Source organism: Acinonyx jubatus, chromosome A3, assembly GCF_027475565.1.
Source record: "Acinonyx jubatus isolate Ajub_Pintada_27869175 chromosome A3, VMU_Ajub_asm_v1.0, whole genome shotgun sequence".
NCBI lineage: Eukaryota > Metazoa > Chordata > Mammalia > Carnivora > Felidae > Acinonyx > Acinonyx jubatus.
The window spans coordinates 49,922,698-50,066,876 of record NC_069388.1 but is presented as its reverse complement, the minus strand read 5'-3'; the positions used below and the strand labels follow the sequence as shown (position 1 = coordinate 50,066,876).

Sequence of the window (144,179 nt, the reverse complement as noted above, 5' to 3'; positions counted from 1 at the left end):
CCATGGCACAGGCACCCTGCACAACCCAGTCTCAGGTAGTGGGGTCAAGGCAGGGTCCAGGGGCTGCCCTCCACACATCCTTCCTCCTCTTCCTAAAGTCCAGCCAATCTCCACGTTCTGCTGGCACTTATGCCTTCTAACCCACAGCCGCCACTCCCACCAGGCATACACAGCATGGTGTGGGGTCAGGGCACTGTGCCTGGTCTCTAAGGATTTTTTGTATCACCCCTGCACAGCCTCTCTCCTGGTCTGTTACAATCACCCTACCAGGTCTCCTTATCCTCTGCTGTGTGTCTCTTTATCTCCATATCAAGTGTTTTCTGAGAATCCTTGACTGTAGGGCTGTGCTGAGGTGAGGCAGGAGTAGGTGTGCTGGGCCATGTGTGAGTATGCAGAGGTCGATTGAGAGATATTGAGGAGCCAGCCCTGCAGGGAGTGGTGAGCAAGGTGGACACCTAGGGATCCTTCAGGCTCACACTCTCTGACTCTCCAGCTCCCAAGGTGTGCCTCTCTCTGAGGACATGTACCCATGGATGCCCCTGAGACCCACCTATTGACAAGACCCCTGCCCGTCCCACCCTTGTCTCTTTTCCTCAGCAACCAGGGTGGCTGCTTCTTGAAAGCTAAATAGTCCTCTGGGCCTCACCTTGCATCCTCTAGGTCTACCACTTACTGCAGCCATTGCCATGGCAACCAGCTTTGGTGATGCCACCAGGCTGTGCCTCCCATTGGCTGCACCTCTGTGTCCAGAAGTTTTTCTGTCACCCCAGTAAGGGAGCCTAGAGGCCACTTAATGCACAGAAAACTAGAGGTGGAAGGGGACATTTGGACAGATGTCCCATGGAAACTCCCTTTCTGGGAGACGCTTCTGAGACATCCCTCCTCCCCTGGCCGGCTGTCCGTGTCTTCCACTCTTTTTCCCTTGAGTTACTGCCCAAAAGAAAGCAGTAACTTTCTTACACCATTGCCCCATCTCAGAATGAAGCCTTATTTTGTTTACATCTGCCCAACACACACACACACAGCCCTATCTCCTTTCACCACTCCTGTATTAGATGAAGATTAGCAGAAAGAGGATCATGTAATAGGAGGAGAGGCAGGGCAACCATGGAGGTTGTAGTCTGTGCCCCTCCCCTGCCCAGGGCGAGCCCAGAGCTGCAAAGGATGTGGTTGGAGGTATAGGGAAGGAGGCATCGTTAGCAGATCAAGCCTGCACTCACAGCCCATCCTGTGGTCACTTCCTCCCCACCCCGGGTGCCCAAGGATGCCTGGATGCTGGCAGCCCATCTGAGGCCCTGGCAGCCTCAGGGCTGGTGGGCCTGCCTATCCCAGGATATCTTTGTCCCCCCGTCAGAGTTCTCAGCTCTACCTGGAAAAAGAACAAGAAAAGGGCCTTCAAATAGACATGTCCCCATGTCCCTCAGGAAGGCAGCCAGTCCGGTTTCTGTCTCCTCCATCACATACTTTCAGGGCTCTGAGATTTGGTTTGAAACTTAAACTCTGCATCAAGCTCCCTGGGCTAGATTCTGAGCTTATGTAACTCCCTGGGAATTCCCATGTATTGGGCTGGCTCTTCCTAGAATCTTATTATGATTCATAACTTGGTTCCAGATGCAGAGCCTCAATGCAGCTCTGAGCTGGTAAGTACGGAGCATCTGCCTTGGACTCAGAGAGTCATGTTATAAAGCACCAACCAGAGTTATTAAGAAGAGGTAGCTCTGGGGGTGTCAGCTGCCCACAGCCGCCCATCCATCCCTGCCACCCCCAATTTCAGTGAATTAAGACTTGAAAACAGCTCTGACCTCCTTGGTAAAAGGCCAACACTCAGGGAACTATAATGATTACGTTCAGGACAAATGCCTATGTCTGGAGACCAGCCTGTATCCAGGCCAACCAGGTAGCTGAGGGGGAAGGTGCAGGTCACAGGACCTGTCCTTCAAGGTGGGCCTTTCCCCATGATGTACAGCTCCCTCTACCCACAGGACTTGGACATTGAACATACTTCATACTTCCCATCCAGGCCCAGAATCTGCACTCCCAGCCAGAGTGGACAAGCATGGGCATCCCACAGTGGACTTGTGCGTGGTCACAGCAGGACTGGCACTTTCTTCCCCACACTTTCCACTTCTGGTCACCATGGGACCAATTGGCATCCAGAAGTCCTCTTGCAGTTTTGCTACATTGTGTGAAGTTGCAATGCAGGCCATGGGCCTGTGGGAGGAGGAGGTCTACTCCCACCCTGAGCCCTAGGCAGCCTGAACCCGGCTGCTTGCAGAAATGCTGCTGTAACCTCCTCAGCTGACCTCCTCCTCTCCAGTCTTGTGACAAGGCACCACCTTTCCTCCCCAGTTCCCACTCCCCCTCCCTCTTACATACACCTTCTCCCAGAGAGACCCAGGATGTAGATCTGACCACTTCTGGGCAGTTCCCGCACCCAGTGTTCTGCCTGGTGGCAGAATGTGAGTCCAAGGATGACGTGCACCCTGTAAATCACCTGTAGCCTCCAAGACTGAATGCCTGTGCCCCTGGGCTAGGATCTGTGCTCAGCCTTGGCATTTGGCTCAGTGTGGTGGCTTGAGGCAGGAGATGTTCTCTAAGTTTAGGAAGCAGCCTTAATGGAAACTCGGCAGCATCTACCAGCCAGTGACTGTGAGCTTGGCACAAACTGTGACCGCATACTGTATGCCTCAGACCATTTAAATGTAGAATTAAAGATTTGGAGGCAGCGGCTGAGAGAAGGGGGCTGATGCAGTTAGCAGGCACAGGGACAATGCTGGGGCCTCCTCCGTGGGTGTGGAGTGGGGATTCACACTGCCCACTGCTAACTGCCTGCACTTGGTGAGCTGTCACGGCCTCGCCAGCAAGCCCAAGTGGAGATGACCACTCCCAGGATGACAGGAGCAACTAGCAGCATGGCACAGCCTTCCCATCCTCTCCCACAGTGCTGATCTCATGCCCACATCCTCACTGTGGGACTTGGGAAGGCTGGAGTCCCCCAAGAGGCCCACATACCCAGCACCTCCATGTGGCCATTGGCAGCAGAGACATCCCTACTCAGGGCAAGGTATACTTTGGTTAATCCACCTGTTCATGCTCCACACCCTCAGCTCCAAGATCTCTAGCTGAATGGAATAATTCTGATTTACAGACCTCCCCTAAGGCTCACAGACGTGGGAGCAATCATCTGAGCCAGGCTGCAGGTGGCCTCCCTGCTTCCCACTGGACACCTCCTCCTCCCCTGCAGAGGGTGACAAGCATCTTGGGATGCAGACTCTGGGCCACAGGCTGCTGATCCCACTTGGCCTCCCAGCATCCCTATCATGCAGGGGCTCCCAGCCTGCATGGTCTGGCCTTCAGAGCTCACTTCACAGGTGTTTCTTAGGTTAGAGTGAGGTTCAAGTGCTGAGTCCCTACTGACAATGGGATCTCAGGTCATAGGTTGTTCATCTAGAAAACATGGATACGGCAGATACAGCAGACCTATTCTTAGGTTTAAGGATGAAGTGGAACAATCTTTGCAAAGTGCCTCATGCAGGAGAGGCCTCCCAGGCCCTTCTGATTCTTCTCAGAACAAGGACCATGGAACCCCCAGTTGGGGCTGAACAGAAATTCAGGCCTAGAACAGAAACTCATCAGATGTGAAGAATTAGGCTCACAGGCTCTGGCCGCTGTGTGCACAGAGACCCTGGCCCCTCCTTAGGAGAGAAGATGCCTGATGTCTGCATCTGGGGGTGGCAGCCTGCAGCTTGTATCTACTGCTTGGTCGCCCCAGGGCCCGCCCCCAAGACAGCTCAGGGATAAGGCTTTCATTACCACATCAAGGCAGCAGAAATGAGGCGAAGCTGTCCTGCAAGTGAAAACCATGGCTGGCCCCTACAGGAGCCCCCAAGCTTCGAAAGAGGGCAGGGAGTATGAGGCACAGCTAACAGCAGCGCAAGAGCTGGCTCACAGCTCACCAGTAAATAATGCAAATTTCCTTGTCTCCTGCCTTCAGATGAAGATCTCCTCAACAATGGTTGCATTTTCCAAAACAGACAGTCCAATTATTTTCCCATAACTTTTTGCAGTGCAAAAAATAGTTCACCATTTCTCCTCTTCAGTCAAAATGGATGCTGGTTGCTATGGGTGGTGTGGGCAGCATGCCCACCCCCCACCTCCAAGTGTTTGGCCTCGACTTAATGAGTGGAAGCCTGGCCCCTGACATTCATGATTCAGTGAATAGTGGTGGCAGACACCACTGAGCTGACTTCCCCAGCAAGGACCTTCCAGGAATGCCAGCCCTACCCCTGGCCTCTCAGGCCCAGATCCAGCCAGAATCACTTTGCCTTGTTTTGGAAAGGGTGACTGACCCTCATATGCAAAGAGCTGCAGAGGCCCCAATGATCCCACCCTTCCTCTGGAAGCTGGTGCCCCTGCAGCCCACCTCCCCTGCCCAGGCTTACCCAGTCCACCCTGCCCCAGAAGTTATCTGTGTCCCCTTTTGTTTCTCTGCCTGCCACCCTCTTCAGCAGGGGAACACCCAGTGCCTGGAATGTAGTTCATGCTTAGTAAAAGCTTGATAGGCTCACTGATTATCAACAGGTTGATCTGAGGCCTTGTAGGGACCTCTGCTGGAATATTTTTCCTCACATCTTCAGTGTTACCTCAACAAGGAAGGCCAGACAGGTCAATGGAAACTGAAAACCCACAGGTTTGGTGCCCACAATGTGGAGGTTCTGGCCATTTGCTCTTTTGAAGTGCATTAGAGGGTTTGGAGGAGGCAGGCTTCGACAGGTCTGTGGCTCTACTCCTTCTCCAGCCCCACCTGTGGGCTGTAAGGGAGGTGTGATCCACAGTACCCTTGGGACCTGGGACCTGTCTGCTCACTCACTGATTTTGCACCGTGCCATACACTGGAATCACATGGAAGCTTCCCAAGGTCCCAACGCTGGTTTCTTGCCTGAGCTTCTAAAACAAGGGGTCTGAGGTGGAAGCATCCCAGATGACCTAATGTGCAACTCAGGTTGACACTCACTGCATACATACAGCAGCTCCAGGGACAGATTCACAAATGCTCCACACAAATTGTGCCATGTCTGGAGTGAACTCATGGGGCAGGTCTCAGATTCTTTGGGGCAGTTGCATGGTTGCAGCTCCACAATCTGTGAATGCTGGCTGAGCATTCCTTCTCCTAAGGGAATGCTTCCCTTCTCCTAAGGGAAGTTGAGGAAGACTGGATCAAAGGACACTGGCACTGGGTCTCATGCTATAACTTCAGAGAGGCAAATGCAGTTAAAAATGGAGTGGACTGATGCACTGAGGTCCTGCTGCCAAGGGGCTGCTCCACTGAGCTGTGCCTGGTCTATGACCATGTTCTCAACCCAACAGTTTGTGTCTCTCATTGGCCTCATCAGAGTCCCTAACAAATAACCCTCAGGATAGAAAAAAATGTGGCAGTGTGGAGGTTCCTCAAAAAATTAAAAATAGACCTACCCTATGACCCAGCAATAGCACTGCTAGGAATTTACCCAAGAAATACAGGAGTACTGATGCATAGGGGCACTTGTACCCCAATGTTTATAGCAGCACTCTCAACAATAGCCAAATTATGGAAAGAGTCCATCAACTGATGAATGGATAAAGAAATTATGGTTTATATACACAATGGAGTACTATGTGACAATGAGAAAGAATGAAATATGGCCCTTTGTAGCAACATGGATGGAACTGGAGAATGTTATGCTAAGTGAAATAAGCCATACAGAGAAAGATACCATATGTGTTCACTCTTATGTGGATCCTGAGAAACTTAACAGAAACCCATGGGGGAAGGTAAGGAAAAAAAAAAAAAAGAGGTTAGAGTGGGAGAAAGCCAAAGCATAAGAGACTCTTAAAAACTGAGGGTTGATGGGGGGTGGGAGGGAGGGGAGGGTGGGTGATGGGTATTGAGGAGGGCACCTTTTGGGATGAGCACTGGGTGTTGTATGGAAACCAATTTGACAATAAACTTCATATATTGAAAAAAAAAGAAAAAATATGGCAATTGTGTTATTTTTCTAGTTTCAATCTATCTAGTACATATCTGTTTCTAACCCTGATACAAGAACTGCATACAAAGCTATTTCTCCTGATAAATAATATAACCCTAGAGGGAGGCGAGCATTTACTATTCTCCCCTTTTTAGCATTACACATGATCTTAGCTGTCAATGACTGAGCACTGAGCATATTACCAGTGATTTCATTTAATTTTATTAGCTCCCTGCACACAAGCACTCTTGTACTGTTTTACTGATGGGAAAGTGGAGGAGCAGGGAGGCCAGGCACCTTCTCAGATGCCTCACAATCAATGGTCAGCTGAGCTGAGAGTCAGACCCTCTGTGTGGCCTCCGGAACCCATGCATTCAGACCCACAAACCTACAGAATGCATCTGTAGTTTGTCCACTCTGAGAGGAAAGGCATCTGCTTTAAGAGTCATCACTGTATGATTTCTGATGGGCATTCTCATGATTAACATTAGTAAGTGAAATTGTATGTCAAGCAAATACACTGAATTTAAATCTGCCTCTGAACTTTGCTTACATTTAAAAAATGCATTCTTAGGATGCCTGGGTGTCTCGGTTAAGCATCCAACTTCCTCTCAAGTCTCATGATCTCACGGTTCACAAGTTTGAGCCCAAACCCGGCTCTCTGCTGTCAGCACAGAGTCCGCTTCGGATCCTCTGTCTCCCTCTTTCTCTGCCCTTCTGTGCTCTCCCTCTCTCTATCTCTCAAAAATAAAAATAAAACATTAAAGGGGTGCCTGTGTGGCTCAGTCTGCTGAACGTCCGACTTTGGCTCAGGTCATGATCTCGCGGTTGGTGAGTATGAGTCCCGCGTCAGGCTCTGTGCTGACAGCTCAGAGCCTGGAGCCTACTTCGGATTCTTTGTCTCCCTCTCTCTCTCTGCCCCTCCCCTGCTCATGCTCTGTCTCTCCCTCTCTCTCAAAAATAAACATTAAAAAAGTAAAAAAGTAAAAATAAACATAAAAAATGAAAAAATAAAAATAAAACATTAAAAAAATTAAAAATGACTCTCACAGAGAGTGTTTTGTGTTCCAGTACATATATGTTACTCCACAATTCACCCAAACTTTTATTTGATCACTGACACATGCATTATTCCTACTGTTAAAAGAACAATCCAGGCACAAGGGAGGGCCCAGGACAGGAGACACCTCCCTAGTTCCTCCACAGCTCAGCACCAAATGAGGCCCTCCAGTGGTTGGGGAGATTGCACTGGTCTCCAAGATCACTTTTGATCCCAAAATGCTATATTTGCACCCCTTTCTAAAAAAGAACAGATATGCCTTTCTCCTCCAGCCATTCAAGATGCTGAAAGAAAAGAAGGCTAAGGGGAAGAAGGTGGCCATGGGCCCTGCTGTCATGAAGAAGCAGGAGGCCAAAAAGGTTGTTGGTTAACCCCCTGTCTGACAAAAGACCCAAGAATTTTGGCATCAATGGGGGACCTCCAGCCTAAAAGGGACCTGACCTGCCTTGTCACATGGCCCACTACATTCGGCTGTACGGCAAAAGGCTATTCTGTATAAATGTCTAAAAGTGCCTCTCACAATTAACCAGTTCATCCAGGCCCTGAACCTCCAAACAGTTACTCAACTGCTTCAGCTGGCCTATAGATACAGACCAGAGAAAAAGCAAGGGAAGAAGCAGAGATTGTTGGCCCAGGCTGAGAAGAAAGCTGATGGCAAAGAGGATGTCCCCACTAAGAAAACACCTGTCCTTCAAGCAAGGGTTAATACTGTCACCACTTTGATGGAAAATAGAAAGGCTCAGCTTCCTAGGTAGTGATTACACATGATGTGGATCCCACTGAGCTGGCTGTCTTCCTGCATGCCCTCTGTGGTAATATAGGGGTCCCTACTGCATTATCAAAGGGAAGGCCAGGCTGTGCATCTGGTCCACAGGAAGACCTACACCACTGTCACCTTCACACAGGCTAACTCAGAAGACAAGGGAGTTCTGGCTAAGCTGGTGGAAGCTTAGAACCAATTACAAGGACACACATGATGAGATCTGCCATTACTGGGGAGGCAACGTCCTGGGTCCAAATTGGTGGCTCACATCACCAAGTTAGAAAAGGCATGGGCTAAAGAACTGGCCACCAAACTGGGCTAAGTGGAAGCTGTTGAATTTTCTATACATAAAAGTAATATAAAGTTCTCCTACAGCTAGTGCCAAATATAAAACAACAGACATGTATTAAAAATGTATTTATCACATTTTCATGGATGTCACCCAGTGAGTTATTTCATTGACGGTTGTCCCAGAACCCTGATAGGCAGAAAGCAACCAGGTGTTCTGCACATTTTTGTTGAAGGTACAAGGGTGTTGCTCTCTTACTGCTGCTGTCTGCTTCAGTAGCCCAGGCCAGGGCACTAATTGTGCAACTTAATTCTAATAGATGGTCCAAGTCTGCAGGTGAGAGGAGGGGATGGGCCTGTCTCCAAGCCCAGCAAGACCAGGCGTGGGAAATTGGATGGTACGGAGTATTCAGGGAAGCTCCGTCCCTCTGTCCTTCATCTAGAGGCCCCTTTTGAAAACCAGTTTCCACTGACCTGAAGGGGAAAGGGAAGTAGTCTAGTGTAGGAGCTGAATTCCTCCACATGCCTGGGGTTTCAAAGTACTTTGAAATACTTGAGTGAGGACATGGGAAATTTGGATTCCAGGACCCCCTGGGCTTAGGAAGAGCCCTACATTTAGGTTCTCTGTGTTGGGTGGCTTGGAGTTGGGGCCTTGAGACTCAAGGTACCATTTCAGGCCAGCAGGTGGTGGCTGGTGGCTGTCCCATGGGGAGAGAGGGGATGGCTGGCAGCAGCCTGGGACAGAGCCAATCTGTGGCACAGGAGGGAGAAGAGAGCAGGATGGGACAGTTCCCCCTCGAAGGCATCGTTTGCTTCTCACAGAAGAGTCTCTAAATGTCTTCTTTCCCAAGACAAGTCAAACGTTGTCACATTATTATAATATTAGTTATAGTTAGTTATGAAATTAGACATCAGTTAGTCAAGGAACACATCTCTCTGCTTTCTGACTGCTCATAAGGACAAAATCTTTCTGAATGAGACGGGAGAAGCACATTTGAAAGCAAGTCAGAGACAATGCCTTCTGCAGCTGTGGGCGCATGAGAACCCACAGCCCATGGAGAAGCGGGGCTGGGAAGGGACTCCAGCCCTGCACTTGCGTCAGCCTCCTGGGTCAGCAGTCCTCATTGGGAACGTTTGTGGGACCTGTCTGCTGCTGCTGTCAGGCCATGGGGCAGGCCAGAGGTGGATGACTCACTTGCACCTGGCTAATGTGGCAGGTGTTCTCTCTGCCTCCAGTTCCAAGAAGAGAGGGTGTGTCAGAGCACCCATGGTCCTATCTCCCATTGTCTCACACTGATGAGGGAAGACATTCCTGCTCCAGCTTCCTGTGGGGTCTTTCCCCAGTTCAATCTGTCACCAGCAAGATCTGTCCTGGTGAGCCGCTGGGGGAGGCAGGCCCACGGACCCTGAAACCAGACCCATGCCTACATGGATGGACCTACAAGGACAGCTATGACAGGGCACCTGGCACCTGTCCTGGGGGCCTTTGCAGTCCTGGTGGGAAACTGTGGGAGGTGAAGGTCATGTGGCATGGTGTCCCTTCTTTCAGGGAGGATGGAGATGGCATAAGAAGGGCAACACGAGGGGTACCTGGGTTGAGCATCTGACTTTGGCTCAGGTCACGATCTCATGTTTTGTGGGTTCAAGCCCCATGGCAGGCTCTGTGCTGACAGCTCAGAGCCTGGAGCCTGCTTCGGATTCTGTCTCCCTTTCCACCCCTCCCCCACAAGTGCTCTGTCTCTCTCTCTTTCTCTCTCTCCCTCTGTCAAAAATAAATAAAGAAAAAAGAAGAGCAATATGAGTGACAAGCTGGCCATGTGGGGCTCAGAGAGTGGAGTGTGCTGCTCTGGACACACTGAGTGAAGAAGGCTGGCCAAGGAGAATGAGCCCATCAGGTGTCTTAGCAGCCCTGTGTGCAAATCTGGCCCCTATGCCTTTCACCAGGGCAGTTCCCTCAGTGCTGAGTCTGTCTCTTCTCATCTATAGAATGAAGACAGAAACAATGTGTGTGCTGTGCCCAGCACAGGGTGGATGGCACCAAATATCACCATCCATGGAGTTTCCCTGTGAACACTTATCAAGAGGTGCCAGTGCCACAGGCACAAGCCACTGAGGCTTTCCAGCTGAGGAGAGACATGATCAGGCCAGAATGGACAGGACTCCTTTGAATTTGTAACTGAGGAGGCTGCAAGGGTATCCAGAGATGAGGAAGAGGTTCCTGTCCCCCCAGCAGGATGTCCCCACCACCCCAGGGTTCCCAGCCTCATTTACCCACCCAGACGGTCCCCCTGTGCATCCATGCCTGGGTCCGTGGTCCCACAATGTTTCTGGGGGTAGAGACACATTTATTAATCTTTCTCAGCCCTGCCTCAGTGCCGTCACAGAGTAGGCTCAGTAACCCTGCACTGCTGTAGGAAGGCCAGCCCGGCAGGCAGATGAAAAGGTGCTACAATGGGCCCGCCCCTGGGGATGGGCAGCCTCACAGGGAGAAAACCCATTCAGGTGAAAACAAGGTTTTCTAGAGGAGAGGACACCCATGGGAATCAGGGAGGAGGTGTTCTCCAGACCTCAGAGGTGGCTTACAGTTCCAGTGTCCCAGTGCACATCCTTGTTTTAGGGACCCTGAGAGCCAGGCACCTATAAGACAGCCCTGAGCAGAACCAAGAAATCAGACGGGGACCCTTTGGAAGTGCCCAATGGGGCTCACATCTGGGGAAGGAGGCAAAGGCTGGCTTGCTGCATAACTGGGGGTGGAGCTCCTGCCACAGTTTCAGTCCTCTCAGCAAGGCTATGGGAAAAAAGGGGTAAGGGACAGGCTGGCTCAGCCATTGGGACCACCATGGGCTCAAAGCCTGGCTGGAACTCTGGTGTCATCCTGACTCTGGTATGGATTGTGACACAGGGCTGGGTAGGGCAGGCTAAAGAGGCTGGGAAGAGGTAGGGTCTGATCCTGCAGGTGGAGGAAATGAGCATAGCATGGGAGCCACTGCAAAGGGCAACTGGCAGCAGGGAAGGTGGAGACAGACAAAAGCCTCAAGCAAAGTGAAGTTAAGGAAGCTCATTAAGAATCACTTTGTTGGTGTTGTGGTGGTGGTGGTGGTGGTGGTTGGTGGTTTTGTGTGTGTTTAAAATTTTTTTTATGTTTATTTATTTTTGAGAGAGAGACAGAGTGTGAACAGGGGCGGGGCAGAGAGAGGGAGACTCAGAATCCAAAGCATGCTCCAGGCTCTGAGCTGTCAGCACAGAGCCAGACTCTGGGCTCAAGCCAAAGTCCAATGCTCAATCTAGTGAGCCACCCAGGCGCCCCTGTTTTTTTGTTTGTTTGTTTGTTTGTTTAAGGAGGAGAAGAGAGATAGCCAGTGAAGGAGTTATATCTCAAATACATAAAGAAATCTCAACACTCAAGAATGAGAAACAAAAAATTCAATTAGAAAATGGTCAAAAGGATAGGTATTAACTCTTCTTTAAATGTCTAATAGAATTCCCCAGGGAAGCCATCTGATCTAGGACTGTTATTTGTTAGGAAATTTTTGATAACTGATTCAATTTCTTCACTAGTTATGGGTCTGTTCAAATTTTCTATTTCTTCTCGCTTGAGTTTTGGTAGGGCATGGGTGTTTAAGAATTTGTTCATTTCTTCCAGGTTGTCCAGTTTGTTGGCATTTAGGAATTTGTTCACTTCTTCCACGTTGTCCAGTTTGTTGGCATATAATTTTTCATCGTATTCCCTGATAATTGCTTGTATTTCTAAGGGATTGGTTGTAATAAAGCCATTTTCATTCATTATTTTATCTATTTGGGTCCTCTCTCTTTTCTTTTTGAGAAGCCTGGCTAGAGGTTTATCAATTTTGTTTTTTCAAAAAACCAAATCTTAGTTTCATTGATCTGTTTTACTGTTCTTTTTTGTTTTTGTTTTTGTTTTTTGTTTTAGATACTGTATTGTTTATTTCTGCTCTGATCTTTATTTCTCTTCTGCTGGGTTTGGGGTTTCTTTGCTATTCTGCTTCTAGTTCCTTTAGGTGTGCTATTAGATTTTGTATTTGGGATTTTTCTTGTTTCTTGAGATAGGCCTGGATGGCAATGTATTTTCCTCTTAGGACTGTCTTTGCTGCATCCCAAAGGGTTTGTATTGTTGTGTTTTCATTTTCATTTGTTTCCATATATTTTTAAATTTCTTCTTTAATTGCCTGGTAGATGCTGGTGAGGATGTGGAAAAAAGGGAACCCTCTTGCACTGGTGGTGGGAATGCAAACTGGTGCAGCCACTCTGGAAAACAGTGTGAAGCTTCCTCAAAAAATTAAAAATAGAACTACCCTATGACCCAGCAATAGCACTACTAGGAATTTACCCAAGGGATACAGGAGTTCTGATGCATAGGGGCACATGTACCCCAATGTTTATAGCAATGATTTCAACAATAGCCACATTATGGAAAGAGCCTAAATGTCCATCAACTGATTAATGGATAAAGAACATGTGGCTTATATGTACAATGGAATACTACTTGGCAATGAGAAATAATGAAATCTTGCCATTTGCAGCAATGTGGATGGAACTGAAGGGTATTATGCTAAGTGAAATAAGTTAGAGAAAGATAGATACCATATGATTTCACTCATATGTGGATCTTGAGAAACGTAACAGAAGATCATGGGGGAGGTGAAGGGGGAAAAAGTTCCAAACAGAGAGGGAGGGAGGCAAACCATAAGAGACTCTTAAATACAGAGAAGAAACTGAGGGTTGATAGGGTGTGGGGGAGAGGGACACGTGGGTGATAGGCATTGAGGACAGCACTTGTTGGGATGAGCACTTGGTGTTGTATGGAAGCCAATTTGACAATAAATTATATTTAAAAAAAGAGACAATGGTCAAAAGGCATGAAGAGATATTTCACCAAGGAGGATATATGAATGGCACATAAGCACACGAAAAGATGTTCAGTATCATTAGCCATGGGGAAATGCAAATTAAAACCACAAGATACCACTACATAGCTAATAAATACCTGGCTAAAAGAAAAACTAGTAACAACAGCAAATGCTGGTGAGGATGTGGGGAAACTAAGACTGAGTCTTTCATACATTGCTGGTGGGAATGGAAAATGGTATGACCGCTCTAATAAACAGTTGGTAGTTTCTTAAAACATTAAACATGCAACTGCCATATGACCTACACGTTACACATTCCTGTGCGTTTATCCTGGGAAAATACAAACTTATGTTCACACACACAAAACCTGACACTAATGTTCATAGAAGCTTCATTCATAATAGCCCCAAACTGCAAAAGACCCAAATGTCCTTCAATGGGTAAGTGGTAACCAGACTGTGATATATCTATTCTATGGAATATCAGTCAACAGTAAAAAGCAAACTATGGATTGATATAGGCAACAACCTGAATGGATCTCAAGGCATTATGCTGATTGAAAAAAAAAGGCAAATTCAAAAGGTCATATAATGTATGATTCCATTTATATAACAGTTACAAAATCATAAAATTATAGAGATGCATAACAGATTGGTGGCTGCAAGGGGGTGGGGGAGCGGGAGAGAGAGTGGAGTGGCTATAAATGGTAGGGGTGATCCTCATGGGGATGGGTTGGTCTGGTCTGTATCTTGATGATGGTCATGAGTGTACACAGGAGATAAGGTTGCATAGAATTAACTGCACGTGTACACACACACACACACACCAGCGCCAATAAAAAGCATGAAATCTGAATAATAGGTTGTACCAATATCAAGTTCCTGACTGTGATATGGTACTACAGTGTTACAAGATGCCACGACCAGGGGAAGTTTGGTGAGGGGTATATGGAATCTGTCTATATTATTCCTCAAAATTGTATGTGAATCCACAGTTATCTCAAAATAAAAAGTGTTTTAAAAGCTGGGGAGGAGTTGGAACTGAGTTTAGAGTAAAAAGGTGAGGAAAGTGGGTGGAGGATAAGAGCCCTGCTGAAAAATTGTGATGTTAAAGATCACACATTATGGGGCACCTAGGTAGCTCAGTTGGTTAAGCATCGGACTCTTGATTTCTGCTCAGGTCATGATCTTACAGCTGTTTTGTGAGTTTGGGCCCCGTATCAGGCTCTGTGCTGACAGTGTGGAGCCTGCTTGGGATTCTGTCTCCCTCTGCCCTGCTTGCTCTCTATATCACTCTCAAAATTAAATAAATAAAATTCTTTTAAAAGGATGACACATTAAATGTAGGCTGGGGCTCTCAACACCCGCATCCCAACTTCACGCTGTCCTCTCCTTCAAGGAGAATGAACATCAGATGAGGAGAGGGGGACAATGGAGGAAGGTGCCACCCAAGGGGCTAGCTGTGCAGCACTGTGCTGGGCGTGATGATGGTTAGGTCCACCATGCTTGCCTGCTCACCAGCTGTCCTACAAGTCTGCTACACTGGCTCAGTCTCCCCAGTGTGGCTGAGAACATGCTCGGGAAAGTCCAGGATTTCCTAAGCCTCTTTGTCAGTGTGATCCAACCAGAGTATGGCTGCTGGGTGGTCAGGACGCTCCTCATGCTTAGAAGTGTCCGAGCAGAGCTAGATATGCTGCATGCTGGGATTAATGACAATGACAGTGCTGAGTCAGCCTTCAGGGCATGCATACTACCAGTTTAGCTCTCAAGTCTCCTCTATTCTACTGTTCCATGCGTTCCCACCCCTCTGAGTCCTGATGTTTTTGACAATCAAAAGAAATTGCAGACTGGGTCACCTGGAACAGCCCTTCTAACAGAAAGGAGGCTTGCATCCACAGTAACAGGTAGTTCCCTTTAGTGGACCTGGCTGCTAGCTTAGCTCCTTGGGGGCTCCTGCTGTTAGCACTTTTAATACTGATTAAATTGACTCATTACCTAAGAACTGTTATAATAGGTGTTAACTGAGGGTGACTTTTCTGCAGGGACAGGGCAGTGTTCATAGTTGTTGCTCTGCCTGTTGATGAACCAGGCTCCAGATCTACAGTCCCAGCACCGCTGACTCAGTTCTGCTCAGCTGGCCATCCATCACTCCAAGATGGCAGCAATCTACTCATAATGTTCAACGTTTTAACAGAAATTTTCTTCAAAATTTAATTTTAAAAAATAAACTGCTTGGGTGCCTGGGTGGCTTAGTCAGTTAAGTATCCAACTCTTGGTTTTGGCTCAGGTCATGATCTCATGGTTTGTGAGTTGAAGCCCCACATCAGGCTCCATGCCTACGGCATTGAGCCTGCTTAGGATTCTGTCTCCCTCTCTCTCTGCCTCTCCCCTGCTTCTTCTCTACCTCTCTCTCTCAAGAATAAATTTAAAAAAAAAAACTGCTAAATGAGACATGCTTAGTATAAATTGAGTCTTCTACCAGTTGAGATCAGTAAAAAGTTAGCAAAGTCAGTTTTCAGGGGGCATCTTTGTTTCTCCAAGTGTCTGTATCTGTGGTCCTTGGCACCAGCTGCATATGAGCATCCCTGGGAAAAAGTACCAGTGTTCAGCCCCACTCTACCAATTATGGTCCAGTGGGCCTGGAGTCAGTCCAGGTGCCAGCATCTTCTACAAGCTTCCAGGGATGTTAACATGCTGCCAAGATTAAAAACCCAGAAGACACTCTGCCTTCATTTCAGGGAACAACTTGGCCATCAGTGGTACCTGCACCTGAGTTGCTAACATACAACAGTCAGGCTCATGAGAATGATGGAGAGGAGTGTGTTCAAATAGATGTGTATTAGACAGAGCTGCAGCAATTCCACTTCCATTTATGAGTTATAGATTGCCCAAACTAGAATGAGTACTAAAAGGACCAAATACACATGGATATATAAATAAGCTGTCACTAAATTTCCTGTTGTAATGGATCTACACCCCTCAGACATTTGCTTGTTTAACGCCCTCGCCCTCCCACTGACAGGTTGCTTGGGTCATTTTCATGATTGCTGATTCCTTCTCCCTCAGTCTCTATTTTTTACAAAGTTTTATTGAGCACCTTTTCTGGACACAGCTCTGGGGACACACAATATGTAAAATGCTATCTGTCCCCTAAAGCATGTGGACTGGGTCCTCTCTCTGGCTCTGAGTGCTGACCCTCTTGTCATCTGGAGTGTCAGGCCATGCAGTTCCTGAACATCTCACTGGACCCTGTCTTGAAAGGGACAGGCCCTTGCTGTCTGAGACCACTGGGGGAGGCCTGTCTTTTGAGGGACTCCCATGTACCATGCAGGACTCTAGCTAGGGTCTCCGAGACACCTGAGACAGGTGGCTTGAGCCAACAAAGATGGCTCTGTGACAGGCAGGAGCTCCCCAAAAGGCTGGCCAGGGACTCAGAAATTTCACCTTTTAAGGAGTGGCTTTAGAGTGCAGCAAAATGTACAAAAAAATCTTGAGATGTTCATACTTTTTGGCCTGTGGGGAACTCTAACAAAAGAAATAATCAGAGATGTGCACAAAAAAAACTATGTCAAAGAATATTTGCTGAAGCATTATCCATAATAATGAAAACATGATAAAGAACTTAAATGCTCAACCACAGGAAATTGTTTGACTCATCTGTGGTATACAAGAGTATCAGGCAGCTGCCATACACTGTGTCTGTGGGGCCAGGTTCAAGATATAATAATAGATGAACAGGTAGGTAAACTCTGTGACAGGCTGATAGAAAAAACACACTTAGAATAAACTAAATGGAAGACAAACATCAAAATACCCTCAGCTTGGGGGTCACTTGTGGTTTTCATTTTCTTCTTATTTTTCCTTATTCTCCATATCTGATTTAGAAACCCTTAATAATTTTAAAAGTAAAACGCATCTTCACCTACTATAACAGTGATATGTGTGGCCACTAGCCATGCCTGCTCAGGCTAGCATGGCTAGCTAGCAAGGAAGTTTGCACGTGGATAATCTTCAGGCAACCACAGGCAAGTCAGAAATGTTATTTTATTTCGTGCTATAAGGAGTGTTGTCCATCCTCACAGTAGCGGCCAGTCACTCAGCCCCCAGGACCCACCCAGGAGGGTGCAGTCCCTCCCACCCAGCTTGGGGCTTGCCTAAGAAAACTACAACCAATGTCATGCAGGCAGAGATTGAAAAAATCTTGCTTCTTAAGGTTTACCTTCTCTTTCTGCTGGCACCTCTTCTGCCCCCTGGTGAAAACCCTGCTAGGGCCACACTGCCCAGCTGACAACTGGGGAATAGACCTGCACAGGGAACCCCAGGAGCCACCAGGATAATTACCCTGCTGAGCCCAGCCCAAACTGCAGCTTCGAGGGCAGATAAGCCGTGCATGTTTGTAGCCATTGCTAAACTAAAATAGTTGATACTACTACTACTTCTGTCTCCCACAACTAAAGTAGTCGATCAAATCCCGCCACTTTCTAGGATGGGTGTGAGGTTTCACAAGCTGAACCCATGCACAGTGTAGGGGTACAGAAGCCCAGGAGATGGGGCAGGTCACATGGAACAGCCCCGGCTCTTGTCTCACTGCAAAGGCAGGAGCCAGCCCACATCCCTGGAGAGTGGAGATCTATGTTGTTCCCCTCTCCTCCATGCAGGTCAGCAGCTGTGATGAAAACAGCAGCCCTTGGGAGGGCTGTGTGCCGCAGCTATTTACAGGCGCTGGCTCAGTAAAAACTGCTGCAATTAGAGTAGAAAAGCAAGGCCGTGAGGCACAAATAGAAAAATCTGAAATAGGACAAATCTCCAGCTGAATGGTAACCATGTCCCGGTCCCTGAGGCATTACCCACAATGGTGCCATCAGTACTTGCTGGGAACATGCTCAGGCAGCTCAGGGAGGCTGGGAGGCAGCTTCCCAAGGCTTCCAGGCCCCTGGGTCAGGATAGGTGCTGGGGAGGACAGGAGGCTACATGGAAGAGGCAGCTGTGGTTTCCACCATACAGGTCATTCTAAAGAGTGAATATGCTGACAATTGTAAGGTACCTGCCATGGAGTAAGCACTGAATAAGAGAAGTCAACAGAACAGCTTGCATCTACATGGCACATCTCCCGAGGAGACCACCTGTGCATGGCCTGGTTGGTGTGGTCTTGTCCTTGAAGTTGGGGCAGTGGGTGCCACTCTGTGGACCAGGTTCCCTGCTAAGACAGGCTCTGCACCCACTGGTCCCACAGGACCCATCAAGCTATACAAGGGCCACATTGTGGGGCTAGGGCGCCCTCGCTCCCATCCACATTCCCTCTGGGATGTGATCCTTGGCACTTTACCTCAGAGCTCTGCTGTGCTGCCTGCTTCCCTTGTCCCTACTTACCCCCAGCACCTCTCAGAAGGCCTTTTCTGACCAGGATGTATAGAGTGCCCACCTCCTGGTGCTGAGTGCAGCATCTCAGTAGCCCCAGGCCATGTCCCAGCCAGAGGGAGGGGGACCTCCAGGCCACACTGGATAGATCCACCTGTGGCATCCTCACACCTACATCAGGATTGTCTGCTCAGTCTCTCCCACCTTCCTATGCTGGCTCTACAGATCCCTGGTGTCCTCACAAATAGTCAATGGCAACTCCTGGCCATTTGGATCCTCCAGCCTGGACATTTCCCCCAGGGCTTTCCTGAGACCCACAAGTGGGATACCAAAATCTTTCTGTACCAGTTGGTCACCTCCATCTACATGTTGTCTTCAGTCATTTACTGAATTTGCAGCCCTTCTACTCCCAGTTCTGGGTCGTCTGGGGCCACCTTTGGCCAGTCCTGAGAAATGCCCTTTTAAGAAAAAGGCAGAGTGACATCACCAATGACCCCATTTTCTCCTGCCAGGATAGTCACACGCTATCAGTGGTCTTGGAGGGGAGGCAGCCTGTGCACATTTGAAGGCCCTCAATTCTAGGGGTTCTCTGGCAGGTATCTTCTCTGACCACCACCTAACTAAGCTCTCTGGGTAAGTAAGGGAGTGTCTTCAGCTCCCCTCAGCTGATTCTCTCCACTTATCCTCATGCCACCCATCTCGGCCCTACACAAACATGTGAAACTAACCGTCTTCAATGCTCAGTTGTCTTCTGGAAGCAGCGTATGTGAGTCAGGTCTTGCGAGAGCAACAGGTGTACACTGGTGGAATGGTTGCTGGACCAGTGACATGGGCCCCCCAACATGCCAGGTTCCCAAAGAGGCACAGTGTTCTTGGCATTCAGGGCACATCATCTCCTGTAGTCAGAAGGATAGAAAGTCCCTTGGTGGCTCCTAGGTGACCTGTCAGAGTAGCTCAGGACAGCCTGTTTAAGGGCCCATTTGTCATAAAATGCCAGGGAGAAAGGTCACATGACTGACCATTGCTCTTATTATAAAAATTGGGATCCATTTCTAAGAATGCTTTTCCTCCTCCACCATCTTGCCTGCTTGATGCATGTCTGAGTGCTCAGGACCACAGCTGCATGTCTGGGTTACTGCCTCCACTTTCCCTTCTCGACTCAGTTATCTGGGGTCTCACTGGTCTTACTATTTGTCATCTGAAGCAGATGCTGCCATTGCTAATTCTCCCAGTTCAATCAGATGCCTTGGTGTAATCTCTAAAACAACAATGTGGGGCACCTAAGTGTGCAGGGAGGAGGCCATGCCAGGCGCATGCTTCTCCCTGTGTCCACACCCTGGTCACAGGGCATAGGTGTTGGTTACAGGGCCATGAGTATCTAGCAGTGAGGACCTGCCACACACAGCCTCTGAACCCCCACTGCCAATTAAGATCGAGCTTTAGGCTCGAGTCAGGAAACTGGAGGAAGTGAGTACAAAATTAAGATTTATTATACATTTTTACAGATTAGATATCCCTTCTTTCACTTCTCATGAAGGCTTCATCTGCCATCTTCTGAGACCTCAAATTCAAAGCACAGGCTTCCTTCTGTTGAATTTAGACCTCAGAGCTCCCTCCTGCTGGCGTTGTGGACTGGGACAGGTCACCTTTCTGTATTATTTTTGTGTTATTTTTGCAGCTTTTTTGTAAGTCTAAAATGATCTCAAAATAAAAGATTTGTTTGTTTAAAGAAAATAAAAAGATGTGGCTAGCAGGTTGCTAATCTTAAGTTTGCTTTGTAATTAATTCCTTTTTAAGGACTTCAAGCTGTCGTCAGAGTCACCTGGGACTGAAGCCATGTTCCCAGCTCCATAGAGAGAACTGAGTGGACATAAATGACTGAGGCACCCTTGGAGAGGGCAGAAAGCCAGGGAAAATTGGGGGTGGAAGCTGAGAGCAGGAGAGAAGACTGGGAGGTGTCCCAAGTGGACTAGTGGATGGTCTGTTGGTCTGGGCTGATGGTCAATTTGATGAGAAGGGCTCAGAGAGTTTGGACTCCTCTGGGCTCTGAGCATCACCATCTTTAAGGATGACTCTAGCTAACTAAAGGATGCACATGGCATAAGGGTTCTAAGAAGGGCAGGAATTTCCAGAAACTGGAATGTAGGGAGGGGAAGATGAGTCAGTGAGAAAGGCTATGCTGAGAGAGACAAACTTGAGATGGAAGAAAAGGATTTGACAGTTGTGAGAAGTGATGGGTCTGGGTGAACAGGAATTCTCTCGGTTGCTGGAGATCCAGGCAGAGGCTGAGGTCATGGGAGCAGAACAAGAAAGTCCATCAGCACCGACAGGCTCTGAACGCTTTCTTCTGGAGAAATCCTAGAGGATGTACCAAGGTGGCAACCTGACCACAGAACAGGGAAGTTCATCAGCTGTAGAGTGCACAGCTGGGGAGGTTGAGGCTGGAGCTGGGTCTGCTGCAGCTAGGTACAGGTTGAGCCCAACAGGGCTTCTGTGAGGGCATATTTGTTGACAGCATGTCACCAGCAAAAATTTTAGCTGTTCAGTGGTGTGCAAAATAGATGTCCTGCACTCCCCCCAGTCTCACCCTGCTCCATCCAGCATGCATATGCCATCCCAAATGCTGTACTGTCTCCCTCTGGGAGGGAGCAAGCACTACTCTAGGAATTACCCATAAAAACACAGAGCAAGCACTACTCTAGGAATTACCCCAAAAAACATACATGCTGAGTGGGTGAAAGTTTGCCATTTTAGGCTATGTCAGTCCGCAGAACTGAAGCCAGATTTCCAAGAGCCTAGCAAGACTGACCAGTCACAGGGTTCAGCCTGGAAGAGACAGGGGAGGATATATGGTTTAGAAAAAGAGATTATGGATAACAAAATATGAGAATAGATCCAGGAGAGCTGGTGGTGAAGCTCCTGCAATGCACAGGGCAGAAGGAACAGGAAGTAAAAGCGGTGACTGGGAGGGTAGCAAGGAGGGGCCAGTGCCAAACATCCTTTAGATGAAGCAGAACCATCACTCCCAAGGTGTCCTAATCCCAGGAACCTGTGAATATGTTATATTCTATGACAGAGGATTTAAGATTGCTAACCAGCTGACCTTCAGAGGGGAAAATCCTCTTGGTTTATCTAGGCGGGCCCAGTGTAACCACAAGTACTCTTGAAGGTGGACAAGGGAGGCAGAAGAGTGAGTGTCAGAGAAATGCCATGGAAGAAGGACTCGACCTGCCATTGCTGGTTTTGAAGATGGAGGAAGGGGCCATGAGCCAGCAAATGCAAGGGGACTTCTACCAGCTGGAAGAGGCAAGGAAACAGATTGCCCCTAGAGCTTCTGGAAGGAACAGAGACCTGCTGACACCTTGATTTTAGTCCAGTGAGACCTATTTTGGACTTCTGACTGCAAGAACTGCAGAACAATCAATTCGTGTTACCACCACTAAATTTGTGATGATTTACTACTGCAGTCACAGGAAACAGAGGCAGTGGCCATCACTGTGTTCATTCACAGGTTCAGCCAGTGCCCCTGGAGTTAACTGCAGGCTGATGAGCGCCACTCCTCCAACTCATGCCACGTCCCGTTTGACCTCAGAGAATCTTGGAGTCCCTGAAGGGCCTGGAGGGCTGTGTGGCCTGGCCTGCCTCTTGGGATGGATGGAAGTGGGCTTGTTTGAACACGGTCAGGATGAGGGGTCAGCCAGGCAAAGGCAGATGGCCAGCCAAATCTGGTGCCAAGCATGCAGAGGCAGAGGGCTCCTACCTGGACTCCGGCAGCATCCCTGGAGGCATGGAGAAAGCTGCTGAGAAGTTTCCAGGGAGACGGGCAGGTGGGGCTGGGGAGACAGAAGGCAGAATGCAGAATGGAGCCACGGTCCCCACAGAGGAGGTGACCACTGTGTGTGGGTTGAGAAGAGACAGCCACAAGGAGTTTTGGTTTTGGACTGGGTGTAAGAGACCCTGGCCAGTGAGGAGTGGGACGTGGATACGGCATGTAGATGGCATGTGGGGAAATTCCGCAGTGGCCAGAGTTGAATATGGGCAATAGCTGCAGAGGGCCACAGGGACTGGGTTGTGTTTGCTTTGTTTTTGTGGGACAGGGTAAAACTGTGTGTGCTCAGAAACAGGGAGGTGTTGAAGGTGTCATGGAGGGCCGTTCACGGATGGGTAAGCAGCAGGAGGAGGGATGGACCCTGGATGTTTTACTTTGTCACCACACCCATCACACCCCTAGGGCTTTACCTCAGGAGCAGGATTGGACAGGTTCCTTTCAGGGACCCACCAGCCCCCAGGCTGTGGTCCCCACCCTCCAGTCCCCACTTCCCCCAACCTGGTGAAACTTCTTGCCCTTTGGGGCATGGAAACTTCTCTTAAATCATCACACATTCTTCCCCACTCTACTGTTTATGGAATAAATCTCATGTTCTCTCTCCTTCCAGTCCTCAGCCTTCTGGCAATAAAAATGACTCTTTTCTTCAAGAAAAAAAAAAAAGAAAAGAAAAGAAAAATAAACACCCCTTGCCTTGACATTCGAGACTGATGTTTCTGCTTTGGGTCTGAAAAGTGCAATGAACAGAGAGTTTCCAGAAAATAAATACAAATGGCCTTCACCATATGAAAAGATGCTCAGCCTCACTTATAATCAGAGAAATGAAAATTCAAAAACCACAGTGAGACAGCACTGCCCATCAGACTGGTGGACATCCACAGATGCCCCACACACTACACTAGCGATCTGCAGGGAGCTGGCACCCTCCTACCTGCTAGTGTGCAAGCAGACAGCAAGCACCAGGGCGGGGAATGAGCTACATGGACACTCTCATGCACCAAGAATGACATATGGAACAGGGCATTCATTGCAGCCTTGTGACATCAAACAACACAAAGCAGCCAAGGATGTACCAGCCAGGGACTAGGTGAACACACATGGCACAATCCTGCCAGGGAGCTCAAGTGGATGCAAATCAGACAAAGATGTGAGCAAACCTTAGCAAATGTATCCGCATGGTTTGTTAAATGAAGGAAGTGAGATGTAGAACAATAAACAACGTGTATCTTTTTGTAGAAATGTACATTTTAAAGTAGAAGTGTATATATAAAATGTATATATATGTACGTATATGTATATATACATATACATATATATTCTTTGTATTTGCTTGTTTTTGCATAAGAAATACTAATACTACTGATGATAAACACAAATCTAATAAAAATGGTGAAGGAATAGAAGGAAATGGGACTGAGACAGCAGAGGTGGGCACAAGATAGTTCTAGGTATACTTTTTTATATGTTGTTTATTTTTACCATATAAATATCTTAGGTCCTCAAAACAATTTTCAATTTAATTGGGAGTCTGAGCTGAACACTGACTGCCTGTTTCTCTGGCTAGTTGATGGGGTTCACTGTGCTCGTGTTCACCCCAGCCCAAGACATGTGGGAGGAATGACATGGCTTGTCAGAAAATGAAGAAAGATTTTGCAAGAAAGAATTTAGAGCCCTCCCCAACCAAGGCTAGTGCCTCCATGTCCTTTCCCATTCCACACCCCAGGCCCAGTTGAACCTCTTCCAATCCAGGGAACATGCAAATAGAGGGAGCAAGCAGGACACACAGGGATCTTTGAGGATTGGGCACAAGTACTTCTATCTTTGGTCTCGGAGTTTGTCCCTTGGATATCAATGCTGTCAGAAGGTTTTTCTCCCTCACCTCTCCTTTTTATGTTCAAAGCTCCAATCCTGACACTTGGTTTCTGATGTGAAAACATCCTACTCTCTAGACTGGTTCCGTGTTTGATGTCGGCCCTTTCAAATGTTCAAGACGTGCTTTGCAGAAATGCAGACTCTGCCAGCTTCCCTCTTGTCCATTTCTCTCTGTTCAGTTCTCAGCTGCTGTGGGACTGAGCACTTATAAAAGTAAGGAGGGGGCTCACCCTACACCGTTGCTGAGTTATTAAAGTCATGGCAAATCCAACACATTAACCTGAACTCAGACCTTTAATGTGACTCTTAAATATGCATCACAGCCCTAATAAATGTAAATCAGTCTGGTAATGACTTCTCAGCTGTTTATCTGGAGCATCACTGATTTATATTTTTTTCAATTAACTCATCAAAGGGCCTAGATTTTAATCAAAGACTTCAGAATCTTCTGTGGGGCCAAGTCATATCACTGTCAATGTGAAGGGAAGTCTCCAGTGGCATACCACAGGGCTCTACCCAGTAGAGCATTCCATAATTTAGATGAAGGCATCAAGAAATAAATATCACATCTATCAATTACCCAAAGTCCAGTGGGATAGGTAGATATAACAGATGGCAGAATCAAGGTCACAGTTACCTTAAGAGAAGAAATTAATGCATCAACCTGAATAATTATAAAACCTTGTGTATAGAAACCAGCAACTCATTGTACTTGATCAAAGATCATTTACAGAGTGACTGAAGTTTCTCCAAAAGGATAATATGACATAAGTAAATGCAAAACTGCCTGTATGGGTGGATGCAGAGGGCCATCCCACTGCACTCTGGAGTAGCCATCTGCCCCACTGAGAACCCACCAAGGTGGCTGGCATGCTGTAGGGGCATGTGGGGAACCACCAAAGATGTGCAGCTGTAGAGCCTGGAGAAGGGCTAGTGGTAACACAGCACTGCTCTGAAAGCTCAGGTGTTGTAATGGCCTCTGATCGTTGTGAGGTACTCCCAGGATGAACAGGCAGAATTTGCAAGGGAGGTAAGTTCCTCTTCATTCATAGACACATTTTCCAGGTATTGGGATGATCTATTAATACAAATCTTCAAATTTCATCAAGCAAGCAAATTATAAATGAACTACTCTATATTTTAAAAATCTTAGAAACTTTTGTTTAAATGAAATCTCACCTGGAAGCCTAACATTACAAGCCAGGTGAAAGTGGGTTTATTCTTCTTAAAACAGAGGTGGAGCCCATAACCCCATTTTATGGATGTCCCCCACAATCCAGAACACTTGTAAAGGTCTTCTGTAGAAAATCCCCAAATCCCGGTGATAAAGAGGCCACGAACCATGTGTGCTCTTGACTCCTTTTATTTCTCCCTGGCAAATATAACATTTCTGTAATCTAACATTTTGGTTACAACTGACAAGCTGTCAGTTGTGTTGGGGCGTGATGTTCTAACATACTGCTAGAGGAGCTTGTAAGGATGTTTAGACTTAAAAATATGATCTGGAATTGATATCACAAAGTTAAGTTAAACAGTTCAGCTATCAAATTTTATATTCAGTATACACTATATTCCCAGAGTCCCCCAGGATTTGGTTTGGCGCCAGATCTCTCAGGTTTGCTTATTCCTCATCTCTTCTTAGTATCAGGCATGAGACCATTGTCAAAGAACATCTCTGTATAGCCTTTTCCCAGCCACTAGTCAAGTTCAAATGCAAAATCCCAAATAAACCATCACCGGTCACTTCCTGAAATGCCCAGATATGTTGATACTGCCTGGTGTACAGGGTTTTGTGAGGGTAAGTTCACTCTTTCATCTCATTTAGAAAGCTTCTTCTCATCTCTTATCAAATACAAAAGTCTCATTGGTATGGCATAGACTTCTACCATTCTCCTTTTCTTCCACAGAAATATAAATTTTATCTGAGTACAAGATAGCCTCCCTAAATGCTTTCCCAGACTGCCCTGCAAAAAGGCCTGGCCATGAGCATGGTAGATATGGAAAGCTGTACACATGCCTTGTTTCTCTCCCTTTTTCGGGAACAGGAGCATGGATATGTAGAAAGACATCTGTGGCCATGAGGACAGTATCAAAATCCACAGGCAGCAGAAAAGCAAGAAGCAGAGATCTCTGACTCCATCAAGCTGCCATGGATGGCCTGCTCAAGGTATTGAGTGAGAGAGAAATAAATTTTATTTAAGCCCCTTTAACTTTGAGTTTCTTATTTTAATAGTCTAGACTTTTTTCCTCTTACAGCTATGTTTTAAAGTCTCTGCTAGTCTTCTTTCTAATCTGACATTCTATGAATTGTCATTTCTTCTTGGATCACAACTAAAGCTGGAGCAGATGTTACTGAGTGACTAAAGCTAGTTCTGACTTCTGCTTATGGACATGACAGAAAGACAGGAATTGGATTTACTTTCCAGCTTACATACCTATAAAATCAAACAGAATATAGAACTTTATAACACAAACATAGAACAGTGATTGTTGAGAGAAGGGAACAAGATGAAGTGCATTAGTTTGCTGAGGCTGCCATAGCAAAGTACCACAGGCTGGGGGGTGGGACTCACCCAACAGAAATTTATTTTCTCACAGTTCTGGAGCATAGAAGTCGGACATCAAAGTGTGAGCAGCATTAGTTTCTTTTGAGGCCTCTCTCTTTGGCTTGATAAGGCCGTTCTCTCCTTGGGTCCTCACATGGCCTCCCTCTGTGAGTCTGTATCTTAACCTCCTCTTCATATCAGGACACCAATGATACTGTATTACGGCCTACCCTCATGACTTCATTCAACCTTACTTACATCTTTAAAGGTCTTACACCTAATGCAGTCACATTCGGAGGTACTGGGGGTTTAGGACTTCAACATATGTATGGGAAGTGGGGAGACAACTCAGCCCATAACACAGAGTGTGCCTAATGAATGCCTAGGTCTATCCTAGAGAGTTTCTAGGCTTAGGTACAAGGAAAGGTAACACAAAGAGAGCCAGCTGAGTTGTAGAGACAGAGGCCAAAGTAAGCAGAATTTGTGGGAGAGAGTACCAAAAAGGAGGGGCTGTACAGAGTGAGCAAGCTCTTGAGGTTTACAAAGGAACCCCTCAAGTCTTTACTTGAGTACCAATCCACGTGAAGGAATTATGCAAGCTGGGGAATGAACCACCATGAGGGAGTAAGCAAAGCAATCCCCAGAACTGACTCGGGACCAGTGGCTTGTGCTCCCACCAGTAGTGAGCAGGAAGAAACCTCCTCATACAAGAAGCCATGAGATCACTCAGAAGTGTGTAGTCTCAGTAATGTGACCAAATTCATTCCAGAATAAAGCTGTTTGGATAACGTGCAAACACGAGCCTCATACAGATTAAACTGATTCCAAGGAATTTAACCACTTCTAGGACAAAGCCAAAACTATATGAAGGAATACAACAAACTCCAGCACTCCAGCACTAATGTAAATTTCACAATATCTGGCATCCAATAAAGAATCACCAATCATAAAAAGAAAAGTAGTAAAATATGATTCTCAATGTTTTTAAAAAAGTCATCAGTAGAAATAGACACAGAAAAGTCACAGCTTATAGATTTAGTAGACAAAAACATAAAAACTCCTATTATAACTATAGTCCATAAGTTTAAAAAGGTAAAGGAAAGCATGAAAATGATGGAAAGAGAAATGATAGATTTATAAAAGACATAAATTTAATATATAGAGATGAAAAATACAATATCTGGAATGAAAAATATACTTAATCTCCTAACAGATTAGATGATTCATGAGAAATATCAATGAACTTGAAGACCCAGCAGTTGAAATGATCGAAAATGAACATAGAGATAAGACAGAATACTAAGAGAACATCAGTGAACTGTGGGACAATATCAGTTGGCTTAACACACATGTAATTGAAACCCTAAAATATAAGGAAGGTGGGCAAAAAAGATTTTGAAGACCCTATGAACAAAAACTTTCCAATTTGACAAAAACTGTAAATGCACAGATAAAAGAGGCCCAGTGAGCCCTAAGTAGAAAGAATATGAAAACACACATGCCACCCTCACATACCACACATACATAAATCATAATCAAACTCCAGAAAACCAGTGACAGAGAGAAAAGCTAAAAGCAGTTAGAGGAAAAAAGCACATTACATAGAGACGAACTAAGTTAAGAATGAGGGAGACATCTCATCAAAAACAATACAAGCCATAATACGACAACTTTTAAATACTGAATGAAAAAAAATGTCAACCTAGAATTCCACGTTGGAGGAAGTATCTTTCAAAAACAAAAGCAAAAGAAAGACATTGAGACAAACAAATGCTTAAAAAATGTATTGCTGGCATTCTTGGATTACAAGAAATGTTGAAGTTTTTCTGGCAGAAGGAAAACAATACCTGAAGGAAATTCAGATCTAGACAATGGTAATTCAAATTTGGAAATGGTAAATATGTAACATAAAAAACTGTTTTTCTCTTGTTAAAAAACATTTTATAAGATAATCAATTGTTCAAAAAAACGTCAAATGTATTGTGGACTTTATAACATATATGGAAGTAAAATACATGAAAACAATAACACAATGGCTGAGAAGGGTAAAATGGAAGCACACTGTAATAAAATGCTTAGAAAATGTGTGAAGTGGTATATTGTGAAATGGAAGCGTACTACAACAAGGTGCTAACAAAATATGTGAATTGGTACAATATTTATGCTTCATATCATGATAATTTAATATTTAGTGATAATTAAAGATGTATATTGTAAACTCTAAAGAAATTACAAGATATTAAAACAAAGAAATATGCCTCTTAAGCCAAAAAAAAAAAAAAGAAAAGAAAATGGAACATAAAAAATACTAAATTAATCCAAAGGAGTCAGGAAGAAAAGGAGAAAAAAGAAACAATGAATGGATGAAACAAAAAGAAAATTGCAAGATTGTATATTTAAATTCAATTACATTATTGTAAATGGCCTAAAACACTCCAATATTAACATGCAGAGGTCATCAGATTGGATTGAAAAGTAAGATTCAATTATATGCCATCTAATAAAACACGATTTTAAAAACATAGATATAGCTACATTAAAAGTAAAAGGGAAAAGATATATTGTGAAAACATGAATGAAAAGAAAGCTGAAGTGGCTACATTAATGTAAAACAAAGCAGGTTCAGAATAAATAATTTTATCAGAGATGAATGGGGTCATTTCTTAATGATAAAGGGGCCAATTCATGAAAACATATTGATCTTAAGTGTGTATGCACCTAATGACTGAGTTCCAAAGTATATGAACCAAAAAACTGATGGAACAAAAAAGAGACCTACAGGTCCCCTAGTCAGTAAAAGGGCAAATCTACTGTAATTTCAAAATGTTCTTTCAGCAATTGATAGAACAAGTAAGCCAAACTCTAAAAAGATACAGAAGAATGTGGTTCATATATACAATGAAATACTACTTGTCAATGAGAAAGAATGAAATCTGGCCATTTGCAGCAACGTGGATGGAACTGGAAGGTATTATGCTGAGTGAGATAAGTCAGTCAGAGGACACGTACCATAATTTCACTCATATGTGGACCTTGAGGAACTTAACAGAAGACCATGGGGGGAGGGAAGGGGAAAAAAACAGTTACAAACAGAGAGGGAGGGAGGCAAACCACAAGAGACTCTTAAATACAGAGAACAAACTGGGGTGGATTGGGGGGGGAAGGGGAGAGGGAAAATGGGTGATGGGCATTTAGGAGGGCACTTGTTGGGATGAGCACTGGATGTTGTATGGAAGCCAATTTGACAATAAATTATATTTTTAAAAAAGATACAGAAGACTTGAACAACACTATCAGGTTGCTCTAACTGACATATGTATACTCCACCCAACAACAGCAGAATACATATTCTTTTCAAGTGCACACAGGACATTCACCAACATGGACCATATTTTTGACCTCAGTAAATGTAAGGGGGTTGAAATCATATAAAGTATTTTCTCTAACCACAATGGAATTAAACTATCAATCAATAATGGAAAGATACTTGGAAAATCCCCAAATATTCAAAAATTAAACAACACACTTCTAAAACACTCATGGCTCAAAAAAAGTTTTCAACAGATTTACAAAATATTTTGAACTTAAAAACATAAAAACATGTGAAAAATTGTGAGATGCAACTGAAGCATTGGTTAGAGGGAAATTTATAGCATTAAACACTTAGAAAAGAAGAAAGTTCTCAAATGAATGATTTAAGCGTCTGCCTTAAGAAACTAGAAAAACAGGAGCCAATATATCGAAAGTTATCAGGAAGAAGGGAATGAAAATAAAAGCAGAAATCAGTGAAATAAAATGTGGAAAAGCAACAAAGGATTTCAATAAAACCAAATGCTGTTCTTTGAAAAACAAGGCAGATTGAGGAGTGCAAAAAGAGAGAATTCACAAATTATCAATATCAGAAATGAAAGCAAGGACACAATCATAGATTTTATAGTCATTAAATGAATAATAAAGAGGTATTATGAGTAAAAACCGATGCCCCAAAATTTGATAATTTAGAAAAATTTACAAATTTCCTGAAAGACAAAACTACTGTGTCTTTCTACTCAAGAAGAAATTGATAAACTGAATAGTCCTATATCTATTTAAGTAATCGAATCTATAATTAAAAACCATATCACAAAAAAATCAGTTCAGAGGGATTCACTGAACTCTATCAAACATCTAAGAAAGAATAATACCAATTTTAAACAGACTTTTCCAGAAAATTGAAAAGCAGGGTTATTTCCTAACTCATTCTATGAGGCTAGCATAACAATGATACCAAAACCACACAAAGATATTGGGAGAAAAGAAAACTGTAGACAGGTATCCTTAATAAACACAGGTGCAATTTTTTTAAATTTAGCGAAACAAATCCAATCATATATAAAAAGGATAGTATGTCGTGATTAAATGGTGTTTATCCCAGTAAAACATGATTTATTCAACATTCAAAAAAATCAATGCTATTCACCATATTAACAAACTAAAAGTGTGAGTGACATTAGCATCACTAGCAGAACAAGACATTCCTCCTTTTTGTCCCTTTTTTAAACAGCTAATAGACATACATCCATGAATCGAAAAGCCTTTCAAGGAGTTATGAGAACTAGCACCATATGTCAGGGGATCCTGGGGGAGTTTTACCTACTTGTGCATGTGGTAATAATAGGTAGACAGGCCTTGGTGCAGGTTGTGGATCCAGAGGAGCCAGAGGAGAAAGTTTTGAATTATTATTCAATTTCTTAAATAAGTATAGGACTATGCAGTTTATTTTTTCTTCAGTGAGCTACCATTCTTGCTGTAGTTGGAAAAAAACCTAAAGAGTGCTGACCTGGGCAGATACCCACAGATGGAATAAAATTTGCAGAAGTCCTGACTTCCAGAGGGAGATTCCAACATGCTATATATATATATATATATATATATATATATATATATATATATTGCAGTGGAGATGGTAAGAGGAACCACCCTCCCTGCCCCACCACCAACTAAAGGCAACACTGCATAGTGCTGAGTGATTTGGCAGTGATGACCTCTCCTCAAGGGAAAAGGAGTAAGTGGGTGTCCAGTTACCCTGGTTCTGCAGGACACAGCTAGGGAAATCTGTTTCTCTGTAGCAGCACCCATAATACTAGATAGGGCCTCCATGACTGGGGGTAGGAAGGAGATTGGGAAAGATAAGAATGCCAAAGGGCATTACAGGGATGAGATTTCTGCTGCCTGCACTCAGGACTCTGGGAGTACCTCACTCAAGGATCTCCTCACTAGCTTTGTGGGCACTCCCCAAAGCCCAAAGTGCTAAACCCTCATCTTCCACCACTATGCAGCTAGATTCTTGTATGCCTTCCTGAGTACAGAAGCAAAAGCCAGTCCCATAAATCAACTGCATTAGAAAAGCAGACTAGGATCTGTGGGCAAAGGAGAAAACACAAACTTAAGCTATAGGGTTACCTTCTGGAAAACCTAGAATGTGGAAAAAACCACCAATATAATAGCACCAATGAACAGTACACCCCATCTGAAGGCAACTAGCAGGTATTTAAGGTGACTGCTACTTCAAATGCACAAGTAACAGTGCAAAACTACAAGGAACATGAAAAGTTAAGGAATCCTGTCATCATCAAAAGATGACAGGAATTTTCCAATAACCAAGCCCAGAAGCATGGAAGTTTGCTACCTAGCTGATAAAGAATTCAAAATAGATGTTTTGAAAAGACTCAGTGAGCTACAAGAAAATTCACAGAGACAGTTCATTGAGATTTGGAAGGAGAAACATATTTAAAATGAGATATTTATCAAAAAGATATAAATCATAACAAAAGAAAAAAACAGATATTCAGGAGCTAAAGAATTCAGTGAAAGAAACGAAAAATATGACAGTGAGCACCTGCAGCCAAGTGTAGCAAAAAAAGAAAGAATAAGTGAGACAGAGGACAGGAGCCTTGAAATAGCCCAGTCAGAACTTTTCCAAAGAAGACATCCAGATGGTCAACAGACACATGAAAAGATGCTCAACGTTACTCATCATCAGGGAAATACAAATAAAAGCCACACCGAGATACTACCTCACACTGGTCAGAGTGGCTAAAATGAACAAATCAGGAAACTACAGATGCTGGCGAGGATGTGGAATCTTCTTGCACTGTTGGTGGGAACGCAAACTGGTGCAGCCGCTCTGGAAAACAGTGTGAAAGTTCTCCAAAAAATAGAAAATAGAACTATCCTATGACCCAGAAATAGCACTACTAAGAATTTACCCAAGGGACACAGGAGTGCTAATACATAGGGGCACATGTACTCCAATGTTTATAGTAATGCTTTCAATGATAGCCAAATTATGGAAAGAGCCTAATGTCCATCAACTGATGAATGAATGAATGAAGATGTGGTTTATATATACTATAAAATACTACTTGGCAATGAGAAAGAATGAAATCTTGCCATTTGCAGCAAGGTGGATGGAACTAGAAGGTATTATGCTAAGTGAAATAAGTCAGATAAAGACAGACACCATATGATTTCACTCCTATGTGGATTTTGAGAAACTTAACAGAAGACCGTGGAGGAGGGGAAGGGGAAAAAAAAGTTACACAAACAGAGAGGGAGGGAGGCAAACCATAAGAGACTCTTAAATACAGAGAACAGTGCTCACTTTGGCAGCACATATACTAATATTAAATACAGAGAACAAACTGAGGGTTGATGGGATGTGAGAGAGAGGGGAAAGTGGGTGATAGGCATTGAGGAGGGCATTTGTTGGGATGAGCACTGGGTGCTGTATGGAAGCCAATTTGACAATAAATTATATTAAAAAATAAAAAGAAATAGCCCAGTCAGAGAAAAACAAAAGAAAAAGAATGAAAAGGAGTGAAGAAAGCCCATGTAATCTATGACATTCTACCACAGGAGCAAATATGAAGAATAATATGGGTTCCACCAAGTTTTCTTCTCTAATTATGGTGACTTCACCCTTCTTTGTGTTAAGATGAGAAAGTATCTAACTTTTCTTATTTCCTTCTCTGTCACTCCTCTTTTACCAGTGTTGTTATTATGAACTGGAATTTTACATTCAGAATGTGTGATTAATAATGTGTCTTTCATCATATATTTTTCTCATAATATTGTTTTAGATGTTTTCTATATTTTATAGACACTTTAATGACTGTTAACCTATTTGTAATAGGTTGTTGAGTTATTTTATTTCACAACTTGTGAGTTTCTTATGTTGACTAATTTTGTTTGTTTACTGAAGTATTTTAAATGTGTTTTTCGCTAGGAATGTGATAAACTTGTTGATATTTACAAATATCTTGTGCATGGCATTTTTAAGGGAGATTATAGTAATTTTATAAAAAGGAAGCTGGCAAGCTTTGTTTTGGCAAGATTTGTTCTTAAAACTGAAATGATGATCAAGGATCAGTTTCAATACCATTTATATGAAATGTCCAGAATTGGCAAATCTGTAACAGAGAATATTTTAGTGGTTCCCTGGGGCTGTGGGATGGAGGAGATTAGGTGAGGCTATGTGATATTGTATGCGGCTTCTTTGGGGATAATGAAAATATTATAAAATGCATTGTGGTAATGGATGCATGACTTTATCAATATACCAAAAGTCATTGAATTATATACTTTGGGTTGATTCTGTGGTTTGCAAATGATATCTCAATAAAGATGTACAAAATGAATAAGATTATTTTTTAAAAAAGAATCATATGGGTTCCAGAAGGAGAAGTGAGGGAGAAGGAGAGATAAAGTTTATTTAAATAAATAATAGCTGAGAACTTCCCAAACTGGCAGGAGACTTGGACATCAAATTTCAAAGAGCTAACAAATTGTCCTGTTATCTCAATGCAAAAAGACATTCTTCAAGACACTTTATAATGAAACTCTCATAAATAAAAGATTTTCAGAGTTCTGAAAAGCAGTCAGAAGGAAAAAAAAAAGAGATTGCAACCCTACAAAGGAACCCCCATTAGGCTATCAGAAAATTTCTCAACAGAAACCCTATAGGCCAGAAACAGTGGAATGATATATTCAAAGTTTTGAAAAATAATTGCCAGCCAAGAATACTCTATCCAGCAAGGTTATCCTTCAGATATGAAGAAAAGAAAAATACTCTCCCAGACAAACAAAAATTGAGGGAGTTTATCACCAGTAGACCTGCCTTGCAGGAAATGCTGGAAAGAAAACAATGATCAGTAACATGAAAGAATACAACACATGGGTAAAGGTAAATATATAGTCAGACCTACAAAACTCTAATTCTGTAATAGGAAGGTATGTTAACCACTTAATTATAGTATAATAGTCAAAAGAAAAAGGTATTAAAAATAATTACAACTACTGTAATTTGCTAACAAATATATAATATAAAAAGAGAAAAATAGTAACATCAAAAATAGGAAATGTGAAAGTTTTTTGTAGATGATTGAAGTTAAGTTCCTATCAATTTCAAATGTATTGTTTCATCTATTAGATTTACCACCACAAAGCAAAAACCTAGAGTAGCCGTACAAAAGATTTAAAAGGAGGAAACAGAGCATATCACCACAGAAAATTACCAATTTACAAATGTAGGCAGAAACAGAGAGAAAGAAACAACACAGAGCACAAAACAACCAGAAGACAATTAAGATGACATTAGGGGGTTGCCTGTGGGCTTCCGACTTTGGCTCAGGTCATGATCTCACAGCTCTTGAGGTCAAGCCCTGCGAAAGGCTCTGTGCTCACAGTTCAGAGCCTGGAGCCTGCTTCAGATTCTGTGTGTGTGTGTGTGTCTCTCTGCCCCACCCCACTTGTGTTCTGTCTCTCTCTGTCTCTCAAATATGAATAAATGTTAAAAAAAATGGCATTAGGCAGTCCCTTACATAGCAAGAATAACTCTACATGTAAATGGATGGAATTCACCAATCAAAAGGCACACGGTAGCTAAATGGATAAAAAATAAAAACAAGACCCAACTATATGTTGCCTACAAGAGACTAGTCTCTTGCCTACAAGAGACTAATTTCAGCTTTAAGTGCACTAGTGGGCTCAACGTGAAGGGATAGAAAAAGATATTCCATGCAAGTGGAAACGAAAAGAGAGCAGGGGTAGCCATACTTACATTAGACAAACTAGACTTCACAAAAATGGTAACAAGAGACAAAGTAGTCATTATGTAGAGATAAAGGGGTCAATTCATGAAGAAGACCATATCATAAATATCTTATGCATCCAACACTGGAATACCTAAATATATTAAGCAAATATTTATAGATCTGCCAGGAGAAATAGACAACAATATAGTAATAGTAGGGGACTCTAATACTCCACTTTCAGCAATGGATCCAGACAGATTGTGAATATTGAACCAGCCCTGCAGCCCAGGAATGAATACTACTTGATTCATTTGGGAATCAAAGTAATGTTGTCTTCATAGAATGAGTCTGGAAGTTTTCCTTCCCTTTCTACTTTTTTGTAACAGCTTGAGAAGGATAGGTATTAACTCTGCTTTAAATGTCTGGTACCATGTATCCCCTCTGACCACAATGGTAAGAAACTAGAAATCAAAAGTATGAAATCTGGAAGATCTACAAATACGTGGGAACTAAACAACACACTCCTGAAAAATCAATGGGTTGAAGAAGAAATCAAAAGGGAAATTTAAAAAATCTCAAAACAAATGAAAATGGAAACACAACATACCAAAACCTATGAAATGTCACAAAAGAAGCTCTGAGGGGGATATTCATAGGGATAAATGTATACAGTAAGGAAGTAGAAAGAATTCAAACAAACAAGCTAACTTTACCTCAAGGAACTAGAAAAAGAAGAACAAACAAAGCCCAAAGTTAGCATAAGAAAGAAAATAAAAAAGGTTAGAGTGGAAATGAATGAAATAGAGACTAGAAAAATATAGAAAAAAATCAGTGGAACTAATAGTAGGTTTTTTGATATGATAAACAAAATTGATAAACCTTTGCTAGACTAAGAAGAACAAGACTTAAATAAATAAAATTAGAAATATAAGAGACATTACATCTGATCATTCAGAAATACATAGGATCATAAAACATTACCATAAACAACAAACTGTTCAGCCGAGAAGAAACGGACAAATTCTTAAAAACACAGCTTGCCAATACTGTATCAGGAAGAAACAGAAAATCTGAATAGACCATTAATGAATAAGGAGATTGAATCAGTAATCAAAAACCTTCCAACACAGGAAATCCGAGGACCAGATGGCTTCACTGGTAAACTCTAACAAACATTTAAAAAAAGAATTAACACCAATCCTTCTCAAACTGTTCCCAAAATTGAAGAAGAGAGAAAACTTCCAAATTCATTTTACAAGGGCAGTATTACCCTGATACCAAAACCAGATAAGGACACTACAAGAGAAGAAAATTCTAGATCCGATGAATATAGATGTAAAATTTTTTTAACATTTATTTATTTTTGAGAGAGAGACAGAGCGCGAATGGGGGAGGGGTAGAGAGAGAGGGAGACACAGAATCTGAAGCAGTCTGGGGCTCCAAGCTGTCAGCACAGAGACAAACGCAGGGCTGGAACTCACAGACCACAAGATCATGACCTGAGCCAAAGTCGCCCACTTAACCGACTGAGCCACCCAGGCCCCTAGATGTAAAAATTCTTGACAAAATGTTAGCAAACTGAATCCAACAGCACATTAAAAGGATTACACGCCATGACCAAATGCAATTTATCTCTGGGATACAACATATGCAAATTAATAACTGTGGAATACCACATTAATGGAATGAAAGATAAAAATCCTGTGATCACCTAAATGGGATGCAGATAAAGGATTTAGCAAAATACAACATCCTTTCATGATTAAAAACTCTCAACAAATTGGACACAGAAACATACTTCAACATAACAAAGGCCATGTATGACAAACCCACGGTAACATTATATTCAACAGTGAAGTGTTGAAAACTTTTCCCTAAGATCAGGAGCAAGATAAGGGTGCCCACTCTCACCACTCCTATTCAGAGTAGTCTGGAGGTAGAGCTGGAAGTCCTCCAGAGCAATTAGACATGGCAGAGATAAAAGACAACTAAACTGGAAAGGAAGAAGTAAAATTGTCATTATTTGTAAATGATATAATCTCATATGTAGAAAATTCTAAATATGCAACCAAAAAAGGAAACTGTTAGAACTAATCAACAAATTCAGTAAAAGTGTAGGAATTAAAATCATTACACAAAATTAGTTGTGTTTCTATGCACTGAAAATGAAACTGAAAAAGATATAAAGAAAACTATCCCATTTGCACTAGTTTCAAAAAACCAAAATACTTAGGAATAAATTTAACCAAGAAAGTGAAAGAGAAAGAATTGGATGAAGGGGGTCAAAATGTACAAAGTTCTAGTTATGAGATAAACAATTACTGGGCGTGTAATGTATAGCATGATGAATACAGTTAACACTGATGTACGGTTTTTTGAAAGTTAAGAGTGAATCCTAAGGGTTCCCACCACAAGGGGGAGAGAGAAAAGCATTGTGTGTGTGCGTGCGTGCGTGTGTGTGTGTGTGTGTGTGTCTATGAGATGATAGATGTTAACTAAACTTATTGTGGTAATCACTCCACAATATATGAAGGTTAAATCATGATGATGCTCACCTTAAACTTACACAGTGCTGTATGTCAATTGTATCTCCGTAAAACTGGGGAAAAAGGGAAATATCTAAATAATGAAAACTACAAGACTTTGATGAAAGAAAGTGAAGATACAAATGAAATTTATCATGTGTTCATGGACTGCAATAATGAATATTGTTAAAATGTCCATACTATCTAAAGCCATCTATAGATTCAATAAAATCCCTACCAAAGTTCCAATGGCATTTTTCATGGAAACAGAAAAAAACAATTCTAAAATTTGTGTGGAACCGCAGAAGACTCTAAGTAGCCAAAGCAATCATGAGAAAGAATACAGCTGAGGCATCACGCTTCCTGACTTCAAACTATACTACAAAGCTGTAGTAATTAAAATAGTAAAGTACTGGTACAAAAATAGACACAAAGACCAATGAAACAGAATACAGCGCTCAGAAACAAATCCCTGAATTTACTAACATATGACAAGAAGCCAAGAACATTCAGTGGGGAAAGGATACCTTTTTTGATAAATGGTGTTGAAAAACTGGATAACCACATGCTGAGAAATGAAATTGGACACCTATCTTTCCCCACTCAAAAAATTAACTCAAAACTGATTAAAGATTTAAACATAACACCTGAAACAATAAAACTCCCAGAAGAAAACATAAGGAAGAAGCTCCTTGAAATTGGTTTTGGCTGTTATATTTTAAGATATATATTTTTACTACCAAAAGCAAGGTAGCAATAGCAAAAACCAACCAGTGGGGCCACATCAAACTTATATTTTAAGATATATATTTTTGCTACCAAAAGCAAGGTAGCAACAGCAAAAACCAACCAGTGGGGCCACATCAAACTTTAAAACTTACACACAGCAAAAGAAACGATCAACAAAACGAAAAGTCAGCCTCTGGAATAGGAGAAAATATTTGCAAACCATATATGGATAATATCCAAAGTATATAAGGAACTCCTACAACTCAATAACAAAAAATCAAAAAATACAATTAAAGATGGGCAATAGAAATAGATATTTTTCCAAAGAAGATCAAATGGCCAACCAACAGGTAAATGAAAAAAATGTCAATATCACTAATCAGCAAGGAAATGCAAATCAAAACCACAATGAGATATCCCCTCACACCTGTTAAATGGCTGCTTATCAAGAAAACAAGAGATCACAAGTATTGGTGAAGGTGTGGAAATAAGGGAATCCTTGTACAGAATCGGGAATGTAAATTGGTTTCAGCCATTACAGAAAACATTATAGAGCTTCCTCAAATAGTTAAAAAGAGATCTACCATATGATCCAGCAAAAATAGAACTGTCATATGATCCAGCAATTCTATTTCTGGGTATACATTCAAAGGAAATGAAAAGAGAATATTGAAGAGATATCTGCAATCCCATGTTCACTGCAGCATTATTCACAATAATCAAGATATGGAAATAGCTTAAGTGTCTGCCAGTGGATGAATAGATAAAGAAGATGTGGTGTATGCATATATATAATGGAATATTATTCAGCCATGAGAAAGAAGGAAATCCTGCCATTTGTGACAACATGAATGGACCTTGAGGGCATTATGCTAAGTGAGATAAGTCAGAAAGAGAAAGACAAATAGTGTATGATATCACTTATATGTGGAATCTGAAAAAAGCTGTGACCTTCTAAAAACAGGAAGTAGAATGGTGGTTACCAGGGGCTAGGGACTAGGGGAACTGGGGAGATGTTGGTTTAAGATGCAAACATGCAACTAATAGATGACTAAGTCCTGGAGATCTAATGCACAGCATAGAGATTATGGAGAACATTACTGTATTATAAACTTCAAAGTTGCTAGAAGACTAGTCTTAATTGTTCCCACAAAAAAGAAATGATAATTATGTGATGTGACAGAGGTGTTAGGTAACACTACAGTGAGATTTATGTCACAGTGTATAAACATATCAGATCAACACATTGTATACCTTAAACAACTTACACTATGTCAATTATATCTCAATAAAAATACATTTAAAAACTAGGTTAAAAGGGAAAAAATGATCATTTCAATAAATAAAGCATTGAACAAAATCCAGCATCCATTCCTGATCAAAACAAAACAAGGCTAAACCAGCATCCTTTAGGCTTCAGCATGGATGTTAATTCCTCTGGAAAAACTGTTTGAGGCCCCACCAAGTCCAAACTGGGCATGCCATTTACAATCTTCAGTAGCATCCTGAGCTTCCTCCATCAGAGTCCTCAAGCAACACAGCTCTGAGCTCTACCTTCTGGCTGAGTCATCATGCCTCAAACTTCAGCCTGCTATGTGGCTCAAAAGAGCCACATGGATATCTGGAAGCTGAATAAATGGATAAATTTATAGGTTAAGATTTACAAAACATTCCTTAAAGAAGAATAAAAAATAATTAGAAGACCTGTTTCTTACATGTGCTTATTTAAAATGTATGATCTACCAAATTCAAAAACAAAAAGAGATAGAATAAGATTTATAGTAAAAATACACACACATGTAAACATAGAAGTTAATTTTTTAAGCTGTTGGAAACCTTACAGTTAAAGCAGGGAGATAAGTGTACCAGGAATTAAGGACAAGCTCATTACTCCTATGAGGCACTACATTGAACTTTGAGCTCCCCAGTACCCAAAGCAAAAACAGGAAGATATCAGAGGTGACTGTAGAATTCTCACTGGTTCATAAAGGAAGGCAGTGCCTGATGAGCAGCAGAAACAAGCTGCTTATAGAGATAAAAAGTTACTCAGGGAAGAATTATATGATTGCCATGCCAACAATTGGGAACCTTTCAGATAGTAATACTACCTACAGATCTATGCTTGCTAAATTGATCTGTGCATTCAGCAAGCCCCCCACTGAGCATGACAAGAAGAGTTTGTGTTGCACAGCCATGGATACCCATAAGGAATGGGTAGAATGGGTAGAAGGCTGTGTGGAATGTTGATTTTAAAATGGGCTCTGGAGGCCGATGGGAGAGACATGATGTGTGGTCTGTTGACCACAGAAGATCCACTACCTAGACAAGGCAAGGCAGGGTTTGAGGAGCTGCCGCATTCCCCCAAGAGCAGCAGGTAGGATGGCCTCTGAACTGCATACAGTAGGGGCGCATCCCAGCTAGGTCAGGGAGCCACAGGTAGAGGAAGACCAAAGCACAAGAAACTTGTCTCATAGAGGAAGGATGTCAAGGATTAGGTCAGTTCTTCTGAAAGTAAATAGGTAAATAACAACAGTTAATAGATCTTGTGTACTTATTGTTTAAATAATATATACTGTGCCAACTCTCAATATACTCTCTCTCAACTTCAAATTCACCCTTCATCACCTACTCATGAAAATTAAGATGGGCCCTTTAAGTATTTTTTCTTTGCCAGCTGGCACAATATTAAGTTTTGTCAGTTGAGAGCACTGGGAAAAGGCGTTCTCCTTCCAAGTTCCAGCAGGCTCCTACAGCACTTAGGTGGCTGTGTAATGGAGACACCTCCCTGAGAACAGCCTTCCTGGCCCCTCTAAGGTGGATTTCCAGCAGGCTTCCCATGGTGGCACCACAGAAACCATGCTGTGAGCCCTGCAAGGACTGTGGGCCCAGGGCGCTCCTTCTCAGCCCCAGCAGTAGTGGCTGCTCCTTGTAGCTGCTATTGCTATAGACTCTGGCATTTTCTCTGCTTCTTACTATCCAAATTCTCTTTAATTCTATTACAGTTGGTAATTCTTCATATTAAAATTTCCCTATTCATTGTGTAGTTTCTCTCTCCTGACTACTTCTGGCTGATATAGCATCTGTTAGAAACATTTTCTCCAGCTATTAAAAAAAGTCTTGTATGGAGCTCACAAACACCATTTTTAATGCCCACAGATTGACATCATCCATCCAGCTGACAGCTGAGTGGACTGTGTGCCAGACTCTGAAAGACACAGACCCTGACCTGAAGGATTTTGTGATGTAATGAAAAGCTCAAGCACATAAACCAACAATAAACCATCTAGGCACTCTGATGTAGGAATATATTTTGTGGGAGCTCCAAGAAGGGAGTCCTGTCAACATCAGGACCCTGCTGGTCCAGCTATTCTGTCTCTCCCCCAACCCCAGCCAGCACACCTGCTCAATGCCCAGCACTGTACACTTTGACCCCTGCACTGAGGGTCAGCCACCCCCTCTCCACAGGATGAGGAGAGCTCAGGCCCAACTGGCTCCCAGAACCTCTGCAAATCTCTGTCTTTGGTTCAATCTCCCCGGACAGCCCAGGTCCCTAGGAGTAAGCTGAGGGTTGGACAAGGAACATTTGTGTGTGCATGCAGAGGGGATGAGGGGCAAGTTGGGGCTGTTGGGCAAAAGATCCACAGTCCTGTGCATATAGGACCCTTGGTCTGAATAGAAACGGGAAGGCACTGGTGTCCATTTGTGCTCCTGCCAAAGGCACCAAATCATCCTGATCCTCTCCCTAAATCCTTATACCCACAGCACTGACTGCTCTCACATCTCCCTGCCTTACATATGGTTGATATGTCCTGCTTCCGTCTCCCACCTGGGAAATTCTTCTCCCCTGCTCCACCTCCCTACCCCAGTAAGATTTGTCAAATAATAATAATAATAATAAAAAAACAAATACATGCTTAGTAAGGACTTTATTCCAAGGATTGTTGCAAGAACTGGAGATAGAGACTGTTGCAATAGGGAGAATGTTCTGTTCATGACATCTGTGTAGCTCAGGGTTAGGCAAAAAGAGCAACAACCCCAAGGACCAGGGAACCCATGTGGAAGCCTCTGGAGATAAGTTTGAGCAACTGGACAGATAGTGTTCCATCAGCCAGACAAGGGTACCCAGGAGGAGGAGTGGGAAGTGGACAAGAAGAGGAGGCCCATTTGGGACTGCTGAAAAGTTGGTACCTGTGGGCCACATAGGTAGTATTTCCAGCAGATGGTTAGAAATATGGGTCTGGTGCTTGGTTGAGAGATGAGGCCACAATACAGATATGGCACCACCGACATGTGGCTGAAGTGAGCATACACAGGGGGACTGAGGAGGGGAAGGGGAAGGAAAGCTGAGGACAGAACACTGGTGACATCATCTTTCAAGTGATTAAGGGAGCAGGTCCAGTGCAGGAGTGGAGGAGAAATAGGTGAGAACAGGGCTTAATCTTCCTGACTTTGTCTCAGCATCTTGAGAGAGATGATAGAAACAACTACCTTTTGGAGCATTCTAAGGATCGATGAAATAATTATGGCAACATAATGCACCTGGATAGTGTCTCACACTTCATTACATTAAGTAACACACAGGTCCAAGGCTCAAGAAAAGCAGGGATTTCTGCTCATTCATGACTGTTACTCCTAAAGGCACTATATAGACAGTAGAGCCTCAGGAAGATCTGAATGGATGGCTTCTTCCTTATCTGGATGTGGGCCTGGAGTAAACCATTTGGCAAACGGGTCACAGTCCTGTCATCCAAAAGGAGAGATGCTAATCTGTCCATCTTAAGTCATCAGAGAAAACTATCAAGATCAACAATTTATCTAAAGCTAGAGATTATTTTTATGGTTGGTCTGTCATTGCTTTTGCTTATGCACACCAGGCACTATTTATTTGTGTATTTATGTATTTATTTAAAGTTTATTTATTTTGAGGGGGAGGGGCAGAGAGAGAGAGAATCCTAAGCTGGCAGCACAGAGCTCAACAGTAGGCTTGATCCCATGAACTGAACCGTGAGATAATGACCGGAGTCGAGATCAAGAGTTGGATGCTTAACCAATTAAGCCACTTAGCTAACCTCCACAAGGCACTATTTAAGGTCATATGTGGCACTGAAGTATAAAGTAATCACACATCTTGCTTTTACCCAAATGATAGATTTCTAAAAGAGATGGGAAATTTTCCTTAAGTCAGTCATCTGTGAGAATATCCTATTATACTTAGGCACACTCTTTAAAACCTCCCAAGTATTTTCTGGACAGTCTCAAATGATTTGCTAGATCTTCACCTCTTTTAAGTTGTCATTACCTACTTTGACACTGGGTAACCCCTACCTTTATTCAGAAATTAGCACAAAACTATTGCTGCTCATTAAGAAGACAGCCATCCTAAAAGCATGACCAAGACACACCGCCACATGCAACTCACAGTGATTATTTAGCAGCACCTGCTGGTGGGAATCATAAACACCCTGGATTTGAAATGGAAATTTTTTTAGTTATGGCAAACTGTATATACTCTCACTAGGAAAAATCTAGCACTGAAGGAAGATTTTATTATTTTTTGTTATTGTTGAATGTGGAGGGGGAAAAAATGGCCCACGTTTAAATGGATGGTTCTAAGATGGAAGGATTTGAAAACTCGATACACCAATGTACACTGTGAAGTGTGTGCAAATGTGTGAACTGGGGTCCACAAAATGAATGGCAATACAGTGACCTATCCTTTTTGTTATTGTGCTATTCTTCGTATCTTTAAAAGAAATATTAGACACATTTTTCCTCTTGGAAAATACAGTTGAGTTTTATTTGCATCTGCTAGTCAAAAACAGAAAAAACATCTATCTTCTAAAGCAGAAATTTTGATGTGGAAATATTGAAAATATTGATCAAACCATGTACTGAGGCTGTCCAATGGGATGAAATGGGTGTGACATAATGTCTGCAACCCAGTGATATTCTCCACTCAATGTCACATTCACTTATTTTTTTTAAAGAACAGCTTTAAAAACATTTTTTAAAAAGCTCTTAGCAAATAGAAATTGATAAGTATTAGAGTGATACAGTGTCATAGGAACTATGAATTCACTAAATTCATGCAAACACAAGTTCTAACCACTACCATAAAACACCCTTTACTATGACCAAATTAGAGAAAAAGGAGATCCTGAGAGGAGCTTTCAAAAATTTCCCATGTACTGATATTCCTGAAATCCCATCAAACTTGTTCGAATCTTGAGGAGTTTTGTTCTTTATGCTTCTTTTTAAAGTTAATATTTTTGTCTATGTGGGGTAACACTGTTAAAACACTGAAATTAACAACTCTGCAATAAGAAACCAGGAATGAACAGAAATAAGTGAGGAATACAGTGTAAGCCCTGGAGAATATTACCTGGCTTTGGCAGGGGGAGATAATCTGCCCTCTTTCTTTAGGTGTCTAACCTAAGGGACATTATAAGTGGTTTTCAGTTTCCAGATGCCCAAAAGAAATTACCCTCAGCTCACTTCTTCCTGGAGACATTCTATTGACAAAGCTGTGCTGGTGTGTAAGACTGTCAGAGCCAAGTCTTGTAGGAAAGACTTAGAAATGCCTGTTGTTGTTGTTGTTGTTGTTGTTTTGTGTTTTATCCTGGAGCAGACGCGTGTTACAGCAGGAGACAAGGAGGGTCAGTAACACCTTCCCACCTGCTTCCTTAGTCAAATAGGCATACAGACATTAGAGCAGTCTGAAAATTACTAAAAGCAACTGAGAGCTCAGAGGGCACCAGAATAAGCAACTGTATATGAACCAGTGCACTGAAATGTCTAGGACCAAAAGTTTCTTGTTTTTGTGTTTTACCTGATTGAAGTCAGGTGAGTTGGTAGTAGATATAATTCTGAAAAGACCTGCACACATCAGCACTGCTTGGGGTGGGGTGCGGGGGCGGTGATTCTCCCTAATTCTGGGCTTCATTTAACAAGCTCATCTGGCTCTCACATTTAGTCTTTGTCAGCAATAAAGGTGACATTTTGGCCTCCAGCTGCCAGTTTTACTTTTCAATTTCTTTCAGAACTCAGGTGAGGAAAATGGGGGGCTATTTATCAGGCCTCAGAATGTGCTACTTTCCCTCCCTCCCTCCCTTCTTTCTAAACACTTGAAGTACTGCAGAAAGCGTACATATAAATGCACAGCCTGACAAATTTTCACAAAACAGTAGCACCCATGTAACAAACACCAAGATCAAGAAACTTACCAGGACCCTGGAATGTTCCCCCAGGCCCCCTCCCATCACCATCCTTACTTGGAATAACCGCTATTCAGACTTCTAGCTACACAGATTCAATATGGGTGGGTGTTGTGGCTTGGTGTCTTGTGGGTTTGTTTAGCTGTGCACTTGGCTTTACACTTCTAGACTTGGCAGAATTTAAGATTTAGGGAGCCTGCTTCTTTTAATTTATGGGTAACAGCTACTTGTAGCTAAGAGAAGCAGGAATTTCAGCAAGGGTCAGAAGTCTCACTTGGGTCTCACGGGGCTAAAATCAAAGAATTAAATCAAAATCAAAGCACAGCTGAGTTCCTTCTGAAGGCTCTAGGAGAGAATCCGTTTCCTTACTTTTCCCAGCTTCTGCAGGTGCCCTGTGCTCCTTGGCTGTGACCCCTTCTTCTGTCATCAGAGCCAAGAGTGGCACTTCTCTCTGACCTGTTTCAGTGGTCACATCTCTCTCTGACTACAGCCAGGAGAGGCCCTCAGCTCTAAAGAACTAAGTGATTAGACTAGGCCCACCTAGTCTGGAGAATCCAGGACCATCACCGCAGCTCAAGGTTGTACATCTATTGTCTCTTTTGCCAGCTCAGGCTACATATTCCCAGGTTTGGAACATTAGGGCACAGACATCATTGGTGGTGGGGGGGTGGTGGCGGGGAGAGGGAAACACTGTTCTATTTACCACAGGGAGAGAAGTGAAAGAATGCTTTCCTCTTTAAATGTCTGGTAGGATTCTAGGGTGAAGCTATCTTGGCCTAAACTTCATGAGGATTTTAATTATGGATTATCTCTTATTATGAAATTTCCTATTAATTTTTTATCAGTAAGCTATTTTTAAAATGAATTTATCATTTCTTCTGTATTTTCAAATTTATTGATGACACTTTAATGCCTAACAGGATCTGTAGTGACATCTTCTTCATTTCCATTGCTTTTGCCTTTAACTTTTTAAGAAAAAATATCAGGCTTATTGAGGTATATGGAATATTTCCACCACTCTAAGAGATTTCCTTGTGTGCATTTGAAGTCAATCTTCCTCCCTCAGCAGGCCCAGCAACTACAGCTGATTTCTGTCCCTATGGTTTTGCTTTGACAAAAATGTCACATAAATGTAGTCATATAGCCGTTTGTGTCTGGTCTGACTTAGCAAAGTACTTCTGGATTTATTCATATATCTACATGTATCAGTGTGCCCCTTTTCATTGTATGATGAACTACAACTTGTTTATACATTTATCAGTTGATGGACATTTGAGTTGTTACAAGTTTGGCAGATTATGGAAAAAACTGCTATAAACATTTAAATACAGGTCTTTGTATGGACAAATATTTTCATCTATCTTGAATACATTTTTTAGGACTGGAATTGCTGGGTTTTATGGCATGGCAGGTAGAACAATGTCCTCCTAGAGATCTGAATCCACAGAACCTTTGAATGTTAGGTTGCATGGCAGAGGGAAACTAAGGTTGCTAGCCAGCAGATGGGGAATTGCTGCTAGTGGGCCCCATGTAATCACCAAAGTCTCTTAAGGTGGAAGAGGGAGGAAGAGAAAAAGGTCAGACTGAGGCCATGTGAGGATTCAACTCACCACTGCTGACTCTGAAGATGGGGGAAGCAATCATGAGCCAAGGAATATGGGCAGCTTCTGGAAGCAGGACAAGGCAGAGGATTCTCCCCTAGGGCCTCCAGAAGGAACAGATCCCTGGCCACACCTTGATTTTAGCCCTGTGAACCCCATGTCAGCCTTCCAGCCTCCAAGAATGTAATACAGTGTTTTTTAAGTCAGTAAGTTTGTGGCAATTTGTTATAGCAGCTGTAGAAAACTAACACATATGGTGAGGGAACAGGAAGCTGGCCGACTTTCCAAAATGACTGAACCATTTTGCATTCCCACCAGCAATGCAGTGTTCTAGTCATTCCACAACTCCCCACCTTCATTTTCGTAATGTCAGGTTTGTTGTTTTCAACTCTAGCCATTCCAAGCCTCTTTCCTTTCTTCTTGGTCATTCTTCCCTTGGTTTTTTAATCTTAATATATCTTTTAAAAATATAGGAAATTTGGATTTTTTTTCTATTTCATTAATTCCTGTTTTCATCTTTATTATTTTGCTTTGGGTTTAATTTACTATTCTTTTCCTAACTTCTTGAGATGAATGTGTACACCATTGGTTTTCAGCCTTTTTTCCCTCCTAATACTAGCATTTAGGATTATAAGTTTTAGTCTTTTTTCTCTTCTAATGCTAGCACAGCATGGAGAATTATAAATTTTGAGCCTAAGCATAACTTTAGCTGTTTCTCACAAGTTTTGATATAGGTTTTCATTATCATTCAGCTCAAAATATTTTTCAAATTTCCTTTTTGATTTCTTCTCTGACCCATGGGTTACTTAGAAGTTTATTTGTTAGTTTCCAAATATATGGGAATTTTTGTTACTACTGATTTATATCTTAATTATATGATGATCAGTCTACATGTAACTCCTTCAGAAGGTACTCAGGCTCACTTTGTAGTCAAATGTCCTGGTCAGTTTTCATAAATGTTCCCAGTGGGCCTGAAAGCAGTGTGTGTTCTGTGATTTGGGGTATACTGCTCTATAATTAATGGCTCACCTGGCCAATGTGGTTGAATGTTTTCTTCAAGGCTCCCATATTTGTACTAATATTGGTCCGCTTGGTCTATCATATACAAAAGGTGTATGGAAATCTCCCAGAGTATGGATTTGCATACTTCTCCACATATTCTCATCAATTTTTGCTTTAAATATGCTCACAGAGGCTGTAATGTACATACAAATTTGTTGTTATATATTCTTGTATTTGAAGGTCTATCTCCAACAATACCTTTGCGTTAAAGTTTTTTTTTAATATATAGAAAATATAGCTACACATTAGCTTTTGGTTAGAGTCTGCATGATGTACCTTTTCCTATCTTCTGTCTATGAAGACAGAGAAAGTTTCAGGCCTCTCATAAAATGATTATAGCTGATTTTTAAAGACTTTGTCTAAAAAAATTATAGCATGTAATCAATGTGATAACATATTTACTTGGGTCTACATCTACCATATTATTAAATGTTTTCTGGTTGTCATACCTGTTTTATTTTCTTTGCTTTCTTTTGAATTATCATTTATTAGACTAGTGTTCCCTCTGTCAGTTTGAAAGTTACATACTTTACTGTGTTTACGTGCACTCTTACGAAGTCTCATGTTACTGGGCTGACTGGGACTCATTCTCCTCCCAGTTAATGGAAGAACCTTAGATGACTTGATTTATCCCACTCCCCCAATTTATATGCCACTCTAGTCTTGTGTTTTAGTTTTCTGTATATTTCCAACTCTTTAAGACATTATCATTGTTTTGCAGTCATTATTCATTTAGATTTATCCATTTGGTTACCACTTCCATTACCATATATACCTTTCTGCATCCGTATTTTTTAAATACTACTTATTTATTCTATTACACAAGAACTGCTCACCTGTTTTCAGTATGGAGGTTCCTCAAAAAATTAAAAATAGAATTACCCTAGGGCCCAGCAATTGTACTACTAGGTGTTTGCCCAAAGGATACAAAAATACTGATTCGAAGGGGCACATGCACCCCAATGTTTATAGCGGCATCATCAACAATAGCCAAATTATGGAAAGAGCCCAAATGTCCATCGACTGACGAATGGATAAAGAAGATATGGTATAGAATACTACTTGGTGATGAAAAGGAATGAAATCTTGCATTTGCAACAACATGGATGGAACTAGAGAGTATTATGCTATAAAAATAAGTCAGTCAGAGAAAGACATACATTTTTTCACTCATATGTGGAATCTGAGAAACTCAACAGATGAACACAGGGGAAGGGAAGGAAAAAATAAGAAAAACAGGGAGGCAAACCATAAGAGATTCTTAATACAGAGAACAAACTGAGGGTTGCTGAAGGGGAGTTGGGTGGGAGGGAGGATGTGTTAAATGGGCTCTGGGCATTCAGGAGGGCACTTTTGGGATGAACACTGGATGTCATATTTAAGAGTTCAGGTTCTACTCCGGAAACCAAGACTACACTGTAGTCTTGAATTAAAAAAAAAAACTTTAATTAAAAAAAAAAAAAAAAAAAAAAGAACTGCTCACCTGGACTGCAGTCTCTCTACTGAGTCACCCCACCCAAGCCAGTTCCAGCTCCTCCAATACATCTTTTCTGTTAACTCTGGAGGAATATCTGACCATGTGAGGTCAAATCTTTCCATGGCTCCTACTGCCTGTGGGATTGGGTTTATAAACTCTTTCTTGATCTGTCCCCTAATTCTAAAATTTCATCCTCACTCTTTTTCCACATCTCCCCTATACTCTCTACTCATAGTTAGCTATTTTCTAAAGTACACAGATATTATCAAAAACATGCTATTCCTTGTACCTGAATTATGGTTCTCCATTCACATATCTAAAAAACTGCTTCCAATCCTTCAAGACCCAGTCACTTCCCTGAGTGCTTTCTTGTGTTCTGTGGGTGAGATAAAAGCCCTTCTGAGACTACTCTATGCGTAAATTTGCTCTCTTGTCTTGTTACTGTTCTGGTTGCTCCATTAGAGCATGGCTAGCCTTAACCATGTGTATGCCTATTTCCTAGCCCAATAGGAAAATGGGGCCTAAATTGAGTTCTTCTTCAAAAAGGGGATAATAGTCCCTGTAATGTTTTTCTCCCTTTGTGTTTGTCTGAAGCTGAAATCATAGTCTATGTGAAAAAGCTTTAAAGATCAGACAAGTATGTAAAGATTAATGGTTGATAATGAGGTAATTGTTTCACATGCTTTATGGAAAACAAATTACCAAAACATGTCTAGCTTTATTTTGTTCCCAGGGAATTTATTAATTCAAGCTTCATTGGATCATAACTCACTTTGTAACCCTGCATCTGGATAGTGAAGAATAAATCAGGTTTGTAAGAAGAACATGAACATTATAGTGTATTTGTTCTCAAAACTTTTGAATCTCAAATAAATGAAATAAATTAAAGATCACATTGTCAGTTGAAGCACATGTGGTGAGTCTTGCTTACAGCAGAGTCAGTAGTAGTAATAAATGATTACCCTTCTGCTAAGTTCAGAGTCTTAGGCAGGTTTCCATAATCTTTTCAACTAGAAAATTGAATAATTTTTTTTAACATTGCCAACAACCAATCTGGCATTTAAACTTACTTTATTAAAGTTGAGGATAGCTGTTTAATACATAGTTTGATATAATAAAACTACAGATGACCAGCACTCACATTACATAATTGAGCTTCCAGGATGACACTCCCCTCAGCTAACGCTCAGTGCTGTGGCAGTGGATGGGCTCTGTACGACAGGCTACCTGCCCTCAGGGACTCACGGGCTCTCCTGCTCTCACCTTCCAGCTGGGCTCCGTACAACAGGCTACCTGCCCTCATGGACTCAGAGGCTCTCTTGCTCCCACCTTCCAGAACCTGGGCATTACTGATCCTGAGAAGAAAGTTCAGAGCTTTTTCTGTGATACTTATAACTTACTTTACTAATGTTTTAAAAGGCTAAGAGACATTTGTGAATTTCAAATGCAAAACTGGAATTTAAGGTGTTTGTTCTGATAAATTATGCTATGAAATGAAAGGTTTTATTTGCAACTTATACAATTTCATGAAAATATACACTGCTCAGAATCTGACATAGGCTAAGTAAAACATTTTGTTTTCTGAAAAATACTGGTAATATACATCTCTGTCTTAAAATAATTCAAACACATGATTAAATGAACTAATTTTGACAAAATGTTTCTTTAAGATGACAGTTTGCAAAAAGAAAAGTTAAAGTAATTTTAAACCAATTTTAGTAAATACGTAGATATATCTTATTTGTCAAGAGGATATTTTATTTAGGATATTCAAGTACAAAAGTGAAAAATTATATACCTATCTATGACTGTTAAGAAAAAGTTAGAAGGCATCCAATTGTTCTAAGAATACTATGAAGGCACTGAATTCAAATATCTCAATATATGAGTTATCTAAATTTTTATATCTTTAATATTCAGATGCTGACAGATATTTTCTTAAGAAATATTTTTAAGAAGACAATTCAACCTTATGATTTTTTTTCCCTGGAAGACAGTTTTAAACATATAAAATATCCTAATGAAATAGAGTGGCAACACCCCAGATTCAAAGGTACTCATCACTAGAAAAGGGATTTATACCTAGATGTTATTACTTTCAAACATATCTTGCTCCATTACAACAATACTTCAACCACAGTAAGGTATAGTGAAGCATAGAAGGCCATCATGTTACATAATTTCATACAAAAGCGTAGGATCATGTTATCAATTGGATAATGGTACAAAAATTAAAAACTTCTATAAAACTATTAAGAGATTAGAGCTTCAGGTATATAATGCATTTTAAAACATATTTCCCAAATTTTACCTTTGGTATGTACAAAAAAGGAGTTCCTCTTGGAATATAAATGCAATCAGATAGCCATACAATGAATGAGTTCTGTATTTTCAATGTCACTGACACTTTGCTCCATGGTACAATGCATGTAAGTGACAATAACCAGGCAGCAGGAAAAATGATCTACATTCATCACAAACCAGCAACTTGAAAACCTCTAACAACAGTGAATATATAAGTGATATCATTCACTGTGGTTTATATATTAACTTTATACTTAAAAGCATTTAAGTGCCATTTGTGGCCATTTGCCAGATATAGAATAAGTGATACAGAAAATAAAAACAGCAAGAAAATCAGAGCATACTTCTAACATTTTAATAACTTTTGCTTGTGATGACCTTCTATCATCTGGAACCTTTGTTTTACATAAAATTGGAGCTGGAAAGAGAAAAAAAACCTTTTGATTGGTACAATAAAAAACTATATAGGAAATAAAAATTATTAAAATCATTAGTTTTACAAAGCTTTTACAGAAAGAGCAAATATACATCTAATATACTATAGGATATCTAGCTATGGGACTTTGGAAAAGAAAAAATAAAAATACCTCATCAAACTCTATTTTCTTGAATATTAATTCTTCTGAGCTCTCAAAAAACTATGGGCTTTGCCCTTACTTTATAAACAAGAACACATACTAATGGTTGTTAAGTGGAGCAGGGTGACAATTTTTACAAAGCAAATGTAAGCTGTCTTTCATACATGGAATAAACTTGGGGAATCCAATTTTAGTAACACTGGATTAAGATGAAAGGATAAGAAGGTAAAAGGTCCCTTAACTGTACAATTAAAAGCATATCTTAAAGCAGTAATAAACTATATTTATAGCTTATCTTTTGAAATTCAATTATTGAATAAAAATAGCTATTAAAAATCATATACATTTTTTTGACAAGTAATTGCATGCCCACTATATAGCAGGCACTGTTATAGGCTCTGGACATCGATGCATCAATGAACAAAACAAAGATCCATGCCCTTGTAAAGTTTATATGGAAGGATCACACATGAGAATTCCTTCCTTCTTTCTTCTCCCCAAACTATAAAATCCACAGGTCGGCTAAATCCACCAAAACCCTGTGGATTTACTTCTCCATAGTTTAAAAATTGGAAAGTCCCCATGGTCCAATGTTAGGTTTCCCTAATTATTTGAAGTAAGTCACAATATTCTGAAAATTCTGGGTTTGAAATAAGATATGATGATAAAATTAAATCAGAAATGTTGCTCTGTGAGGAACATAAGGAGAGCTGGATGCTGCCAAAACAGAGGCAGCTGGAATAAACTAAGGCAAAGAGTCACAGAGAAGCACTCTCAACAGAACAGGTTAATGATGAATTTCAAGAACAGTCAACTAGCCAAAATGACAAGGGAATTTTAAGTAGGAGAAATAAAGGACATAAAATATAGAAAAGAAAAAAAAACTTATTTTCTAAAATGTTGGTAACTTTGATTTTAACACATACCCCAAACCTATAAGCCTTGAGATTATCATCCAAATGCTACTCATGGCCACCCCATTGTACAGGGGCCCTCTCTACCTTCCTCTGCATCTTTACGTCCACCATTGATTTCACAAGCTCTGACATCAAAGCACAGGAGTTCAAATCGATAGCCTGGATCCCTTATTAAAATAAAAATTCTCACAAAATCATTATCAGTAGAATTTGTAAAATAAAAAAAGAGAACCTAAGAATTTGGTCTTTTATCAAGTATTACTTTACTTCTATGATTCCCCAACAAAGTATATACATGAAATTCAAAATATATATAACCAACAGTAGGTAAGTCAGCAGTTATTAGAAATACAGGCTAGGTGACAAAATAAGAGCAGCCATTCTTCCCCCCAGGTAGCTGACCCTTTCTACATTATGATACTTTTTTTTCACTTATTCATTTGCTCACTTTGGCAAATATTTACTGAGCACCTAATATGTACCAGGTGCTGTTCTAGATGCTGCAGAAACAGCAGTGAAGAAAAGGGACAGGTCTCTGCTCTCAAGGAGCTGATATTTTAATCACAAGAGGTTGACAAGGAATAAGGAAACTGGTAAGTTCAATGAAGATCAAACAGGGCAATGAGAAAGAAAGTAATGGAGGAATTGGGCCACCAGAGTCAGGGAGTTGGGGATGGCTTACTTCTTACGGTCTTTGTCCTTCTTCAGGTTGCTGCCTGATGCCATGTAGGACTGGTTCTGGTATATCTCTGAAGTAGCTTTCTTTTTTGAGAAAGCGATTATTTCTTCTTCCAAGAGTCTTCTCTTTTCTTCAAGCTTCATTCTCTCTTCTTGGTGAACTCTTTTAAGGTGCTCAAATTTAGCCTGTAGCTGTGAAAGAAAGTGCAGTTCCCAGCAACAACACACTGTGGCAGCACATGCACAGGAATGTTCTCCGGCTTAGCAACAATTTCTAACACTAACCTACACAGCAATCTACAAGTTTTCCTGATGTCTCGAAAGTTCACGCTTTAAGGAAAAATGTACATATGGAACTGCCTTGGTAACTTTAATTATAAATGAGTTCCCATGCAAAAGATGCATGAACAAAAACACATAATAAAAAAAATACAGTCTCATGTAAAATCCTGTTTTTTTTATTCTAATTTTATTTTTTCATTTTTTTTAAACATAATTGATTGTCAAGTTAGCTAACATACAGTGTATACAGTGTGTTCTTGACTTCGGGAGTAGATTCCCATGTTTTTAAAACATTTGACCTTTTCTTAGAGTTTTCATTTTCTTGTTCTATATATTTCCCTGCAAAGCCTCTTCAAATAAAACTCTCTAAAATCCATGCTTAATAAAAGTGAGGGACACAAATTACAAAAGCAAGTTATTTTCCAAGTAAAGATACCAAATATAGTGAAACTGTTAAAAGTTCTATTGGTAATCCTGCTTGGAAAGTGTCAACTGTCAATTTAAATCAAGAACCTTAAAAATCTATTACATTTTCCCACAGTCATTCACCTTCTTGAAATCTAAGCTAAATCAAGAAATCCTAAATTGAGTAAGTTTTATTCATAAAAATAATCACTATAGTTGAGTTTACAGCATAATGGAAAACATAGCCCACATCTAATAAAGTCAAAAAGTAAATTTGTGCTAAATACACTCAATGCAACCATTAAAATGAGTTTGTAAAAGTTTATAACATTATAACATGATATTTCCTTGGTTTGTTTATCTAGAAAAAGAATCTAGGGACTTTAGTGGATCCTATATCAATGAGCCGCGTGTCTTGCCTGCCAAGAACACACGCACAGCATCCAAAATCTAGATAAAAAAGGTAACTTTTTGAATTCCCTGGTCTAGTTAGATAACGTTTAGTATTTTCAGTTCTGGGTAGCATTCATATAAAAAAGTAGGACTTGGTTTCTAGAAAAGATGGCATATAAGAAACTGAAGAGCTAAACTCCATCCTAATAAAAATTCACTGTTCCAAATATGGAAGAGGTTGTCTTGTGCGCCAGTAAATCCTGACAGGAGATGTATTTAAAAGGAGACAGAACAGGATTGAAACAGATTAAGTAAAATTCTTCTTCCCTAAAATGCTTTTATTACTGAGGATGGCATTTCAGAGAAGCATCAGTTCATTAGTATTTGCTTATTTCATAGTTCCTGCTTTTACAAAACTTTATGTGTGTGTGTGCATGTGTATTTAAAAAGTGGGGTTCATCTAGTTGTCATTCAAATCAATGGTATACACAGAGTCACAACTGAGTATGTGTGTATCTTCTATAAATGTGGGAGAGGAGCTGAGTAAAGCCTGGAAAGACAGGATACAGGAATGGATTTAGATTATGTGTATAGGAGTGGATTTAGAGGACATGTATAAAGACATCTCTGATTACTTAAATGTAGGCTGCATACTCTATATGCATAGTTAAATATCTTGAAAGGTTATAGACTACTTCATAGATCATTCATGAAGTTGACTAAAAATTGCAGAAATACTACAAAAAGAAAAATGTTTTAAAAAGGGAGGCAGAGATAGGTATGACTATTATTTACATAATGTGGAATTCACAACTTTTGACAGCAGCAGTCTATTCCATGTACATAAAGCACTCACTTATGGTTCCACTATGTAATTCAAACATATTTCAAATACTCAGAAGCAGTGTTTACAAAAGATATAGCATATTGGTGGTACTGTCTTAAGGGCATTGGTGAGAAGTTATCAACAGCACAGAAGGTCTCCTGTTTTTTTGACCCTGACTCTAAAGTATTAATGCTACTGGCTTTACAGTATTAAAACTAGCCATGAAGTACCTTGTAACATTAATAAGAGAGGCCCAGAATCTACTGCCTATAATGCTATATAGTTAAAAATTTAGGGAGCACCTGGGTGGCTCAGTCAGTTAAGCATCCAACTTCAGCTCAGGTCATAATCTCATGGCTCATGAGTTCAAACCCCGTGTTGGGTTCTGTGCTGACAGCTCAGAGCCTGGAGCCTGCTTCGAATTCTGTGTCTCCCTTTCTCTGTACCTCCCCCACTTACACTCTGTCTCTCTCTCAAAACTAAATCAACAGTATGGAGGTTCCTAAAAAAATTAAAAAATAGATATACCCTATGATCCAGCAATAGCACTGCTAGGAATTTACCCAAGGGATACAGGAGTGCTGATGCATAGAGGCACATATATCCCAATGTTTATAGCAGCACTTTCAACAACAGCCAAATTATGGAAAGAGCCTAAATGTCCATCAACTGATGAATGGATAAAGAAGACGTGGTTTATATATACAATGGAATTCTACTTGGCAATGAGAAAGAATGAACTCTTGCCATTTGCAGCAATGTAGATGGAACTTGAAGGTATTATGCTGAGTGAAATAAGTCAGAGAAGGACAGATATCCTATGTTTTCACTCATGTGGATCTTGAGAAACTTAACAGAAGTCCATCGGGGAGGGGAAGGGGAAAAAAAAAGTTACAGAGAGGGAGAGAGGCAAACCATAAGACACTTTTAAATACTGAGAACAAACTGAGGGTTGATGCGGGGGGAGGGGAAAGTGGGTGATGGGCATGGAGGAGGGCACCTGTTGGGATGAACACTGGGTGTTGCATGGAAACCAATTTGACAATAAATTGTATTAAAAAAATAATTAATAAATAAATTAATAAACATTAAAAAATTAAAAATAAAAGTCTATAAAGGATCTACTGACAAATGGTCTTTCTCTTTTTCTTTCAACCATGTGATTTGAAATTCAACCCTGAATTTTCAATTTCCTTTTAAATAACACACATTTAAACAAGATAATCTTGTATCAGATTTTAAAAATTAAAAACTCAACTATAGGGGCGCCTGGGTGGCTCAGTCGGCTAAGCATCCAACTCTTGATATCAGCTCAGGTCATGATCTCAGGGGTCATGAGATTGAGCACCACGTCAATGTGGAGCCTTCTTAAGATTCTCTCTCTCCCTCTACCACTCATGCTCACTCTCTCTGTCTCTGTCTCTGTCTCTCTGAAAAAAAAAAGAAGAAAAAAAAAGAAACAACTCAACTGTAAACCACTTCTACATCTTTTCTCCTCACTGGAAAAACTAAGAATCATGATATATGAGAATTAAACTCTTAAATAGTTTCACTCTACTTCTATCTTAAAGATGAATCTACTAATGAAAAAAAAGTCAGCATCCTCATTTCCTGCTCATTACAACTCTTTCCTCAATTTTTATACTTAAAAATAACTCAAAACTAGGGAACTATTATTGGACAAAAGAGACTAAACAAACAGAATACCCGAATGTGATATGAGACCTACAACTGAATTCCAGTTCAAAAATAAAAAACTAAAAAATTTGTAAATAAATAAAAGAAAAAAAAACAATAAAAGACCATCTTGGACAACTGGGGAAATGTGACTGTGGACAGGAGATCAGGTGAGATTATGGCATTCCCATTAATTTTCTTAGGTGTAATACTAGTACAATGGTTATGGAAGAAAATGTGCCTAACTTCAGAGATGCACACTGAAGTGCCTAGGGATAAACTGTCATAATATCTACAACCAGCTTTCAGATGACCAGGGAAAAATGGACACCCCTCTCTCCCAGATGCATACACACACACACACACACACACACATACACACACACACACACACATATATATATGTAAAATAAAGGTGGCAAAACACCCATTGCTAAATCTAGGTGTGGGGAGGGACATAGGTAGGTACCCTTACTTTCACTTTCCTGTTCGAACTTTTTCAAAATACAAAGTTCAAATTCAAATTATAAACAAGATATATCAGACCATTAATTTTATAAAACTACTTACAAGCATACTTGAAAAAATAAATTTGTAAAAATATAAATAATTCAGAAAATCTTGTATTATCAAGTTCACTTGTATTAACATTTTTGTCTTAGAAGTTCCTTTTTGAACTCATCCTTTTTGACTCTCCTCTTGAATGTGGCCATTTACTTAAAAGTAGCCATTGTAGTTAGGTCTATAGAAAATAGTTTAACTCAAATAAAACTAAAAGTGTTGCTTGAAGAACTAGAAGCAAACAAAACTATGGAAATAACTGCAATGTTTGTGTGTGCATGTGCACATGTGTGCCAAGGTTATCCAAAAGTGATTTGACCACCTGACTGGTCTGGAAAGCCTGAGTTCAAACTCAGAAGAGTTACTTAATTGTTTTCATAGTTACCTGTTTCGTGGCATCAACCCCAACAGCTCTCAAGAACTCTCAAGAAAGGTTTTATTAAGCCACGGCTAAAACATTTCTGGTTCAAAGTTAAGGTATTTATTCCATTAGACATTCTTTCCTGCTTTGCTGAAGATTAGTTGACCATAATTTTACTATTAGGTATTTACCCAAAGGATAAAAAAATACTGATTCAAGGGGTACATGTTCATAGCAGTGCTATCAACAACAGCCAAACTATGGAGAGAGCCCAAATGTCCATCGACTGATGAATGGATAAAGAAGCTGTGGTATGTGTATACACACACACACACATACACGCACACACACAGCCTCAAAAAGAATGAAATCTTGTCATCTGCAACAATGTGGATGGAACTAGAATGCATCTACTAAACAGCAAAATAAGTCAATGAGAGAAAGTCAAAAAGCATACCATATGATTTCACTCATAAGGAGAATTTAAGAAACAAAACAGATGAACATGGGAAGGAGGGGGAAGAAAAAGAGACGGAAACAAACCACAAGAAACTCCTAACGACAGAGAACAAACTAAGGGTTGATGGAAGTGGGTGGGAGATGGCTAGATGGGTGATGGGTATTAAGGAGGGGACTTGTTGTGATGAGCACTGGGTGTTGTATTTAAGTAATGAATCACTGAAATCTACTCCTAAACCAATAATTGCACTGTATATTAACTAAAGCATGCATAAATAAATAAATAAATAAATAAATAAATAAATAAATAACAAAGTTAAGATACTTAAAACACCTCTTAGTGACCTAGTCCCCTTGGAGAACCACTTCTAATGGAAGACGATTTGCTCAAAAAAGCCAAATTTTTATTTGATTTCAGATTTTTAAAAGTCTGTATCCAAAGACTATGTGTTAAAATAGCTACTTTTTAAAGAACAATAAGTACTCTCCAAAAGCATCTCAGCTAAATTCTTGAGATAAATCTCTCAAACAGGACACCTAAAAAACAAATGCAGATCACATCAAACCAGTGTACTTGCCTCTCTTTCAGCTTCTTTCAATATGGCTTCTTTCTCCTTTACTCGCTGCACAAACATCTGCTTCATTTCTTCTTCCTTCCTCTGACGTTCACCATAAAATTCATGTCTTTTGGCTTCATAGGTCTCTTGAAGACTACAAAGTTATTTGTGGTACTCTCATGTTAAAAAGCGATGTAGGAAACTTTCAAACAGTCAAACATCTTGGATTAATCCTCATAAGTATACCATACTTTCCAATACCCTCTTACACACAGCAACCCAAAACATGACATTCCCTATAGCAATGAGACATAAAAAGCCACCAGTGACACAGCTAACAGAGAGTACTGGACTTCTGAAATCTCTGCTTTTTATAAGCCCTTTACAAGAAGTATTCTAATTTTACCCCAACTGAATTCCTCTTTCAGTCTTTGTTAATTGGCATCACTGTGTCTGAAAACCTTGAAGTCTTGAAGTCATCCTTGACTCTACCCTTACCTTACCTGATCACCAAAGTCTGGGAGTTCAGTCTGTGCCCCTGACATCATTTCATTCCAATCTTCTGATTTTTACAGATATCCTAGCTCAATCTTGGTCATTTTCTGCTTTCACTATTGCAATATCATAACTGATTTCTGGGCTTTTAGTTCCTCTTTCACTTTCTTCTTTCTTTTCACTCCTAAGATTTTCCAAAAAGTCCCACAAATCTCATCTTTTTTTCCATTGCACTAGTTATGTTATCTACAGAATAAGGTCCCACCTCCTTTAAATAGCACTCAAGAAACTTCACAAGCTGGCCTAATTCTACCCTTCCAGATTCATCTCTTTTAAAACAAAAAAACTTTATTTATTTTGAGAGAGAGAGAGAAAGAGAGAGACAGAGACAGAAAAAGAGAGAGATGGGGGAAGGGAGAGAGAGAGAAAGGGAGAGAGAATCCCAAGCAGGTTCCCTGCTGTCAGCACAGAGCCAGACGAGGGGATTATGAGATCATGACCTGAGCTGAAATCGAGTTGGATGCTTAACCAATGGAACCACCCCAGATGCCTCTCCAGATTTGTCTCTTAACAAACAAATCTAATGCCCTAAGGTTCCAGTCATAACAGCCTACTCGTTGTTCCTAAAACACACCACAAATTTCATGCTTTAGCTTATGTGTCTCCTGTGCTTCCCATGTTATTGCCCACCTCTCAATCCTCATTCTACCCATCTAACCTTCTACTTCTCAAGGTCAAATTCAAATGCAACTTCCTCTCTAAAGCCTCCCCTAGTCTCCCCCATTGGAACTAACTGTGCCTTTGAAGCATTCTCATGGCACTTTGTACCTTTTCCTTGGCATTTATATCCTATCTGCCTCTCTCTTCTAATAGATCATTATCTTTGTAACGTGACTACAGCAAAGCTCTCTAGACATTTCAGTCTCTTAATAAATGTTCATTTGGTGACAGAAATTGGCAGAAAGTAGAGCCAGATTTAACCAACCAGAGAAAGGACTGTACTGGAACACTATGCCTAGCTGCTCTTTCTTACTTATAGCATTTCAGATGTACTTCTTATACATCAGAAATGCCAAGCCCTTCCATTTCAGCTCACTATGAGACTATCCTAAAGATTTAACAGGGAACACAAATGCACCTTCCAGCTGTGTTGCAGTGAGAAATTCCTACTGCTTACAAAAAAAAACTTTACATCTAAATAGATATAAAATGTGATAAATTAAGGCATTTTACAATCTTAAATGTTGTAACTAGAGAAACAAATCTTCCAAGTATAGAATTTTAAAAGTTCATGAAGAAATAGAGTAAGAAATGTTGCATAACAGCTATTATGGCTTATTGTGTGTGGTATGCAAAGCAGGTGTTCTGAGGAGGAAAAGATCCTAAACACTTTCTTTAAAAGCAAAATGTACAAACTGCCCTAGATAAGCACATAAATGTCCCAGATCTCAAGAACATTTTACTTTTTACCAGGCTTTTTGCTTTTCTGTGGTTGTTCTCGTCTTATTTTTGTTCTTTAAACATTTTTTTAATTTTTATTTATTTTTTTAAATTTACATCTAAGTTAGCATACAGTGCAACAATGATTTCAGGAGTAGGTTCCTTAATGCTCCTTACCCATTTAGCCCATCCCCTCCTCCCACAACCCCTCCAGCAACCCTCTGTTTGTTCTTCGTTTTTAAGAGCCTCTTATGTTTTTGTCCCCCTCCCTGTTTTTATATTATTTTTGCTTCCCTTCTCTTATGTTCATCTGTTTTGTATCTTAAAGTCCTCATATGAGTGAAGTTGTATGATATTTGTCTTTCTCTGACTAATTTCGCTTAGCATAATACCCTCTAGTTCTATCCACGTAGTTGCGAATGGCAAGATTTCATTCTTTACTCACTCATTACTCCTCATTACTTGCGGAATAATTAATGAATTATTCTTTATTATTTCATTACTCCGCATTACTTCTGGAGTAATACTCCACTGTACATATATACTCATTGTGGTTTTGATTTGTATTTCCCTGATGATGAGTGATGTTGAGCATTTTTTCATGTGTCGGCCATCTGGATGTCTTCTCTGGAGAAGTGTCTATTCACGTCTTTTGCCCATTTCTTCACGGGATTATTTGTTTTTGGGGTGTTCAGTTTGATAAGCTGTTTATAGATTTTGGATACTAACCCTTTATCTGATATGTCATTTGCAAATATCTTCCCCCATTCCATCAGTTGCCTTTTAGTTTTGCTGATTGTTTCCTTTGCTGTGCAGAAGCTTTTTATTTTGATGAGGTCCCAATAGTTCTTTTTTGCTTTTGTTTCCCTTGCCTCTGGAGTCATGTTGAGTAAGGAGTTGCTGTGGCCAACGTCAAAGAGGTTTTTGCCTGCTTTCTCCTCGAGGATTTTGATGGCTTCCTGTCTAACATTTAGCTCTTCATTCCATTTTGAGTTTATTTTTGTGGATGGTGTAAGAAAGTGGTCCAGGTTCATTTTTCTGCATGTTGCTGTCCAGTTTTCCGAGCACCACTTGCTGAAGAGACTGTCTTTATTCCATTGGATATTTTCCTGCTTTGTCAAAGACTAGTTGGCCATATGTTTGTGGGTCCATTTCTGGGTTCTCTATTCTGTTTCACTGATCTGAGTGTTCTTGTGCCAATACCATACTGTCTTGATGATTACAGCTTTGTAATACAACTTGAAGTCTGCGATTATGATGCCTCCTGCTTTAGTTTTCTTCTTCAAGATTACTTTGGCTATTTGGGGTCTTTTCTGGTTCCATTCAAATTTTTGGATTGTTTGTTCCAGCTCTGTGAAGACTGCTGGTGTTATTTTGATAGGTATTGCATTGAATATGTAGATTGCTTTGGGTAGTATTGACATTTTAACAGTATTTGTTCTTCCTATCCAGGAGCATGGAATATTTTTCCATTTTTTGGTATCTTCTTCAATTCCTTTCATAAGCTTTCCATAGTTTTCAGTGTATAGACTTTTCACCTCTTTGGTTAGATTTCTTCCTGGGTATTTTATGGTTTTTGGTGCAATTGGGACTGATCCCTTGATTTCTCTTTCTGTTGCTTCATTGTTGGTGTATAGGAATGCAACTGATTTCTGTGCATTGATTTTATATCCTGCCACTTTGCTGAATTCATGGATCACTTCTAGCAGTTTTTTGGTGGAATCTTTTGGGTTTTCTGTATACAGTATCATGTCATCTGCGAAGAGTGAAAGTTTGACCTCATCCTGGCCGATTTGGATGCTTTTATTTCTTTGTGTTGTCTGATGGCTGAGGCTAAGACTTCCAATTCTATGTTGAATCACCGTGACAAGAGTGGATATCCCTGTTGTGTTCCTGACCTTAGGGGAAAAGCTCTCCATTTTTCCCCATTGAGGATGATATTAGTGTTGGGTCTTTCACATATGTCTCTTATGATCTCAAGGTATAATCCTTCTATCCCTACTTTCTTCAGAGTTTTTATCAAGAAAAGATGTTGTATTTTGTCAAATGCTGTCTCTGCATCTATTGAGAGGATCATGTGGTTCTTGTTCTTTCTTTTATTGATGTGATAAATCACATTGTTTTGTGGATATTGAACCAGCCCTGCATCCCAGGTATAAATCCCACTTGGTTGTGGTGAATAATTTCTTTAATGTATTGGTGGATCCAGTTGGCTAATATCTTGTTGAGGATTTCTGCACCCATGTTCATGAGGGAAATTGGTCTATAGTTCTCCTTTTTAGTGGGGTCTCTGTCTGGTTCTGGAATCAAGGTAATGCTGGCTTCATAGAAAGAGTTTGGAAGTTTTCCTTTCATTTCTATTTTTTGGAATAGCTTCAAGAGAATAGGTGTTAACTCTTCCTTAAATGTTTGGTAGAATTCCCCTGGAAAGCCATCTGGCCCTAGACTCTTGTTTGGGGGGAATGTTTTTATTACTAATTCAATTTCTTTACTGGTTTGGATCTGTTCAAATTTTTTATTTTTTCCTGTTTCAATTTTGGTAGTTTATATGTTTCTAGGAATTTGTCCATTTCTCCAGATTGCCCATTTTGTAGGCATATAATTGCTCATAATATTCTCTTATTGTTTTTATTCCTGCTGTGTTGGTTGTGATCTCTCTTCTTTCATTCTTGATTTTATTTATTCGGGTCCTTTCCTTTTTCTTTTTGATCAAACTGGCTAGGGGCTTATCAATTTTGTTAATTCTTTCAAAGAACCAGCTTCTGGTTTCATCGATCTGTTCTGCTGATTTTTTGGCTTCAATAGCACTGATTTCTGCTTTAATCTTTATTATTTCCTGTCTTCTTCTGGTTTGGGGCTTTAGTTGCTGTTCTTTTTCCAGCTCTTTAAGGTTTAAGGTTAGGTTGTGTATCTGAGAGCTTTCTTCCTTCTTTAGGAAGGCCTGGATTGCTATATACTTCCCCCTTATGACCACCTTTGCTGCATCCCAGAGGTTTTGGGCTGTGGTGTTATCATTTTTATTGGCTTCCATGTACTTTTTAATTTCCTCTTTAACTTCTTGGTTAGCCCATTCATTCTTTAGTAGGATGTTCTTTAGTCTCCAAGTATTTGCTTTCTTTCCAAATTTTTTCTTGTGGTTGATTTTGAGTTCCATAGCATTGTGGTCTGAAAATATTCATGGTATGATCTTGATCTTTTTATACTTGTTGAGGGCTCATTTGTGTCCCAGTATGTGATCTATTCTGGAGAACGTTCCATGTGCACTGAAGAAGAATATACATTCTGCTGATTTAGGATGAAATGTTCTGAATATATCTGTTAGGTCCATCTGGTGTCATTCAAAGTCATTGCTTCCTTGTTGATTTTCTATTTAGATGATCTGTCCATTGCTGTAAGTGAAGTGTTGAAGTCCCCTACTATCATGGTATTATTATCAATGAGTTTCTTTATGTTTGTGATTAATTGATTTTTATATTTGGGTGCTCCCACATTTGCAGCATACATGTTTACAATTGTTAGGTCTTCTTGGTGGATAGACCCCTTAATTATGATATAATTCCCTTCTTCATCTCTTGTTACAGTCTTTATTTTGAAGTCTAGATTGTCTGATATAAGTATGGCTACTCCGGCTTTCTTTTGTTGACCATTAGCTAGATGGTACTCCATCCCCTTACTTTCAATCTGAAGGTGTCTTTAGGTCTAAAGTGGGTCTCTTGTAAACAGCATACAGATGGATCTTGTTTTCTTATCCAGTCTGTTACCCTATGTCTTTTGATTGGAACATTTAGTCTATTGACATTTAGAGTGAGTACTGAAAGATACGAGTTTATTGCTATTGTGTTTCTTGTAGAGCTGGAGTTTCTGGTGGTGTTCTCTGGTCCTTTCTAATCTTTGTTGCTTCTGGTATTTTTTTTGTCTTTTCTCCCCTCAGAGAGTCCCCCTTAAAATTTCTTTCAGGGCTGGTTTAGTGATCACAAATTCCTTTAATTGTTGTTTGGGAAACTTTTAATCTTTCCTTCTATTTTGAATGACAGCCTTGATGGATAAAGAATTTTTAGCTGCATATTTTTCCAATTCAGCACATTGAATATATTCTGCCACTCCTTTCTGGCCTGCCAAGTTTCTGTGGATAGGTCTGCTGCAAACCTGATCTGTCTTCCCTTGTAGGTTAAGGATTTTTTTCCCTTGATGCTTTCATGATCCTCTCCTTTCCTGAGTATTTTGTGAATTTGACTATGATATGCCTTGTTGATGGTCAGTTTTTGTTGAATCTGATGGGAGTCTTCTGTGCTTCCTGGGTTTTGATTTCTGTGTCTTTCCCCAGGTTAGCAAAGTTTTCCGCTATGATTTGCTCACATAACCCTTCTACCCCTTTTTCTCTCTCTTTATCTTCTGGGACCCCTATGATTCTGATCTTTTTCCTTTTTAATGAGTCACTGATTTCTCTAATTCTTAAATCGTGCTCATTGCCTTAGTCTCCCTCTTTTTTTCTGCTTCATCATTCTCCATAAGTTTGTCCTCTATATCATTGATTCGCTGTTCTGCCTCATCCATCCTTGCCACCGTGACATTCGATATTGCAGCTCAGTTATGACACTTTTTTAATTTCATCCTGACTAGTTTTTACTTCTTTTATCTCTTCAGGGAGGGATTCTAATCTATTTTTGACCCCAGCTAGTATTCTTACTATCGTGATTCTAAATTCTGGTTCAGACATCTTGCTTTTATCTGTGTTGATTAAGTCTCTGGCTGTTGTTTCTTTCTGCTCTTTCTTATGGGGTGAATTCCTGCTGAGTTCTGTGGCTCAGGTTGTGCAGATTGTTGTGTTAATCCTCCAATCAGTTTTCTAGGTGTGCAGGATGGTTTAGTGTTGATCTGGCTGTATTTCATGGATGTGAGATGCAAAAAGACTTCCATGCTGTTCCGTAATCTTGGCTCCTCCCTGTTTTGGTCTTATTTTAAAGAAGCCTCTAAATCTATCAGGCTACCTTCACTATTGTCAGAAACCTCACTACATTTCACCAGCCCCATACTGGATTTGATAGTCTTTGATGACAAACTTGATTTAAATAATATGTGGAATTTAAATGAATTTTAAACTGTTTTCAAAATTCTCATTATCTGTTTATACATAAGCACTTGAGTTGCTTAGGAGGAAAATAAATCTACCTGGTAAAGAGAAAAGACCTAACATTTGTTGAATAGCTGCTAACAGCAAGGTAATTTTCTGGTAATTCCCATATCTATCTAATTTCCATACCATCTGTGAAGATCAAGCACTAATACTCTGTTTTACAGATAAGAAAACTAAAGCTCAGAAAGGTAAAGTAATCTGCCCAAAGCAACATAGTTGGTAAGTAGACAGTTGGAAATTGAACCAGGTCAGATTTTTGGGTTTTTTTAAAGATAAAAATGTACTACTCCTGCATATTTTCCACCATGTCATATGGTTTTTCAACTTTGACAACCAAAAGCCAATTGTAAGTAAAGAAACCTGCACTATCTTTCAAAAAGTCATAAAGAAACTCTTAGAAAATCTGTAAGGGAATGATTTATTAGTTAGTGTTGTAAAACTAAGACAACCACTGTTTACTATCATGGATTTATTCATTAAATGAAAATGAAAAAATGGTTTTCTTGCTATTTTAATATAAAATTCTTGCTTTTTCTAATATAAAAGTAGCTTGCTGTGAATATTCAATGCAACATATTACTATACTTAAAGTATCACTGTTGAAAACCAAAGAAGAAAAAAATTCTCAGAAATTCATTTTCATCAAGAAAATCACTGCAGTCCCTTCACTTGGGATTTCTTTGTGTTTCATATACAGTTCTAATAAACCTGCTGAACTTTCTCCATTTCTGCTGTAGACTAAATGCAAAAGTTATTTATTTCTTGAGAATTCCAAAGACACAAATTTTATAACACAAAAAATCACGCCAAACACTTAAGCAACTCTAAAATACTACAAAAATCTTCTTTTCAAAACTATAGGTCTCTCAAATCTATAGGCCCCTTCTATTCTCTAATGTTAAAGATGATTAATTTGGGGAATAAGAGTGGTTATGTTAATCTAAAATAACTTGGGGATCTAAGGAGCTTTATAAGCATGTCTGATCTAGCTTAAATAACTAAAGATCAGTTAATTAAGACTAGAGGAGAGTATAATGCCATTTACTGGGACCTCATGATAAGCACCTGAACAGTGTTGGGAGATTAGGATGCTAACTATGACTCAGCATAACTGTTCACAATAAAATGTAAGTGGAAAACAAGCTGACGGTATGGCAGTGAAGAATAAAGGTCATCCTAACAGGTTCATAGAACTATTTTTTATTGATAGATATAATAGGGATGGATTTCATATGCCAACCAAATCACAGTGACTATTTTTACATACACCCCAAATTAAATGGAAAACATTGCCCAGAAAATAGAATATAACTTCTTGAAGCTGTAAAACCTTCCTAAGACATCAGGCTATACTGAATTATAGAAGCTTTATCAGATAATTCATTCACGAATGAGAAAACACCAAGAGAAGAAACATCTGCCATGCCTGATTCAAGAAATCCAGTAAGAAATTTCTTCTCTCTTAAGGATGGCAGAGAACCCATGCAGGCAGAGGTAGGTCTTCCTTACACTGAGATCTAGTTCCCCATCTTTTCTTGCTTGTTCCCTATCCAATCTAAAATCTGGCATAAATTGAAGAACCTCCTTTGCCAATTTTCCATTCTTCTTCTGTGAGCGGATGTTTCCCAGACTGAAGATATGCTCAAAAAAAAAAAAAAAAAAAAAAAAAAAAAGATGTTCTAAGCACTCTTTGATTCCGACTGCCCACCATCTATCTATACCTCCTTTTGGTATTGTTACCTGATTACCTTTTGGAGAGCTACCTCTCCCCACTGGGGATATCGTATGATGGGACAATTAATTAGATTCATGCCCACTCTGGCCAAGACGAAGCAAGACGTCCTAAGGTAGGCCTTTGGACACTCTCTCCTGGGCTATAAATTGTCAAGCAGAGAATTAAAAGTCTGGAAATGGTTTCAATTCATTCACTCCACTTCCAGTATAGAATGAAACTGGTTTCTACCTGTTCTAAGCCTTCCCTTTAAATCTGTAAGTCTTGGCCAATGTAGTCTTCCAACTATTGCCCTTTTTCTTTTAGACGGAGTGGTTTTCATTTTCAAAGAGCTGTAAAGGAAGCAATTGGATTGTATTACACTGCTATACTTCTACAGCAAGAACTTGATCCTCAGCTTCAACACAGCTGACCTCTTCCTTCCTGAAACCCTCTACATTTGGCTGCCAAGACATGACACTCACTGCTGGCTTTCCTGCCCAAACCTTCTCAATCTCTTCTATCTGCTTCTCTGGCTGAAAAATATTAGAGTGACTCAAGTCTGTTTCCAAGGTACCTTGCTTTCCAGATATACTTCTCTCTCCAGGAAATCTCATCCACACCCATACATTCCATTAAACATTTAAATGCTGATAACTCTTAAGTTTATTCCTTTGGCCCAGCCCTCTCCTCTGAGCTCCAGAGAAGTACCCAAAGTGCCTATCAACATTGTTATTTGGATGTTTGAGGGGAAACTCATGTCAGCAGGTCCCAAACCAAGCTTTTGATCTCCATCATGGCCATCACTGCTGCTCCACAAAAAAAGGCAGTTCTTCCAGAGATAACTATCTCAATGAAAGCAACAACCATCTGCCTAGCCAATGAAACCATACTAGGAAACCAGAAGTCTTTTTTTTAGCATCTTCTGACATCTCTTGCTTCTTTACCTCATTACACCCAAACAATCACTAAGTTCTTTCAATTTCATCTTCTAGATATCTTGCAAGCACATCTAGTTCTATTTTCATTGCTTTTACTCTCCCACTGGTCTCTCCAAAGTAGCTTTGCATACCCCTTTAATACCTTCTTTGCATTATAGCTAAAAGTGATATTTCAAATGCAAATATGATATAACTCCTTGAATGGTTTTGCCTTTCCCTTGGGACAAAGCCCAAATCCTTACCAGGTCCTCCCCAGTTTGACTCCTATATACCTCTTCTCTCAATCTTATACCCCCCAACTTGTCTGTTCTCCAGCTACAATGACCTTCCTACAGCCTTCAAAACGTTATTCTCTCTGCTTACACAGTCTTTTCATGTCTTTCTCTTATTTCCCCAAATTATTAGCTCAAAACAGTAACTGCCTCAAGAAAGTCTCTAATTTTCCACATTAAATCAGGATACCCCCCCCAATATAACATCTCTCCCTTAGTGTGTATTTCACAACTGTGATTGTGGAATTAGTTATTGATTTTGGCCTCCCCTACAAGAATGTAAACTCCATGACAGCCATGTCTACAGGATCTTATTCAGTATTATATCCCCAGCACTTAGCCCAGAGCCTTGCAAGGAGTAAACACCTTTACAATATTTATGATTTTACATAATGTTAATCACTGTTGATTCCCAAATTATTATCTCAGCATTAACTCCTCTCTAAGCACTAGATTCATTTATGCAAGAACCTACTGAAACTCTTCACTGTAATATTTAATAAGCAATTTAAATTTAACATGTCCCAAACCTCTCAATTATCAACCATAACTCCTAAAATTGACCCTTTCCCCAGCCTTGCTCATCTTAGTAAACATCATCACCATTCAGCCATTTCTCAGGTCAACCACAGTGACTAGAGTTATCCTTGATTCCTCTGTCCTCTACATCCCATATCTGAAACATCAATGAGTCCTATTAACTTTACCTTCAAATTAGATGTCGTAATGTGTTTCTGACCACCTCTATATTACCACCCTAATCCAAGCCTCTCTGGTCTCACCAGGACTACTACAGCAGTCATCCTGACTCTATTTTCCACACAGGGCCAGAGTACCCTCCTCCCACCTCTACCCCAGAAACTCTGTAAGGCAGGGTTCCTGTTTAATCCCACAGTGCATACATATCCATTGACTAGCACTGTGTGGGGCAGATGGGAGACAAAGAGTAAATATCTACTAAATGACTGAATGATAATTTTAACTTAAATGTAGATCCTTTGGCCCATCCCTGGAAATTCTGAACCTGTCTTTCTTAATCTTTCACAGATGTCTGATGACTGACCCACCAGACAACCTGAATCCCTCTTTTCAGAGTATTTCAATGCTGTCCCACTTGCTCTCACTCAGGATCCATGTCTTAGTAATGTACATTGAGACCTCTGAATTTTTTTCATGTTTATTTATGTACTTTGAGAGAGAGAGAGAGAGAGAGAGAGAGAATGTGTATGCAAGTGGGAGAGGGGCAAAGAAAGGGGGAGAGAAAGAATCCTAAGCAGGCTCCATGTTTAGCAAGGAGCCTGATGTGAGGCTTGATCTCACAACACTGAGATCATGATCTGAGCTGAAATCAAGAGTCAAATTTGATTGACTGAACCATCAACTTGGTGACTGAACCACCCAGGCGCCCCAATTGACCCTTAGACTTTAAAGAATAAGAAGTAAAGTCTCATCTGGCAAACAGTGGCAAAGCCAGATCTTCAATAGAGAAAATAATTTTATCAGAACTGACCCATAACCAGAAGCACAGCATGCCTGAAATTGGTGAGAGGGGTTAAGTACATATAATCCTTAATTTATCATGCTACTAAAGCTAAAACAGTAATTAAATCCATGGATGGAAAAAAAATTGAAAATTTAACCTCATCTATTAAATCTTCCCAAAGGTCATATGCAATAGCAGCATTCATTTAACATTCTCCTCCTCCTTCCTTTTGTGTTTACTCTAGTGCAAATAGGAACAGCCAGGGAAATGACAGAAATGCAAATAATGAAATGGAAAAGGAATCCTTAGTCCCATAACAGAGTTTTAAAGAGTGTTTGTCTTAAAGATCTCATGCTTTCCTCCATGCAAAAACTGTTCTGGAATGCTACATCAAATCAAATTTGATGTAGTAGGTTAAGGATTAGAGTTTCATGTTTACATATCTTAATAAGAAAAAAAAAAGTGAAGAATGTGGCAGCATATAAAATTACCCAACAAGTTTACTATAACATTGAATGCTATAATCACTGAGCAAGAAGGTCATCAGGCTCTAAAATTCTTATAACTATACTGAAATATTTTAAGAAACAAGTCTAATCTCTGACTTCCTGCAAACATGTTTATTTTTCCTTTACAAGATAGTTCCCTAAGTTTAAGTCATTCCAAACTTTCATCAGGAGGAAAACCAAGTGATTTTTTTGTTTGTTTTACTATGATGCACATTCTAACTTTCTTTTAGAAGAAAGGATAAATATACTTTCATCTTTTTCAGAAAAATACAAACATAGAACCAAATAATGAGAGTTCTTTCCTTTAGTTATTCATTTCAGCATGTACTGAGATAGTGGGCTTTTGCCCCATGTTCTTTCTTAAACACTTCAAGTCAGATGAGGTCTTAGAGACCCTTCAAAAGCAAGAAGGCCTCAACTAATCTGAGAAGCACAATATTAATCATTAGGAAATGATTCTACTTCATGGTTTGCCTGATTTCTGAAAACCACATTCTCCAACATCCTGGATATATAACATAGTATAGTTCTAACTTCCTCTTTGGTTGGCTTCTCAGAGAAATCCCCCCCCTTACCTGAGTGGCTTATTCTCTGGACCCACATCTGTAAAGCCCATTTCCTCCAGTTTGCAACGCCTGTAAAGTTCATAATGCCTAGTATGGGTCTGTTCTCGCAGATCCTCCATGTTTGTACAAATTAGCATTTCTCGGAGTTTTACAAAGTCACAGTGGTTTTCATTTTCCACTAGTCCGAAAAACAAGAAAACAGCAACACCAATTTTTAATTCCTGGCACACAGTTAGCATTTGTTGAATGAATGAATGTATAAAAACACATTTGAAATAACAGTAAAATGATCAGTTACCTACAACTATTTTATATAAATAACCAAGGAAGAAACTCTTGAATTATATACACTGAATTACAGGCATGTAAATTAACAGACTGGGAGATTGCTTTAAATTTAGTAGGCAATAGATAAACAGGAAACAAATACATTACGTTATGTTACCATATGCTCCAGTTATTTCACTAATATTTTGTTAGCAATTTACAAAACCATCCTCAGGACATTTCACAAAGTGCTTAAAAAGAGTCTGTAACATTATTTTACTAAAACTTCAAAGTACTCAAGATACCACCTATACATGCTATAATTATCAAATTCTTTTTATACAATGTCACATTTATGATGCTATGTTTGACATGATACAGAATTAATGAATAAATACACTGAGTCCTCCTTACATGGTCCTTCATCTGTTTACAGTGGCTCAAAGACTACAAATAAATGTGTTACTGAAATGAATAGTTTTAAGTACAATTACTATTTGTATATTTTTTTACACATTAAAAATGTTAAGTTTTGTCAATATTTTTATTAATTACAAATTTGTCAATTTAAAAAAGAAGCAGCACTGGGAAATCAGTACTAGTAGAGGTAATCCATTCCCCATTAATTAGCACCACAAGTAAATGAACCAGATAGTACTAATTACTTATTCATTATAATGCTAGATAAATCCTAAAGTTTCTTAATTGCCTGACTAGTTTGTTTTAGAAATAGTAATACTTTGATGAGTGAAAATATATAAATGTACAAGATGGTTTACTGTGCCTAGAATTACCTAGTAATTAGTTTATGTATCATGTTCAAACACTAGTGTTTACCCTCAAATTCTGTTCAAAGAACCTGACCAGTGCTTTCTACCATCTGAATGTCTTGGCACACCAGACATGAAATGTGTGTGGGATCATGCAGAAGATAGAGAAGCTCTGCCAGCCTCTACAGAGTTGGCTAAAATAAAACACATTCCACACTCCTGATAAACAAATCATAACCCAAAATAAATAATACCTCAGAATATACTGAATGCTACTTTCAGACTGTTAGGTGACATACATATTCCTAGTCATCATTCATCTCATTTACCTTGTACAACACCCCAAGGGTATTGGCGAGCTTTGACCATCTTATTTCCAACTTTTACCTCATCCATACTTCCTACAACAGCAAATGGCAAATGTCCCTGGAAAGGAACCATGATATCAATCATATCTCACATTACTGTGATAAATGCCTAACTAAAACAAGTTTTATAAAAATAACAGATTACAGAAAATTTACTAAATAATGAAGTTATTAAAATCAAATGACCTGCTATGCCTCCAATTTTAAAACTTGGCAGTGAATATGTGCCAATTGTTCTCTAAGAGTAAATTTTAGGCCCTATAAAGAAAATTATTTATTGAGCATCCCCCACATGCAAGGTATTATGTAATAGGAATACAAAAAAAATTCTAGTATTAGTATAATTTCCCTCAACATTATCTTGGTTCTAAAAAACAATGTTTAGGAAATTGCACAAGTACATATACTCACACACACAAAATACATAACTAAAACATATGTCTATATTTAGTGTGTGCACAGATATATGATAATATGAAGCAATATTTAAGTCCAAAACTAATGGTAAATGCAATAAATGCTACATAAACTTAGAAGAGTGAGGGATTATTGTAAGCAAGAAGATACAACCTAAACCAGAGATGGATCAAGGAGAGTAAGAACTAACTTTGGCAAGGGGAAGATTTTGAACAAAGACATAAATAGTTAGATTTAGGAAACAGTGAATAGACTGGTCTGTCTGAAACTGAGGAATACTATAGGAGAAAAGTCTAATATAAAATGTATTAAGTGTTTTGTTTAATATTTAATAACTGACAGTGTCTTAATTGGGCCTTTCTGGAAAATTATTCCAAGTGGGCACAAAAAATAAAATTGGATCGGAAGACAATATAACACATAGGTATTGAGATCACTTCATTTACATAGTCAGCTTTTTATATATTTAAAGTATCTGAATGAAAAAATCAGAAAAGGAAAAGGAGAAATAGCCTGCAGGGTTACTGAATGTCAATGTGTTAGGCAGTGAACAAGGACTGTCTCCTCACAACAACACATACAATAGGTATTAACCCAATTTTGTAGTAGGTAAGTTAATAGTCTCAGGGAGGTTAATAACTCCCAGAAGAACATATGGTTAAGTCTATATAACTCCAAAACCCATGACCCTTCAAAATATAACCAGATATTTAAGAAATTTAGTAGCTTGGAGAAAGTAACACAAAGAAATTAGCCATATTTGGTTATATTAAATTAAAAGTTATATGAATGTTTAATATGTACATGTAACACCATAAGGGAGAATGAGCTTAAATACCAGATTAGAAACATATCGTTAAAGGTTTTAAGATTCTAAAGCATTCCAAGGGAGAGTATAAAGACTTCACATGTTTTTAAAGACAGGATAGAAAGGCATCTTCCTAAGGCAATTAGGAAGTATAGTGCCACAAAAGGAGAACCCCAGCCTCACCAATGTATCATTCTATTTAGGTAAAAGTAGAAGAAAGAAAATATGCTCAAAAATATATTCTCTTTATATTTTTCCCAACTCTAGAAAATAAAACATTTTTCTATACTGAACATTTGAAAATTCACCTTGTGTGAAGTCTTTTGAGAAGACGCAAGTGGAAGTGTGTTAGTAGGAATGTCATTTATACATTACTCTTTTCACATGTAAAACAGAATTAACATTCAACTAGGAGCTTACATTCATTGAAGCATTGATTTTAGCAATAGTTTCATCATCTGCTGGGAATTGGTATATCTGGACACCATTGCTAACCAATTCACTCATGAGCTTGATCTTAAACTTCTGTAATTCAGCTTTAGAAATTGCATCTGCTTTGGCAATCACTGGTATAATGTTCACCTACCAACAATAAAGAAAAAACAAAATCTCACAATTGAGGATTTATTTTTTTAATTCTATGTTTTTTGCATTCAAAATCACTCAGTCTCGACAAACTTTTAACCTAAATCAGATGAACAAACTATAGTCCAGCTCATTGCCTGTTGATATAAATAAAGATTTACTGGAACACAGCCAGGCTCACTCATTTACATATTATCCATGACCACTTTCATGCTACAATAGCAGAAATGAGCAATTCACTCAGAGACCATATGGCCTGTAAAGCCTAAAATATTATTTACTACTTGGCCCTTCACAGAAAAAGTTTGCCAACTCCTAACCTAGAAAATCTCTGGCTGTCATTGTCACCATATTCCCCTATACAATCATCCCTACAGATGCTGGCCTTAATTAGTAACTCCTTTTAAAATGCAGAGTTCTTATAAGATTAATCTTACACCTGAATTTATGGTTATAAATTTTACGTTTTCTTTTCTTTTTCAACGTGTCTTATAATTCTATCACCTACAAAATGTAAGCAGGAAGCTGAGATCATCTGCTTAATTCACTAAGAATTTTTTATTTCTTAATAATCTAAGCACTAAATAATAAGAGTAATTGATCCCTTGGCAAAACTATGAAGCAGGTGAGTTTCTCCTTCTGCCCCTCATTTCAGCAGGTCCTCTCCCCAATCAATACATCCTATCTGAACCCTGTTGTTAGAGACTCCTACCTATGTTGAAGGAAGGAAATTTATGAATATTAACTGAAAGTGTTCATGACTCAAAGGAATAACACTCTTAGCATTAAAGCCCTATCACTGGCCAAAGAGGAAGAAATCTGGGGTTGTGAAGACTGACTAACTTTACAACATTAGTCCCACAAAAGACTAATGTCTCCACAAATCTAAGGGTTTGTAGGGTTTTTGTTTTTTGGTTATTTAGTTGGTTTTAGAGAAAAACTTCAGGCTAACTAATCATATGTATCAAGAGAGTGAGATATCAATGTAATTTTCAGAATGAAAAGTAAAAATCATAATTCGTACTCTATTCGTAAATTTCTTGCTCTTCTCCAATTTCACAGTGACTTACTATGTATGTTCAGATTTATTAGTCTTAATATGCTCCACAGAAGATAAAGATTTTTTCATCTACCCATGAAAACTTTCCAGCAATTATGGGCAAACAGCTTTCATGCTAAATTAATCAAAGTACATAAAAATTTGATCCAAGTTCTTGGTTTCAATATTGTATACTTAGATTGTCAATGAATTATGCCAAGTTAATAACTTATAATTGCTTCCACAGTAAATAGCAGAAGCATGCTCTAATGTAAGTGCCTAACGTTAAGCTTTTGATTGCCAAGATACTCATTTCAAAGACATCCATGTTGAATAAACATATTGCCAGGTGTATGACACAGCTACTAGCAAAACTGAATAAAGCACAAAGCCACCCCCACCCATGAAGCTCCCCTTTTAGAAAACCTGGGTGACTTACCCAGGTAACTGACCACTTGAGTGAGCCCACTTCTCCCTCCCCGTGCCCTAATTCCACTCTTATCCTTTAAATTTGCCAGGAGTGAACCCGCAAAACCCTAGACACCCGACCCTAAACCCTAATAAAAGCAGAGCCCAGGTTCACTGTCAACTTTATTGTGTGGCCCTCCTACATGTTGTGTACCCTCCAGGACCAGTGAGTAATAGATCTTGTTCTTCAAAGTTCCCTGATGGTATCTGGCTGAAGTGCATCCTGAAATCATAGTAAAAGAGCTATAAGGGCCGGCTCAGCCATGACACTGGTCCTGGGAAGGATATCTGTGGGGCATGCTATGAGTAATATAGTTGGGGGAGTACCTCAGACATTCCTAGCCATGAATATCACTCTAATTAGACTGGGAGGGTATATCACAGACTGAATGCTACACATCCATTTATTTGTATGTCGCTGGGAGGGAAAGAGATTTTACACTGTTTGCATAAGATAACTTTCCATGTCAAGCTTAGGAATAAAAGACAAAATATCAGTTTAATTAACCCTCACATCTGTCCCTTGAGGTAGGTATTTTTCTCCTTAAATTTTTATTTTAGAGGTGAGGAAACTGAGACTCAGGGGGCTAAAGAAACTTGCCAAAAACCACAAAGCTATTAAGGGACAGACCCAGTATTTAAAACCGGCCTCTACTGACACCAAATTCTATAATGTTTATACAGATTACATCATGTTGCTTCTGTCTAGCTAAGACAAACTGGCACATGCTTGATTTTATGAGTTTCCATATAATCAGACTCAACTATTAAAATACTGGGTAAATGGTTACAACATCTAATCAGATGAATAGACTATCATGTAAGCTTCATCAAATTTTTGCTAAATCCAGGGGACTGTGCAACTAGTCAAAAATCAATCAATCTATATACCATGACCTCACTGGCAGCTTTATGCTTTCCACACGGATTTCTACATAGAGAGTAGTACTGGACAGAATGCCCTTTTCCCTGAATCCTATTTCATAAAATCATTAGGCAGGATAATGAAAACTGCATTTCTCACACCATCAAAGGTTACAGGAAAACTCTGGAGTTTTTTTTAGAATAAGATAGTAGTCTTCAACCATCTTCTACGCAGATTAAAAAAAATGAATAAAAAAAAACCCCAAAGTGAGTTAATTTGTGGATATTATTTTTATAGCTCCCTGTATTTATATACCACTTCTTTGCTCAGATGTTCAAAACTAGCTTTTCTTGGTATGGTTCAAATTAAAACATAATTACTATAACACATGATGAAACATTAGATCTCAACCTTTGTCAATGAACTTCTTCTCAATAGCATCATTAAGTAAAATCAGTGTCAAATTCTGGCATGCAATTTAATCACTAAAAAAAGGACTAAAGTTTTATGTTAACATATTTTTCTTTGCAGTTCATCTTCCAAATTGAATTTCCCTGGAAAATAACCTAAGATTGAAATTTATCAAATGTTTTTAAAATGCACAGAATAAAAGTTAAGATATACATACATATCATAAAGATATTATAATAGTTCAAAATAAATATTAAAGCATAAGCTGATTCCTTTTCTAAGCCCACCTTGCTGTCAAGGGTCTTCATTGTTAAGAGATCCAGTGTCTTCAGAGAGTGACCTGTAGGTGAGATGAAGTAGAGGCACACATGGATGCGAGAATCGTGGTAATTAAAGAGAGAACGCTTGATCTTTAGCTCTTCTTGGAGATAGGCCTCAAACTGAGCATCTATGTAGTCAACTACTGGTTGGTAGCTGAAAAAATTAACATTTAAATATTTAATACAGCATATTCATGCTACCATAATAAGATATTTATGTAATTCTCAAGTGTAAGATGTGCATTTTCACCAATTAATAAACAGCTACTATCTATGCTAAACAGAGAACTTTAGTAATAAAACAAATTGTGCAGAACATGCATATAGAAAGGTAGTACTTTAAAACCATCAGTATACCCTGTGCTTTACAGAAATAGAATGAATATACAGACTCACTCTCACCTTCATTTGCACACTGCACGTCTGACAAGGATTCCCACACTTGCCAGACTGCTGAATGAGTACAGGCATCTAACTATAACCAAACTGGACATGACACATTATTTGACTGATAAAAGGTATGAGTACTAATACCTTAAAAGATATTTAAGTCAAATTCTATGATTTCTTCCTTCTTAAATAAGACCCATAAGGCATGAAGAATAGCAACATAATAAGGAGGAAATGCATATATAAAATGAACGTAACCAGTAATGCAGGCATAATTTTATTTTTAATTCTAAAAGCGCATCATACTCTATGCTGAGTCCTTGCCCAAATAAATTCTCCTCTAGCTATTTCATTCTATGCATCCTTCAAGATGCAAATCATATTACGTTGCATGTGCACCAGTATTCACATTAGTTTGTGACTGTTCCACTTCATTCTGATATGCTAAATCACTGTCTATTCAACTCAACTTTCTACTCTTAACCATTCTAGTTAAGTAAATCTGGGTTTCCAAGTGAAAATAACAGCAAATAGTTCCTCTGTCAAATTCTCTGGACACCTTATTAATTATCTTTGTAGCGCAAATGGAGTGGTACTTCATACAGCTGAGATACTCAACACATGTGCACAGAATTGAATTCTTCCATGAAGTTGCCTGACGTTTTTAGTCCTTTAGGATCATCACCTCTTTAAATCTCATAGAATACCTTGTTCTTCCCACACAGATGGTAAACAATGTGAGGACAGAGACAGTATCTTCTATGTTCTCCACAACACTTAGTACAATACTTTGAACATTATCAGAGAGACTATTAGAAACACCAGTATTAACTATCAGGAACACTACACTTGGAAAACTTGTCTAAATGTGACTCAACATGATTTCCTCCCGCAAATAATACTAAAAATTAATTTGTTAAATACATATTTAACATAAAAAAATCCAAAGCTTTTATTAATGACTTGAAGGAGATGAGTAATATGACCTATTTTATGCCCTAATAGCCATAAATGGTCCTCTACCTGACTGTGTTGCATTATGCTTGTCAAAATGTAAACCAAAACATTTTCTGCTAAATAGTCTACCATTAGGTGTTCTTCCATAGTAATTTGCTTTAGGTTTCCATTTCCAATACACTGCATACTCATTCTTCCAGTGAAACAAAAGACAATGGCTTAAAATACAAAAATAACCTCCTTAAAAACTTCCAAGTACTCATAAAATGGTAAGGAATTAACCAGGTCAAAATTGAAGAGAGTGGAACCTGAGAGAGGTGAGCAGAGGACTTAGAGGAGAGGTAGTAAATGGGCCAAGTCCAGACGATGCTTGTATATTATAAGTTTCACTGAAACACAGCCCTGTTCACTGGTATATGTAATGCCTATGGCTGCTTTTGTGTTACAGTGGCTGAGTTGAGTAGTTTGGACAGAGACCATATGTCCCACAAAGTCTGGAATATTGACTATCTGGCACTTTGCAGAAAAATTTTACTAACCCCTGCACTAAAAGCATCAGTGCTAGTTTTGTCCTGAGGTCACTTGTCAATCTAGTTCTTGAGCTTTAGTTCTGAAGGACTCACAGGACAAGAAAGAAGAAATCAAAGCCCAGGACCCACACAAAGTGGCAATCTATTAAGAGACTGCCTCCCCACATTGAGCTGAGATCCTGAGAGCCTACACCCTCAGGGTTAAGAATGAACTAGAAGTTAACCTACAATTTCTCCCCTCCCCCCAAGTTGTTGCAGGGAAGGTTGCCCTGGCAGTAAATGAAGTAGGGAAAATAAAAGGAAAGAAGAAAAAAAGTCTTTGAGAACTTGAGGCCACAGGGTCTGCCCTCACATATATCCACAGCCCAGGTTCACAGCCTCTTTGATGCTGAAAACCTCTAGCCATGAAACGGATTTAAGGATCCTCAGAGTATTAATGCCACAGGGGCATAACATAAGCAAATCTAAATCTGTTCAAAGGAAGGCATCTTCATCTTAGACCTCAAAGTATCTCTGCAAATAATTTTTCAAAGACCATGACACCTACAATAAAAAAATAACCAAGCATATGAGAAAAAAAACACAATGAATAAGACCCAAAGTAAAAAAACAAACATCAGTAAAATAATTTATAATCTTAAGTATGCAAAATGGTATTTAAGATTTCAAGGCTAATTTACCAATGAAAACTCAGTTACTAAAATTCACCTTGCTACAGATTAAACAAGAGAAAGTAAATTCTTTTCTACAGAATGAATAAATAAAATATCTGGTAATATTTATTCAGGAAGAAAAAAAGCCCTTACCAGTAATACAATGGAACTTCCTTACTACAACTAAAATGTTTAAAAAAGCAGGCAAGCATAATACGTGGTAAAAATCAAGCTTTCTCTTTGCATCAGGACAAGGCAAAGATACCCACTAATACTACTGGCTATCCAATATAATACTGTACACCCTACCCAGTGCAGTCAGGTTTTAAAAATGGAAGAAAGAAAAATAAAACTCTCTGCAGCCATGATGAAGTAACTGGGACTAGATTTACTCTCCCACCCTAAACAATTAGAAACTTGGATAAAACACACGAAAAAGGCTCTCAAGACATGGGACAACACATCGTATAAAACTGTGTTAATTGAGAAGGGAAATAAATGAGAAAAACTTTACAATTCCCTCAGCTTACTCCCTGGATATAAGTTTCCAGAGCACAGCACAAGAGAGCCAGAGCCTGGTGGACTCACCAAGTTGAGGAGACAGAAACAGGAGTTCAGGGAGGCCAAGGCAAATAAAATTTGTAGGCAAGAACACTAAATAGAAGACAGCTGCACCAACAAAAGTGCTAATGATCTGGACAGCAGTTCCCTCCAGTCTTTGGTGAAGCACTAATCTGCATATATGTCTGAGGAAAGAACCCAAGACTATAGATATATCCTATATTATAGTCCTGGTGGTGGTTATGAAACCATGTATGTGTAAAAATTAACTGAATTGTACACTTAAAAAAATCAGTGCATTTTATTTATGCTATATAAATTATACATCAATAAAATTTATTTTAAAAGGAACAAAAAAAACTGAAAAAAAAGATATATAAATGTCATTTGGAGATTACACATTACATACATAGAAAATCTACACAAATTTAGAGATGAATTGTTGGAATTAATCAGAGAATTTACAAATGTCCCTATATGCAAAATCAATTATATTTCTATACACCAAATAGAAAGTGAAGTATTTCTAAAAGATATCATCTATGAAAGCATCAAAATGCCAAATATCTAAGAATAAATTTGAATAAAGCTGTATAAGATGTCTACATAGAAAATTATAAAAAAATTATGAAGATTTAAAGCAACATGTCACAGGCCTTTGACTCTACCACTAATCTTCTTCCTCTAGAAAACCCACATAAATGTGCTGATAGGCTAACATAAGTCACATAAAGGGAGCCAATTATGCAAAATATTTCTCCTCTCAAGCAAACTTTAGGAAACTAAAAAATTACCTCTAATAATGAAAATATATGCATTTCAAAAAGGAAAGAGAACAAAAAGTTATTGCTTTACTCCAATCTATTTCCCTATTTCATACTTTAAATTTCATATAGATTCTATAATCATTCTTCATAGTATCATAGGAGAAATAATGCTATCCTATAAAATACAAGTAATAATTTATTTATATCAGACCTTTCCTGCAATGCTTAATAATGTACCTGGCTGATTTGGTTAGAATTTCACACACAAAAAATTCAAGCACCATGGATTGGGCCATTATATATCTGCCACTGTATGTCTTGTTATTTTACCCTCAACAAAATAATTTCCTGCCTGAAAATTAGTACAAATCACTTATTATATACCAAATTGGCATATGAATAATTAAAATAATTTTTGCTGAAATACACATTTCAATAATGTGATTCAAATTATTCTAAAAAAATTAAACTGGATAGAAAATGTCAATTTGTTAAGAACAAAATATAGCTGAATTATTAAAAAAATTAAAGTCTGGGAGGAAGGGTTTGAATTTCCATAGTAGAAAACCAAATCATGGCACAAGACAAATGTCTTTTTTTTTTTAATGTTTTTACTAATTTTTAAGAGAGAAAGATAGAGCGTGAGTGGGGGAATGGCACAGAGAGAGGGAGACACAGAATCTGAAGCAAGCTCCAGGCACTCAGCTGTCAGCACAGAGCCTGACACAGGGCTTTAACTTGCAAACTGTGAGATTATGACCTGAGCCGAAGTCAGATGCTTAACGCACGCACCTCAGACAATTGTCTTAAAATAAGAAAAAACTTATTTCATTACAAAAAGAAAACACATACCTTTCTTCTTTGTTTATTTGGTCACCAAATCCTACTGTATTCACAATGGTCAATTTCAATTGAACATTACTTTCATGGAGTTCATATGTCTGAGCTTTAAGTCTAACATGTGGGTAAAAATGTGAGGATTCATGGTCTTCAAAATTAGTATTAAACAGTGTGTCAATCAATGTTGATTTTCCAATTCCAGTTTCCCCTGAAAGAAACAAAGGTGTATCTTCACAGGTGCATTAAGACAAATGAGAAAAAAATAGAACTCCCAGAGTGGTTTCAAGGGATCCCAAATATTTCAAACATTTCAAAGGCTGAGTTGTCTGTGAAAGACATACATGTAAAGGCTGGTCCACTGAGTCATTAGCAGAACATAAAAGTAAGTATGTATGCTAAGTTACTCAGAACTCTGAAGAAAGCACTGAAATATTTAAAGAACAAAAAAAATTTAAAGCAGAAAAGCTAAGAAAAAACTAATAGAATTTAAATAACTGAAAAAATCTGCGATCATGATATCAAATTAATGACATGAGCATCATACTCTTTGCAAGAATGAAGAGAACACAAGGAATATAAAGGAATAATATAGAAGAAGAGTTTGGCCCTTACCCACACAGAGAATATTAAAACAGAAGCCTTGCTGAATGGATCTATTGACCAGCTGATCAGGCAAACTCTCAAAACCAACATGGCCAGACATAGTTAAAGAACGAATATTTTCTCTTTTTTGCTGAAAGAAAACAAAGACAATGGCAACAATTTAAAAAAAAACTTTTACTAAAATAGGATATAAACACATTTCAAATGATAAATATAATTTATCAAAGAAACTAAAGATTTTATGATCATTATACCTTCACCAAGATATAAATGTGTTAAGCAAATTTGTGAGAAATCTGTGTCCAGACCCTCAAAACACATCTGCATTTCTTATTTTCTTCATACAATGAGAGTCCAGCATTGTTTATCACAAATATTTGATTTCCAAAAAATAGGAAAATAATCATGTAAACTATGGCATATTCATTCATAAAATGGAATGTTTAAAGTGATTAAATACATTTATGATAAATATTTAGTAACTTAAATTTTAATTTAAATGTCACGTGAAAAAAGTACAATACAAAATTATACAGTTTTAGCTCCCAGCAATGAGACAGCAAACTTATGTCACACTAATGTTCCTACTAATTAACAATTATATGAGACTCTTGGGAACAGACCATGTAGGGTGAGATGTACATTTTCTAGGTCTTTCCGAGGGCACAACCTAGTCACTGCTACACAAAGAAGATAGACCTCAAGATGGAAGTAGTAGTCTTACTGGGTTGAGTAGTCAGTTGGAAACAAGAGCAGGTAGATCAGCTGAAAATTGAAGAAGAAAATTCCAGAAAGGAAGAAGATTTTGGACTAAAATCCAGAAATACACTCCTCTTAAAACTCTGGCTGACTGCTGAACTTGAGTATAAGGGGAGCACAAAGAGCCTAAAGTGGGGAGGGGGATGGAAATTGGAAGGAGCTATATAGAAATGCCATCCTGGGGAGCATAAATTTTAAGTCTATAAGTTAAAGGGGCTCAGTAAACACTTCAGGTTTTCTATTGAAAAACTATATGGACTACATTTTAGGAGTAAGGCTCACATCCCAGAAATCAGAAATGTTCCCTAATACACAGCTGAAATAGACCTGCCCTAAAAAAGCCTATAACCAAGGTTCAACATGAACAATGCAACAACCTAGCAATTTACTGCTTGCTAGAACAAAGGTCAACACTCTTCAGAAGAAGAAAACAAAATCCAACACCTCCACAATGTACTATCCACAGTATCTACCATATAATAAAAAATTACTAGAGGAAGAAATAGAAAAAGGTGATTCACAGTCAAGGGGGAAAAAGGCACAGAAAGAGATCCACAAATGAACCAGATGTTGAATCAGCTGATAAGAACTTTAAAATAACTATGATAAATATGCTGAAGAAGAAAACTATACTCTTTTTCTACAGGAAAAAGAGATGGATATAATGGCTGACATGACAGAATTACAAGAGAGATATAGAAGCTCTCAACAACAAAAGTCAGCAAATGGAATTCCTGGAAGGAAAATACAACGCCTGAATAAAAAACTTATTGAACCATATTAACAGCAGATCAAACAATGGAAGGAAAGATTTCTTCAATAGTTATCATCCAAGCTAAATACCTTTATTTCTCCAAGCTAAAAGTCTGTCATAGAAAAGATAAAACTGCAATAGAGCTCCAAAAACTGTGGAATGATATCAAATGGTCTAACATACCTGTAACTGGAGTATCATATAGAAAAGATGGGGAGAGACTGGAGGAGGATGGAAAGAAATATATAAGTAACAGTGACTGAAATTTTTCCAATATTCTAAACATGAACTCAGAGATCCAAGAATTTCAGCAAACCAGAAACAGGAAAAATCCAGAGGAACCCACAACTAGCCATATCAGAACAAAATGTTTCAACAAGAGGATAAAGAAAAATTTTATGAACAACCAGATGTGGGGAGACATATTACACACAAATAATACATAAAATGACTACAGTTTTCTCACAAAAAAACAATGCAAAGCATAAGACCACAGAAAATAATCAATAAAATGACAAAAGAAAAAAATGACATGTAAATGTGTGTGAAATAACTTTTTGTTTTAATTTCTTGAAAATATTATCATTTAAAGCAACAACAATATATTGCAGAATTTGGAATCATGGGAGAAATAGAATGTATGATAATGACAACACAACAGAGGGAATGGACAGTTATGGTTGTAAGGTTTCTGTATTATACATGAAGTATTATAATATTGTTGGAAGATGTGTGTAATAAATTAAAGCCTACATCAACTACTATTTAAAAAAAAAAAGACATAAGAGGTATAGGTAAGAAGTCAATAGTAAAGATGAAATGCAATAAAAAAAACTAATCCAAAAAAAAAGGCAGAAAAAGAAGAAAAATGAAAGAACAAATGGGACAAAGAGAAAACAAATAGCAGCAAATTGGCAGACTTAAACCTAGCTATATCTATAGTTAAATTAAATGTAAATGATCTAAACCAGCGGTATCTGATAGAATGAACTTCCTGTGATGGTGGAAGTGTTCTGGATCTAATCTATGCAACAGGTAGCCACCAGCCACATGCAGATATTGAACACTTCAAATGGGACTAGTGCAACTGAGGAACTGGTTTTTAAATTTTATTTAACTAATTTAAATTTAAATAGCCACATGTGGCTAGTGGCTACCATAATGGACAGTGAATATATAAAAATTTCAGTTAAAAGAAGGAAACTGTCAAATTGGATAAAAGAATGACTCAACTCCATGCTGTCAATATAGTAACTGACAAGATCATTCTAAAATTTATATGGAAATGCAGATGATTTAGAATAGCTAAAACAATTATGGAAAAGAACAAAGCTAAAGGATTTATACTATCTAATCAAAAAGTTACAATCACCAGGAAGTGTGGTATTGGGATAATCTTATTATTTATATTTTTCTACTTTATCAATATTAAAAACTTGTGATCATCAAGGAATATGTAAGTCACAGACTGGAAGAAAATATTATATATATGACATATACATATGACAAAGCACATACACTCAGAATACATATGATTCAATAATAACAATCTATTTTTTTAATGGGTAAAAGACATGAACAGAGATAACAAAATAGCCAATCAGTGAATGAAAGAGTGTGCAACATTATCAGGCAAATGTGAATTAAAACTACAGTAAGATACCACTGAATAACCACTAAAATGTCTAAAATTTAGCAGACATATAATGTCATGTATTAGAGATTCTGAAGAACAAATGGAACTCTGATAAATTTGCTGGTACAAAAGCAAAACAGTACAGCCACTTTGGATAACAACTGAGTACTTTCTTATAAAGTTAAATACACATTACTATACATAACCAAAAATCCCTAACTGAAGGTATCCAAGATAAATAAAAACATGCATCCACACACATGAATGTTCATGGAAGCTTTGGTCCAAATAGTCAAAAACTAGAAACAACCCAAATATCCAACAATTGTTGAATGGGTAAATAAAATGTAGTATATCCATACAACGGAATACTAAACTACTGATATGTGCCACAACATGGTTAAGTCTCAAAAACTAAGTGACTTTTTTTTACTGTGATTTGACTAAGAAAAAAAAGTATTATTTTTTCATATTTTCTCATATATATGAATATGGATGAAAATGTCCATGAGAGTGGTTATTACTGGGTAATGGATTTGCAGGTTGAGGGAGTGGTCTTGGAGGTGGAGGTGAGAAAGATTCACTTGTTACTGTATATGGTAGGTAGAATTCCAAGATGGACCCCAGGATTCATGGCCTCTGGTGTACTCACAACCTTCTATTTTTTCAACCCAACAGCAAACTATGTGCTGCCATGAAGGGATTTTGCAGATGTAATTAAGGTCCCAAATCATTAAGAAAGGGAGATTATCCTTGGTGGGTCTGAACTAATCAGGTGAGCCCTTAAAATGCACTGGGATCTTTCAGGTGAAAGGGATTTGAAACCTGATTTGACATTAGTTCTCCCCTGTTGTATGAATGACAGAGAAGCATATGGCAAGGACATAAGAATGTTCTCTAGGAGCTGACAGCAACCAGCCAGCAAGAAACTAAATTCTGCCAACAACCTGAAAGAGTCTGAAGGGGAGCTTCAAATAAGAACCCAGCCAGCCAACATCTTAAGTGAGACCCTGAGCAGAGAAGCAAGCTATGCCAACCTAGTTTTATAACCTAGAGAACTATGAGCTAATAAATAGGTATTGTTTTAAGAAGCTGAATTCACGGCAATTTGTTATGGGGCAATAGAAAACTAGTATACCATATTCTCATTTCTGCCCTTTAGATCCCTTTTAGTCACATAAGTATGTTATCTTTATCATTAAGAAAAAGAAAGTAAAGTGGCACCTGGGTGCCTCAGTCAGGTTAAGCGTCCGACTTCAGCTTAGGTCATGATCTTGCCATTCTTGAGTTCCAGCCCTGCATTGGGCTCTGTGCTAACAGCTCAGAGCTGGGAGCCTGCTTCGGATTCTGTGTCTCCCTCTCTCTGTGCCCCTCCCCTGCTCACACTCTGTCTCTCTCTCTCTTCCTCAAAAATAAATTTCACGTTAAAAGAAATAATAAAATAAAAAAATAAAAACAAAAAGCTTTAAACTTTAAAATATATATATAATTTTGATATGTCAATCATACTTCCTTAAAAAATATTTAAAATAAATAAATAAACATTAAAAAATTTAAAAAAAAAGAGAAAGTGAAGAAACACTGTGCTTCTCAGTAATGAAAGTATTCAAGATTAGATACTTGTTAGAGTTTTTACTTGATTAGCACATGCTTATCAGATAAAACTTGAACTAAATGGCCTGTAGAATCCCTTCGGGTTCTACAGCTGTAAGACTGTTAGGTCATGAAAATAACAGAAGCTTCTCAAAAATGTGCCAGTGGTCACCATAATTTAACGAAGAACAGGGACCAGAGAAAATGAGGACTAAGCAATCCACTTAGTGCATTCATCACTAAAGGATTACTAGTGACTATTGACAGCAGTTTCAGCAAAGCAATGTGTTAGAAGGCAGATAAAGAGTAATTCTAAAAGTTTGCAAGTTGATAAAATAAAGATGGAGCAGACCATTATTACCAATGAGAGAAAAAAGATAAAAAGGATGGTAGTTTGGTGGTCAAACTATAATTTATCAAAACCATGGGGAACTTAGCATTTGTGAAGGAAGAGGGAAAAGCAAGAAGAGGCTTAATGGGCACAGAACTAAAGGAAATCATTTAATCTTACTGAATTACCTGTGCTTGTTTTTGCCATTTTCTATTTAAAAACTCATCAACTCACCTCTTTCACCAAGTTAAATGTACTCCCTCTTTTTTAATATATATTTTAATATGAATTACTAAAACACATCCCTCATATTCAGGCACACTTAGAAGAATGTTGGAAGCATTAAGAGCTTGATCTCACACTCAGGAAGGCATCTGCAGGGCCACCTGGAGACTTCCTACACCCTGTCATTAAAGGAGTTCTCTATACCCACCAAGTTCTGTAAGCATGCCCAGCAAAAGCAGTGCTAGTCCTCCTACTGAATGCTCTGGAAGCAGTCAAGAGTTTTAATTTGTTTCAAGTCCCATACATCGGTAAGAGACACTGAAAACATTCAACAATTATTCAATCTATTACTGATTTTCAATTTCAATCAACATAAAAGTTAATTTACATTCAAGGTACAAACAAAATGTCAGGTCTCTGAGCAGTTATTTTGAAATCCTAGAGGTATGTGGAGTACAATATGGCTCTATTTGAAAGATATACTCACTTTCTGTTCATCATCAGATACTTGTGAGGATGGACAAGTTGTTTTTGTTGGCATGTGAGACTGAAAGAGCTAAAAAAAGAAAAATATATATACATTAAAAAAGAGATTACTCTAAAAAACCCTATATCTAAATAATATATCCATGTTAAAAAGGAATTTAAAAATTTTCATTATCATCAAGTTGTCACTTGTAATCTACACACTTGATTCATGCTTAAAACCATGGTTTCCTTGCTGGATAAATATATGCAATATATAATATATATTAAAACATTTACCCGCATATGCAAAAATATTATAAAAGAGTAAACTCCCATTTACATCCAGGAAAACAAAGCACATTACTCTTACTTAAAAGACTTTACAGGATTAAAAAGGGAAAATAAGCTATTTCACTAAAAAAATACTCTAAGAGCCAAGGAGATATTCAAAATTAGGTATTTGCCACAGAAGCATGCCAGAGTAAATACAATTGTTAATGATCCAATTTTAGTACATTTAAGAAAGCAGTGATCTAAAAATCTGAACAAGTCCTGGGGCATCTGGGTGGCTCAGTCAATCATCCAACTTTGGCGCAGGTCATGATCTCACTGTTCATGGGTTCAAGCCCTACACTGGGCTCTGTGCTGATGGCTCAAAGCCTGGAGCCTGCTTTGGATTCTGTGTGTGTGTGTGTGTGTGTGTGTGTGTGTGTGTGTGTGTGTCTGCCCGTCCTCTGCTCGCACTATGTCACTCTCTCTCTCAAAAATAAATAAACATTAATGAATTAAAAAAACTTAAGTCCTTTAGTTATCCAACTAAAATAGAAATAATTATCATTTGTAGAATTCCTATTATATGTCTATCACTATGCAGCTCATTAAGTATATTTTATTTAACTATGTTTATTATTTTCTGAGCTATACATATTCAAGGCTTCTATAAAATTAAATAAATTACTCCAAATCATAAAAGCCAGTATGATGTAGACACAGGTCTGATCTGCCTGCAAAGCAGATATTCCTTCTACTACTGTCCCAAGTTGTAAACCAAACACATATTCACTGTTTGCAACAGTGAGGAATGGGGGGAAAAAGGTACAAGAGAAGTTGTGGGAATTTCAAATCCATACTACCTCAAAAACTGCTATCCTACTTTTGACTACACAAGATACTAAGGAAATGTGGCATTTTTTAAAAAGTAGTAACATGGATTATAGTAAGAAAAATGCAAACAGTGCCAATAAGAAAACTGCAAAATAAGTTCCCTTCCTACCCTTGACTTGCTAGTACTTCAGCAAACCTATGTATACTTCCAGAGACAGACCATATGTGTATGAGCATAAGTGAATATGCAAGTGTCTTTGTTTATATAAATGGTAGCGATCTATTGCTCTGCATTGTGATTTTTTTTCCCCTTAATCTCTCCTGAAAACTGCTTCTAGTATGTAGATCTACTACATTCATTCTGTGGTATAGTATTCTGTTTTGTATGACAATATATGATGAAAGGGAGAAGAACCTTACCACTGTAGCAAGAAAATAGTGTTTCTGGCACCATGCACACCCATACACACACCCGCCCCCATACACATACACACTGGGATTGTGAATGCAATCTCACAGATAGACAGGTATATATCATAACTGGATTTTACAGAATGCTAACAACAATCTACCTCTGTACATTCTGGGTAACAGAAGCTTTTGAAGGCTGGCCTTGTGACTTAACCACTCCACATACAACTGAACACACTGTTCCAACATGAAATGACTCCTGTCAGTTGGAAGATGTCCTTATATAAAAGCACACAACAAAAGCTCTGTGATGAACACTTACAGATGATAGCCATATTTTCACATTAAAAAGTGAAAATTACATAATGATACAAAGCACATCAAATTGGCCTAAGGTTTTGTTTTTTAATTATATATACTTCACCTTACTCCCTCCATCCTGCTGTCTCACCTCTAGTCATTGTGTGGCATGTAGGCAGTAGCTCATGTCCCTCTCCTATGCCAGAACAGAAAAGTAAGAAAAAACTAAGGGAAAGAGCAATGGTAGTTACGGACATGTGGAGAAAGAGATCATTAAAGGCCAAAGCAGTTTTCAGAGAAGACAATAATATTGAAATGAGTCAGGAAAGTGGTATACATACCAAGAGAGAAGGTGGCATTTAGGGTAGAAAAAAATCCCTAAGCACTGGAGTGAGGTAAAATTTTGTATTTGGAGAAAGTAAATCATGAGTATAGTAGTTTGGTACAGGGAAAAAAAAAGTTCATTGTCTCCTTTTGCAATTATGAATGAGGTTATGAAGGAGGATGAGGAACAGATTAGAGACAAGAGATGAGTAGCTGACTGAGGAATTTTGAAGAGTCTATCTCAAGAGTCTCACTTGTTGGTAAAGGCAAAGAAGTACCACAGAACACAACTGTTTGGGGACCCTGTTGAGAGCCTTGCCTTAGATAAATCGAGTAAGAGTGTAGAACATTCCATGCTGAATGCTACTTCCTCATGTAAAAAAAAATATGGTAAGAAAGTAGCTTTAGGGTTTTAATGTAATGAATAGCATATTTTTGTTAAATGCTTGCTTAGTAAGCAATTCGGTTGATAAGTAAAATTTGCTTAAAAAAACAGGATAGGTTTTGTACTAGTTCATCATTAAATTCTGACTAATAAAACCTAGGTTATTTTTCTGTCATTTATGTAAGCTCATTTCAAAGATCTGCTTTTGATTATTCACTTCCTGTGTTTCTGAATACCTGCCAAAAAGTCTACTTAATATCTCTGTGGATAAAAGTTTTGATCAGGAAGTATGAATGAGTCACATAAAAATATTATAAATAGTTGTTTTTAATATTTTCCACTGCTACTACCTGACTAGTCAAATTTCCAAAACAAGTTTTAGAATAAAAAGGTTTTAATAAATTAACAGGACATTATTGAAGGTAAAATAAGAAGGGGACAAGAGCTGACCAAGTCCTTCTAGTGGCAAAACCTAAATTAAAACAAAATAAAACAAAACAACAAACTGGAAGTGAAATTCCAGTCTGCAATATCAATGATCACTTACTATGTGTAAATCACTGTGCTGGGTACCAGGGTCTCAAGAGGAGTAAGACACAGCCCTGACCTTAAGAACTTACCTCTGAGAAACACAAACTCATGACAGGCAATCACAGTCTCATTCCAAGTTAGACTAATGAAACCACTACCTACACTTGATTATGCAGTTTGCTTTTACACTTTGTTTTAAATACATATATATATCATACATTCACAAACACATATATATTTAAATCTATACATACACTACCTAGAAGTAAAAAACATATAGTACCTTTAATTCCTGGCAAAGTCTAACACACTTTTTTTTAAGTTATAATATATAATGAATCATGGGAAAAAAAGTACCAAAACATTGAGATAGCCGAAGGAAGTTTCGGTGCTCTACCTTCTTCAAAATTTCACTTTGGGGAGTATCGGCAATACAACAGAGGTGGCACACAATTGTTCTGGGTCCCTAGGGAGACATATAGTAGATGACCTTTTTCCTATCAGCCAATTATGGGGAAACATTTGCTGATTCTTTCACAAAATACATTAGATAACAAGTTTCCTTACTTGTAAACATTCTTGAAACTGCCCCTTTCTCTAGGTATAACAATGAGCCTTAGAGGAACAGAAATGTGACTTGGTTTTAATAGCTTCATTTTAACTTTATTTTCCCACAATTTTTATCTTTATAAAATTAATCAAAGTCTCAGGATACAAAATCAATGTACAGAAATTAGTTGCATTCTTATACGCTAATAATGAAGCAACAGAAAGACAAATAAAGAAACTGATCCCATTCACAATTGCACCAAGAACCATAAAATACCTAGGAATTAACCTAACCAAAGATGCAAAAGATCTGTATGCTGAAAACTATAGAAAGCTTATGAAGGAAATTGAAGAAGATATAAAGAAATGGAAAAACATTCTGTGCTCATGAACTGGAAGAATAAATATTGTTAAAATGCCAATACTACCCAAAGCGATCTACACATTCAATGCAATCCCAATCAAAATTGTACCAGCATTCTTCTCGAAGCTAGAACAAGCAATCCTAAAATTTGCATGGAACCACAAAAGGCCCCGAATAGCCAAAGTAATTTTGAAGAAGACCAAAGGAGGGGGCATCACAATCCCAGACTTTAGCCTCTACTACAAAGCTGTAATCATCAAGATAGTATGGTATTGGCACAAAAACAGGCACATAGACCAAGGAATAGAAGAGAAACTCCAGAATTGGACCCACAAAAGTATGGCCAGCTAATCTTTGACAAAGCAGGAAAGAAAATCCAATGGAAAAAAGACAGTCTCTTTAACAAATAGTGCTGGGAGAACTGGACAGCAACACGCAGAAGAATGAAACTAGACCATTTTCTTACACCATTCACAAAAATAAACTCAAAATGGATGAAGGACCTGAATGTGAGACAGGAAACCACCAAAACCCTAGAGGAGAAGCAGGAAAAAACTTCTCTGACCTCAGCTGCAGCAATTTCTTACTTGACATATCCCCAAAGGCAAGGGAATTAAAAGCAAAAATGAACTATTAGGACCTCATGAAGATAAAAAGCTTCTGCACTGCAAAGGAAACAATCAACAAAACTAAAAGGCAACCGCAGGAATGGGAAAAGATATTTGCAAATGACATTATCTGACAAAGGGCTAGTATCCAAAATTTATAAAGAACTCACCAAACTCCACACCCGAAAAAAAAAAAATTATCCAGTGAAGAAATGGGCAGAAGACATGAATAGACACTTCTCTAAAGAAGACATCCAGATGGCCAACAGGCACATGAAAAGATGCTCAACATCACTCCTCATCAGGGAAATACAAATCAAAACCCCACTGAGATTACCACCCCGTGCTGGTCAGAGTGGCTAAAATGAACAAATCAGGAGACTATAGATGCTGGCGAGGATGTGGAGAAACGGGAACCCTCTTGCACTGTTGGTGGAAATGCAAACTGGTGCAGCTGCTCTGGAAAACACTGTGGAGGTTCCTCAAAAAATTAAAAATAGATGTACCCTCTGACCCAGCAATAGCACTGCTAGGAATTTACCCAAGGGATACAGGAGTGCTGATGCATAGGGGCACTTGTACCCCAATGTTTATAGCAGCACTTTCAACAATAGCCAAATTATGGAATGAGCCTAAATGTCCATCAACTGATGAATGGATAAAGAAATTGTGGTTCATATACACAATGGAATACTACGTGGCAATGAGAAAGAATGAAATATGGCCTTTTGTAGCAACATGGATGGAACTGGAGAGTGTTATGCTATAAGTCATACAGAGAAAGACAGATACCATATGTTTTCACTCTTATGTGGATCCTGAGAAACTTAACAGAAGACCATGGGGGAGGGGAAGGAAAAAAAAAAAGTTAGAGAGGGAGGGAGCCAAACCATAAGAGACTCTTAAAAACTGAGAACAATCTGAGGGTTGATGGGGGGTGGGAGGGAGGGGAGGGTGGGTGATGGGCATTGAGGAGGGCATCTTTTGGGATGAGCACTGGGTGTTGTATAGAAACCAATTTGACAATAAATTTCGTATTAAAAAGAAATTAATCAAAGAACCAAAGTTTTCAAACTGTCTCCTGGTGTGTTTCTTGGAGTTCTTTAGGACAAAAAAAAAAAAAAAAAAAGTAAGAGACAACGAAAAGCAGAGAGTGGTCAAAATAATTACCTAGGCCTATTGTATGGCTTTCAAACAGGCAGAGTTCTTTGAAAGATTCCACAGACTCATTGATTAAAATCATTTTATTAAATCTTCAGGTTAAGGAAACTTTAAAATAAACTTAAGAGTGCTGATCTAAAATTTTCCTAAAAACAAGTACTAACATTACCTGATTCTAGAAGTGGATGCTAATTACACCGCAGGGGGAAAAGAAAGAATTCAACTGAAACCAGTGAGACTGGGCAGTGTAAGGCAAAGCAACACATTGGCCTCCTATGTGCACACCTGGATCTCCTCCAGGGCAGTCTCAGTTTAAGGCAGTTCGGGGTAGTCTAAATCCCATCAAAATATCACCTCAATTTTACCATCATCTCCAGTAAATATAAAAGTTAGAGGGTAAATACAAAGTCTAATATTCAGCCTCAAAAGATCAAGACATGTAAATTCTTGATAGTAGTTCATGTGATAAAAAATTAGGGGTATCAAGGTTAACAAAAGTTTACAGTAATACATGGCTGCTTAAAATAATAAATGTAATCTTATCTTGAAGTTACCTTCCCACTCTTAATTAGAAATGGGAGTATTTTATGTTTATTATAGGAAAAAATAGCATTTCTAATCATGTCATTTTAATAACACTGCAATGAACATCCATTTTGTGGTATAGTACTTACATCTCCCTTCCAGCAAGAACTAGCCCTTTGGCTACAAAGAATGCAGTTGGCTGATAGCTTCCAGCTTTAGAGCCTTCAGGATGCACAGTATTCCACCCAAGACCACTCCTTCCTGGCAGCCCCTAGCCCAGGACTGAGCACAAAGAGCGTGTCAGGGCCTGGCCCCTTCTGCACTAGGTGAGCCCCCCCAAACAGGCAGTCAGAGAGGTCTCCACTGGGTTGGCCCAGACTGCCAGACCTGAATAGCCTCTGAGGCTCTCTCTGCCAAGTTCTGCTTCAGCTTCTTTCCTTTCACAGCTGTCAAAATCTGCATGAGAGCCTGAAGCCTTTTCGTTTCCAGTACTGCTTCCTCCCTGTCTCTTACAGGCATTACCTCCCCTCCCTGCCTCTCACTCCCAATCTATTTCTAACACTCTTAACTTCGGCATCTGCTTCCCAGAGGACCCAAGAGGACACACCTGTATAAACATCAATCATTTTGTACATCTGATAATTTCCTCATGATAAATTCCTAGTATCAAAGGTATGAACATATTGTCCTGATCAAAGGTATGAACATATTGTCAAACTCCTCCTCAAAAAGGCTATATACCTGCTCACATTTCCAAAATTAGTATGTTAAAAAAAAAACCAAAAAATAAAATCTGTATGTTCATTTCACTATGAAGTCATCAATACAGTATATTAACATTTTTTTAAGTGTTTGTCAAGTTCACAGGCAAACACTGACATCTTAATTTGACATCCAGTATTTTGAGTATTTTTTTCAGAATATTTTCATAAATCTTAAATTCATGTTTTCCCCCATTTGCCCATCGGGGTATCCCCTTTTTTGTTCCTCTTATTAACAAAAGCTGTTAGATATAACTGTGCTTGTCATGTGTATTACAAATATCTTTTCCTGATTTGTCACTGACTCTTTCAATTTTCATAGAGTCCAATCCATGTTTTCCTTTCTGGTTTCTTCCTTAAATGTGAAGCTTAAAAAATCTTCTCATACCCCGAGGTTCAAAAAAATCCATTTGAATTTTTTCCAAGTTCTTTAAGGGTTTCATGTCTTACACGTAAGTTTTTAAGCCTTCTAAAAATTATTTTCTAGCACTGCGTGAGTCAAGGCAATCCGAATTTTTCCCAACATCCTTAGCCTATTGCTCTATCAAGGGATAGCAAAGTATATTCAAACATCTCTATAGTCTGTTTTAGGGAAATGAGTTCCCAAGGGAAAACTTAGGATGCATGAATGGACTAGAGAGGTCAATCTGACACAGTGAAGAGAAATTACTGAATGACTAGAACTGCCTAGCAAGAGTGGAATGGGCTGTCCCAGGAAGGATTCAGTTAGTGGCCCCGGGGGGGGGGGGGGGGGGGGGAGTTTAAACAGTGACACAGCCATCAACTGGATACACAGAGCCAATTCCTTCACTGAGTGAGAAGCAAAAATAATGAACTTCTAAGGTCTCTTTCAACTCAGATTTTATGACTGTATAACTATAAGCAAGCAGCGAGGAAAAAGTATGTGATATGGAGAATGAAGAATGAGCCATGGAAACTGCATGCTCAGACAAGGGGAAGTAAGGACAGGCATAACATAATTGTATCTAGTTGATGTGAAAAGGCTTTTTGGAACTAAATCTCAAAGGCTATTAAAATGAAAAGTAGACAGCTTGAATTCCTGGGAGAGGGAGAATGTTCCATGTAGACTCATGAAAAAAAGCCAGTCAAATTTGAAAAGTAAATGGGAAAAGCAAGCAAATGGGAAAAGGAGCTGAAGAAGGGGGGAAGACAGAAGAAATTCATTAGAAGGACTTAGGGGCACCTGGGTGGCTCAGTTGGTTGACAGTATGACTCTTGATTTCAGCTCAGATCATGATTCCAGGGACCTGAGACTGAGCCCCACGTTGGGCTCTGAGCTGAATGGGGAGCCTGCTTAAGATTCTCTTTCTTTCTCTTTTGGTCCCTCTCCTGGGCTTGTGTGCACTCTCTCTAAAAAGTAAAAAAATAGGGGTTCATTCAGTTAAGTGTCTGACTTCAGCTAAGGTCATGATCTCAAGATTCGTGGGTTTGAGCCCAGCCACCCAAGCCTACAGCCTGTTTTGGATTCTGTGTCTCCCTCTCTCTCTGCCCCTCCTCCACTTGCATTCTGTCTCTCTCTCTCTCTAAAATAAATAAACATAAAAAAATAAAATAAATTAAATTAAATTAAATTAAATTAAATTAAATTAAATGACTTAAAATTGACATGGAATATCTGGGAAAAAAGAATACTGAGGAGTCAGTATGAAGACTATCAATATACTGCTTTTTATTTATTCCACAAATATACACAATACTTACTAAAAGGTTTTCCATCTTCAGGACAGAATAACAAAGGTGAATAAGCCAATATCCTTGCAATTTAAATTTTAGTACTGTGGGGAGACATGCATTCAACTTATAAACACCACAGTAGCTCGGGGTATACTGAACCCTGCATGGTCAGAGAAGGTACTGCCAAGAAAAGCCTTGAGCAAAGACTTGAAGGAGAAATAGGAATATTCCTAGCAAATGGGAAAAGAAAGTAGAGGAATCAATGTGTGCAAAACCATGCAAGTATACTAGGAAAGCTAGGAAAACTGCAGTAAGCTCATTATCATTTAAGCCTAAGGAGGCTTAAGGTTAAGTGCAAGGAGGACAGAAGAGGTAAGCCTGGACAAGGAAACAGGGGGCTGGACATCCATTCTGCCTTAGAGTGAAGCCATGCCCACCTTCAAAGGTGGTAATTTGGTAGATGTTACTGTGAGGCAGGAAAGAAAATGAGATAAATCAGCACTGGTTTGATGCAATTTTGGAAATACTGAGTTTAAGGTTTTCATGAGCGCTCTGGATCCCTCAAGGAGATTCTACATAACCACTGAAGTCTTCAGTCAAGTGTATAATTAATCTAGGGTAACTTTAACATGATTATTAAAAATAAATACAGTGGTGGGACACCTGGGTAGCTCAGTCAGTTAAGCATCCGACTTTGGCTCAAGTCATGATCTTGCAGTTCGTTGAGTTCAAGCCCTGCGTTGGGCTCTATGCTGACAGCTCAGAGCCTGGAGCCTGCTTCGGATTCTATGACTCCCTCTCTCTCTGCTCCTCCCCCACTCATGTTCTCTCTCTGTCTCTCTCTCTCTCAAAAATAAACATTAACAATAAATAAATAAATAAATAAATAAATAAATAAATAAATACAGTGATAATTCCCATTTCTCTTGAAGTTGCCACTGATTCCCTAAGACTGGAATTCATCCATATTGGTAATTCTTCCACATTTTAGAGCACTAAAAATTCAGCCTAACTCACTAAGCCAGTCAGGCTTGATTTTTAGACTGAACATAGTTAATGCTATATATTACTAGTAACAGGCTGCAGTTTAGAAAGTATTATCCTATTTTTACAAGTCAGAAAAAGATAAATCTTTTTTAAAAAAAGGAAGAAGTTCCATATAAGTCTATGTTGAAATAATTTTTTTACAAAAAATTGGAAGTGATAGTTAGGAAAATTAAGATTAATGACATGATGTGATATTAAGTAGCAAAATAAGAATATAAAACTGTATTGACACCATGGTTACAGATTATTTATGCATATGGACAAACACCTGGAGTCTGATTCTTAAAGGGAAGAGAATACTACCTTTTCTTCTTGATAACCATTAATATTATCATTTATGTGAATTTAACAGAGACTAATAGAATATAAGTATTTTTCAAATATCTATAAAAATGCATTTATTCAAAAGATATGTACTGAATGACTACTATGTTCCAGGAACTATCCTAGGTATGGGGGAAGTATAACTGAGCAAAACAGAAAAAAGTCCTGGCCATCAGGGAGCTTCCATTCCAGTTAGGGAAAGACAGGCATAAAGCAGACACTGCTAATAAGAGAATAATAAACACAATAAAGAAAAATAAGACAAGAAAGGGGGACAGGAAACGTGGAGGTGGCATGAGTGAGGAGATATCATTTTGGTTTTGTTTTTAAAGATTTTACTTTTTTTAAGTAATCTCTATACCCAACGTTGGCTCAAACTCGAAACCCCGAGATCAAGAGTTCCATGCTCTACTGATTGAGCCAGCCAGGTGCCCTGAGGTTAGGGAAGGCCTAACTGGAAAGGTGGTAAGTACGTCCTGAAGACGTAGGAGTTAGGGGACCTGAAGGAGTTAAGGGAGGAGAGCAGATGAAGGGGCTATCTGGAGGAAGAGCATTCCAGGCAGAAGGAATTAAACCATTGCAAGGATCCTGAGGCAGATGTTGCTGTTGGTATGAGGAACATCAAGGAGGCCAATGTGGCTGGTGGCTGCAAGGGAGGAAGGGAGATACAGAGGGGTCAGAGAGAAATGAGAGCCAAATTATGTAAGGACTGGCTTTGAAGAGTTTTTAGCATAAGAGAGACATGATTTCTCTTTGTATTAAATAGTTCGCTACAGCTACTATGTTGAGAGTAGACTAAAGAATGGCAAGGCAAATGGAACTAGAGTGTATTATGCTAAGTGAAGTAAGTCAGTCAGAGAAAGATAAATATATGATTTCACTCATATGTGGAATTTAAGAAACAAAACAGATGAACATAGGGGAAGGGAAGGAAAAATAAGATAAAAAGAGGGAGGCAAACCGTAGAGACTCTTAAATTCAGAGAACAAATTGAGGCTGCCTGGAGGGGTGTTGGGTAGGGGGAATGAGCTAAATGGGTGATGGGCACTAAGGAGAGTACTTGTTGGGATGAGGACTGGGTGTTATAATATGCAAGTGATAAATCACTAAATCCTACTCCTGAAATTAATACACTATATGTTAACTAACTTGGATTTAAATAAAATTTAAAAATTCAAAAAAATAATGGCAACACAGAAACAGACTGGTTAAGAAGCTACTATGTTAATTCAAGAAAAGAGATCATGGCAGAATGTGAATGATGTAAGAGCTAAGACATGGTTAAATTCTGGATCTACCTCAAAAGTAGAACTTGTTGAGAGGCACCTGGCTGGTCAGTAGGTTAAGACTTCAACTTTGGCTCAGGTTATGATATCACCATTTGTGAATTTGAGCCCCGCATTGGGATTTGTGCTGACAGCTCAGAGCCTGGAGCCTGCTTTGGATTCTGTGTGTGTCTCTCTCTCTGCTCCTCCCCCACGTGAGCTCTGTCTCAGTCTCTCTCAAAAATAAACAAACATTAAAAAAAAATTAGAACTTGTTGAATGTTCAATGTGGGATGTAAAGAGATATAGAGAATGGTTTCCAAGTTTTTTATTTGAGCAACATGGAGGAGGGAGCTTCCACTTACTGGAACTGGGAAGACAATAGAATGAGGACTGTGGAAGGTCAGGAGTTCTCTCTGAAACATATTAAATTGGAAATGCCTATTAGATGCTGAAGTGGAGGTACTAGGTAGGTAGCTGGATAGACAAGTTGAGAGTGAAGGATCTCTAGATCACAGGTGAAAATTCTGAAGTCATCAGTACATGGCAAGTAGTCAATGCTACAGGAAGAGATGAAATCACCCACGGAGTAAAAGGTATTTAGAAAAGAGAAGGGATCACAGAAGTGAACGCTGGGGGAACTCCAACATTTAAAGGCTGGGGAACTGAGGAGCAACCAGTCTAAGTGACTGAGAAAGATCAGCCAAAGAGGGTGAAAGAAATCCAGATATATGTGGAATCCTGGAAGACAGGTAAAGAAAGCCTTTGGGGGAAGAGAGAGTATGCCACTATTATTCCTTTACGTATTGTGTGTGGTTGTTTTCAGGCCACAACAGAGTTGCATAGTTGTGAGAGACCACCTGGCTTACAACACTGAAAATACTATTTGACCCTATAAAGAAAACCCTTACTCTAGAAGATCCTTAATCTAGAAGAATTAGAGGGCAAATAAATGAAGAAAATGTGGTACAATTTCAGGCAGCACCAAGGCCTCTGGAGTCCAGTGGTCATGACTTAAGAGTGAGACCATTCAGCATGATTACCCTCAATCTTATTCAGCTGTGAGGCTGCATGAGCAGAGTCTGGAGATAGTATAATTTCACTGTGTGTGGCTTTTGCCCGTGGAGAATGATGAAGCAAGGAAGGGAACTGAGACACACAAGGAAATGACTATAAATGTTATGAGGAAGGACTTACAACTGGGCAAAAAGGGGAAAGAGCATGGAAGACATGAAGGAAGGGAAAAGGTAGTAGGAACAACAGGTCAGGTCAAAGAATTATGGGACTTGGTACCACAGGGAGTAAACAGAAAAGGTAGGAGGTGTGGCTCAGTGGACTGCCTGGAGGGGCTGCATTTACAGGGAATAACAAGGTCAAGATATTAACCACAAGAAGGACAGGTGAAAGCAGGGAACAGAATACAAGACATTGAAGGAGAAGAGGCCAAAAACTGAAAGGCAGGGTACTGAAAGGATAATCCATGTGGATACTGAAATCCCATAGAATTACCACAGATCTAATGTTGGAGAATCACAGGAAGCCAGTACCTACACCATCAAGCATGGAGGCAGATAAGTTTCAGAGATGAATGTAACAGAGAGATAGTGAGTATACAGTGGGATAGCTGATTGAAAGTCAAGAGAGAATGTTTAGGGAGGAGAGGAGAATGATCTGGAAGTGGCAATGAGGAGTAAAGGGTCAACCAGGCCATCTCCAGGTTTTGTGCTACAAGAGGTATCCATTAGTGACAGGAATCCTTGAAACATAGCTCTCGCAAATCTCCTCTGGGAAAAGTTTGGTCACATGTAAATTTAGTAAAATATTACTATATTCTGACTAAAATAACCAATACGTAAGGAAGGCTAAATCCATTTTAACCCAAGAAAAGCAGTGGGCAGAACTCTTTAGGGAGCTGTGAAACATGACACAGGTAATAAATAAATGAAGTTTTTTATTGCCCCTCTTTTATACACTTTGGCAAAAAGGAGTATCACAGTGTGATGATGCCCTGTTCCCTCTCTATGCCAATCCTTTTGTCCTAGACCATAGTCTCCTTTGGTACTATAGCCTCACTAAGGCCCTACAGGATTTGACCACCATCTATTTCTGCAGCTTCATGTTGTTCTTGATGACCCCTTTTGGCATGTTTTCAGACATGTCAAAGTTCTACCCCAGCAATTATCATTACCTCTGCTTGGATACCCTTTCTATCCTTGGTCCCATACAAAAGCTCCTCCTCTCAAGGAGCTTAGTGAAGAGGAGGCAGTTAAACAAGAAAGCAAAGTGTGGTCATTATCATGAAGGAAAGAGAGTGATGTGAGCCAGAGCAGTCGAAGGAGGGGGAGGGTAGATTTCCAACAAGGTGCAAATGCAATTCAATGTGGAGAGGATAGTGTTTTTTAAAAATGGTGCCAGAGGGACGCCTGGGTGGCTCAGTTAGTTAAGCATCAGATTTGAGTTCAGGTCATGATATCGAAGTCCATGAATTCAAGCCCCACGTCAGGCTCTGCGCTGACAGCTCAGAGCCTGGAGTCTGCTTTGGATTCTCTCTCTCTCTCTCTCTCTCTCTCTCTCTCTCTCTCTGCCCCTCCCTCACTTGCACTCTGTCTCTGTCTCTCAAAAAAAAATGAACATTTAAAAAAAATTTAAAAATGGTGCCAGAATAATTAAGATTCCAATATCTGCCCCCAAAAAACAAAAACAAAAACAAAAAAGGAACCTGGTAACATATACAAAAATTAACTCAAAACAGATTGTATACATAAAACCTTGTGGCCTTAGGTTAGACAAAAACTTCTTAGCTACCACACCAAAAGCATGATCCATAAAAGAAAAAAAATGATAAATTGAACCTAATAAACCAAAAAAGCTTCTGCTCTTCAAGACACTGTTAAGAGAATGAAAACTCAAGACACATACTTTGATTGATAAAACATTTGTAAATTATTTATATCATAAAAGAATATGAGAAATATATATCTTTTTAAAACTTGTACAACTCAATAATTATACAATAACTTAATTTTAAAAATGGGAAAATATTTGAACAGATACTTCACCAGGAATACAGAGATGGCAAATAAGCAAATGACAGTAGCTCAACATCATCACTCATTAGATAAAGCCAAATAAATTACAAGATATGACCATATACCTATAAAAATGACTTTTTAAAAAACTAACAATACTGGCAAAGATGCAGAGCAACAAGGGCTCTCAGTCATTATTGTTAGGAAGGCAAATTGGTACAAACATTTCGGAAAACAGTTTGACAGCTTCTTAAATACATACCTACCATTCTACTCAGCAATCTTACTCCTAGATATCAACCCAGATGAAATAAAAAACTTATATTCACATGAAAGCCTGTATGTGAATGTACACAGTGATTTTATTCAAAACTGTTAAAAACTGGAAACAGCCCAAGTATTCCTCAAATAAAGAATGAACAAACACAACTGTGACACATCCATACAATGGAATACTACTCAGCAATAAAAAGGAACATGCAACAACATGGACAAATCTCAAAAGTATTGCATTCAGTGAAAGAAGCCAGCTCAAGGCTACAATAATTCCATATGTAGGACACTCTGGTAAAGGCAAAACAACAGGAGCAGAAAACTGATCAGTGATTGTCAGAGATGGAGGACTACAAAGAAGCACAAAGGAATAACAGGGGATGGAAATGGTGATAGAAATGTTCTATATCTTTGATTATAGTTGTAGTTACACACAACTATATGTGTTCATCAAAACTCCTAAGACTTTATAATAAAAAAGGGTAAATTTCACTACACATAAATTATACCTCAATAAAAAAGCTTAATTTATGAAGATATAACAAAATTTTCTAACTAAACATAAGTAATCAATTCACGGGAAAGCAGAGGCTAACAAAAACATGTGAGGATAAACTAGGTCATTGAGACAATAAATGATAATTTGTAAGCAGCAATAAAAAAGTAAATATACACCAAAATAAGCAAATGCAAAAGGAGATTAAAATATTTTCTCCAATTGCTCAAATTAGAATTCAGTATGAAGTTCTTTTGGCTCTCAGAGTTAGGTGGAAACTGCAAATTAGATTTCTTTTCTATACAACAGAATCTCTGTTACCATATGACAAGCAGCCTGTCTTCTCCCAAAACAGAGATCCCCTAGAAATGATCTCAATGGCCCATGTCACAGTAGAGAAGAATTAACATGACATCAGTATAAATGTATGGCTTAAGAAGGCTGTTAGAATTAATTGCTTATGGTGGCAACAGACGCAAACTGTTGGAGCACTAAATCACTGCCAAAGCCATGTAGGAGGGCCTGGGACAAGGAGGTACAACGACAACATAAACAGAACAAGACTTCTCAGCAAAATTTGAGAAAGTTAAGCCTCATCCCTCCAAAATGAAAATAACAGTTCTGAGCTCCTAGGGTTGAGAAGATAAATGTGATATTACAACTAAAGTACTTGTCACAGTGAATGCACTTTAGCATTTGGTATTATCCAATTACCCCAGTGGATTTACTCAAAGCAGCAAAGGAGAAAACCATATAAAAATGTATCTTGAATACTTTAACTTTTGCAAAGATCTTTAAAGATTACTAGACCACTAAAAAAAGTAAAAGTATGTACAAAGAAATTGAAAATAATTGGGTAAAGTTCACTTTAGTTTTTAAAAAAAAAAACCTTAAAAAATTTTAAGTGAATTTTCTCTTGATTGGTAAATACAATTAAAAGGCATCTCATGTTCAGGCGTCTGGGTGGCTTAGTTGGTTAAGCATCCAAGTCTTGATTTTGGCTCAGGTCATGATCTCACAGTTTGTGAGCCCTCCCTCGGGCTCCACACTGTCAGTGCAGAGCCTGCTTGGGATTCTTTCTCCCTCTCTCTCTGCCCCTCCCCCCACTCACTCTCACTCTCTCTCAAAATAAATAAATAAACATTTAAAAAAAAAAACAAAGGTATCTTTTTATTTTCAAAACTGATTCAACCATTTCTGGCTTAATCCGCAGTGCAAAGTAACATTCCAGCTAAAAGGTATACATTCAACTAAGAAAAATATTGCTGTGCACATTTTATATTCATCTATGAAAAAAACAGCATACAGATGACTCACAAAATACCTTTCTACACATATCATGATAAACAGAGTAACAGGACTCCTTGCTGTCTCTATAAGCATAGCTCACACAGAAGGTAGGATAAACTTGACCTAGTTCTTAAGAGGAGAGGTAAAAGGAGATCAGAGAAGATGTCTCATAGTTCTCCCATCTTCTCTTTGGTAAACGCCTGGGTCATATGACAATAGGCTGTCTGAAACTAGCTTGAAGGGGTTAGAGCACCCATTATACCTGGCAAGGACCTGCAGGGCCAGATCATCCTCCTGGTCTTACCCCACATCCAAATCTCAAATACAATTATCTTTTCTTTCCCAATGGTAGCCCCTTCTTCTTCCTATGTATATATTACTTTGTTCAACATATGGCATTATTTTAGTTTATTTTTCAATTTAATACATTACTCAAGTCTGATATTCCAGCAAATAATCCTGTGTCTCCTATCTAATTTCTACGTCTGGTCATAAGCATTTCCGGGACCTATCTTTTGTTAACTAAATGATGACTATGCAATCTCTAAAATACTGCCATATATTTACTTTTTTACATCTGTCAGTTGTCTCAGGCTTAGTATCAGATTATGTAGGATTCCTTAAATGGAAAAAGACCTGGGACAGCCTTAAATGGAACTTGGCTGAGAGGGTATATCTTTATCCCTCTCCCCTAATAGAGGTTCTACAGCCTTAGCTCTCCCATGTTCCTATCACAGAAACTACCACTTCCTGTCACTTCAGTTTTCAAGCATCTTCCCCTATAAGAGAAAGAAGTAGAAGTGAAATTCTAAAGCCTAGGGTCCTTCTCCTCAGCTTGTATCTCCCTTAGGATACATTTCAAAAATCTTTCACATGCGGTTTGCCTTTACCTTCCTTTCTAGCCTCAATACCCAGTTCACTTTTTAAAATTTGCCCCAACAATTTATTTACTCTGTAACTTAAAATGATCTAGTGTCTGAAAAAACAGACTGAAAGAAACTGAAAATTCTAGAATTCCCAATGTAATCAATTCATGGTTACTGAGAGAATATGGTAACCATGTTTCTTCAAACCAAGGTCTAAAGGGATCATGTACTAAGACACCTGGCACTGTTCCAGGACTCAAGACTTCTCTAGGTAAAACTGTAATCACACACCTTCATTTGTCTATGATAATATGGTTTATAGGGAGCCAAAGGGAAACCTGTACATCTGACGTAACATTATTTAAATTGAACAAAACAGAGAAGGAAAAGGGGGCTGCCAAAATATAATACTGAACAACTTTAAGACTGGCAAACAAGGGAGGGGTGCCTGAGTGGCTCAGTCAGTTGAGCATCCAACTCTTGATTTCGGCTGAGGTTGTGATCCCAGGATCATGGGATATAGCCCTGACTGGGGCTCTGAGCTGAACATGGAGCCCACTTGAGATTCTCTCTCTCTCCCTCTGCCCCTCTCCCCAGCTCGTGCTTGCTCTCTCTCTAAAAAAAAAAAAGACTGGCAAACAAAATTCACCTTTAAAAGAAGCAATGGAATAATACTGGGCAATGAGAAAGAATGAAATATGGCCTCTTGTAGCAACATGGATGGAACTAGAGAGTGTTATGCTAAGTGAAATAAGTCGTACAGAGAAAGACAGATACCATATGTTTTCACTCTTATGTGGATCCTGAGAAACTTAACAGAAGACCATGGGGGGAGGGGAAGGGAAAAAAAAAGTTAGAAGGGAGGGAGCCAAACCATAAGAGACTCTTAAAAACTGAGAATAAACTGAGGGTTGATGGGGGGGGGGGAGGGAAGGAAAGAGGGGAAAGTGGGTGATGGGTATTGAGGAGGGCACCTGTTGGGATGAGCACTGGGTGTGGTATGGAAAACAATTTGACAATAAATTTCATATATAAAAATAAATAAATAAATAAATAAAATTTAAAACATAAGGAATAATTTTTTAAAAAAAGAAAACAGAAAGAAAATCCTACAGTTATGACATCTTGAAGGGGGAGGAATTGTTTTAAAGAAGGGACCAGCAACAAGAAATTCTGAAATATTAAATAACTAATAAAATGTGTCCATTAAATTTAGCAATAAAAACGTCTTCCTAAGAAAAAAAAAGAAGATGTTCTGGAATGAACTTTGAGTTCTACTATATTTAAATTATTTTAGCTAAATCCTCAATGAAAAATCTCTAGACTGGGGTGCCTGGGTGGCTCATTCCATTAAGCGTTCGACTCTTGATTTTGGCTCAGGTCATGATCTTGCATTATTGAGTTTAAGCCCCTCATCAGGCTCTGAGCTATCAATGTGGAGCCTGCTTGGGATCCTCCCCCTCTATCTCTGCCCCTCACCCATGCATGCCCCCCCTTTCTCAAAATAAAAAAAAAAAACTTTAAAAAAAAGAAAAATCTCTATACTTGCTAAGAAATGCAAAAAAGAGCAGTTAATTTCAAATAAGTGTAACTGCCAAAGACAAATTTTCAAAAATGGGAAGAATATTAGAGCATAACATGCATATTTACTAAAGGTAATACTAACAAAATCTAAATGCTATATCCCAGTCTACTACATCATAATATTTATTTTAAAGGTATTTAAAATGAGAGTTTTTAATCTTTTATTTATGTTATTGAAACTATAAATGTGATTCCTACTTCCCTGATCTTCAAACCAGTAGTAGATACATATCTTACAAGGTGTTAAGTAAATTTTTAAAATACAGCATCATCTAAATCAAATTTCCTTCCAATAAATGACAAGAAATTGTAAAAATTAAAGTTCCCAGTAAAAGAGCTTTTAGAATCAGGTATTTTGTATTAGGAATACTTAAAATCTTAAGCAGAGAAAGCTATATTTAATATGGTTAAAAATGAGGTCTGATACATATTCCTAAAGAGAGAAAATCTATTTGTAGTAAAATATAAAATTTTAAAAGCACCCTTCTTCTTCCTCCTCTTCCACACACTGAAATACATACATACATACATACCAGTACAAATAGGTATAGTCTGGGACTATGTTAGGATCAAAATCAGTCTGGAAATACCTAAAAGGTATGACACTATCTGTGTCCAGCCTGGATGAAGGTGGAGCTTCACGAAACCATAAATGTAGACTAAGAAATAGCTCCTGGCTACCTATAAGAATTCATAATTTAAGCATTTAACATTGAACAAGAATAAAATGATTCAAGGTGAACTTATTTTCCATATAAAATATAATCAACATCTGTCCTCAACAATATAAAATCATGGCTATGAAGGATACAAAGAATATTACAGGCTCTCTTCCTGAAGACAGATCATTTAATAGAGGGGGAAAATGCAAGGCTCATTACAATTTAACTGATGCAAAAAGTTAAGTAACAATACAAACATAAGTTAGGAAGTATTACAAGGTAGCATGTGACTAAGTGGCAAACGAGTAGTATGACAGATTGTCAAGGATTAGAATTCTCTGGAAAAGTTTTAGAGAAGGTGAGAAAGGAACTTGGTCTTTCATTATCCCATAATGATTATAGGATATGGATCAGTAGGAAAGAAGTCTCTCCAGATGATGAAATGAAAATACATCAAAGCACTGAGGTGGTCATTAATTCCAAGACATGAAAGTAAAGAATTAAGAATCACAACTTTGAAATGGAAAATAAAATGAGGGAAGCCTCTAAGATACAAACATCCTCACTGAAAGATAACTAAAAAAGAAACATAAGAGTTCTGAAGCATTGCAGCTGAAAGAGGAAATGACAAATACAGATAAGAACTGAAAAAATATGGATACCATTTAAAAGTTTTGGTAAGTGGGAATTTAAAGGTGCTTTTCTCAGGAGAAAGGAAAAGGTAGTTAATGTTATTTCAAGATCTATTATCGCAGTCAGCAATATATAACTATATAGTCAAGATCTTTTGAAATAAAACTTATGCAATTACTAATAAGGGGCATCCTGGAGACTGGCAGAAACAATATGCCAAGAGCAGATCTCACCATCACCAGCTATGATTCCATCAGCAAAATACAAAACTTTCAGAGTCTTGATGTCCTCTTCTCTTAAAAAAACAAAACAAAAAAAACCCTGGAAACCTGAGTATCAAGCGAGATTTAATATAACTCTTTAAATAATAAAGGTAGAATGAAAATGAAAATAAAACATACCCAAATTTGTGGGACACAGCTAAAGCCAGGCTGTGAGGAAAGTTCACACCATCAAGTCCATATATTAGAAATGAGGAAGTCTCAAATCAATGATCTGAGGTCTGCCGTAAAAACTTAGAAAAAGAGCAAAATAAACCGAAAACAAGCAAATGAAAGGAAATAAAGATCATAAATCAGTTATATTTAAAACAGAAAAACAAGGGCACCTGGGTGGCTCAGTTAAGCATCAGACTTCCGCTCAGGTTATGATCTAACAGTTTGTGATATCAAGCCCTGCATCAGGCACAGAGCCTGCTTCAGATCCTCTGTCTCCCTCTCTCTCTCTGCCCTCCCCTGCTCCTGCTCTCTCTCTCTCTCTCTCTCAAAATAAACTTTAAAATAAATGAATAAATAAATAAAATAGAAAAACAACAGAGAAAAATCAATGAAACAAAGCAGGTTCTTTGAAAAGATGAATGAAATTGACAAACTTCTAACAAGACTAACCAAGAAAGGCAGAAGACACAATATAACCCTATTAGGAATGGAACAGGGAGGGATGCCTGGGTGGCTCGGGTGGTTAAGTGTCTGACTTGGCTCAGGTCAAGACCTCACACTCTGAGTTCAGGCCCAGCATCCAGGCTCTCTGCTGACAGTGCAGAGCCAGCTTCAGATCCTGTCCCCACCCCACCCCCTTCTCTCTGCCCCTCCCCTCCACCCACATCCTTTCTCTCTCACACAAATAAAACATTAAAATTAAAAAAAAAAAAATGGAACAGGGAATATTATTACAGGCCCCAAAGACATCAATATAAGGGAATATTATTAACAACTTCATACACATAAAAATAACAACTTAGAAGGAATGGATCACAAAACCACCCGCTACCGCAACTCACCCAATATGAAATAATATTAATAGCCACATAACAACTAAGGAAATTAAATCTGTAATTTTAAAACTATAAAAAAGAAATCTCCACGCTCATATGGTTTCACTAAAGAAGTCTATCAAACATTTAAGGAAGAATTAACACCAATACTATACATACAGTCTCTTCCAGAAAAAGGAGGGAACACTTCCCAATTAATTTTATGAAACTATTATTACCCTGATACCAAACTAAATAAAGACAATACAAAAACCTACAGACCAAAATCCCTCGTGAATTTGACAGAACATCTACAAAAAAATCTACATCAGTGATAAAAGACTGAATGTTTTCCCCCCATCACAAACAAAGCAAGGATGTCTGTTCTCACCACTCTTATTCAAATAATGTTACAAGTCCTAACCAGCATAAATAAGGCAGCAAGAGGCAAACAGACTAGAAAGAAAGAAATAAAACTGTCTCTATGTGTAAATGACAAGATTTTCTATGAAGAAAATCCCAAGGAATCTAGGAGGAATCCCAGTTCCTAGAATAAATGAATTCAGTAAGGTCAAAGGACACAAGATAAACATACAAAAATCAACTGTATTTCCACATGTTGACACTGAATATGTGGACAATAAAATTAAAAATGCAATACAATTTACAATTGCTTAAAAAATGAAATGGGTTTAAATCTAGTAAAACATACAGGACTTGTATGCTGAAAACTACATAATGCTGATGAAAGAAATGAAAGAAAATATAAAGAAATTGGAAGAGATACCATGTCTATAAATTGGAAGATTCAACAGAGTAGAGACTTCAATTCTCCCTAAATTGATATACAGATTTAATACAATTCCTATCAAAATCCTACCAAAATTCTCTGTAGATATAGACAAGACTATTCTAAAACTTATAATGAAAGGCACAGTAACTAGAATAGCCAAAATAATTTCTGAAAAAATAAGAATAAAGTGAGAGGAATGTCTACTCCATTTCAAAACTTACATAGCTACAAGAATCAAGACTATGTGCTAGTGCTAATAGGGAACCCAGAAATAGATCCACACAGGTATGTTTAAATGGTTTTTTGGCAAAGGGCAAAAGCAATTCAATAGAGGATAGACAACATTTTCAATAAATGGTATTGGAGCATCCATAGGCCAAAAAATTACACTTGATCTAAGTCTTATACCTTATACAAAAATTAACTCAAAATGGGTCATGGGCTTAAATGTAAACACAAACCACAAAACTTTTAGGAGAAAAATAAGAAAACGTTTGAGATCTAGGGTTAGGCAATGAGCTCTTAGACTTGACACCAAAAGTATAATCCATAGGAGGAAAAACATAAAATAGATTTAATCGAAATTGAAAATTTTTGCTCTGCAAAAGACTCTGTTAAGAGGATGAAACAACAACAACAACAACAACACAACAGACTGAGAAAACATTTGCAAACTATGTATCAAGAAAGGACTAGCATCCAGAACATATTTAAAAAGAAAACTCTAAAATCAACAGTAAACAAAATCCAATTCAAAAATGGGCTGAAGAAATGAAGAGACATTTCACTTGAGAATATGCAGATGACAAATAAGCCCATGAAAAGATGCTAATATCATTAGCCACTAGGGAAATGCAAATTAAAACCACATACCTGTGATACATACATACATATATACCTATCAGAATGTCTAAATAAAAAATAGAAACACTAAATGCTGATGAGGATGTGGATTGATCCCTCATAACATCTCTGGTGGGAATAGAAAACAGTACAGAAACTCTGGGAAACAGTTTAGCAGTTTCTCATTAAAACTAAACATGCAACTGCCATGTGACCCAGCAACTATACTCCTGGCAATTTATCCCAGAGGATTGAAGACTTATGTTTTCTTTTTTTATATATATACTAAATATAATTTATTGTCAAATTGGTTTCCATACAACACCCAGTGCTCATCCCAACAGGTGCCCTCCTCAATGCCCATCCCCTACTTTCCCCACTCAGCCCTCAGCTTGTTCTCAATATTTAAGAGTCTCTTATGGTTTGCCTCCCTCCCTCCCTCCTAACTTTTTTTTCCCCTTCCCCTTCCCCTCCCTCATGGTCTTCTGTTAAGTTTCTCAGGATCCACATTAGTGAAAACATATGGTATCTGTCTTTCTCTGCCTTACTTACTTCACTTAGCATAATGCCCTCCAGTTCCATCCACTGAAGACTTATGTTTTCATTAGGTGACATTATATATTACTATACTGGAATGTTTATAGAAACCTCCTTCATAGTAGCCCAACAATGGAACTACCAGATGTCCTTCAAACAAAGGTGGTATATCCATACCATGGAATACTACTCAGCAATTAAAAGGAGCAACTCAATGACACATCCAACAACCTGGATGAAAGCTCCAGAGAATCTTGCTCCATGAGAAAAAAGCCAATTCCAAAAGGTTATATACTATGTGAGTCCATTATATAACAGTCTTGAAATGAGAAAATTATAGAAATAAAAAACAGATTAGTGGTTGTCACGGGTTAAGGAGGAAGTGAGGTAGAAATGAAGTGGATGTGGTATAAAAGGGAAACTTGTGGGATGCTGTGATGATGGAAATTTACCTTCACAGTATCAATGGCAACGTCCTGGTTGTGGTCTTGTACTATGGTTTTACAAGATGTTATTATTAAAAAAAAACTGGATAAATGGTACAGAGGATCTCATTATCTCTTAACTGCAAGACTGCACCTGAATCTTCAATTACTTCAAAATAAAGTTTAATTAGAAAATAAAAGTACACTTACTATTGCAAAATAAGTACAGCAGTTGACAAGCAATCCAACACCAATTAAATGAAGTGATCTCTTCAGCTCAAGTTTAATTCTGAAGATGACTGTGAATGAGTTTATAAAATATTTTCCTCACCCACACATGCACACAAAGCAACTGTAATGCAGTTCAGACAGAAAAACTGATATTTCTCTAAACATGTGACAAAAGTGTCCAGAGACCTGGGCTGAATCAGGGAGAAAAATCCTTGTCCAGGATCTATCAAAGAAACTGGCTGTGTAACTTTCCACACATCACCTAATCTCTCAGGCTACAATCTGAACTCTGTTTCTACAATCTAATTTAAGAGCTTAGACCAGTAATTCCCAAACTTTTTGGTCTCAGGCCCACATAGAGCTTTTGCTTACCTGGCTTACAACCATTAATATTTACAGTGTTATTAATTAAAACAGAAATTTCTTATTTTTTTAAGTTTATTTATTTTGAGAGAGAAACAAAGACAGCAAGCAGGGGAGGGAAGAGAAAGACAGAATCCGAAGCAGGGTCCATGCTGTCAGTGCAGAGCCCAACACGGAAGGGGGGGATGGGGGGGGGCAGGCAACCATGAGATCATGACCTGAGATGAAACCAAGAGTCCCAGAGACTGAGCCACCCAGACACCTCTAAACAAAATTTTTTTAAAGGACAAGTACACACATTAGCCCTCAGAATGGTGAGGTCATTCCACATCATGTAGCCTCTGGAAAACTCGTTTTACACTCATAACAGCAAGAGTGTGAAAAAGGCAAATAACAGCTTGGTATTGTTACAAAAATAATTGTGACCACACTTTGGGAACCACTGGCTTACTATATCAAGTGACGTAAATATATAAGTGATTTTAAAAGTATAAAATATTGTGGGTGCCTGGGTGGCTCAGTGGTTGAGCATGCCACTCTTCCTCTCTGGTCAGGATTCCAGGGTCCTGGGATCCAGTTCTGCCTCGGGCCAGAGCTGAGCAGGGTGTCTGGGTAAGATTCTCTCTCCCTCTGCTCCTCTCCCCTACTCTCTCTCCCTCTAAAGTAAAAAAAAAAAAAAAAAAAGTATAAAACATTGAACAAATTAGTCACATACATCATTTTAAGGTTCAAGGGTGCCAAAGCAAAAAACAAAAACAAACAAAAAAGGCTCAAATCGTAAAGAGTAAGGGAAGAGTATACAAATGTAAAATATTACACTACTATTGCATTAATCTGTGCCTCCAAAACCGTTACAAAAATGATGGATCCACAATCGCTGTTTCAGATTTAACTTTTGGCTAGACAGAGAAGCCGTGCAAAAAACTCCCAGCCACTCCAGCAACGTGGGGTCGGGAGGCTGGGGAGTCCGCCCTGTGCCTCCGCTTCTGGCAGCGGGAACAGCCCCGCTCCCTGCCTCCCGCGCTAAGAGAGAATCCCTTCTCCCAGCAGGGTCGGACCATCCGGCCTCGGGAGCCCGGGGATGACCGGCCGAGAGGGCAATGGGAGCTGAGAAGCGGCGCGGCTCACAATCCCGGCCACGACTGGACGGGGCCTGACTGTGTTAAGGGGCCCCAAGCTCCGGACTGAGGAAGATACGCTGGGACCCTGGGAAAGGCGGGGCGGCGGCCCGGGGAGTCGGGCCCAGGGTGGAGGGGGCAGCGCTTGGCAGCGGAGGGGTCGTGAGGAGTCGACAGGGACTCACCAGATGCCGCGCCACCTCAGAGGTCATGGTCCCGAGCGGGAGCTGAGCGGAGGCTGGGGTCTCAGCGAAGTGGGGTTTCAGCCCGGGCCCCCGAGCGTAGCGTCCCGACCGCGAAGGGAGCAAAGGGGCGCCGGGAAGAGTTGAACGCGCGGGGCGCGGACCGCAGGCGGTGTAACGGGCGAGGCCAGCCTCCGCGGGAGAAGGGGGTAGGGGTGTCCGGGGAAAGGGGAGGGGCCAAGTCTAGTAGCCTCAGTGACGCGAGGGCAGAAAGCCAGAGGGCTAAGGCCCCGCCAGGCAGGGCGCGCGACATTAACCGCGCCAAATAGTTGCGCGCGTGCGCGAAGGGAGCCTCTCTCAAGAGTATCCCCTCGACGCCTCAGAAGACGACAAACCCAAGCGGAGGGAGAGTGACTGGAAGAGATTCAGGACCTTAGGAAAATAGACGCGCGGAAAAAAACTCAGCCAGCAGGCGGCGGGTGGGTGCAGTGATTGCCGGCCCGCGCTAAGGCCGGAAGTGGGCGGGCCATGGGGCGGGGGGGCGTGCCCGCCGACGGCCGGCCTGAAGCCGCGCTAGCGGCCAGCGCGGGGACCGGAAGTGGGCGGTCTTGGGGGGGCGGGGTGAAGCCGTAGGGGCGGGGCTGTCGGGGGGGTGTTCCCCAGGGGCGCGGCCCCAGTGAGGCGGTGGCGGCGTCTCCTGCCGAGGACGCTCTGGCAAGAATCCACTGGAGCCAGGCGGTTGGACTCTACGTCCCTCAGAAGCCAGTGTTTTCAAGCGGGCCGCGATGGGGCCGGGTTGAGCCACCCGCCGCGGGAGGAGCAGGGCGGCCACGGATGGAGGGGCCCGTGGAGCTCAGCCCAGAGGCCGTGCTGCGTTTCCTCGCGGAGCGCGGGGGCCGGGCCCGGCACGCCGAGCTGGTGCAGCACTTCAGAGGTGCTCTGGGCGGCGAGCCGGAGCAGCGCGCCCGCGCCCGCGCTCTCTTCAAGGAACTGGTCAATGCCGTGGCCACGGTGCGCACCGACCCTGCTGACGGCTCTAAGTACGTGCACCTTAAAAAGAGGTTCTGCGAGGGACCCCTCCAGTCAGAAGCCGCGCCCTCGCGTGACCTGCCCAGCATCTCGGTGACCGTAGAGCCAGAGTCCAGTAGCGGCGCCCCAAGGACGCCCGACGGCCGGGTCGAGACCCAGGAAGGCGGCTTGTGCCCAGAGGTGGCGTCTCCCGAGGCGTCCTCGGGTCCAGACTGCGAGCAGAGCCATGGGGAGACACCGGCTGCCGCGCTTGGGCCGCCAAGCCTGACTGGCGACAGCCTGAGCGGGCCGCCGCTGAGCGGCGGGGCCCGGAGGAAAAGCTCTCAGCGCGAGGTCCAGCCTTCCCCCCGGGGACCGGACCCCGGGCCCAGCGAGGACCTAGAGCCCCCACCCCATGGCTGCGAGGAGACGGACGCGGGCAGCTCCCCCGGCGGCGGCGTCACCACCCCAAAATCTACGCGCCAGAACCTTAGGGACCTTGTGATGGGCAGCTCACCGCAGCTGAAGAGGAGCGTCTGTCCTGGGGGCAGCAGCGTGGGGACCTCCTCTGGGGGAGGACGCGGCAAAGGCGGGGGCGACTCAGACAGCGCATCCGTCGCTTCGTCGTCGGCAGAGGAGGAGAGCAGCGGTGGGGGCTCCGTGACGCTGGACCCTCTGGAACACGCCTGGATGCTCTCAGCCTCTGACGGCAAGTGGGATAGCCTGGAAGGGTTGCTCACCTGTGAGCCCGGCCTGCTGGCCAAGAGGGACTTTATAACTGGCTTCACCTGCCTGCACTGGGCCGCCAAGCATGGCAGACAGGAGCTCCTTGCCATGCTGGTCAATTTCGCTAACAAACACCAGCTGCCAGTGAACATTAACGCCAGGACGAGCGGAGGTTACACTGCCCTGCACTTAGCTGCCATGCACGGGCACGTGGAGGTGGTGAAGTTGCTGGTGGGGGCTTACGACGCAGACGTGGACATTAGGGACTACAGTGGGAAAAAGGCCTCTCAATACCTGAGTCAGAGCATCGCTGAGGAGATCAAGAACTTGGTGGGAGCCCTGGATGAGGATGATGGAGAGAGTGCCACTGGCAGCGGGGGTGGGCGATGGAGGCTTTCAAAGGTGCTCCCTTCACACCTCATCACCTACAAACTCTCACATGTCTTAGAGGATGGAGGGGATCATCACCATCACCATCACCATCACCACCACCACCACCACCACTTAACTGAGGGATGGGCTGGAGGCAAAGCAAAGGATCCAGGTCGCAAGGCCTCCGGCAGCTCTAGTGGACGAATAAAACCCAGACTCAACAAAATCCGCTTCCGAACCCAGATCATCCACACTACACCCTCTTTCAGAGACCCAGAGCAGCTACTGGAGGAAGGAGAGGAGGAAGAGGAGGACCGGGCTCTTAAAAGCCACTCATCTTCATTCAAATTGAGACCGAAGTCCAATGTATTTGGGTAAAAATAATTTCTTTTAGAAAATTCTAGGTTTATTTGTTTTCAAAAATAGAATACTAGGAGGAGGCAAGAAAGTAAGACCAGATAAGAGGTTAAATTCTGCATTCTGACTTGGGAAGTTGGAATGGGTGGGAGGAATTACCATAACCTAGCATTCTGGGTGAAGTAAATTTCCAAGTGATTTCATCAAACCTTGCCCTAGGCCTCTTTTCCATATGCCACCCCTCTGCCCTGGAGTCCCTGTTTCTGAGGACTGGAAATGTATTTAAATTGGGTGTACAGAATTGATGATTAAGGGATCCTTTGATTTTACCATTACTGGATGCCATGCAAAGTAAGGAATGTTGCGCTTTTATGTTTCTGTTTTTAAAAGTGGTTACTCTTCCAAGAGTGACAAGAAATGCAAATTGTAATGAAATTTTAAGTGTGAACAAAACTACATACTGCCCTGCTTTTTGTTTTTTGTTTTTTACTAATTACATTTGGCTTTAGAGTAGATACAGTAGAGATACTACTGAAGGTCAGGTCAAAGTTGAAATACAAAAAACTATTTAGAGAATAATGTGAGTAAAAATGGTATCCTGTTTGTATTAGGTAGTGCTCAGCTATTTTTTAAATAGCAATTTCAACTTTAATTACTGAACTAAAGAAATAGGCAGCATTCACTTTTAAGTTAATCTGTACTCTGGTTTTCTTTTAACTGTCTCTAAGACCACTGCACTTAGTGTTAAGGTACATTATTAATAACTACACAAAATTTTATTTAAAGAAAACACTTGATGACCTATGGTACTTTTAAGTAAAATGTTGCCTCTGGTTCTGATTCTCAGTAATTTGTTTTTCTAGTCTAACAGTCTAAATTTGTCAGAGTTTTTATTCTGGGGATCATTTGTTCTATTTGACATGACCCTATTTGGTGGTGCTTAGAGTTGAATTGCCTACAGAAGCTGTTTCTGGTTTAGAGGACTAGCAAAAATTGGCATAAATGCTAGTCAGCTTATGCTTCTGTGAAGTAATTATTAAATCAACTTAATGATTCTCACATAAGGTACACTTTTTATTTGATTAATAAAATACATTCATAGTCTGTGCTTTGTACAATGTTTGCAAATATTTCTAATACTAAAGACTTTCAATTTTTCAGTGTTTCCTTGAATCTATTAGAGACATACAGTGAAGTTACTGAAAAGCTGGATAGTAAATCTACCCAGTTAAAAATAGCACTTTATAAAAGGGAAAAGAGAAGAGATGGAACTATATCTTTATTTAAATGCTGTTGGCTATTGAATTCCTTTGTATGTAAATGAAAAATGCCTTTCATTAAAATTAAGGGTGTAGTCCTTAATTACATTTCATTCAAATTTGTTAGAGTAAATGTCTTTATAATTATTATAAAATTTAACTCACAAGCATATTAAATCAATTTGTAACTAGATTCAAAACTATTTTGTGGGAGACTAATTCTAACAAGTCCTTCTCCCTTAGTCTTTTTGGTCTCATAATTGCTGAAACATAAGTACCTGCAGCCTCTAGAGATTAAGGAGTGAGTTAACAGCTTGCAGAGTGAGTGAACCAGTATATGAATCACACTGAATTGCAGAGTTTAGAGAGTTCTTAGATCTTTACTTTCCCAAATCAAAGAAATTTGTACCAAGTTTGTTACACCTCTCTAGATAGCAATTGAATTTGTTTAAAGGTGTATCAAAAATATTCACATAAAACATATAAACTATTATCCATTTGTGTGCCTGTTTTGTTTTAGGATTATGGAAATGGACTGTGTACATTTGACAAGCACTTTTATGCATACATGTGGGTAAAAACAGTCTAATTTTGTATAAATTAAAAGGGGGCTCTTTGAAGGTGAAAAGCGCCATTTGTTCTGAATCCTATACATATTACCTGTAGCTAGTGCCTGACAAGCTTTATAACTTCCCACTGAGGAATCTTACATTTCATTGACATGTGTAGTTAAAGTCAACTATAAAAAGTAGATACTTCAGAACCATCTAAATGTTCTATTGAAATCAGTATTAATCTTGAAATGTGTATGTTAGTAACTAATTGCACAAAATCTATAATTTACTGGATCTTTAGAGATTGAGTCAACACTTCATTTAACCTGATTTTCACACTAAGGATATTAGCTTTTCAATAAAATATACTTTAAATTTTCAAATTCATTCCTGAGGGGAACAACTTCTAGCATTCCTTGTCATGATGTGCTTGTGTGCCATAAGTATAACATTTTCAGCTACTTAACTATACATTCCTCTAATTTTTCAGTTTCCAAGTTGAGATTATTAAAAGCAAATTATTCATATAATTTGATTTTGTGGAGTTGTGTCTGCCATTAATGGAAATATATATGTCAATTATTTAGATATTTGTTAATATGAAGCTGTGTGGTTAAAAAACCCAAGTTGCCCACGTGTCTTATAGGTACATTTGAAACTAGTGAATGCTTGTCACAATTCTCTTCACTTTTATGGTATGTAAAATGCAACTAGCTTATATAAATTGAAAATCTGGTACTATTTTATTCATGCCTGAAATCTTGGGGTCCAGGATGCCTCATCTCTTATATTTTTAATGAGTGAAACTTTGGGAGTTTAGAGTGTATAATTTGTAAAAATTTGTTTTGTCAAAATAAAAGGTTCACACTAGACTTTTTCCCTGAATTGTCTAAATCTTTGTAGTCCTTTATAGTTCATACAATGCTTTTTGAAGTTCACATTTATTTGATCCCTTTCCTGTCCCTTAAAATTGAAAAGGGAATGAAAGCCGATGACTGTTCAGGGTCACGAAGTAAATAGCAGTTAGTAAGATTTTAAGATTCAGTGCTGTTCCACATTATATTTTCTGCACTTCCAATTGCCTAATTTTGGCAAAACTATTGTAGTTTGTCTTCAATGATAGAGGAATCCACTTGGACAGAAGGTAGTACTTTTACCACTACCTTAAAAAAAAACAACAACGCTGTAGTTCATGCACACACCAGCTAACTATGAGCCCTTCCTATCCAGACCAGATCTTAGGAAAGATACGGGAATACCTTTTTCAATTTTCTTCAATATCCATTAATCTTTGGACATTAATGAGCCCATTTCCTCACCAAGGAAATACTTTGATCTTCATTTTAACAAAATTCACCTCTGTTCTGATGGCAAAGGGATGCATCAGAAACCTTGATGTAATTGTCAGCCATGGCTCACTTGGGAAGATCCCATTATGATTGGTTTTGGAGATTTTTGTTGTTGCTCTTGCTTTATGACAACTTATAAAATATTTTTCAGTGCCACTGAAGAACTGAAGTCTAGTTTCTGTTTCTAGAATGACTTCTTTCCTTAGAAATAGGCATCTTAAAAGGATTCATTGAATAGTCCACTTGAAGATCTCTGTAATTAATCCTGGTGAAAAACTTTTTTTTTTAATTTTGCTAAAGGAAGGCAATTATTTGGAGTTTCTTAGAATTTATTCCTAAAAATAAATACTCTGGGAATTTTCTGCAAAGCATTGTTCCTTCAGTGATTAGCCAGATTTTCGTGAAATAACGTTAGAAGTTAAGCAGGAAGATGACAGTTTGTGAACTCATTTTTCAAGGTTCAGCAGTAGAGTTGTTTGCATCTTTTTCAATTATTTTCCTCTGTAGAGTATCACTTTCATGTTATACTTAAAAAAAATTTTTTTAATGTTTATTTATCTTTAAGAGACAGAGAGAGACAGAGCACAAGCAGGGGAGGGGCAGAGCAAGAGGGAGACACAAAATCTGAAGCAGGCTCCAGGCTCTGAGGTGTCAGCACAGAGCCCAACGTGGGGCCCGAGCCCACGAACCGCAAGACCATGACCCGAGCAGAAGCCGGACGGCCAACTGACTGAGCCACCCTGGCGCCCCTCATGTTATACTTTTTTCTCCTTAATCTTCTCTTTAAATCTCATTTTCATCTCAGGAGAGGCTTCCCCATTCAGTTAAAAAGGTGTCTATTTTTCCACATTTATTGGTGAGGAATATGAAACAAGTTCCAACTCTTGCATAATACCTAGTATATTGAAGATGATAAGTGGGTTTTTTAAAAATAGAAAACGCTAAAGAAATATTTCATAATGTTGCATCATATGGATAAGTTCAGAGATATGCCCTTCTGCCAAATGAATAAAAGTAAGTATTTTTCATAGGATCTGGCTCCTAAATACTAGTCAACTACTTCATTTGCAGACCAGCCAAAAGAACAGTATTCCAACCCAGGAGGTAAAATAGGCTTTAATAGGATTTTACTTTGTTAGCAACTTAGAAGATTTTCATGAGTAAATTTCATTATAAGAAAGTTTTACCTTACAAGTTGATCCAAGTACATAATCCCTAGGAGAATCTACTTTAACTGGCTTTAAATATTCTAAGTATTATCATGTATACAACTGACTACTTTGTGAAACCCCAAAAAGCAAAAGAATAGAGATGAAATTTAGTTTAGCTTAGAGAAATTTCTAATAGTCACTTTAAACATGATGTGGCCTGTCTTAGGAGGTAGAACATAGCCCTTGGAAATAATTGATCAGAGGTTACATGAGCACCTGAGGAGTTAAAATAGATTTAAGGCATCCTTGTGCCTGATTCTGTCTTGATAAACCTTGCTCTAGGCCATATCTATTCTGACCAAGGGTTTAGCCAAAACTGGCCTGACTTTGAATGAAGTAAGTTATCCAGCAAAGTAGCACTATATAATTTTTTAACCCAAATTTATGGTGCTCTAATGAAAGAACCTGGAAGTACCTGTTAGAATACTCTTACAGGTCTCTCAGAAGCTTTGGATTTAATTTCTATAAATATAATTGAGTATTCCTGAGATCTGTCCAGAAGTTTCCAATATTAATAAACGTGATCTTTGAGTTTTGTTTTAGTCCATGCAGGTTGCTATAACAGAATACCATAGATTGGGTGGTTTATAACAGACATTTATTTTTCACAGTTATGGAGGCTGGGAAGTTCAAGACCAAGGCACTGGCAGATTCCATGTCTGGTGAGAACTTGTTTCCTGGTCATAGACAGTAGTCTATTCCATGTGCCCTCACATAACAAAAGAGCAAGGGAGCTCTCTGGGGTTTCTTTTACAGGAGCATTAATTCCATTCATGAGGGATCTATCTTTATGACCTAATCATCTCCCAAAGGCCTTACCTCCTAATACCATCACATTGGGGATTAGGTTTCAACATACGAATTTGGGGAGGACACAAACATTGAGTCCATAACAAGTATGCATTCAAGAAGCAATGATTTGGTTTTGGTCAGCAGTTCAATCCTATGGTTGCATGCTGAGTTTGCACTGAGGAGATTCCAAACCCAGCTAAGGGTTCTCTTTGGCTGTATGAAACCCGTTAATACTTCCAGGAAGCTCACTGTGCATGCCAGGCAAGGTTTTAAGCACTTTATAAAAAGTAAGCTGCTGGGGCGACTGGATGGCTCGCTCACTCGGTTAAGTGGCTGACTTTTGATTTCGGCTTAGGTCATGATCATGATCTCACAGTTCATGAGTTGGAGCCCCATGTGGGGGTCCGCACTGGCAGTGTGGAGCCTACTGGGGATTCTCTCTTTCATCCTCTCTCTGTCCCTCTCCTGCTTGTGCATGTCTCCCTCTCTCTCTCTCTCTCTCTCTCTCTCAATCTCTCTCTCAAAATAAATAAATAAACTTAAGAAAAATGTAAGCTGTTTAATTCTCCCATCTCCCTCCCCATTCGGTTCCAGTCTCCCCATTTCACTGATGAGGAACTGAAGGGCAGAAACTGGCTATTTGTCCAAGTTCACAAAGCTAGTTGGTAGTAGACCTGGGCCTAGGGTTTGTGGTAAGCAACAGACTATACTACTTCTCAGGGAACAGAAGTTATAGTCAACTGGCCATAAGTTCACAAGGCTACCACCTAGTGATGTAGAAATGATGTAGAAAATTCATAGTCCCTGTGTAAAAGACCAAACAAAAATCAAAACCACGCACTGATGATTGAGACAAATACTGACATTAACACCCTAATATTACTACACAGGAATAAGATTAAAACTAGATTTTTAGGTGTTTAGATTTTTCTGTCTCACCTAGGATAAAATTCATTTGGGTTGGGAAAGAACATTTTCTTAGCTCAGAATGGTGGAGTTCCTAAAAGTATAGGGTGTGGTTATATTTCTTTGGTCAGCCTCCCCTCCCCTCTTCCTAGTCTCTCCTCCCACCTTGTCTGAGCACTAAACTTTAATGAAAGGATTTGGGCCACTTATACACAATCTTAAGATTAATGATCAACCTGGAAGAAAACCAACAATACATCATCCATTTTCCTTGACATAAATTTAACCAATAAATCTGAACTTTGATAACCCATTTTGGAATAGGCAGAAACTTGCCTTTGCTGTATTGAAAAGGGTGACAGTTGAATGTTTTAAAGAAGAGAATCTTTAAGGATGCACCTGGTTTGCAAACTGCTCTTAAAAATGAATCGTTTTTCAAAAAAGAAAAGAGAGAGAGACAGAGAAAGTGGGAGGCAAACAATAAGAAACTCCTATCCATAGAGAACAAACTGAGAGTTACTAGAGGGGTAAGTGGGCAGGGGATGGGCTAAATGAGTGATGGATATTAAGGAGGGTACTTGTGATAAGCACTGGGTGTTTTATGTAAGTGATGAATCAATAAATTCCACTCCTGAAACTATTACACTGTATGTTAACTTTCATTTTTATTGAAATTAACTTAGTTAACATACAGCGTAGTCTTGGCTTCAGGAGTAGAACCTAGTGATTCATCTCTTAAACATTACACTCAGTGCTCATCCCAACCAGTGCCCTCTTTAATGCCCAACACCCATTTAGCCCATCCCCTACCCACCTCCCCTACAGCAACCCTCAGTTTATTCTCTGTATTTAAGTCTCTTATTGTTTGCTTCCCTCTCTGTTTTTATCTTATTTTTTCTTCCCTTCCCCTATGTTCATCTGTTGTGTTTCTCAAATTCCGCATATGAGTGAAACCATATGATATCTGTCTTTCTCTGACTGACTTATTTCGCTTAGCATAATACATTCTAGTTCCATCCACGTTGTTGCAAATGACAAGATTTCATTCTTTTTCATCACCACGTAGTATTCCATTGTGTATATCTAAACTTCTTTATCCATTCATCAATCAATGGACACTTGGGCTCTTTCCATAATTTGCCTATTGTTTATAGCAATGCTATAAACATTGGGGTACATGTTCTCCTTCGAAACAGCACTCCTATATGTATCCTTTGGATAAATACCTAGTTGTGCAATAACTGGGTCATAGGGTAGTTCTACTTTTAAGTTTCTGAGGAACCTCCATACTGTTTTCCAGAGTGGCTGCACCAGTTTGCATTCCCACCAACAGTGCAAAAGCCTTCTTTTTCTGCATCCTTTCCAATATCTGTTGTTTCCTCAGATGTTAATTTTAGCCATTCTGACAGGTGTGAAGTGATATATTATTGTGGTTTTGATTTACATTTCCCTGATGATGAGTGATGTTGAGGATGTCTTCCTTGGAAAAATGCCTTTTCATGTCTTCTGTCCATTTCTTCACCAGATTATTTGTTTTTTGGGTATTCAGTCTGATAAGTTCTTTAAAGATTTTGTATACTAACCCTTTACGTGATGTCATTTGCAAATATCTTCTCTCATTCCGTCGGTTGCCTTTTAGTTTTGTTGATTGTTTCCTTCACCGTGCAGAAGTTTTGTTGTTGTTGTTGTTGTTGTTGTTTTTCTCTTGATGAGGTCCCAATACTTCATTTTTGCTTTTATTTCCTTGCCTCCAGAGACATGTCAAGTAAGAAGTTGCTGTGACCTAGTTAAATTCTAGTTAAATTCTGACTAGAATTTAAATAAAAACTTGAAACCAAAAAAAAAAAAAGTCACTTCCTAAAACTTTGATACCCAATTAACTACATATATACTTCAAATGAATAAAAATGTCTTGCTTTAGGAAAGAATATCCAATGGAAAAAAAAAACAGTCTCTTCAACAAATGGTGTTGGGAAAACTGGACAGCAATATGCAGAAGAATGAAATTGGACCACTTTGATACACCATACAAAAAAATAAATTTAAAATGGATGAAACACCTAAATGTGAGACAGGAAGCCATCAAAATTCTAGAAGAGAACACAGGCAGCAACCTCTTTGACCTCAGCTGGAACAACTTCTTAGTAGACACGTTTTTGGAGGCAAGGGAAATAAAAGCAAAAATGAACTATTAGGACTTCATCAAGATAAAAAGCTTCTGCACAACCATGGAGACATTTGACAATATTAAGAGAAAGCCTACAGAATAGGAGAAGATATTTACAAATGACATACCTGATAAAGGGTTAGTACCCAAAATCTTTAAAGAACTTATCAAAATCAATACCCAAAAAACAAATAATCCAGTAAAGAAATGGGCAGAAGACATGAATAGGCATTTTTCCAAAGAAGACATCCAGATGGCTAACAGACACATGAAAAGATGCTCAACATCACTCATCATTAGGGAAATACAAATAAAACCACAAGAATATATCACTTCACACCTGTCAGAAGGCTAAAATGAACAACTCAGGCAATGACAGATATTAGCGAGGATGCAGAGAAGGGAACCCTTTTGCTCTGCTGGTGGGAATGCACACTGGTACAGTATGGAGGGTCCTCAAAAACTTAAAAATAGAACTACCCTACAACCCAGAAATAGCACTGCTAAGTATTTACCCAAAGGATACAAAAATATGGATTCAGAGAGGTACATGCATCTTGATGTCTATAGCAGCATTAACAATAGCCAAACTATGCAAAGCACTCAAATGTCCACCGACTAATGAATAGATAAAGAAGATGTAGATATACGGGGTGCCTGGGTGGCTCAGTCAGTTGAGCATCCGACTTTGGCTCAGGTCATGATCTCATGGTTCATGAGTTCAAGCCCCATGTCGGGCTCTGTGCTGACAGCTCAGGGCCTGGAGCCTGCTTCAGATTCTGTGTCTCCCTCTCTCTCTGCTCCTTCCCTGCTCACACTCTGTCTCTCTCTCAAAAATAAGTAAAGATTAAAAAAAATTTTTTAAAGAAGATGTAGATATAGAAGATGTGTGTGTATACACATATATATACAATAGAATATTACTCAGTCATCAAAAAGAATAAAATTTTGCCATTTGCAACAATGTGGATGAAGCTAGAGTGTATTTATGCTAAATGAAATAAGTCAGTCAGAGAAAGACAAATATCATATTATTTAATACGATTCCACTCATATGTGGAATTTAATAAACAAAACAGATGAACATACCGGAAGGAAAAAAGAGAAAGAGAGGGAAGCAAACATGAGACTCTGAATGATAGAAATTAAACTGAGGGTTGATGGAGAGAGGTAGGTAGGGGTGGGCTACATGGGTGATGGGCATTAATGAGGGCACTGGTTGGGATGAGACCTGGGTGTTATACGTAAGTGATGAATCATTAAATTCTACTCCTGAAACCAATACTACATTACTTGTTAGCTACCTTAAATTTAAATGAAAATTTGAAAAAAATGCCTTGCTTTAATTTATTAATTATCTTTATATAAAAAAATGTGATGTGTGCTCATGGATTTCAACAAATGACAAGATAGAAGCAGATAGGGCAAAAAGTATTCATTTTTCCTATTTACATTCCCCAGAATAACTCCAACTTAATGGTTCCTTCTATACTTTAAGATATTTGACTTTTCTTTAATTCAGACTGGAATCTCTCCTTGGTTTAAAATAATTTATTCAGGGAGCACCTGGGTGGCTCAGTTGGTTGAGTGACCGACTTTGGCTCAGGTCATGATCTCATGGTTTGTGAGTTTGAGCGCGGCGTCAGGCTTTGTGCTGCCAGCTCAGAGCCTGGAGTCTGCTTCGGATTTCTGTGTCTCACTCTCTCTCTACCCCTTCCCCACTCATGCTCTGTCTCTCTCTGCTTCAGAAATAAATAAAAACATTAAAAAATAAATAAAATAATTTATTCAGTTTTTATTGGATTATACCTAATACAGATATTGAAGGAGTGAAAAAAAGCTATTGTTTTAAAAAGTAGCTTCACACTCAGTGGGGAGCCCAGTGTGGGGCTTGAACTCACAACTCTGAGATCAAGACCTGAGCTGAGAACAAGAGTCCCATGCTCAACTGACAGCGACCCAGGTGCCCTCCCAAAAGCTAATATTCAGACTCTCACCGTGGACACCTTAACTACAAGGCTTCTGGGACGACAATAGGACTTGTTACAGTTTGGGTATCGCAGGAAGTTTCATTCAGGGACTTGTTCCAGCTCCTCTGCCAGTCCAAGGCACCCTTTCCAAAGGGAGATTTGCAAATGAACATCTGACCATGCCATCCCTGGCTTTGGACTTACAAGGGTTTTTCAATCTCCCAGAGTCTACTTTCAACTTTATGTCTTCATCTTCTGCCACTCCCCTTGCTGCCTCCCACCTCACCATGATAATATGCTTTCATCCACTTTGCCAGTTTTATAAACATTATTTACAAATATTTCAAATTTACAGTCTCTTAGACGGTTACTTCAGGTGTCCATCTGAAGTTATCTGCAAGTTGCCTGGGGAATGTTACTTGAGGTCTTCTCTTCTTTTCTTTGCCTTCTGGGGAGGGGAGTTAATGAGTATAGTCTAGATATGTATAATTCTTATGCTGACTGCTCAGATTAGCTCTCTCCCTGTGTTCTTCCATACATCTCTCACTGTCTCTTGGGCATACACAGAAAATCTTTTCATATTTAGGCTGCATTGAAATTAAGCTCTTAGCTAATTATGAAGTCATATTTTTGTAAGCAAACAAATAGAATAAAGGAGTATTTAAGGGAAAGATTGCTAGGTGAAGACTATAAACCACCATCATGTGTGCCTTTCATTTGAGGCTAATACTACCATTAGTGTAGGATATTGAAGAGAGAATTCTTGCACTGAGTAGAAAGTTGGACAGAATAAACTTTGAGATCATTTTAACCAAAAGATTCTGTGATTACAGACGCTTATTCTCATGCCTCAGCATAGAGGCAGGTCACTCCCAACATTCATTAACACTGGGAACTATGTTGAAGCAGAAATTTTTCAGCCTAGTTTGATTTTATAAATAGAAATTAATTTCACTTATGACATCTTAAAATTCATATTTTTCATCAATTCATGTTGATCTGACCCCCAATCAGTATTGTTTATCATACTATAAAATATTTATTTAGATATAATTTTTTATATGTTTAGTAACCAATGTGTTTTAAGTTTACTTATTTATTTTGAGAGAGAGAAAGAGCAGGGGAGGGGCAGAGAGAGAGAGAGAGAGAGAGAGAGAGAACCCAAGCAGGCTCTGCGCCAGCAGTGCAGAAACTGATGCAGCGCTCAATCTCATGAAATGTGAGATCATGCACTGAGCCGAAATCAGGAGCCGGGCACTTAACCGACTGAGCCACCCAAGTGCCCTGGAAGTGACCACTATTCATTTAGGAAACCAAACAAATGAGGAAAAGAGAGACAGACAAACCAAGAAACAGACTCCTACTTTACTTTAGAAAGAAGAGGGGTGGGGAGATGGGTGAAATAGGAGATGGGGATTAAGGAGTACACTTATGATGAGCACTGGGTGTTGTATGGAAGTATTGAATCACTATATCGTACACCCAAAACTAACATAATACTGTATATTAGCTAACTGGAATTAAAATTAAAAAAAATAAATCGATCAGTATTTCTTGGTCACTAGAAAATTTATCTGCCACTTATGTGCCATTTAAACTCAGGCAAGCACTGTATTTTGAGTTTCAGTAATCTTCATCTATAAATTGGAGATGATATATCATATAACATATCACACATAGTTGTTTTGAGTTTCAAATGATATATCATGTGGAATTGCTTCAAATCTGTAAAGTATTGAACACATAACATGTGGAATTAAAGAAGTCCAGTATCAAGGTTCCTTTTTCCTCTTCTCTCACTGAATCAGGCAGTTTCCTCATTTATTAAAGTTTATTTATTGGGGCGCCTGGGTGGCTCAGTTGGTTGAGCCTCCACCTTCGGCTCGGGTCATGATTTCACAGTCTGTGGGTTCAAGCCCCGCATCAGGCTCTGTGCTGACAGTCCAGAGCCTAGAGCCTGCTTCAGATTCTGTGTCTCCTTCTCTCTCTGCCCTTCCCCCACTCATGCTCTGTCTCTATCAAAAAATGAATAAACGTTAAAAAAAATTTTTAAAAGCTTATTTACTTTGAGAGAGAGAGAGAGAGAGAGAGAGAGAGAGAGAGAGAGAAGGGTGAGGGACAGAGAGAGAGGGAGAGAGAGAATCCCAAGTAGGCTTCAAGCTGTCAGCATGAGCCTGTTGCAGGCTTGATCTCATGAACCTCAAGATCATGACCTGAGCTGAAATCAAGAGTTGATGGCCTAACCAACTGAATTACCCAGGCACCTTGGATGTTTCTTTCAAATCATGATTATATACTCAAAGCTTTCCCTGAGTAAAGTTAAAAGTATGCAGATTTCAAAGAGAAAGTGATAAATTAGAGCAAGATATTTAAAATGCCTTTCAGAGACTGAGAGTTCATGCATCCCAAATGCTAGAAATGATGTAGAATATATGAATAACTACTTAATATATTTATAAATGAACACTGTGCCTAACAAATTGTAGGTATGTATCTGTGTGTACTATAGACACAGAAAATTTTACAAGCATTGATCATTTACAAGTCACAAAAGGAAGTTACAACAAATTGTTTTTAAGTTTATTTTTGAGAGGAAGAGAGAGCATGAGTGGGGGAGGGGCAGAGAGAGAAAATCCCAAGCAGACTCCACACTGTTAGTGTGGAGCCGGATGAGGGGCTCAGTCCCATGAACTGTGAGATCATGGTCTGAGCCAAAATCAAGCATTGGACACTTAACTGGCTGAGCCAGCCAGGTGCCCGGCAACAAATTTTAAAGAATCAATATCACACAAAACAATTCACTTACCACAGTGCAATTAAATTAGCTCAACAATAATCATTTTATAAATAATTTCTTTGGAAACCTAAAATTATGTTCCTAAAATTCTAATGAGTTTTAAAAAATTGCATCTGAAATGACAACATATTGGGCCTAGAAGTGAACTACATTGAAAGTACTATTGATATATCAAGATTTGTATGATGCATCTAATGGGATATTTGAGCCAAGTTTATAGCCTTAAAGAAATTCATTTAGAAAAAGATTGAAACTAGGTCAATCACTCAAATCAAACTAGAAATACATTAAACTTAAAGATGATGGTATGAAATTATTCAAAAACAATGTAGTAACTTTATGGTAACAATTTCAGAAATAATATTAAATAGGTCATGTTTTAGGGGAAGAAGTCTTAAAAAGCAATAGAAAATTCTTTAAAAAACAAATAAGCAGTCAATAAATTTAGTTATTAATTAAAAGTCATCTTTCCCCAAACACTGTAATCTCTTAAAACAAATAAAATGTATCAACAGCAGATACTTCCTGCCATATATTGTTTCAGATAATGTAAAAAGAAATGCTCTATGAATTTAATGTAATCTTGTTACCAAAATCAGACTGGTAGATTACAAGAAAAGAAAATTATAGCTCAATTTCACTTATTAACTTAGATTTAAAAATCCTTAATAATAACTTATCAAATTCAAGTAAGTTCCTCCCTTCAGCAGTGAAAAGCTGGTTCCAAATGAGAAAACCTGTTTGATATAACATACCACAATCAGGTGTGGAGAAAAACTGTATAATCATCGAAACAACTTTATATTCTTATAATACCAAGTGTTAGTTAAAATGTAGAGCAAAGGGAACTGGAGAGTAATTTGGAAAAATGTAATGAAGTTGAAGATACATATACCCATTAAGCCAATAATTCCACTTCTGAATACATACCCTACTCAGCAGGTGGCCTTCGGACCAACAGCACCAGTATCACTTTGGAGCTTATTAGAAATCCAGAACCTCAGGCCCCACCCAAGACTTCCTGAATCAGAATTCGCATTTTAACAAGATCCCAGGAATTGGCAAGCATAAGTTCTAGGGAATTCAAGCAGGGGTACATGTATGTTTGTTGTAGCATTGCTTCTAATAACAACCAAAAAGGGAACAACCCAAATTTCCAACACAAGGAGAACAGATACTACAGATGGTAGTACTGCCATATAATGACATATTATAAAGTAGTTAAAAATAAATGAAGTAAAACCATATATAACAACATGGATTAAATTCAAAATTGTAGTGTTAAGTGAACAAAAAAAGCAAATTGCAGACTGAAGAGTATGATATACTTTATATGATATGAAAATAAAATAATATTCTGTTTCATTTGTGGTACAAAAAGAAGCATGGGATGATATATACCAAATTCAATATGGTTGTTATGTCTGCATGAGAAGGAGAATGAAGTGGATAAATAACTATATCCATGGTGTTCTTTTTCTTAAACTCAGAATCAAACATAGCAAGATGTTTAAATATGGTACAGCTTGGTGATAGGTATATATTTGTTTACCATTTTTAAAATATGTTTGAGATAGATATTGCACGAGGAAAAAAAGTACAAAAAAAAAAAAAAAAGACTTTCGTCTCCTGTCACAACTTTTCCATTCTTCCTTATTTTGTTGTTTATCTGAACTCATTCACGATATAATTTAAAGGATAAAATATAGTCTCTGAGAAAGTTAGAGTGTCAAGCTGTTAACAGACTAGGCAGAATTAAACTAAAGAGGGAAATATCAAAGACATCAGCTAGTGGATGGGAAAGTGAGACTGATTTGCAGACTGGTCACACAACTCTATTCCAGCCCTCTGTTCTTGCCTCACTCTGAAAACTGGCACATTTCAGACTTGCAGCTATACCTCTTAGACCCTCAAATTTGAGAATTTTTATTTAGACTGGTTTCCATCAAATTGCTGCCTTACAGATTAGGAAGGTCAAGGTGAGATGCAGGAGCTTCTATGTCTGTCATTCTATAGACAAGCTGGGGATGGAGATCCTTCCTGGGAGTAGAGGCCTAGTTTGGTCCTTAGATTCATGAAAGTCTAGAGCAGTGTGAAGGCATCCAATTTGCTGGTGTGCACTGGGGCTTTGGGGGCCTAGGTCCATAGTTGAGGCAGTGGCTTAAAAAAGTATTTTATGGAAGTATATAAAATATTCCATAGATTAATTTTGACTGTCTTTGTATAAAAATGGAACTATACAGTATGTACTCCTTGTGTCTGACTTTTTTTTTTGCTGAACAGTGTTAGTAAGATTCGTCCATATTATTGATTGCAGATTGGTTGTTTATTCTCATTGCTATATAGTTGTGTGACTATAACACAATTTATGTCTTCTGTTGATGGTCAATTGAGTAGTTTCACTTTGAAGCTATTATGAATGTACTATGAACATCCTAATGAAAGGATTTTGGTAAGCATATGCTGGGTGGCACAGCATGCAAATGTTTAAATGTGGTCCATCTGGGACAGTGACTTGCTGCTCTATCTTCCAGATAGAAACAGAGGTGGCAGCTCCAGTAGTCCTCTTCTGTGGTGGTATTCTGGGAAGGTATTAGAAGCCCAGCTGATAGCCTCTCTCTAACTCTTACAAAGATGTTCCAGACACCTAAGAGACTGCAGTAAATCCCCCTTTCCTGGTTTCTGTTATGAACAACTGATCATGACCCATTAAAGAATATATTTCCCATTATTCCCATTACAGCCACATTCAGTTTACTAGGGTAGACCTCTCTCCTCCATATGCTTATTTATATTCTCATGCTTTTTAGGTGGATGCATTTTTCTGCTTCCAAAGCTGTCTGCTTGTTTTATATATTTTAAAATCTATCCACATTTCATTTCAAGGCATTTCACCAATATGATGACCTTTTCAAGGCAACTCATCTCAGGTAGTACATTTAATTTAATGGGTTTATTTATTTTATTTTATTTATTTATTTTTTAATTTTTTAGAGAAAGAGAGCATGAGCAGAGGAGAGGGCCAGAGGGAGAGAGAAAGAGAATCTTAAGAAGGCTCTACTCTTGGTGTAAATGCCAACATGGGGCTCCATCCCTCAACCCTGGGATTATGACCTGAGCCAAAATCAAGACTCAAATGTTCAACCAACTGAGCCATCCAGGCAACCCTTTTTATTTTATTTTTTTATGTTTATTTATTTTTGAGAGAGAGAGACAGAGTGTGACTAGGGAGGGACAGAGAGAGAGGAAGACACAGAATCCAAAGCAGACTCCAGGGTCTGAGCTGTCAGCACAGAGCCCCAAGTGAGGCTTGAACTCATGGACTGTGAGATCATGACCTGAGCTGAAGTCAGATGCTTAACTGACTGAGCCACCCAGGCACCCCATAGGCAGCCTTTTAAAAAAGTATCTATCTCTATCTATCTATCTATCTATCTATCTATCTATTATTTGTTTTTCAATGTTTATTTATTTTGAAAGAGAGAGAGACAGAGTGAGCAGAGGAGGGGCAGAAAGAGAGAGGGAGAGAGAGAATCCCACGCAGGCTCTGCACCGTTAGCACTTAGCCCAATGTGGGGCTCAATCTCAGCAACTGTGAGATCATGACCTGAGCTGAAATCAGGACTTAAGGCACTTAACCTTTATTTTTTAATTTTTTTTAGAGACAGTATGCAAGCTGCAAAGCAGAGCAGAGGGAGAGAGAAAAAGAATAATTTACACTTAAATGGCAGATTTTGTTAACCTTACAAAAGTACTTATGTAGTTCTGGGTGTTATCCCCCTTTTTTTTTTGAAGAAACTCGTGTTTTTGGCAAGTAAGCTGGCAATCATTTAATTGTAAGCATCTGGCTAAATAAAAAATACTACCAAACGGATAAATACTACTGAATAGCCACTAGCAAAGTACAACTATTACTTGGCCTAAAAGTAGTTTTTTCTTTAATAAATTATAGTGATTTTTCATTTTTGGGGACTTAATTCCACAAACTTGAAAAATGAGAGATCTCTACCTTAATATAAAAATTAGCTTTATAAATATTTACTAAATTAAGAATTGATTTTTAAATCTCAATTACCATACCTAATGGTAGAAAGTTTCTAAGTTTAAAGCTTGAAAAATATGTACTAAAAATATTGTAAGAGTGTTAGTTATTTGAAGCTTAAATACACATGATGCCATCATTGTGTGAACTGGCAGTTGACTTGTGGCAGGCCTACGATGGCAGATGCCATCTTGTCCAGCTCTTGGTGTTATTATCGAGTGCAGCAGAGATAAGGCAAGAGTAACATTGTGGCTGAGCTAGGACTTGAATCTAAGCCTACAGAGTCTCAGTACTATTGCCTTCACTTAGACTATTTTCTATGGTTTAGGTGAATTATACGTTCTTAAAATAGGATATTTTGAAAATAAGTCTTATTCATAGTCCCAAATCTTTTTGGAAATTGAGCTAAGTATGTAGATATCAATTCATAAGTTTAATGACAACATCTGTATAACTTGCCAAATCCTTAATTTGGGAAACTCTAGTTGCAAATAATGTTTAAACCTAAGTTATATGCTGATTTTTGTCCTTTGTCCCTTCTCAGTACTAATATGAAGCTCGAAAATCCTGTGCTCTGGGAAAGCTACCAGTTCATTAAGCCATCTTATGATCATTGTGTATAATAAAGAATGTTTCCGGTCTTTGTCTTGGGTTCCTGGCAAGGAGACTCTAAAATGTCTTGGAATTTCCTGAATGATAGCTGTATCTTTGTTATGCTAATGATTGACTCAAGATAGGTCCCTAGATAGCTTCAGGATGGGGGCTGGTCACCAAAAAAGCCAACATGCATTTAGAGGGTTGGGACTTTGAGCTATACCTTTGGGGAGGGAAATGGGACTGGAAGTTGAGTTCAGTTATGTGGCCAGTGATTTAATCAGCCATGCCCATGTAATGAAGTCCCAGTAGTGACATACCCTGATTCCACAGGGAGAAGGCACAGAAATTCTGCATTTGGGACCCTCCCAGATCTTGACCTATGTGTAACTTTTACAATAAAACTATACTCCAAAGTATAGCATTTTCCTGAGTTCTGTTTGTTGTTCTAGTGAAGTATCAAACCCAAGGGGGTCATGAGAAACCCTGAATTGTAGCCAACCAGTGAGAAGTGCAGGTGGCCTGGGGACCCTCTGAGGTTTAGGGCTGCCATCTAAAGTAAGGGCAGCCTGTAGAGGACTCTACCCTCAACCTGTGGGGTCTGCACTAACTTCAGGTCGTTAGTGTTGGAATTGAATTACGGTGTACCCAATTGGTGTCAGATCAGTTTTGGTGGAAACAATTCCATATTATCTATTCAATACTTGATGTCCAAGATGAAATGCACAATTATCATGTGACATTTCTTTCCCTTTGAATTCCTTTTTGCCTCCAAAATCTTATACATTACCATAAATGTTGTTACTCCACTTTTCCTGTGCTCATGCTGTATGAGAAATGATTTTGGGAAACTGTATTAGGCAGAGTGATGATGGGAAACAAAAGGCATGTTCAGCTGGAATTTTTAAAAAGACATTTGAATGAAGGAACTCTCAACAAAAATTCTTGGAATGCAAAGATTTGGTCAGAGGGAAGAGGAAGCTTTATCGCCATGCAGTTTACAAACTGGGGAGACACAGCCTCTGTTACAAACCAAAAATATGCTTCAAGAGGGAAAGTTTAGGCCCAGAGTTAAATCAGTGAAAACTGGAAGTTCTGTGCCCTTTATTGAAATTGGTCAGAGTCAAGGTGCCAAACTGCACACTTTCGGAGCAGAGTGGACCAGAAGGATACAGCTTGTGATTTCTGGTAGCAGTTTCAGGATGTGGCAGAAGTCTCTAAAGAGCACGATAAGATATGTTGCAGTGGTCTTCCTGCAAATTTGATGAATTTTGTGCAAGCCTGTCACCTTAGCGCTGTTTTTTTTTAATGTTTATTTACTTTTAAGAGAGAGTGCAAGCGGGGAAAGGGCAGAGAGACAGGGGGCTCCTAGTTGTCAGCACAGAGCCCAAACCAGGCTCAAACTCACAGACTGTGAGATCATGATCTGAGCCGAAGTCTGAAGCTTAACCAGCTGAGTCACCCAGGTGCCGCAGTGGTGACTAATTTTGTTTCTTATAGCTGTTCAGCCTGATTAAAATTTTATTTTTTTCTCTTGACATGAGGGAACTCATCTTGTCTGTTAGCTGTTGCTGTCTAATTATTGGGGTGTCTTGTTCTTAGAAAAATTTTATTTTTTTTAATGTTTATTTATTTTTGATAGAGAGAGAGTGCAAGCTGGGAAGGGGCAGAGAGGGAGAGGGAGACAGAGGTCTAAAGCAGACTCCACACTGTCAGCAGAGAGCCCAATGCAGGGCTCAAGCTCACAAACAGTGAGATCATGACTGGAGTCAAAGTCAGATGTTTAACCAACTGAGCCACCCAGGCACCCTCTCAAAACAATTTAAAAAAGAAAAGACAGGATTAAGGAACCAGCTGGGAGGGCTGAGGCACCCAGGAAGCTATTACCACCTTCAAGCCTGAGATGTTACCAGCACCTGTTGAGAGAGCTGGAGAAAGGGGCTGTCCAGCAAGTCCTGTCATCCTGGGAAGGATGCGGCCACTGCTAAACCACAGCCAAGGGCAAGGAGTGAGTCAGTCCCCCTCTTCCAGTGCTTGTCAACAGTTGGATAGAACTGAAACAAAATTAAACCTAGATGATCTGTCCCCCAGGTAGAGAATTAATCTAGGGTTGAAAGGATGATATTGAGCACAGAAAATGAGTGTAGGAATCAAAATAAGAGATTGCTAGATTCCAGGACTGTTACAGATTGGTTGATTTTCAAAAAGTCAGTGGATATTTGTTTTCTCTGGTAGCATGGAATTGATTCTATTTAATTCTGTTAAAATCTAACTTATGCAACAGTTGGTATCATGTGAATGTTATTGCTCAAGAGAAATATGGATTAACTGGTAACTTCACTTGCAATTCGTAGCTAGTCATTTTCTTCAAGAAACCTTTGACAAGTTGATACATTTACATGTTGTGTGCTCCCTGTTGCACTTTCTCTTATGATATTGTAATTTAGTTTTTCTACCTATTACCCATACTATGTGGTGAGCTTTTTCAGGGCATGGATTTTTTTCATATTCCTTTCTGAACGCTCAGTACAAAAACGTGAGCAGCTAATGAGAGACTATAAGTTCAATAAGCTTATTTGAAAAAAACTAAACAAAACTTTTATAAATAAAATGTATAGTAATTTAAATTTAAAATAAAAAAACTTAGTGGATAGCCTTACACCAGATTAGACATTTCAGAGGAAGAAAAAAAATCAACTGGAAGATACATTTGAAGAAATTATCTAGATGGAACTCAGACAGATTTTTTTAATAGAAAAAAGAAGTTAAGACACATAAAGACTAGGATGAGACCCAACATACATGCATTTAGTAGGAGATAATGAAATAATGGTGAAATTTTCCCCAACTGATGAAAAATACCAATCATTGATCAGGAAGTCCAACAAATCATAAGCAGAATATATATTATAGTTAGACTGAAGAACACCAAGTACAAAGAGAGGACATTAAAATAAGCCAGAGAGAAAAGGCACATTATCTCTCAAAAATGGACAGCTAGGCTGAGGGCCAATCTCTCAATAGCAATAAGAGCCACAAGGCCATGGGTATGATGGCTTCTATGCACTGGCAAAAATAATAGTCAGCTATAATTGAAGATGAAGCTAAGAGGTCTTTGAAGACTGAGGGCACAATAAAGATATTTTCAGATAAGTAAAAATTGAGAGACTTTGCTGCCAACATAATTTCTCATTAAAGAACTATATTCAGAAAAAGCCAAAGTAATCCTAGTTGGAAGTTCTGAGACATATGTGGTTATGTCTACATTAATGTGCATATGTGGGCAAATCAAAAGTCTAGTGACTGCATAATACAATAATGACAATCACTTGCAGTGTTAAAAATTAAGAGAGAACTAACATAGGAAGGAATTTAGATCTGCATACAAAAAAAGATCAATGTTGACGATAGTACTAATTTGCATATAATATGAAGTCAAACCCAAATGAGTATCTATGAAAAAATTAAAGCCTGGTAAACAATTATGATCTTCTTTTTCTAATTAAATATCCCATTGCTGACATGTTTACTTATTTCATCTGCCAGCAACCACTAACACATAGGCTATGGCAAGAGCCTAAATGCTGAGTGTTAACACCAATTTATGGGGAAACCTGAAATTGATGATACTAACATTTTCTGTAAATTGCAAAAAGAAAAGTTTCTGAATGTGAAATTCCAGTGTTTAGCAGAAGTGAGAGAATTACTTGGCATATTATATTTTAAACATGTTTTATTTAGTGATCCAATATTCTCAAACATTGAAGTGAGTGGCATTTTTTTTTACCACTCTGAGCTCCCAAGGGGAGGCATATATCATGTCTAAGAGGGAGTTGTATCCAAACTGGGCTACTGTCTGACTCTGTCTAAATTGAGGAAGAAGCCAAGGTTGAGGAGATACAGAGCAGAAACCAAGAGTAAAGATGATTTGTAAAGATGAAGTGAGTGCTCTCCTCTTCAAAAATAATTCATTCAGTACGTATTATTGAGTGCAATTAGATGTCATGCACTTTTCTGGCTGCTAAATTGTAAATATGAATAAGAGATGATCTACACTTTTCTCACTGCTGGAAAGTGATTAATAAACATAGAATTGTACTACAGTTATTAAGAATTCGATAATGGTTTAGAATTATCCTGTGTTTTTTCCCATTGAGAAGAGCATACCAAGATATAGTTTTTCTATGAAAAATTATTATGCATCAACATAATATGCCTCCTGATAGGAGGCACTGAAAAGAACACATTACTTCTATGAAATCTCTACCAAAAGCGTGTAACCTGAATGGAATAATTAGGAAACATCTGATAAGCCCAAATGGAGGAATTTCTATAAAATATAGTTAACATGTCTTCAAAAACATCAATATCAAAAGAGACAAAGAGAGTCAAAGGAGCTATTCCAGATTAAAGGAGACTCAAGAAATATGACAACCACAGGCAACACATGATCCAGACTTTCTTTTGCTGTGAAGGACATTCTTAAGATGATTGACAAAATCTGAATAAGGTCTGTAGATTATAATGGTATTGTTTTGATGCTAATTTCATGATTTTGATCATTATAGTTATGTAAAAGAATGTCTTTCCTTCCAGGAAATACACACTATCTGGGCTAAGGAGCATCATGTCTGGAACTTACTCTTCAATGGTTCAGGAAAAAAATTAGCAAGAGAGAAAGTTAAAACACATGTGGCAAAATGTTAACATTTGGGGAATTAGGACAAAAGAAATTTGTCCTAATTCTTTGTGGAAATTCTTTGTGCTCTTATTTCAACTTACATTAAAAATTAGGTAAAAGAACAAACTATTGTGCAAGAGTTAACAGTTAAGATGTAGCATTCACTAGAACCAAATTAAGTTCATATAAACATGTGGTAAACACAAGGTTTGCTCTCTGAAAAATTTTTTTTCTGAAACTTTCATCTTTATGTTCTATAAAAACAAACCAAAGTTCCAAATTCTCCCCAAGGTATGCATATTACATGTTTGGATCAGCGTGTGCTGTTCTTGTTTGTCCTGAACCTGGTTTTGAAGTTGACTTCCAAGAGTGGGACTGAGCCATCTACAAAAAGATAATAATGATTTAATTGCTGGTCTTCTGTGTGACATCTTTCGATTGACCAGCTTAAAAATCAATCCAGTTCAATTTAGCTTTCATACATACATACAAAATCAACTTCTGATTCCCCATATAATATATAGTAATACACAATAATACAGAGTAGGTTTGCACAGTGCTAAAAAAAATTTTTTTAAATGGAGCCTCAGCAACAGGGCTCTCATCATTCTTCTAAAAATTCTTTTAAAATAATTTTTATTTATTTTTAATTTAAATATATTTGATAAACACATTTTATAAATTTAGGGTGTACATGTTAACTTGATGCATTTTATAGATAGATAGGTGATAGAAAGATATAGATAGATATAGATAGATATAGATATATAGTTTATTTTAAAAAATTTTTCCTAACATTTATTTATTTTTGAAACAGAGAGAGACAGAGCATGAATGGGGGAGGTTCAGAGAGAGAGGGAGACACAGAATCTGAAACAGGCTCCAGGCTCTGAGCTGTCAGCACAGAGCCCGACACGGGGCTCGAACTCACGGACAGCGAGATCATGACCTGAGCCGAAGTCGGCCGCTCAACCGACTGAGCCACCCAGGCACCCCTATAGTTTATTTTTTAGAAAGAGAGAGTGTGAGTGGGTGAGAAGGAAAGAGGGAGAAAGAAAGTGAATCCTGAGCAGGCTCCACACTCAGTGCAGAGCCAATGTGGGGCTCAATCCCATGACCCTGGGATCATGACCTGAGCCAAAGTCAAGAGCCAGAGGCTCAACCAAATGAGATACCCAGGCACCCTGATACATTTATATATTGTAATATTGCCGTTGTAGCAATAATTAGCACCTCTATCATATTACATAATTATCCTTTCTTTTTAGAGGTTGGAATCATTAAATTCTAATCTCTTAAGATTAATGATTATAGTACAATATTGTTCTCTTTTAGATTCTTTTAATGGCTCACTCAAGGTGTCTTGATCTCAGCTACTAGGACTGGCTCTCCTGAAAACCACTAAACTGTTAAAAACCATTAAAAACAACTAAAACTGTTGAAAAGCAGTTTCAAATGCCTAGGAAATTGCATTGTTGAGATGATGTTCTTATAAGACTCCCTGCTTCTTCTGCCAACACCAAGATGATGTTTCTTGAAATAGAGCTTGGAGAATTTTTTCTACCTTCAGGAGAGTTCTGGCCATGCTCCCAAACAGAGCCTGGACCCAGCAGACGTTGCTATACTGGCCAAATCCCTTTATGGCAAACATGGAGCAATCTAAAAGAAGTGTCACCTGGCTTTTCTAGCCAATAATCTTAGAGAGTAGGAGTTAGTTTCCCTAATGCTTAGAATGTTTTTTGTTGTCAGATAGGGCTTTCTTCATATGTCAAAGTAGTTTGATCTGCAGCACTTCCTCATTTGCAGAGATTCACTGAGATTTTTTTCAAGTGCTTTTATTCTCTACTTTCTGAATTGAGGAGTAGTAATGGATTTAAACATTAGGCCAAATTTATGCTAAGAAAATGAAGCATATGTTTCTCCATCTCAGTGGATGGGAGTAAAGAGAATCCCTCCAGAATTCTGCAGGTTTTAATTAAGTAGTTATTTGACTCTAGAAATCATGTGAGGAAATTGATTGTAATCTAGAGGCTTTGACATGCCTTTTACAAAAGGTTATTACAGGCCACTCATGTTTTCTAACAGTACTAGATTAGAAAAGAACCCATGGAAATTTCCGCTCAGAAAGGTACTGGGGATATTCTCTCTCTCTCTCTCTCTCTCTCTCTCTCTCTCTCTCTCATTTTTTTTTTTTTTTTGGCCTTCTATTTTTTTTCTGAAAGAGTATATTAACCATAGTAGAGGATTCACACAGTTAGGAATTATGATTTCTTTTTTTTCAAAGCCCAACTCTCTTAATATTTAATATTTATTCACATGGCTCTGAAGCATGAACAATAAAGATCCCTTTTCTAAAAGCTAGCAAACTCAAACCAGGGAAGGGCAGAGTTGATTAGTCACTGAGGGCCACAGCCAATGCTTCATTACCATAGTATGTCACTGCAATCCTTAACTCTGGGCTGCCAGCTTCCTGCTCCCATGAATCACAGTCAGACTCAGCCCTTTCTTGATAGGAGGCTCAAATTCCTGGGCTCTGTTTTTACCCTGTCCGACTGCTGTTTACTGAACAGTCATTCCAAATCCTCAAGCCTGGAGATTGAAGCATCTGTTATTCTAAATTAGGCCCAGGTGTAGCCGGAAGGACTGAATCAGATGTCTCAGCGTCCATCCATATCCGCCTGGCTGCTGCTTCCAAATCAACTCCAACAATCTTCTGGCACTTAAAGGCTGTTGCTTTTATATGAGGCTTACCAGAGGCTAGAAATTGAAGATAAATCTCCTAGAATTACTTAAAAAATAAGAGAAGAAAGAAGGGAGATATCCAGGATGCCTAAGAAGTATAACTGCAAATAATGGCTTTCAAACATGTATTGGGCTGGGCATATACCCAAAACAATGGAAAAGTAGGACTTGAACAGATATTTGTATGCCAACATTTATAGTGGGATTATTCACAATAGTTAAAAGGTAGAAACACCCCAAATGACATTGATAGATGAATGGGTAAACAGATGTGGTATATTCATATAATGGAATATTATTCCACCTAAAAAGGAGGGAAATTCTGACACATGCTACAACCTGGATTAATCTGGAAGATATTATGCTAAGCAAAATAAGCCAGACACAGACAAATACTGTATAATTCTACTTATATGAAGTACCTAGAGTCAAATTCATAGAGACAGAAAGTAGAATGGTGGCTGTGAGATGATTGGGGGATAGAGAATGGGGAGTTAGTAGTTAATGGGTATAGAG

At 39.0% G+C, this 144,179-nt stretch overlaps 2 protein-coding genes across 6 annotated transcripts; one reads left to right on the top strand and one right to left on the bottom strand.

Annotated features, from left to right (window-relative positions):
• Window positions 1-51,325: 51,325 nt before the first annotated feature.
• Window positions 51,326-116,589, bottom strand: SEPTIN10 (septin 10). 5 transcript variants are annotated; one of them, XM_053200335.1, is made up of 12 exons: window positions 116,140-116,589; window positions 115,345-115,494; window positions 90,225-90,293; window positions 84,449-84,569; window positions 83,849-84,044; window positions 79,106-79,292; window positions 75,871-76,032; window positions 74,187-74,283; window positions 72,830-72,998; window positions 60,291-60,423; window positions 54,753-54,940; window positions 51,326-51,626 (listed from the first exon to the last, which is right to left on the bottom strand). In XM_053200335.1, exons 3-12 carry the CDS (start codon window positions 90,276-90,278, stop codon window positions 51,458-51,460), a joined length of 1,476 nt encoding a protein of 491 aa, XP_053056310.1. In that variant the 5' UTR covers window positions 90,279-90,293; window positions 115,345-115,494; window positions 116,140-116,589; the 3' UTR covers window positions 51,326-51,457. The 5 variants fall into 5 exon arrangements, with proteins under 5 accessions (XP_053056310.1, XP_014930261.1, XP_053056311.1 ...); XM_015074775.3 differs by lacking the exon at window positions 115,345-115,494 and having other exon boundaries at window positions 116,140-116,587; XM_053200336.1 differs by lacking the exon at window positions 115,345-115,494 and having other exon boundaries at window positions 51,326-52,993; window positions 116,140-116,581.
• Window positions 116,590-116,781: 192 nt separating this feature from the next.
• Window positions 116,782-121,297, top strand: SOWAHC (sosondowah ankyrin repeat domain family member C). Its single transcript, XM_027069409.2, has one exon. It carries the CDS (start codon window positions 116,971-116,973, stop codon window positions 118,618-118,620), a length of 1,650 nt encoding a protein of 549 aa, XP_026925210.1. The 5' UTR covers window positions 116,782-116,970; the 3' UTR covers window positions 118,621-121,297.
• The last annotated feature ends 22,882 nt before the right edge of the window (window positions 121,298-144,179 follow it).

Bases quoted from the DNA above. Each gene is read 5' to 3' on its own strand.
- SOWAHC (XM_027069409.2), top strand. From the start codon at position 116,971: ATGGAGGGGCCCGTGGAGCTCAGCCCAGAGGCCGTGCTGCGTTTCCTC.
- SEPTIN10 (XM_027069415.2), bottom strand. From the start codon at position 90,278: ATGCCAACAAAAACAACTTGTCCATCCTCACAAGTATCTGATGATGAA. The intron at 72,999-74,186 runs GTAAATGAGATG...TTTTCGGACTAG, and splicing joins CCCTTGGGGTGTTGTACAAG to TGGAAAATGAAAACCACTGT. The intron at 54,941-60,290 runs GCAAGTACACTG...TTTCTTTCACAG, and splicing joins TGAAAGAAGCTGAAAGAGAG to CTACAGGCTAAATTTGAGCA.